The sequence below is a fragment of the Saccostrea cucullata genome, unplaced genomic scaffold (assembly GCF_032062105.1).
Source record: "Saccostrea cucullata isolate Sc308-1 unplaced genomic scaffold, CSIRO_AGI_Scuc_v1 ctg146, whole genome shotgun sequence".
Classification (NCBI taxonomy): Eukaryota; Metazoa; Mollusca; class Bivalvia; order Ostreida; family Ostreidae; genus Saccostrea; species Saccostrea cuccullata.
In genome coordinates, this window is record NW_026919274.1 from 1149609 (window position 1) to 1293787 (window position 144179).

General features: G+C 34.5%; 5 protein-coding genes and 1 long non-coding RNA gene across 21 annotated transcripts; 3 read left to right on the forward strand and 3 right to left on the reverse strand.

Annotated features, from left to right (window-relative positions):
- The first annotated feature begins 6167 nt into the window (after window positions 1–6167).
- On the forward strand, window positions 6168–17901 carry LOC134228732 (all trans-polyprenyl-diphosphate synthase PDSS1-like). The gene is made up of 10 exons (XM_062710428.1): window positions 6168–6316; window positions 10262–10399; window positions 10668–10801; window positions 11053–11191; window positions 15638–15749; window positions 16271–16380; window positions 16682–16762; window positions 16958–17068; window positions 17305–17388; window positions 17583–17901. The coding sequence occupies exons 1-10, from the start codon at window positions 6170–6172 to the stop codon at window positions 17721–17723; spliced, it is 1197 nt and encodes a 398-aa protein (XP_062566412.1). The 5' UTR covers window positions 6168–6169; the 3' UTR covers window positions 17724–17901.
- A 568-nt stretch (window positions 17902–18469) lies between these two features.
- LOC134228594 (serine hydrolase RBBP9-like) lies at window positions 18470–27085 on the reverse strand. The gene is made up of 3 exons (XM_062710263.1): window positions 26940–27085; window positions 19124–19408; window positions 18470–18745 (listed from the first exon to the last, which is right to left on the reverse strand). The coding sequence occupies exons 2-3, from the start codon at window positions 19401–19403 to the stop codon at window positions 18483–18485; spliced, it is 543 nt and encodes a 180-aa protein (XP_062566247.1). The 5' UTR covers window positions 19404–19408; window positions 26940–27085; the 3' UTR covers window positions 18470–18482.
- On the forward strand, window positions 26607–36996 carry LOC134228585 (enhancer of polycomb homolog 1-like). The gene is made up of 15 exons (XM_062710253.1): window positions 26607–27007; window positions 27904–28060; window positions 28470–28615; window positions 28976–29071; window positions 29173–29280; window positions 29435–29502; window positions 29734–29814; window positions 29960–30065; window positions 30295–30441; window positions 30702–30788; window positions 30916–31064; window positions 31433–31552; window positions 31706–32220; window positions 33281–33515; window positions 35589–36996. Exons 1-15 carry the CDS (start codon window positions 26855–26857, stop codon window positions 35668–35670), a joined length of 2250 nt encoding a protein of 749 aa, XP_062566237.1. The 5' UTR covers window positions 26607–26854; the 3' UTR covers window positions 35671–36996.
- An 8641-nt stretch (window positions 36997–45637) lies between these two features.
- Window positions 45638–88328, reverse strand: LOC134228604 (uncharacterized). Of its 7 annotated transcripts, none has more exons than XM_062710271.1 (8): window positions 88223–88328; window positions 68264–68453; window positions 55254–56268; window positions 53420–54949; window positions 51093–51211; window positions 47050–47190; window positions 46504–46683; window positions 45638–46326 (listed from the first exon to the last, which is right to left on the reverse strand). In XM_062710271.1, coding segments are annotated over exons 1-8 (3351 nt in total). In that variant the 5' UTR covers window positions 88225–88328; the 3' UTR covers window positions 45638–46152. The 7 variants fall into 7 exon arrangements, with proteins under 7 accessions (XP_062566255.1, XP_062566286.1, XP_062566303.1 ...); XM_062710302.1 differs by having other exon boundaries at window positions 88219–88328; XM_062710319.1 differs by lacking the exon at window positions 88223–88328 and adding an exon at window positions 70908–70994.
- Window positions 70671–72398, forward strand: LOC134228647 (uncharacterized). The gene is made up of 2 exons (XR_009984041.1): window positions 70671–70786; window positions 71945–72398. It is a non-coding gene; the product is annotated as an uncharacterized LOC134228647 (long non-coding RNA).
- A 12085-nt stretch (window positions 88329–100413) lies between the features above and the next one.
- On the reverse strand, window positions 100414–140007 carry LOC134228653 (uncharacterized). Of its 10 annotated transcripts, none has more exons than XM_062710332.1 (3): window positions 139892–140007; window positions 131447–131515; window positions 100414–106541 (listed from the first exon to the last, which is right to left on the reverse strand). In XM_062710332.1, exon 3 carries the CDS (start codon window positions 106507–106509, stop codon window positions 102418–102420), a length of 4092 nt encoding a protein of 1363 aa, XP_062566316.1. In that variant the 5' UTR covers window positions 106510–106541; window positions 131447–131515; window positions 139892–140007; the 3' UTR covers window positions 100414–102417. The 10 variants fall into 10 exon arrangements, 7 of the variants coding, with proteins under 7 accessions (XP_062566316.1, XP_062566338.1, XP_062566331.1 ...); XM_062710354.1 differs by lacking the exon at window positions 139892–140007 and adding an exon at window positions 131844–131933; XM_062710347.1 differs by lacking the exon at window positions 139892–140007 and adding an exon at window positions 131831–131933.
- Window positions 140008–144179: the final 4172 nt, after the last annotated feature.

Genomic DNA, 144179 nt, shown 5'->3' on the forward strand with positions numbered 1-144179 from the left:
GCCGAAAGGTCGTCGGCTTGCCAAATACTTCAGTGAACTTTCTAAATATTGTGTAAAATATTCACCCTTTGAGTTAGTAGTAATTTGATAATTAAACATATATTCTCAAATATGCCTACTCTCAAATTTTTTTATCAACTGCTTGTCTACATGCATAATAATTCACATAATATGGAGCGGATCCGAATCAGAAACTCTTGACTTGGGAAGATGCATGCAGACATAAAATAAAATTTTGACTTGATATATCAAAGCCCTAAATATCATGACATAGAGCGACTGAAATTCTACGGTTTTATGATTGGGAACATATGATAAATATTTCACTATACAACCTTTACTCTTAAATACAATACTTTAATCCCCATCCTCGCAATCACGCATTTTAACGCATATACCGTTGCCCCGCAATCACGCATTTTAACGCATATACCTTTACCCCGCAATCACGCACTTTAACGCAAATTTCGTTTTTGACGTTTTCTGCTGTGATAACGCGTCAAGTTTTGATGGTATGATAACGAATGATTGGAAAATAAATTTTGTAATTCCATTCCAATATCTTTCGCAAATAAGAATATTTTTCCTCAATTAAATATGTTTGAGTCGTTCGATCTATTTGACGAAACTTGGGATGCGAGGCAAATAAAGAAGGTCTTTTCTTTTGACACTAAATAAGCTCACAAAGATCCACTGGTTTGGCGATGTGGAAGTCCCTCAATCTTGTGTGAGATGGGGCCGGGCCCTTGATCCAGAATTTATCAAATTCGACAAATGATTTTTTTTAAGTAAAGGTCTGATAAAAGTCTGTGCAGAAGTCGACAGAAGGAACGTATAAAATTACAAAAGAATATTTAAGTTAACACATACTCATAAAACTAATGAGAAAAGAGGTTTTGTTCATGTAATGTAACTTTGTAGCTTGTTCCAGTTTACATGTAATGTCATGTAATCTTATTTCTTGTTCGACTTAAAAATACAACCTGATTTTTTTCCGCGTTATTCAGCAATGGAAAAAAATACACATAAACAAAAAGAAAGAAACAGAATAAAGGAACGATAATATCATGTTGAAAAAGAGGTTGATTTAAAAATAAATTTTAAATTTAAATGATTTCATTATGAAGTCAACGTTTCCGATATACGTATGTACACATGTATACATAAAACAAGGTATTCGGAAAGATATACTGTATACTCGTCATAGGCGTCGGAAGCAAATCGAAAAGGGGGGGGGGGGCTACACCAACGAAAAAAGGTAAACCCCAATTTTCAATGCACATGTATATATTTGCAAAAAAGTGGGGAGGGGGGATGGGCTAAGCCCCCTCCCGATTCCGACGCCTATGTTTGTTTGATATTTAAAAAAAAAAAGGCAGAACAAACAATACGTCTGTGAGCCAATGCTTACCAATAATGTCCCGCTCTGATGAGAATATACACTAGTCTACTATGTTTACACACATTCAGTTACAGGCAGATGCACGGAAGAAATACGAAGTTACATGTAACATCAGATTCACATACAAAAATTAATCCCACTATATGGCATGTCTCAACAAAGATTGTGCTAAAATTTAAGGAATCTTCAAAGAGTAGTTGCACAGAAAAATGCGATAAAAATTCGTTACATGTATGTATGGTACGGATAGACGCACGGTTAAACAGGAAGTCGACATCGGATTTGTGACGAATTTGCTAAAATTTCAAGCATCTGTAATGAGTAGTTGCTGAAAAAACTGCGACCCAAAACTTTGTTACGGACAGACACGCAGACCTATGTCTACTGATTAGTTTTATCCCGCTTTCACGTGCTTAACCCTTTCACGTTCGTATCGGTCAATACTGACCGATAAGCCTTCTTTTTTGTGACATGTTGCTGAAAAAAATTAATAGTTTTGCTTAGAATTGACGGATTTCAAAAAATCAAGTACCATTTTAATCGTGAGACTTTGCAGAATTTAATTATATACAAAACAATTATGAAAATCAGACATTTTACACCTTAATTAACGGTTAATTCTGACATAACTGCGAGAAAAAACTCCGAATTATAATTTTTATTAATGTGCGTTTCCTACAACTTTCCTCGTTGTAGCAAAAAACAGAAGTAATGTTTCGACATAAAACTTATATGCTGACACTTTGAAGAAACTATTGATATAATTTTTTCACAGATATGTAATGAAAGAATTGAAAAATTCTTGGGTTTAATGCGGTATTCAAACTGGCATTGGCGAAAAACATAAACAATCGACTATAAACACGTATCTACAAAAAGTAAAATCGCAATAGGAAAATGTAAATTAAGTTTTGAAAAGTAGAAGAGTGTACCTTTCATTTCAGGGACGTAGCATCCGGGGGGGGGGGGGGGGGGGGGCAGGGGGGGCCAGGCCCCCCCCACTTTTTTCCGAAACATAATCTTTACTATAGTAAATGTTCATTGATAGGATGGTTGCCCCCCCCCCCCACTTTAGTATAGTGATAGCAAGGATTGTAAGGAAAAAAAATTGGAAGTGATTGTAGGTTGGCTTTGAAAAAGTTTGCCACTACCCCCCCCCCCCCCCCCCCCCCCCCCCCACGAATAGGATTTTCGAGTTTGGGCAACTTAAAATTTTCCGTTTTTTTTCCCCTTTTTTTCTTTGCTTGTCAACTTTTTAAGGTAAGTAAAAAAAATTTTTCTCAGGTTGGCCCCCCCCACTTTCAAAAACGATGCTACGTGCCTGCATTTGGTATATTTTATAAATTTGTCAGTTGAATAAATCCTATACAAAATCCACATTGAAAAGCCAATTACATTTTACAAATTTTCGTCATTTGGACTAGTTGCGAAGCAACATTTATTTAAAAAATGTTCCATGGTTACAATGAAAAATATACTATTTTTTGAAAACATGAATATTGAGGTAAAAGTGTGTCCAGAGGGGGGGGGGGGGGGGGGGGGGTTGCAACCCCCCCCCCCTTTGGATTTGCAAAAAAGAAAGAGAAATAAGAAAGTTCCATTTATTTTGTTGTGTTTTTACTACAGAAAATGTAAGGTGAAAGGCTAATGTTGTAATATAAAAAGAAATTCGGTTGTAAAAACAAAATAAAACCCCATCCCTTTACAAAATAGGATTGTCAGGTTCGCAGTTTTATTTTCCTTTCTTTTTCAAAAACTTTCTGGTAATGTACTTTTTCCCAGATTGATCAACATCCCACTTTCAAAAACCATACTCCACCCTGTATCGATATTCTATTGAGTTATTTAACTATATGTATGTGTACAACGTACTTTTTAACTGTTTTCGCCTTCACCCCCCCCCCCCTTTTGAAAAAAAACCTCAACCCCCCCCTTTGAAAAATTTCTGGATCCGCGCCTGAGGTTCTTTGTGTTAAAGGTTAGTTTTGCCTATTTTAACTTTCAGCAAAAACTATAAAGAATTAAATTCTAGATTTCAATAATTTTCATTACAAATATTTTGCTATTTGTGCTCTTTTTGTGACCAGTGTGCAGAAGGTTGCCATGGCAACCCAAATATTTTTTTCAATTTTTTAATGTTGACATCCAGACAAATCTTTTCATATATAATACATGTATCTTTAGGTGTGTATTTTTCATATAAGAAGCATTTTTGGAAAATCTTATTTTAGCCTTTAAATTTAGCCAAAAATACCTGAATGTGAAAGGGTTAAGAAAACATGTATATTCTGTAGGTTCATGTACTATGTCAACACTGCATACACTACAAAAATAATAGGTTTTGAAAAACTTAATAGGCGAAGTAAACTTTCAGGAAGAGGACGACGATGTGGTCTGATGTGATTCTTCCACCAGCTGAATTTTTATGTTGTACACAGAAAATACAATTGACTTTCATCTTGTGGATGGACAGTTAACTCTAACTGCAGAACTGTAGCTCTCCGAAAAATATATATTGACACTCCGGTCTGTCAATATATATTTTTTGGAGAGCTACAGTTCTGCAGCTAAGTTAACTCATGACTCTATCCAAAGGGTAGTGCAGAGGTGGTAAATACCATGTAGATACATGTACATACTTGAGGAGCAATGCATTTAGGCGCTTAAAACTCCATTCTTTGGGGAGGGGGGGGGGGGTACAAGTCTTTGACCAACAGAGATATGATCAGATATCTAAATTATTCCCTGCATTTCATCCCCGGAATTATAACTGTTATATTCAGAATTTCTGGTATTTTTTTCTTCGATCAACAGCTTGTTAAATATAGGAGGACTAATTGGAATTATGTTTGCATTTCATCACAGGAATGTTCAGCATTTCCAACATTTTTTTGCGTTTTTTTTTTTTGGGGGGGGGGGGTGATATGCATTTTATGTCTACTGAGTTTATGAATAAACGTTCAATCAAAAAAGAAAATCAACAACACTTAAACTATATTATGTCAGTGATATCCAAGACACATAATACTGATCTCAAAAATAACATGCATGGTTTTCTTTAAAACCAAAGCTTTCGGTGTCAATGATATATTGTTCAAAGATAACGACTTCAATTTTTTTCAATTAAGAAAGTCTTCGGTCCCAGTTTTATTACCTGAAATTTACCCTTATATAAATTTCGAAAAATAAAACTATAAATTGTCAGTAAACTATGTAATGTCGGAAATAAAAAGTGGAATATGTAAATTTTTTTTTACTGAAGAAGAATGCAGTCAAATTATTGAGATTATATCTTTATTGTTCTGTCTGATTTATATGAAGAAAAAAAATTCGGCCAGAATTATATATCTTTTTCAAACACAATGAATTAATTTTCTGACGTTTTATGGAATGCCATATACGACAGCCAACTGCTTACTGCCAACTGCTGACTGCTCACTGCAAACTGTCAGCTGCTTACTGCCAACTGCCACACATATTTGAATATATTTTATTTCTATATTGATATTTATGTAAATTTAAAAAAAAGGCGTGGATCTATAAGACATTTTTTCAAAGAGGGTCACTCTGGTAAAAAACAAATTCAACCCAGCAATGTCTTGATAAGAAAAAAAATACGTCAAGTCCTCCCCTAAACGTGAAAATTTATTTCGGCCGGGGAGAGGGGTTCTCATGCGTCATACCTTCACGTGTATGACTTTTTCCATATCAACTTAACACGAATCCTCATTTTCGGTTGGGGAGGGGGGGGGGGTGGTTCTAAGGTCCCTTTTAGCTGATTTATTTTATACATTAAATAATTTTTATAGTTGGTTTAGTTTGTGCATTAAATAACTTTACAAATTTCAGAGGGGTATTCCGGACCCCTCTCTCTAGATCTATGCATGTAAAACATATTCTATTTGTACAAAGAGATATAAATGTTTGATTGGCGTTTTCTAAGTGGAGGGTCCAAGGTCAGTTATACCGGTAGTTCGTTTACTTTATTTAACGTATGACTGTACAAATTTTAACACCACCTCCCCCCGATCTATGCATGAGATAGACATCTTTAATTTGAGGAAAATTATATTTTATAGAATATAATGGAAAACGGAAATTTATTTTCAAAACATCTTTCTCTGCAAAACGACAAATCTTTTATATTATTATTCTCTCTTCAAAGGTTTTGTTGTCTCTAGTGAGGGGGGGGGGGGGCTTCTTTAAAGATTAAAAGCAGAAACTAGTCATTTTATTACCTATTTCAAATAGGAAAACAAATTAAAAAAAAAAACAATTTACTTTATCAACAGCATATATTAAATATTACATAAGATAAAACATATTGGTCATTTTATTCAATTCAATTTTACCAGGGTGACCCCCTTGGAAAAAATGTCCTGGATCCGTGCCCTTTTTTTCCTTTTTTTTTTGGTGAAAATTCATATAAATATCTAAACAAATATAAAATGTATTCAATATGTGTGGCAGTTGGCAGTAAGCAGCTGACAGTTGGCAGTAAGCAGTCAGCAGTTGGCAGTAAGCAGTTGGCTGTCGTATATGGCATTCCATAGACGTTAACTTGTATTTCTATGTAGTAATGATCATGGGATAACCGAGCAAACACAAAAGTATATACTGGAGTATTGAAAAATCTGTACTGTATATCCACTACGCAACAACTCGTGATAGATCCTTAGTAATTAATTCCAAATGCACCCCCCCTTTTTATATTTTGTCGGGCATGACATTCCCTATATTCCGAATTCAAAACCGTCTGATCAGATCATGGCATCCGTTTCGAGCAGACTGAATATACAATTACGTGATATTTTAGTTGTAAAACAATGTTTGAAAAGATATTTTTCAACGTGTAATATTTCTAGAAACAATACATTTAATACACAACCAGTGAGGGAACGTAGGTCATGGCAGGTAAGCTTTCATCGAAAAAATGATCGGTTTTAAATTGGCAGGGTACGACCTTCACAGCCGGTACTTCAACAGGATACAATCTCAGCGTAGTCAAATGTTATATTAAACTTAAAATTTGACACAAATTACTTCAAAATTTGACACATATTACTTCAAATATACAATTTATATTGAATTGTTGATAAATATATGCGTCTCCAACATCAGCATATAGGTGTTTTAAAGTAACACCCGAATTTTCTCTATTATTATACAACCCTCAACAGCTGATATTGCATAAGAAAAACGAATTAACGTTTTGTTCAGTGATGTATTCTAGACCATGAAAACCCTGTTAATGGCTTTGCTTTTGTCACAGATTGATCAAAATATGATCTCCCAGGCATTATAAGCAGCATTCTTTCCCTCAGTCTTCTATAGGAATAAGAAACTAGGGCTAATTGTAACGGGGACCGTTACAGATGTTCCCCAAACGCTCCCCAACTCCCTTTTGGTGCCATATTTCCTTAAACTCTATTAAATAAGACATACTTTGTGCAATTTAGACTTAAACAATGTTTTCCCAGAAGACTATGAAATATATTTAAATTTTAGCATTACATGCGAGCTCATGTGAATGCATGTGGGTAATGATCATATCATCTTTTCTACACTATGTATATATATTCAAATAGACTTAATATCAAAGCATTAAATCCAGAAGTATTAAAAAATACACTCATTCAAGCATATTTTTAAATTACTCATTTCACGTTACAAGCATGTGCATGATGACCATACCTTCTTGTAGGGGTCCATTATGTCTATCAATATTCTAAATACCATCCTATTTCGTTGAAAACCAAGGGAGTTATAACCATTTAAAGTTTAAGCCAATCAGATTTCAGCGCACGTGCATGCGTGTGATTTAATGACAATTGTTATATATCATATTGTAGGACATCCTATTGTATGCTTATGTTTTAAATTTCGTAGCATTTCGTCAAAGAACGGAAAAGATATTGAGATTTTTGTTTCAGCCAATCAGAGTGAAGAACACGTGCACGCACGTGCATGACGACCATACCATCTTGTTGGAGTCTATTATGACTGTCTATGTTCTAAATCCCATCCTGTTTGGTTGAAAAACAAGGGAGTAATAGCCATTTAAAGTTTAAGCCAATCAGATTGCAGCGCACGTGCATGCGCATGTTTTCACGACAACTGTTATATATCATATTGTAGGACATCCTAATGCATGACTATGTGTAAAATTTCAAAGCATTTCGTCAAAAATTAAAAAAGATATTGCGATTTTTGTTTCAGCCAATCACAGCAAAGCACAAGTGCACGCATGTGCATGCATGTGCATGACGACTTCACCGCCTTGTAGGAGTCCATTATGTCTGTCTATGTTCTAAATCCCATACTGTTTGGTTGAAAAACAAAGGAGTTATAGCCATTTAAAGTTTAAGCCAATCAGATTGCAGTGCACGTGCATGCGCGTGTTTACATGACAATTGTTATATATCATATTGTAGTACATCCTAAAGTATGCCTATGTTTTAAATTTCATAGCATTTCGTCAAAAAACAGAAAAGATATTGAGCTTTTTGTTTCAGCCAATCAGAGCGAAGCGCACGTGCATGCGCGTGAGTTCGTGCTAATTTGACAGTGTCACATTATCTACAGTATTAATATATCTTTATATAATGAGTTTCAAATCATTTCATCAAAAAATATAAATGTAATAGCTATATTAAGTATATCAGTCAATTCACTCATTTCACGCGCACGCACGTGCATGCGTATGCGCGCAAAATAACCTTCGTGTTGCACACCTACACTACACACCTATTAACCCTAAAAAGGTTTTAGCTCAATTGGGTGAACAGTTTCTGAGAACACTCGCGGACAAAAAAGTACCGGAGAACAAAGAAGAAAAAAAAGAATAATAATAATAATAACTAGTGCTAATTGTAACGGGGACCGTTACAGATGTTCCCCAAACGCTCCCCAACTCCCTTTTATAGTCATATTCCCTGTAAGCGTAATTAAATAAGACAAACTCTATGCATTTGAGACTTTAACAACGTTTACCCGAAAGTGTACTATGTTCATTCAAATTTTATCATTGCACACTTGCGCATGTGAATGCATGTGCGTAATTACCATATCATATTGTCTACACAATCTATATTTTAATATGCTAAATATTAAAGTATTTAATCCAAAAGTATAAAAAAAAAACCGCTCATTCAAGTGTATTTTTAATTTTACCCATTTCACGTGCACGCAAGTGCATACATGAGCATGGTGACCATACCTTCTTGTATAAGTCCATTACATCTATCTATGTTCTAAATCTCACCCCGTTTGGTTCAAAACCAACGGAGTCATAGCTGTTTAAAGTTTCAGCCAATCAGATTGCACCGCACGTACACGCACATGCATGCATGTGCATGTGATCATGCCTTCTTGTAGAAGTCAATTATATATCTCTATGTTCCAAATCCAATCCTGTTTGGTTGAAAACCAAGGGAGTTAAAGCTGTTTAAAGTTTCAGCCAGATTGCAGTGCACGTACACGCACGTGTATGCATGTGCATGGTGACCATACCTTCTTGTAGAAGTCCATTATATATATCTATGTTCCAAATCCCATCCTGTTTGGTTGAAAACCAAAGGAGTTATAGCTATTTAAAGCTTCAGCCAATCAGATTGCAGTGCACGTGCATACACGTGTTTTCATGATAATTGCTATATATCATGTTGTAAGATATCGTAATACATGACTATGTTCAAAATTTCAAAGGATTTCGTCAAAAAACAAGAAAGATATTGAGACTTTAGTTTCAGCCAATCAGAGCAAAGCGCACGTGCATGCGCGTGAGATCTTGCTATTTTGACCATGTCATCTTGTCTATGCTACTAATATATCATTACAATATGAGTTTCAACGCATTTCATAAAAGATTGAGAAAGTAAGTCTATATCAATAATATTGATCATTTCTCGTGTTGCACGTGGGCGCTCTTGCAAGCACGTGCGCGCAAAATGACCTTGACTAGGCAAATCTACATAACATGTCTTCTAACCTTAAAAAGGTTTTACCTACATCGGATGAACAGTTTACAAGATCATTCCCGGACAAAAAAGTACCCAGGAAGAAGAAGAAAAATAATAATAATAAGAAACAGAGTAAAAACAATATGTTCCCCAACTTCGTTTGGGGAACATAATAATAATAATAAGAAACCGAGTAAAAACAATATGTTCCCAAACTCCGTTTGGGGAACATAATAAAGGATGCATTGACAGTAGTATAATAATAAAATAATATCCTGTTTACATGGAAAGGTTATACTGAATTATGCATAAGTTAATGTGAATTATGCATAAGTTAATGTGATAAAATTTGACCAGTGTTCACAATGACAAAAAAAATTTTATGTCAATGAGTTTAATTCAAATTTTAGTAGGCATAAATTAAATTTCGCTGATTTGTCATCTAAAAAGGTTTTGTGGACATGAATTTTTGTTGTTTCAAAATTAAACCAATGATATAAAAATTTGTTCTGGGATTTATTTTCGTTGATAATTGTTAACAAGGAAATGAACAAAATTTAATCCCCCATGAATATTTCTGCTTTAACAGTACATGTACTTATTACCTTCATATGAATGCTGAAAAAATTTTTATGCATGTGTAACAGCAGAATTTTAATTTCCAGTAACTTTGATTTGCATTAAATTCTGAGTGTGAATAGGGCATAAGATATTTCGAATGTGATTGATTGATAATACAGTAAAACTTGTTTACTTCACGACTCTAGAGTGAATGTGAAAAAATAGTTCAAAGTTTATTGTGTTCCTTTATCAAGTTCCTGAACATGTTGAAAATGATGTAGATCTTCACAAGCTCATATTGATCAGAAGTGTTTTATCTTATTTGAATTTTCTATAGGTTTCTCATTGCAAGCTTCGAATTGTGCAGCAAAGAGCACTATCTTCACATATTCCTCATACAGATTCCAAAAATGACATAAATCCATTCCAGCTGGCCAAACCAGAGATTGATCATATATGCAGCAGCATAAATAAGGTGATGATCCAGGAACATTTAGTTGTAAATCTGCATGTGAACATTATTTTTATACTTTTATACAGCTCTAATAATTAGTGTAAAATATTAGCAAGTTATGTTTTACTTGTACATAAATAACAATGAAAAAAATAAACAAAAGTTTCATGCCAATACTGATTATATGAAATATTAGATTACATTATTAAAACTTATTTTTATCCTTCATTAGTGATATTCATATTCTTACAAATAGGATCATCAAAATAATCTTCCCTTTCAATTGCAGACATTTAGAACACATTTGTCTGAGTTGAGAGAAATGGCGCAATACTATTTTGATGGACAAGGGAAAACTTTCCGTCCTCTGATTGTGCTCCTAATGGCTAAAGCCCTCAATGCTCATGAAAACACTTTAGATGTGTAAGTTATTGTATCTAAATATACCAAGCCTTAGGGTGCTGAAAGAACCAGTAAAAAGCAACAGAATACAATCTGCTTATTTGTATATACTGTACTCATTTAAACATGTTTATTACTGGTAATTAAGAGGTACATCAACATGATATTTCATATTATACTACTGAAGTTATGAAGAACCTTGTGTACCGTTACATGTAGTAACTTTATTGTAAGGTGCTGAGTAGATGTACATCAGGATGTATTATTTGTAGAATTTCACAGTCCCAAAAGCAGGTTGCCATGATAACAGAAATGATTCACACTGCCAGTCTAGTCCATGACGATGTGATAGACAACTCCTCTACAAGACGCGGGAAGCCCACAGTAGACAACAGATGGGGGCAAAGAAAGGTGGGCATAAGAAACAGAAATTCTTATTCTACACAGAAATCAGATAAAATATGTAGACTTTGGCTACAAGTATTCAGATGAGGTGTAATTCTCAAACAAAGGTAAACAGAAATAAGTTTTTGTTTTAGGATAAAAAAAAACACACCATAAAGGTATGACAATCATAATCTTGCTCTGATGTTTTATAATAATGCCCCCCTTTGAAGAAGGGAGGGCATATTGCTTTGCTGCTGTCTGTTGGTCGGTCGCTCTGTCTGTCGGTCCATTTAGTTTCCATTCATTTTCTTCACAACTGTTGCACATACTGAAATGAAATTTGGTATACAAATATATCAGATGAATATCTTGGTCAAGTTATGTTTTGGGTACGGTCGCACCATTTTTAGCTCACCTCAACGAAGTTGGGGGAGCTTATGTAATACCCTCGGCGTCGGTGTCAGCGTCCCGGGTTAAGGTTAAGTTTTTTGGAGCAGTTTTCGTTTTAAGTACTTCTATGTCCTATATTGATTAGACATGCATGGAAGTTGTTCCTAGTGTGTTTCATTGTACTAGTCACAGTTTCAGATGCTGAAATTTCAGCAAAGGAATGACCAGGTTAATGTTTTTGGAGCAGGTTAACATTTTTGGTGCAGTTTTTGGTGTAGGTCTCATTCCCGAGTAACTATAAGCCCTATGTTGACCAAACTTGTATGGATGGTACATCTAAGGATGCATACTACCAGACTTGCTTCGGATGCTGAATCTGACATGCATTTTCCGGTTGAGTGAACAGGTTAAAGTTTTTAGTGCAGGTTTCATTTCAAAGATACTATAAGCTCTATAATGACCAAACTTGCATGGATGGTACATCTTAGGATGCATACTACCAGACTTGCTTCGGATGCTAAATCTGACCTACATTTTCCGGTTGAGTGAACAGGTTAAAGTTTTTGGGTGCAGGTTTCATTTCCAAGTTACTATGAGCCCTATAATGACCAAACTTGCATGGATGGTACATCTTAGGATGCATACTACCAGACTTGCTATGGATGCTGAATCTGACCTATATTTTCTGGATGAGTGAATAGGTTAAAGTTTTTGGTGCAGGATTCATTTCCAAGTTACTATGAGCCCTATAATGACTAAACTTGCATGGATGGTACATCTTAGGATGCATACTACCAGACTTGCTTCGGATGCTGAATCTGACCTACATTTTTTGGACGAGTGAACAGGTTAAAGTTTTTGGTGCAGGATTCATTTCCAAGTAACTATGGGCCCTATGTTGACCAAACTTGCATGGATAATACATCTAAGGATGCACACTACCAAGCCAGTGATTGGGAAGGGCTTGCGCCATGCGCCATAGTTGCATTGAAATGAAAAATGGCGCATTAAATCAATCAATCATGGCGCCAAGGTGCGCATTCAACTTTTAGCGATGTTATTTGGAAATATTTTGCGTACGACTTTCTTTCGTTTTAAATGCAGTCAATTTAAAACAACAAATCTCATTGGTTGAAACCTGTCAAAAAGTACTTCCGGTTAAACGAAGCGATACTTCATTCATTTGTATGGTAGGGCTGTTCCCTTTCCAAAACTGTCGTAATTTTAACACAAAATACGGGTCAGTTATATTCTAAGCAAGTTCCTTTAAATTTGCTGCATTTCATGCGTTAAAATTTGGATTCGGTTAATTAAAAACGACTTTTCTAGCATATTTCATATTTGTTTGTCACTTTGTTATTTCTTGAAATGGTCCTTCAGATTATATTGATGACCCATTCATTTTCGAAATGGCCCATCAAAAATGTTGACAGTTGCGCCATAGTCCCATTGACCATTTTGGCCTTCCCAATCACTACCAAGCTTGCTTCAGATGCTGAATCTGACCTAAATTTTCCGATTGAGTGAACAATCAAAGTTTTTGGTACAGGTTTCATTTTCAAGTTGCTATGAGTTCTTTAATGACCAAACTTGCATGGATGATGCATCTTAGGATGCATTCTACCAGGCTGGCTTCGGATGCTGAATCTGACCTACATTTTCTGGATGAGTGAAAAGGTTAGCTTTTTATGCAGGTTTCATTTCCAAGTAACTATGAGCCCTATATTGAGCAAACTTGCATGAATGATACTATGGGTGGGACGATACACAGATCTTGCGATACGATACGTATCTCGATATATTAGCACGATACGATACGTATCTCAATATTATGATAAATTATAAAACTATTATAAAAAAAGTATTTTATTTATGATTCATTTTCTGTCTTGACATTAAATCAACTGTTACATGATAAATTATAAAACTACGCAAAAGAATTAGTATTTTATTTCATTTTTTTTTTGTCTTGACATTAAATCAACAAGTTATTCTTAGACTATATAAAATCATGTGTGCTTTGAAATTAATACTTGAAGTTCATCAATTTCATTGACTAAAACTTTACAAAAACAATAATACATGTGCATATTATTGTTACCAAATTTCTATAAATAAGTTGTTTACAAACAGTAGTTCATCAAAGAACACTGACTAAAATTTCCTATAAAAAAACAGCACATTTACATTATAATCAATTCCTGAAAGTCTGTAGCCTAGTTGAGATTACAAAAAAGCACGAGATGGACTAACAATTAATAATATCAAATGTTCTGGAAACGATACTTTCTGTGTGTAGCACGCTTTACATACTGAACTTTTCTTGTCCAATCTTCCGAGGCTGCTTAAAAGGGAAAACGTTTTACCCCTAATCAACGACTTATTAGTTCTACATTATGTTTTCAATATCACCATCGTCTCTACGCTTCGTACAAGCCACCATTTTCCAAGGACAAGTTTATATATACTTTCATTTTCAATTTTTGGATAGGTCGTTCTTGTATCGTTTCGTACCGATATTTGAATGCTTGTATCGTAAACCATATCTTAGAGGAAAATATCGATATGTATCGGTGTATCGGTATATCGTCCCACCCCTAAATGATACATCTTAGGATGCACACTAATGGACTTGCTTTGGATGCTGAATTCGACTTACATTTTCCAGATAATGAACCAGGTAAAAGTTCTGGGTGCAGGTCTATTACCAAGAAACTGTAAGGCTTATATAAACCAAACTTGTACAAATGATGCATCAAGGGATGAAAACTCTCAAACTTGCTTCAGATGCTGGATTTTAATTATGTTTTCATGATAAATAACTAGTTTGAAGTTTTATATAGGTCTATTCGTAAGAATCAGATCAAAAGTGCATAAATTTTGTATTTTTGGATGTACACCTTTTGTTAGTTAATTGTGTGACTTTGCCGTACTTAAAAACAACATTCGTTGAGGTGAGCCAGGGGCGTAGCTAGACAAAAATGATCTGCACGCCAAAAAAGGCAGGGGGTCTGGGGCCGCCTTTCAAGAGGCCCCCAGTGGGTCCAGGGCGAAGCCCTGGTGGGGGCCCAGGGGGCGAAGCCCCCGGAAGCTCCTGGGTTTTCACGTTTAGACTGCACAAAATTTACGCAATTTTTAAATATATAACATATGCTACGGAATGAAGTCAACTTCGCGATATTTTGATTTATGACACCAAAAAATAATAGATCTATTAATATTTAAAAAATATTAATGTTTTTTTTTTTTAATAAAATCAAGTGCATTGTCTGAATTTTTGTGATTACTTTAAAAAGGTATTTTTAGTTCCATTTTTTGTCTAATTTTTAAATAATGAAATTAAAACAAAACAATTTCAATCCAGCAAATTTAATTTCCCCAAAACGTGCGGCGTCATGTTTCGTGTATTAACTATAGGTATTACATATATAACATTAGGCCTGCAGGCATAGTAAGTTTACACGGAATCTTTTAGGAATTTAATTTTTTATATGACGATATAATCAATTTTTTAATAATAAATTTTATAAAAATGAACAGTAATTTTTTTTTGGACTAAAAGATGTGCACGCCATGGCGTGCTGGCGTATAGGCAGCTACGCCCCTGTGAGCTCTGTAATCTCTGATTACCTATGTTTGACAGAGTTATGCCCCTTGGACTTCGAAAAATTCCAATTATTTGCAGTTTCCGTTCATTTTCTTCACAACAATTGCACATACTGAAGTGAAATTTGGTATACAGATATATCAGATGAATATCTAGGTCATGTTTTGTTTTGGGTTCGGTCGCAACATTTTTGACAGAGTTATGCCCTTTTGGACTTTTAAAAATTCCAATTATTTGCAGTCTCCGTTCATTTTCTTCACAGAGGTTGCACATACTGAGATGAAGTTTAGTATACAGATATATCAGATGAATATCTAGGTCAAGATCTGTTTTGGGTACGATCACGCCATTTTTGACAGAGTTATGCCCTTTTTGACTTTCAAAAATTCCAATTTGGGGGGAGGGAGGCATAAGTGTTTTACAAACATCTCTTGTTTGATATTGAATTCTCTATTATTACCTTTTCTTTGCAGGCCATCTTGGTAGGGGATTATATTCTCTCTGTGTCCTCCATGCTTCTGGCCCAGCTACGGAATGAGGAGGTGGTCAAAATACTGTCTCAGGTCATCGAGGATTTAGTCAGAGGTTAGATTGAAAGGAGTAGTCAGGCTGCTATAACATTTTTTAGCTTCTTAAGCATAAACATTGACTTAGTTATCTTAAGTATAAGTTTTACTCTATTTGTCTCTTGATTAAGCTGGGTAACTGACTAATCTGTTACTATTGATTGTAAATCTTCATCCTTCTTTTATGAATATTTTTATTGTCTTTGTTCAACACTAGACCATTCAACCCAATTGAAAAACCTCTGTCACATTCCATTACATAATGAAAAAAAAAACATTTATATGTAAGCAATTTGTCACTATCTGTTGTTGCACCCTCATGTACTAAGCCTTATGCTCAGTACACTGTCTTGTTAAAATCTGATTAAAAGATGCATTTACCCATTTTCACAAGAAAAGAGGTGCAAAGCAGTCTTATCAATCCAAAAATTTTGGGTTGAGTTTTAATTATGATAAAAGTCTTATTAGTTAGTAGTTAGTAAGTTACTGCTTTTTTTGTCTTAAATTTTGGCGTATAATTTTACCTCAATATTTTCACAGGGGAATTTATGCAGCTAGGATCAAAGGAAAAACCAAACGATAGATTCAACCATTACCTGAAGAAAACCTACAAGAAAACTGCAAGTCTTATGGCAAACAGTTGTAAAGCAGTGAGTATTGGTGTGTAGATAACTTGCAACAGGAGAAAAATATAAACAGAGCTTTCTATTGCTCAGAGAGTGATCCTTGTCTATATCTTTCATTGCATCACAATGAGGTAGTATTAATAAGTACCATAAGCATTATAACATTACAGCTACATGGAAAAATATTCACTTTGCACAAAGTGGAGAATAGGGTTCATTTCCACAATGGGAATGAAGACATTAGAAGGAGACAAGAATGTTAAAGATAATAGATTTGAAAAACTTGTACATGTACATGTATAGTAAAAACCACTTTCTTTTTCAGGTTGCTGTTTTAAATAACTGTAGTGAGGAGATAACTCAGGTAGCTTTTGAATATGGACGAAATATAGGAATGGCATTTCAGGTAACTACATGTACATGTTACTTATGAATCTTATGAAACTCATGATGCTCAGGTTACTGTAAGGGCCCATAAGCCTTTGTTTTTTAAAAAGTGAAAAACTGGCAATATGAAGTGTCTTAATCTTCTAAGACTCTGAAAAATATTAAATGTCGTGTCATATATCAACAACAGAGTGACAGAGTCTATTATTTGTAGCTGATAGACGACCTGCTAGATTTTACATCCCAAGAGAGCATTATGGGTAAACCCACAGCTGCCGATCTAAAGCTAGGGCTAGCTACTGCTCCTGTCCTATACGCAGCTCAGGTAAGATCCCATCAAGAAAATATTGTAGTTGAATATATTCATTTTTACTACAGAAATAAATGCTACAGTTTTACAACCTGTTATTCAACAAATAAACTTTAAAAAGTAATACATGTAATTTATTTGATGTGAAAAATTAGATATGAAAGTAGGAAACTTCTGAGATACTGTATTTTCATTTCAGTATAAAAATGTTAACTTTATACTCGGTGTACATGAGATTTCCTTTTTTACAGGAACACCAAGAACTAAATGCATTGATAATGAGACGTTTTTGTCATGAAGGGGATGTAGAATTAGCCAGATCCCTAGTTGCCAAGGTAAGTTTAAATCCCCTTTAAAAAATCCAAACTTTAAAAGATTGTAATAAAAATGTTTTGGGATATATATTTAAGATATTTGAAAACATGTCTTTATATTAAAAAATAATGCTCTAGTTGAGAATTATATTGACACATCAAACATCTATCCTTACAGCTATCTCCCCTTACAGCTACTATATCTATTTTTTCAGAGTGATGGTGTCTACCAAACTAGAATGTTAGCTGAAGCTCACAGTGCTGCTGCCATAAAATTACTATATGAACTTAGACATTCTAATGCTAGGGATGCACTAGAAAATGTGGCCTCCCTGGTACTAAGCAGGACAAAATAACACAGAGGAACTTAGGGGACCTTATTCAATTGTGATTATTGTTACATGTATAATAATATTGTTAGTCTTTTGTATGACCCGTTTTAACAAATTGCTTGCAATGTCCTAGCATATATATTTTTCCCTTTTTTTTAGAATATTAAATTATGTTAAAGAGCAAGATTTTTTCTCATTTTTCTGGATAAACAAGTGATTTAATACCGTTTTTTTTTAATTATTTTTGAATGATGGAGAAAGTATGATTTGACATAGTTTTTGCAGATTTTTGAGAATTTATAATTTATTCACAAAAATCATGATCCTTGTTCAAGAACTTTCACAAGTTATAAAAAAAATTATATTAAAAAAAAATTAATAACATATATACTATATATTTAAGGAATCACTTGCGTATTATACTAACTAGACAGGGATTCCTTATATAATGTATAAGTAATTCCATTTCATTGTGAAATAAAGTTTTAGATTTACTCACTCAGATTTTAAAAATGTAGACATAGACTTAAATTACACGAGGCCTCCCAAGTCCTCACCCACTGACATCAAACACAAAGACAGCCTCGTGAGATTTACATGCGTATTTGGCCTCCTTAGCGTCAGACACAAAGACAGATGCGCACAAGATTGGCATGCATAGGCCTCCTACGCTCCTTACCTATCAATTTGCCTAATATTTACATTCCGGTAGAATTATCAAGAAATCAACTCCATTAACTTTCAAAGAGATATCACAGAGAAAACAAACAGAAATGGAAATATTTATTGTTTCATCTTTTCTTTGACTACATTAATCAGTTCTGGAAATGTGCTGTTCATGAAGTGACCTTTATCAGAGTATTTTCTGAGGTCAGTACCCAGTTGGTCAGCTACAGTTTGTTGCTCCTCCCAGGGTATAAAGGGGTCATCAGTGGACCCAAACTGTACCACAAAGCCCGAGTTAGCCTTGATTTTTGTCCACTCCCAGGGTCTGCTGTAGTACCCACTGGCCCGCTCATTCTCATCCCCCAGGTCTGTGACACATGCTATAAATGAATTGTACATCTCTTCTGGAAACCTCTTTATTCAGTACATATTCATAAGTTGCAATGTAAATGTCCCCCAGGATTGACTATGGACTATTAAATTCATAAGTTACCTTGGAGAACTTGGGTTCTCTTTGTTCCTACTAAATGAGTATGTATGTATTTACATTGTGAGTAATTTTAATTCCATGATTATGTACCTTTATCCAAAGACGACATTTATTGGTTGAAGTAATGTCTTCTTTTCATAATAAAATATTTGCAGGATGCACAAGTCTTCTTTTCATGATAAAATATTTACAGGATGCACAATTACGTATTCTATCAAAGCATTGTGCTTTTACTATCAATTGCTAAAGTTTTGTTTAAATGAAGTACCTGACACTAAAATGATGCCCTTGACCTTGTACTGTTCAGCGAATCTCATAGCTGCTTCTGCCCCTGAACTATGACCTATGATAATGGTGTCCTCATTGCATTCCAACTTGTCACGCATGAATGGAATCCAGATGGACTCCCTTGCTGTGATGGGATCAGGCATATTCTCTAAACTACAGGTTACATTCTCTAATTTGTTTATTTGCTTGTATGCCCATCCATACCAGTTGGCATGAAAAACATCACCAGCACCATTTCCAGGAATGATTGCAGCCTTCATTATGCCTTTAAAAGAGATGCATGTATATATTTTGTTTACAAGGCTTACTTTTTTGTGACTATTAAATGTGCAGCCCAATGGAAAGTGAATAGATAATTACAAATTGAAACATAAATGCCAAAACTTAAAATATTAATGATTTGAAATTAGTTTATGATTGTAAATTTCTAATTCATCAATTTTGGCTATGCTTAAGGTTTCAACATGATCTAATCTAAGGTCATTTTGGTCAAGGTCTCTGATAGAAAAAGTAAAATAACAAGATGTATTAGTAAACAAGAGGCCCATGGGCTCACCTGAGAAGCTTTGACCATTCCGTTCTTTACCAGATTTCCCCTTGTAATACATATTGTGACCCCACCCTACCCAACTGATCATAATTTAAACAATTTGAAATCTACACTACCATAGGATGCTTTGATTCAACATTGTAAAACTTTGATTCCCCATTGTGGCCCCACCCTACCCCAGGGGTCATGATTAGAACAATTTAGAATCTACTACACTACCCCAGGATGCTTCCAAATAAGTTTCAGCTTTTCTGGCCCAGTGGTTCTTGCGAAGAAGATTTTCAAAGATTTTTCCTATATATTACTATGTAAAACTTTGATTCTCCATTGTGGCCCCGCCCAACCCCCGGGGGTCATGATTTGCATAATTTAGAATATACACTACCCCAGGATGTTTCCACATAGGTTTCAGCTTTTCTGGCCCAGTGGTTCCTGAGTAAAACATTTTCAAAGATTTTTCCTATATATTTCTATTTAAAACTTTGATTCTCCATTGTGGCCCCGCCCACCCCCTGGGGGTAATGATTTTAACAATTTAGAATCTACATTACCCCAGGATGCTTCCACATAAGTTTCAGCTTTTCTGGCCCAGTGGTTCTTGAGAAGAAGATTTTCAAAGAATTGTCCTATATATTTCTGTGTTAAACTTTGATTCCCCATTGTGGCCCCGCCCTACCCCTGGGGGTCATGATTCTAACAATTTAGAATTTTCACTACCCCAGTATGCTTCCACGTAAGTTTAAGCTTTTCTGGCCCAGTGGTTCTTGAGAAGAAGATTTTTAAAGATTTTTCTCATATATTTGTGTAAAACTTTGATCGGCCATATTGGCCCCTCCCATCCCCCGGGGGTCATGATTTTAACAATTTAGAATCTACACTACCCCAGGACGCTTCCACATAAGTTTCAGCTTTTCTGGCCCAGTGGTTCTTGAGAAGATTTTTAAAGATTTTTCTAATATATTTCTATGTAAATCTTTGATTCCCCATTGTGGCCCCACCCTACCCCCGGGGGTCATGATTTTAATAATTTAGAATCTACACTACCCCATGATGCTTCCACATAAGTTTCAGCTTTTCTGGCCCAGTGGTTCTTGAGAAGAAGATTTTATAATGACCCCACCCTATTTTTGTCGTTTCTTGATTATCTCCCCTTGTGAGGGAACTTGGCCCTTCATTTTAACAATTTAAATTCCCCTTTACCCAAGGATGCTTTGTACTAAGTTTGGTCAAAATTGGCCCAGTGGTTCTTGAGAAGAAGTCGAAAATGTGAAAAGTTTACAGACGGACAGACAGCTAGACGGACGACGGACAAAATGTGATCAGAAAAGCTCACTTGAGCCTTCGGGTCAGGTGAGCTAAAAACTGATGCTCCCATATGGAAACATAGCAAAGGTTAAATTTTCTCAAATGGTAATCAAGTATGTTGAAACACAAAGTACCCGGTAAGACCTTCTCACAAGAAATACAACTGTACAACTGTGAAATATGAAAGCCATAGCACCACCTGTTCAAAAGTTATGGACAAGTTTAAAGTATTTTAAAGGTAGGTCAAACTCCAGGATCATGGTCGAAGGGTCAAAGTCCTTGGTTTTTAAACAACAAAATCTTGACATAAGGATTACATATGTAAAGAATAAAAGCCCTATCCTAACCATTGAAAAGTTCTGGCCAAGGTTAAAGTTTTTTTTCCTAAAAAGTAGGTCAAACTCTAAGGTCAAAGTTGTTGGGATCTTATAAAAGGTCTTGTCACAAGGATTACATATGTGAAATATGAAAGCCCTAACCCTCACCATTCAAAAATTATGGCCAAGGTTAAAGTTACCGTATAAGTGGAAATTTTAGCGAGACGCAAATTTAACGATTTGTCCTTCAAAATGGGTATATAATTTTTAGCGAGAAGTAATTTTAGCGATAAGAAAAAGCTCACTAAAGAGGCCATTACATATAAAACGAAATTAATTTTTAGCGATATTCAATTTTAGCAATCTCAGCACCCTCGCTAATAATGCCAAAATTAAATCCTGCTTATACGGTATTTAAAAGTAGTTCAAACTCAAGGGTCAAGATCAAAGGGTCCATTTTGTTGGTATCCAATGGATGGCCTTGTTACAAGAATACATATGTGAAGTTTGAAAATCCTAGCCCTAACCGTTCAAAAGCTATGGGTAAAGTTAAAGTTTTTAAAAAGTTGGTTAAACTCTAAGGTCAAAGGGTCAAAGTTGTTGGTATCAAATGGAAGGTCTTGCAACAAAGAATACATATGTGAAGTATGAAAGGCCTAGCACCTACCATTTAAAATTAATGGTAAAAGTAAAATTTTGGAATTTTTGTATTAAAGTGTGTCAACCTCCAAGGTCAAGGCCAAAAGGTCAAATTTAGTGGTACCCAAACAAAGGAATACACAAGTGAAATATCAAAGCCGTAGTCCCATCCAGTCAAAAGTTATGGGCAAGGTTAACGTTTTTGCGGACAAACAGACAGCTGCAGACGGTCGGGCAGGGCAAAAACTATGTACATGTACCCCCAAATCTTCGATTACGGGGGCATAAACATGTTGGAAGTTGAAACTTCAAATAAAGCTTATTAGTGATTAAACAAATTTTATCAGTGATCCAAGGTCATCGGGGAAGTTCATGATCAGTGGCAGAAAAATCGGTAAAATGTAAAAATTAAGAAAGGTCATTGATGTCCACATTAAACTCAAGATTACTCAATCTTTTTTTAGCCAAGGTCATTTTGACAATATCAAGGCCACATTTACAAAATTTGTGAATGAGCAGTTCAATAAAATGTCACGGGGTAATGTTCTTTTGGTACCCTCACAGTGCCTTTATTTAGTTCTTTTACTCCCGAGGTCTTTCGATCATAAGTGCAAAAGACTTTTCAGGAAGCAGATAGAAAATAGTGCCCAGAAGTATATAGATGTATGAATTAAGGAATAACTGTCTTATTTTTCGAATTCATGAAGTGATCAATGGATTGGCCTGTGTGATAATTTGCATAAACGCCGAAGGCGTTTATGATATCCAATGAAATAAAATTATCACACAAGCCAATCCAAGTTTTATATTGATCATCTTCATGAATTCGAAAAATAAGACAAGTTAGGTCCGGGGGCCTTATATTTACATGCTTTGATTCCGCCAATCCACGGGCTCCAAGCCTGCTTCTCTCTAGGTGTTGTCCCGCCCTGCACGTGGTTTTTTTTTTGGAACCGCGCCAAGACATTCATGAGGAAATAAATTACACCCCGTGTATATATATACAATTGGTAATTTTATCTCGGACAAAGACATTGGAAATGTAAATATTGATCAAATAAATATCATTGTGAATATTGCAGATGACGTATCTATTTATACAATGCAAGTACATATGTATCTATTAAAACTATGTATTTGGTCTAGATGTGTTTGTGAAACACTGATGCCCCCGTACGGCAGCATAGTGAAGGCTAAAATTTCTCAAATGCAAATCAATTATATTGGTATCCAAAGTAAGGCCTTCTTACAAGAAATAAAATTGTGAAACATTATGAAAGCCCTAGAACAACTTGATTGTTGATATCCAATGAAATGTCTTGACACAGGGATTACATAGCCCTAGCCTTTACCATTCAAAAGTTTATGACCAAGGTTCAAGTTTTATATAAGAAGGTCAATCTCTAAGGTCAAGGTCAAAAGACAGTGGCGGATCCAGGAATTTCGTAACGGGAGGGCGCGGTAGATGACAGGGGGGCGGGGGCTGCACTGGTCCCCAGTGGGTCTAGGGCAAGGTCCTGGTGGAGGTCCGGGGGCGAATCCTCCGGAAGCTGACAAATTTTTACAAATAAGAGATTTTTTTCCTTGATTTTAGGATAATAGACAAATAAATTATATATACAAAAATTCAAACGGGGGGGGGGGGGGTCCTGGATCCGCCTTTGAAAGATCAAAGTTCTTGGTATTCAATGAAAGGTATTATCACAAAGAATATATATGTGAAGTATGAAAGTCCTAGCTGGGGCGTAGCTAGACAAAAATGATCTGCACGCCAAAAAAGGCATTTTGGGGTCTGGGGCCGCCTTAATGTAAGGTAAAAAGCAATCATGTATGTAGTTTAAAAGAAAGAGGCCCCCTTTACGATAAAAGTGGGTCCAGGGCGAAGCCCTGGTCGGGGGGCCCATGGGGGCGAAGCCCCCGGAAGCTCCTGGGTTTTCACGTTTAGACTGCACAAAATTTACGCAATTTTTAAATATATAACATATGCTACGGAATGAAGTCAACTTCGCGATATTTTGATTTATGACACCAAAAAATAATAGATCTATTAATATTTAAAAAATATTATATGAAAAAAATTATTTTTTGTTTTAATAAAATCAAGTGCATTGTCTGAATTTTTGTGATTACTTTAAAAAGGTATTTTAGTTCCATTTTTTGTCTAATTTTTAAATAATGAAATTAAAACAAAACAATTTCAATCCAGCAAATTTAATTTCCCCAAAACGTGCGGCGTCATGTTTCATGTATTAACTATAGGTATTACATATATAACGTTAGGCCTGCAGGCATAGTAAGTTTACACGGAATCTTTTAGGAAAATTTTTTAAATATCAAAACGGGACCTAATACATGTATATGACGATATAATCAATTTTTTAATAATAAATTTTATAAAAATGAACAGTAATTTTTTTTGGACTAAAAGATGTGCACGCCATGGCGTGCTGGCGTATAGGCAGCTACGCCCCTGCCTAGCACCAATCGTTCAAAAGTAATGGCCAAAGTAAAAGTTAAGTATTTTTGTAAAAGTGTCAAACTCCAAGGTCAAGGTCAGAAGGACAAATATAGTGGTACTTAAAGAAAGGTCTTTTCACACGCAATTAATACACCTTTGAAATATGAAAGCCATAGCCCCACCCAGTCAAAGTTATGGGCAAGGATAAAGTTTTTTGTGGGCAAACAGACAGACATACGAACAGACAGACGGACAGGACAAAAAACTATATAATTTTCAATTCATAAAAATAAAAAAAATTTGAGACGGTGGTAAAAATTAAAGCTATACATGGCATATTATCTAAGCTTAAAAATAATAATTCGAATTTGTGTGTAAATACACATGATATACGTAATTACGTTCAAATAATTTTTTTTCAAATATACTTTAACGTAAAACTTGGATTCCCTATTGTGACCATGCCCTACCCCTGGGATCATGATTTGGACAATTTAGAAATCTACAGTACCCCAGGATGCTTCCCATGAGTTTCTGTTTTGTTTGCGCAGTGGTACTCATGCGCGGATCCAGAGGGGGTCGGGGAGGGGGGGGTGTCCGGACCTGGAATTTGCAGAGTAATTAAATTCATATACGAAACCTAGTAAAAGTGACCTTGGACCCCCCCCCCTTCGAAAACAGTGACTCCCTCCTCAGAAACACGGATATATGTAATAATGGTATGAAAAGTTCCTTTGAATGAAGCATGCACTACCCCACTACCCCCCCCCTTTTTTTTTTGCTTGTCAAGAAATTTCTGGGTTGGAAATTATTTTTGACTGGGTTGGACCCCCCCCTGGAAAAAAAAATCTGGATCCGCGCCTGGTACCTGAGAACTGAGAAGATTTTAAAAGATTTTCCCAACAGCAATATTCAAAATATACTACAGCTGTATTTACAAAATTCATTCTAGAGCATCATCATTTAACCAACGAAAATGAATCACGTGTCTCAATCCAGAAAACTTTCATCGATGCTTGAAATATCTATTAATTAACTACCTGTAAGATTCATTCAGTAACCGTAATTGTTAACATTGTGATTTTTGCTATTTTTGTTCCAATAATCTCACAAATATGAAGATGTCACCATGGGACAGTAACTTTTTTTTTATAAGTGTAAAGGCATGGGACAAATACTTCTTTGAATACGAATGCCATTGGACATATAATTATTATTTATGAGAATTTTGTTTTGTACTGGGCCCATCAATTGTGATAAATTTTGACTGGTCCTTCGGTATTCTCCGTATTGCAGTGGGTTTCGTGCAGTAAAAATTGGCTAGTAGGATCGGTTGTAGGGACCCCCCCCTTCAAAAAAAAAAATCTGACAAGCAAAAAAGAAGGGGGAAAATTTTAAATGAACCTGCAGAATGGGGGAATATAATCTGATAAGCAAAAACATCGTATTAATTGTCCAAATCCTAAGGTTTGTCGGTGCTTGACCTCACAGCAATAAAAGGGGGAGGAGGACAGCGACCCCCCTCCCTGACCGCGTTCTACGGGTCTGTAATAAATCTTATAATAATTTACCGTTGAATCGGCAAAATCGTGGATATCCATAGTATTTTTTTAAAAAATCCCTCATATTACAATACTGTCACAAATTTTTTTAAATGTGAAATAAAGAAAAACATAGTTTTACAAAAAAATTCTAATTTGAAAACAAAAATTTGATTTTAAATATTAATTAACACATTTATGAATTATACATTGTGTTTGTATTTAATTTTGGGCAAATATCACTTAAATTCTCGTATAAATTTATCAATTTGCAAAATAAATTGCCAAATATATTCTAAACAATCAGGAAGTGTAAAAAAGAAAATAAAAAAAAAAATGCTACAACCAAAGAAATATCGATTTTTGGACATTCCTTTTGGTTGGATTAGTTCGTATCACGTGATATTTTTTTCTCACGCACATTTTACACAAGCTACAGCAAATAATCATGATTATGTCACAGTGTTAACGGTTGAATCACCGATATGAATGAAAAAACTATTATAATTGCGAGAAATAGAAATGATAACACCCTCAAAAAATAAATGTAAAGAAATATATTCATTAGAAGAAACGAAAGTAGTATTACTTCGGTTCCACGTGGTTTTGTTTTCAATGAAATCAGATTGCGCACGCATACATGACTAGGGACCCTGGGATTGTACTGACGGCCCGAAATGGCGGCCATGATGGATTTTCTAAAATTCGCGAAAAGTGTTTCTTAAACTGGAACTTATTAAGACTCGTATGAAAGAATGATTATTGTATTAAGGTTTGAACTAATGCATATTGTGATTTGAATTTGTAAAATACGCTTCTTAAAGAAGTTTAAACTGGTTTTGCCTTCAAAATATAGAAGGCTCTACGTGGATTGCTCATTAGCATATTTGAGGTCAGCAAGATGAGCAAGGTATCGTTTCGAGCTCGGGCGCTGGACGCCACGAGGCCAATGCAGATTTTCAAAGCAGACGAAGTTCCTGACCTACCAGATTTTGCAACTATCAACCGATCTGTTCCACAGATGCCAACAGGAATGGAGAAAGAGGAGGAAACGGTATGCTTCCTTTTGCGCCGTTTGGCGGTCAACAGTCCGCCATCTTGGATTTTTTGTGTATTCTGTCCAAGAGAACTGAAGGATCGTATTTTGACTGATATTATGATTAAATTACTCAATGAAAACTCCAGACATAGTTATTTTTGTTTATTTTATATGTCCAGGGGGCTTTTTTTGTAAGAAAATGAATGGAATGAATTGTTTTATTTTTAGAAGCCACGTGATAGTTTCTTTTCTCACTCCGAAAGTGAAAGTAGAAACATGGCATTTGGATCAAGTGGGAGATCAAATTTAACTTTTAGAATCGTTGATACAGAATTATTAATCAGTTTGATCGAAAGCAACTTAGGAAATTTTGCTGCAGATGTTTCAAATAACACAGTATGCAAAATGTGGTAATGGGTGTTTTTGTAGACATTTTATTTTAAACATGAATACTGGAGGCACAAGGACTGGGGGAATATACAAGTTAAATCAACCAGGACATCACCAGTTACTAATTTTTGCTAGATTACATTTTATCTTTTGGAGAAAAAAATGTGGAAAATAGACGGTTTATATTTTCTCTGCATTACATCCGTTTAAATGAGTAATGATGTATTCTTACAGGTGAAACCAAAGTATAATTGCATTGCTAATATGTTTCAACAATCCAGTTGTCATGTGAAAATGTGTAATGCTGGTCCATTGCTGGTATTAGCAAATGGAAACAGTAGATTTAAATATTTTTCAAAATTACTGTAGCTAGTCTTTTTTGTTAGTACTAAATTTATGCAGAGCTTTTATAACAATATTAGAATAAAGCAGCACCATAAGTTGGCATTACAGAAAAGGTTTATAATTGCAATTATACTTTCCTGAAGTCATTATTTATGCATATTGCAATCTATCTGTAGGAACACCATTTACAAAGAGCATTGTCAGCACAGCAGGTCTATGGAACTTCAGAAGCACTTGTCATTCCTATTCCTGAAGTGGATGATATTGCTGAAAATTATCATGAAATGTACAAGAATGACTTTAAACCCTCCAAGCAGTTTATTCACATACAAGGTAAATACAAGGTATTTTATGCTGTCATGGGTAACCGAAGTAGCAGAGAACTTTTGGACAATTAATTCGGGTGGGGTCCTGCTGCTTATGTTGCTTTTTGTTAGATTAAAAAAAAAATTGTTGAATAGAACTCAATGAGTTTTTATTCTATTGTATACCCTAAACCTGAAATTGAACCTAAATAATTTAGAACCAACCCGAGCCAGAAGATTATGGAACGGTAGAAACCTTTATAATTGTTGCAGATCAAAGGGTTATTGCATCCTTTAATGATGGCACTCAAATTTAAGGGGTTGTTTAATTCCATTTCCGTGAAAATACACTTTATATAGCCAAAAACACTAACATTATTTAAACTAAACTTGGTTGAATATCTAATGTTCTATAGTGGATTTTTTTCCCCCCTTAGCTTATGGAATGGATCAGGAAATACCCGATTATGACATGGACAGTGAAGATGAGTCATGGGTCACTGAACAGAGAAAAAAGATGGAGATTAATCCTCTAAAGTTTGAGGAAATGATGGACCGACTGGAAAAGGGCAGTGGACAACAGGTGCTCATAAAGGATTTATAAAAAGTGACATGGTTCAAAATTTTGCACATATTTTAAAAGAGGAAAATGCATAACAACACACAATTTATTCATTTCATAATCAAACATAATGATTCTGGTAATATGTAAATTTACATTGATGGTAATGGTTTGTGTTTCCAACGTATATAATGTGCAAGCAATCCAATTTGCCAGTGGAATCTTTTTGAAACAATATAAAAGTTAACTTTCTATTTATACCTCTTCACATATTAACTAGTTTACTACCAAAGTTCTATTATACTTCCTAAGATATGTTAAAACCAATTTCAAAATTAGCCTGATTTTTCCTTGCTTGATTAACTATAATTTTTTGCACAGGTTGTGACATTACAAGAGGCAAAATTGCTTCTAAAGGAAGACGATGATCTCATTATTGCTGTATATGACTACTGGCTGAATAAAAGACTACGATTGGTAAGGCAACATTAAATTTTTGGGTCTGTTGTATTAGGGGATATAGTATTATTCAGTTGTTCAGCATTTGAAAAAATTAATTGTTAACTTTTGTATTACAGGAACACCCCTTAATCTTGCAAGTAAAAACAGAGAAAAGAGATGGGTCTACAACAAATAATCCATATGTGGCATTCAGACGGAGAACAGAGAAGATGCAAACTAGAAAGGTAAACTTATTTTATATAGCAGCATATAAGTGAATTTAACTTCTTAATATAAATCAGTTCTGTTGAAATGACAAGATAAAGTGTTGTTGAAGAAATAAATCTGTTTGAATAAAGTGAACTAGTATATTTTAACCTTTTTAATGCTGGATTTTAGAATCGAAAGAATGATGAAACATCTTATGAGAAAATGTTGAAACTCAGAAGGGATCTAAATAGGGCGGTGTAAGTATATAAGATTAGAAAAGTGTTATGGTATGAGCATAGTCCTTTAAATTAAAGTTTTTATGATCAAATGTAGTAAAAGGTGTAGATAAATTTTGTTGTATAAAAAAAAATACAGTCAATCTTGTTAAAAATAGATATAACTGTTTTGTTAAATATATACTTTAAAAAATTGCTAAAATATATTTCATTAATAGTAACTGTAAACATGACTCTAATATGATATTCCAGAACGATATTAGAAATGATTAAAAGAAGAGAAAAGGCAAAGAAAGAGATGTTGCAATTAACAATAGAGATCATGGAGAAAAGGTATTAAATATTTCAGTATCTTTATATTAAATATACATGCTTGTTTTGGATATTAACTGACCATGGCAGTTGGAAAGTTATCAAATTATAGAAGCAAATACATGCCAAAAGTATAAAAAAATTGCATTGTTGTTAATCTTTGTAGATATCAAGGTGAAGACTTTGAGGGCAAAATGCTTCAAGAGGCTGAGTCTATCCGACACAAGTTACCATTGTTTATCCCTCCCTACAGCTGGGGCGCTGGCTCAGCGGTAAGAATTGTAGTTGTGTCATGTGTAATCACTCTATCCTACTACAATTCTTGTCTGAAGGCTTTAATGTTGAGGAGGGGTCCAATCAGTAAGTTTGGTAAGACCTGCAGAAGGTACACCTTAAAATATGAACAATTTTCTTTGTAGACTCAACTACAAATATATTTGTAAAGTAATGGATTTGTTATTGTTTATCAGTCTGTTATGCAATAGATATTAATCATTGCAGGAGGAAGGCGTTAGAAAGAAGAGGGAATACAGGAAGAGAAAACACAAGCAGGCCCAGCCTACTACCCCAACAGTACAGCCAAGCCATTACGATATTGATGTTTTACACCCTGAACCCTACAGCTCAGATGAGGATGGATACTCACCGGTAACTTTTTACAGTTTTACTTTTGCACTGACGTTTCTTCTATGTGATCTCTGCAACAAAGGGGTTGTGCATTTATGTTAAAGTTCTTGCATGACAAGCAGCAAGATCCTTGAATTTGGCATCCTAAATTTTTTGTCTGGTTATAAGAAATAAATTATTTAATTAAATGCTGTTTTGTTGCAGCTGTTTTGTATAATGCATTATGATTTGGGCAAGAGAAATTTGGAGGTTATAAAATGATAACATTTTTCCTCTATTAGGGAACTTCACCATCTGATCATGAGGATGAAAATGACCCTGACGGACCCTTTGCCTTTAGGAGAAGAAAGAATTGCAATTACTTTGCAGTATGTATAAAGATGCATGTAAAATCCAAATTTTATATGAAATGTAAAGAAATTTATTCATACATTTTATATTTTATATGCAGTTAGCTTGTATTTATACTATATGTTTCATATGATGAATTTACAGCCTATACTTAATCGACTTGGCAATTGGCCATGGTGTAGTCCTGAAGAGGGAGGATTGGGAAAAAAGAATTTCCGATACAATCTTTGTTCATTATCACAACCTTCTCGATGCATTGGATATGCTCGTCGAAGAGTTGGTCGAGGAGGAAGGTAAATTAACTTTATTTTGTTAGAGACAATAATTTTGGGAAGGGCGGGATTTTCAACCCCCAAATTAAATTAGTCCTACTTGCACCTCAAAATGCACCGTATTTTTACCCAAGAGTATGACCCCCTTCCTGTAGTGTTACAAATGGTTTATAGTTTTGCTTCAAGCAGAGCTTTCAAAATATGCTGGTACCTGGTACTCTTACCAGACTGAGATTGACATTGTACCGACCATAAAATGTTATTAAGGAGGGTTCATAACTGCAATATAGAAGTTTTGCACATAAATTGCTTTGATTGATAAAACACTAGGAAACAGCAGACCATAACCAATACAAGTTTTTGATTTAACCTCTGTACATGTATTATAGGGTGATGATAGACAGAGCTGCCACACCCTGGGATGATGCTCTGCACCAAATCGACATGTCATCAGGGTCTTATTCAGGGATTATTGGGGATTATGTGACGTATATCAGAGATAAAAGAATGTAAGTATCTACCACAATTCTGTTTTGGCTTTGATTATATCTCGTAGTGTCCAAGAGTAATTATTTCATTTCTGCATATCATTTTTGATGAAGTGTAAAAAAAGTATCTCAAAAGTTCATATTTAAGAATGATCTTGTTTTTTCTCCAATTAGTCCACATTTTCGTCCACATTCTCCCACGTTGGAAGAATCTTCGTCTTGTGGTAACCCCTCACATGCTGCTCAGGAAGATGTCGTAGAATTCAACATGGAGAGCTTTCAATCTCACAAGGAACAACTCTTGCAGATGCAACGTGCACAGCAGGAGCAGTTGCTTAAACAAGACACTTCTGATCTCAACAATTCGTGCAATGGTTTAGAACATTCCTTTTCCTCACAACCCACTTCCAGATTTACTTTAGATTCCGATAGTGCCAAATTTGCTGTTTCAGCAGTCATGAACACGTCTCAGATTCAGAATGCGAGATCAGGTGCTGTATTATCTCGAACACAAGCTGCTGCCTCAGAAACCCCCCCAACACCACAGACTGTTGTCCTGACCAATGCTGTAGCACCAGCAGCAGTCAGCACAGCTGCCAACTTGTCCTTGCTTCCCCCAACAACAGTGCTACCCCCCATCTCCAGTGTCATAACTAACGGACCAATCGACCACAAAAATGTTGTTTCAAGTAAGGATTTTTAGAAAACTCTCCTAAAAGATTTCACAAGTAAAAATTAAGTTCATTTGCATAATTATTGAATTAGGCCATCCTTAAAAAATTGTTTGTTTGGAATTGCCGCCTGAAGGGTTTCAGACACAGGAGGGAGGGAGGGAAATTATTTTTTTTTAATTGAAGATAAATTTCAACATAAACCCACCAAATTTTACATAGATCTGACACTATATTTCAGTGTTTTGTATGATGCATGTGATACATGTAATGGGCAAAAAAATTGATTAAATTTTACTTTTGGTCAATAAAATTTTTTTAGGCAATTCCAAACAAACTATAATTTTATTTTGGCCTTACAACATTAATGTACATCAAGCTTTTACTTGATATTTAGAACTGTTCTCAGCTTATTGCAAATGTAAAATGCAATTTGCATTTTTAGGTGCAAAGTCTGATGTATGCTTTGAATAGCTCATATGAAATGTTTTGTTCCAGTTAAAAACGGATGATTTTATTAGTCCTTTTATATAAGGCCATAATAAATAAATTGCTAGATTCTCATCCGAATTTCTTTAAAAATCGAGGCGAGCGGGCGGCTTTTATTATATATTTTTTATTTTTTCAATTTTGTAGATTTTTTATTGACCTGGTCAATCGGTGTAATTTTATCTACAACACCCAAATAGAAGTCATAGTAAAGGTTCAATTATCTCTTACTTCACATCATCACCAATCTTTTTCAACCAATGACCCTTGTTTAAAATATATACGCATGTATTACAGCAATTACCATCTTTTCAGCTGTCAAAATCATGTCAACTTTCGCGGGATTTAAAACGAAAGTAGAATGGTAGATGAATATTGATCCCGATCAGAATTAAGACGAAGAAAAACAGAAATAAAAAAAATCGAGGCGGGGGTATAAAATTGGGGCGGGCGGGGATGAGAATCTAGGAATATTTTTATTATGGCCTAAGCAGTGTTTTTTTTGTGTGTGTGTAATCTAATGATTGAAAAAATTTCTCTGCATTGTTCTGTATGTATTTGATATTGTATTTGTTACATTTCATTGCAGGTAAAACCACAGGGCTTTCAACTTCTCCAGCAGCGACAGTTTTCCAGCTTAATTTTCCTCTCAACAACAACAATGCATCTCATCATTCTCACCTACCTTCATCGTCATCTTCATTGTCATCTAGTCTGTCTGCCTTAACAACGTCCATCCCAAACAAGACTGTCTCTGCTGTTGGTCCGAACCTGCTCAAATTTACACCAGCCTACAAAAACTCTATACCAGGTTCAATACCTGCGTAAGTGAATCCAATGATTGAAACCCTTTGATCTGCTATTTATCAGATCTAAAGATGCAATACAAACTTGTCTAGGATGCAAGATATTTGAAAACCCTGAGATTTAGTTTCTTAGGTTTAATTGTTACTTGCAAACCTTGTGTTTCTACTAACATTCCTATGTGGAAGATGATGATAGGTATTGATGATTTTAAGGGGGCCGACTGTAGTTTCCATTGCGCAATATTTCGCGCATCATAGTACAATGAAGCGTATTTATTGTTTTAATGCAACTTTTTTTGCTTAATTATTAAAATTAAACAAAATTACAGAGCTGTGGAAAACTTTTTCAGATAGCCGGTCATTCGGACCGGCAAGAAAACAAAATAAGCCGGTCCGAAGTGATTTTTGTCAGTCCGAAATAGTAATTTGCAAAATGAAAAAAAAAAAAGAAAACAATATTTATTCACTTAATAACACATTTTTATAATAAATCATGTTATTGATAATAATCATGTTAATAATGATACAAAATTCAGTCTCCATTTCCAAGTCCTCTTCCGTTTTCATTTTATTTTGCATTCATAAATAACAATACTAGATATCACCGCTTTTGGGCAGGTCGCAATGCTCATTCAGAAAAGTGAACGTAATTTTTAAAAAACATTTATGCATTTTGGAATTATAGTAACCTAGAAAATTGGTCTAGAAATTGCAAAAATTATTTGCTTCGATAATAAAGATATCAACACGATCGGTAAAAATACGAAAATCTGGGACAGTCAGTAGTACTAGATTTACTGCTTTCCCCACCTATGCTTGAATTTCCTCTGTTGAAATTTTTCATATGTTAAATCAGTTCCTCTTTATTTTTTTCTTTGATACGTTTTCTACCTAATTCTGTCCCAGTTGTAAATTTAATAGGTCAGAGAACCATGCTAGTTTCGCTTTCATTTACAGCCTCGATATCGATTAAAGAAAATGTATTACGCAATGGCATATAAGGTACAATAATTAAGATGGGAAATGCACAGCTGATAAATGGAAAAACAAAACAACTTTAACCAAAAAAAAGGGACCGGTCATTTGGACCGACACTGATAGCATTTTTACCGGTCATGCGAATTTTTTGCCGGCATGACCGGCAGTTTTTCACAACTCTGAATTAAGAAATTATAGATATAAAAATGTAATTGCAATTTGACATAACTGATTATTTAACCGATTTTGCAATTGATAGGTAGGTTGATGTCGCTGCAGTGTCTTTTTGACGCTATGGTAATCTGAAGCTCTTAAAGAAAGGGGTAATAAAAATATTCTTACAGAAAAAGTAAGAAAAATACGCTCTTGAAATTAAAAACATAACATTTTTAGAATATCTCCAATATTTTTATAATGTTTTCTTGTGAATCCATTGTTTACGTCATATTTTGTAGTACTCTGTAAAAATAGTAAAATTTGCTAAATTTTTTGCATTTTGAGATGCCCCATCTCTTAACAAGACGGTAGAATTTTGTGTTTCTTACATATATTGTATCATATAGTATTACTCATAAAATGTTATAGTTTGAACAAAATGTCTATTGTAGTATTTGTATAATTTGCTTTAAAGTGCTAAAAATTGGCATTTTCCTATATAATCCTATAGTAAATGTACCTGTATTTTGAGTCGGTCCCTCACAAATACCTGGACGGTAGATTTTCTCCAAACTTTGCATGTACACTGAAGTTAATGTAAGTTATATATGGTGTAAAAATGAAGAGTTTCGCTATTGTAGTTTTCTCACAACAAAACTATAGTCGGCCCCCTTAAATATCCATTCTGTATTTTGAAAATTGTATTCTAGGAATAAAAATGTTGACATGGAAGGGGGGGGGGGCTGTGGTTTGCAATGCTATAGTTTTCATAGTAGGAAACGATCTGATTATTGCTAAAGAAGGATAAACAAGGAAAAGTTGTATTAAACTTCAGCCAAATTGCTTATTCAGTCCTATCCAATGACCATCCTTCTAAATAATCAGCATTTTTACAAAGTTTGATTGTAGTTAACAAAAATATACAGCAGCTTTCTGAACATTTACTTATGTTTTCAGGCAAAACCATGAAGATGTGGCTAGACTAAACAACATCCATAACATAAAACGAGAAAAGGTTGTAGCAATGGATGTGACCTGAATTGTTTGAGTTGTCCAGTGAAGGGTGAACAGTGACAAGCTCTGTTCTAAGTGACCAGCCAGGCGTGACCGGCCAGACCTACACAAGCTTTCAACCCAACAGCAGATCCATTGACCACTGAATCAGCAGCCATGACATCGCCATCCATTTGCATCAAATATTTTAGTCTTGTGATTGTGAATAGGTGTTCATGATCATCAATGCCATATCAGAAGTTTTGATGAGAGTTTGTTATACTAACCTAAAGAATGTCCATTTTAGCTTTGCCATATGTTCAGTATGTTTCAACCTACAGCTACAAATTTTTAACTACTTTTCTACTACCACTTTATTCTTAATTTTTAATACTTTATTTCATAAAGCAAGATATACATGTACATCAATTTCTGTGTCATTTTCACCAGTAAAGTTGAGAGCATTTGTATTGTGCCCACCATCCATAAAATGTAGCTGATATAAATCTACCTCACAAGTCAAAGTCTAATAAATGGTAGAGAGATGAAGTATTTGGATGAATGTGAGGACATTTAGTGTACATTTATTTATCATCCGTCCAGTCAGTTGCACATTTTCTGTAAAAGTCTGAAATCAAAAAGCAACATTATCAGAGTGCAATTTATTTGTGAACAAGGTACATTAATTGCTGTATAGAACACTGCCAAATTTGTAAAGCCTTAAAAAATTGGCGTTAGAGGGATTTCTTGTTTTGTAATGTAATTCTAAATGTGCAATATTGTACTATTATTCAGAAATGTTAAAAGGGAGGGGGATTTTTGTATATTGTCTCCATGATTTAAACTGTTGACCATGAAAAATTTACATTGAAATATTATTTTATTCAATTGAATAGCTGGATTTACAGTTAGAATATAAATATCTTTTTTTTTTGCATGAAATTAGCATGTTTGAAAGCAGATTTAACTATTGTATTTGTATTGATTTTTTTTCCCTTTGATAACTAGTGCTTAAATTTATAGATTAGAGGAATATATAAATGGAGATACCGGCTGATATCTAGTGGTGATAAACCTGGTCATTTTCTGTGTAACAATGAGAGAGAAAGAGAGTATAGTTATAGATCTTTATTTATCAGAAAGTTTGACTGAAATTTTAGAAGCTGAAATCATGTTATGTCTGATCTGTTTTTGTACTGTGACAGTATTGTAAACATGAATGCATGAGTTGTTTGTGATACTTGTCGGTCAACTAATGACCTTGTAAAAATGCTGAAATTTATATACACAATGTGTTCAAAACTGTGATAGTATGTGGTGTGGGTTCACCACTTAAAAACTGCATTGGGAAATAAATCTGAATTTCCTGTAACTGGTGTTTGATTTTTTTACTGAAAAAAAAAATCTTGGATGTCTGGAAAATAGGTCTACAATAAAGTACATGTAGTACACATATACTGGAGATTTATTTATTTGGTATATATATAATGTCTAATGTTAGTAATGTATACCCAAAAGTACATGTCCAGTATATTTGACACAGAGTATTTCGATTCATAAAATTGTGACCATTCAAGAAGTTCTCTCCTGTGTTAATTGGATGAAAATCGTTGCAGTTATTTAGGGCTATTTGCCAGAGATTTTGTATTGCAATATTTTGAAATATTTATGATCACAACATGAAATTGAAATTGAGGTGTACACTTTAAATATTAATTTAATATTTTAAAATGATATTTAAAGTTCAGCATATAAATTCTTGTTGGAATCGCATAAGTGATGTGAATCACCTTGGTTATTTTTGCTCGTAAAAATTATGTCTATCAGCAAGAGTTATCTTTCTTTACATACTGGAAAAAAAGCTATAAAAGAATAGGGAAGGCAGTTTTAGAAACAACAAAATTTAATAGCCAAAGAGTGTGAGTAAAGAACACATATTTTGGGATTTATATTTTTTGAAGGTTATCTTTCTAATCAGAGGCACATTACATTAGCCCTTACCGACAAATCTCATTCATCTTAATGGAGAATTTTCATAATATTCTTTGATTACTAATGCATGTAGGTTGGTGGTGTAATTATAAGATAAAGAAAAAATTGCATTAATAATTACCCAAGTTTCTTCGCAAGAAGGTTGATGGAACCATTCATGTTGACAAAGCTGAAGATTCAGATGTTGAGTTGGGGTTGAATATGATTATCGCTGGGAATATTCCTCTCCCAGTTCCAACAACAACAAAAATAAATTTTAAGAGGAGGGATATACCAGAAGTGGTGTGTATGTTCAATCTAGCTGTTCATCCATCTATATGTTTGTGGACAGTTCAACCACTTTTTGAATTATATCGATGGATATCCAAAACAAAGAAGGTGCATCTTTGAGATACATTTGAATGGGTGAAACACACCGTGTCAAACCGTTACTTTGAGGGAGTCGCGAAAAAGAACGAGGGAGTCGCTTTTTACGCCAGGGGGGGGTCGATTTTCTTCGCTTGAAAAACTGCCGAAAGGTAGGTCACGGTGTTTTGTTGCATTTAGAAATAGTTTTTGCACAAATACTATATCGCACGGAACAATACGATAACTAAGGTACATGTACATCAGAAGTTTACCAGTCTTAGCCATCTAGTATTCTCAAACACTTCGGATCTTTTTTCAGTATTCACAAATTTGACTTTGACTTTGACAAAAAATATGCATTAATGAATATTTATGCAGTATAACCAGGTTGTAGGTGATCTAAATGTTTTATTATTTGATAATCTTTATTGCTTGACAATTTGAATTTGAAAAATGATCGTTTAAGGAATGTACGGAGGCGATTTCTAATTTCAGTGCAAAGGTAACGGAAGGGGGAGTCGATTTCTGTTCATGATTAAGAAAGGGGGAGTCGCAAAGTAATCTAAATAATGAATTTTGGCAATCAATGTTGTCGAAATGAGCATTTTGAATGTTGAAAATGTAATATTTTATTGTCAATATCAATCTTTGAACGTTATTATTCTGAATATTTAGAAATGACAAAAAAGAAATCATCCTTATAGCTCCATCAACCTAAAAAAAAGGGGAAAATACAAAACACCAGTAGTCCGTACAAATGGAAATGGACAGCTGATATATTTAAAAACACCCCCTCAAAAACTCCTTGTTATTCAAAATCTCCAACACCAAAAAAGCTGAAAGTTCATAGAATTTTCAGTGCAACCAGACAAGAGGGTCACCTTCCCCGTTGAAAAGAACTCCCAAAAGACAAAAGGTTGACAAATTTTTTGATATACAACAATTCAGCGAAATCGAGTATCATGATACATGTATATGTACAGCTGGCATAGGTATCCAAACACAGGATGAAAATTCAAAAACAATATTTGAAGACCGTTTTTCAAAAGCTTCCAAGAAACTCTTCAAATACGATAAAGGCATATAGCAAATAAAGTTTTAACATTTTTGCGCCTTATTGATCAAAGTTCTACATAGAAATATGTAAGAAAATTCTTTAAAAATCTTCTTCTCGAAAATAGCAAAGCCATAATTGATCATATTAATATGGAAGCATCCTCAGGTTGTGTAGATTCAAGTTTGTTCAAATCAGGATCCACGGGGGAAGGGCGGGCCCAAAATGGCCGATCAAAGTTTTACATAGAAATATACAAGAAAATTCTTTAAAAAATCTTTGCAAAGCCATAATTGCTCATATTGATATGGAAGCATACATCAGGTAGTATATCAAGTTGTATAGATGAAAGATGTGGCCCATGGACTTCTTGTACTGAATCATTGTACCAAAGGTTGCCTTTAGAAACAGCATCACACACATTTGTAATAGATTGATGACAGGGACGTAGCAACGGGGTGTGAGCACTATAGAAAATATTCATTGAAAGTTCCCCCCCCCCCCCCCCCCCCCCACTTTTTACCATAGTATAATGATATCAAGAAATTGTAGCAAAAAACTGGAAGTGAAGTAATTTTTCTTTGAAAAAAGTTACACCCCCCCCATACATGTGATATGTACCGGCGGTACAGGAAATGTCCCGTATTTTCGACCCCCATCACGGTGTCCCGGCGGTACAACAAAATTCACTGGAAATGAAAATGTGTACCGTATTTTGAAATGTTTACCGAAAACTGCCATTTTTCTTTCATTCCCGCTCTCGCAACACAGGAAATCTCGAAGTATGCGTGACTTACTGCCCTTAGTTAATGTAAACAAAACAGCATGAACGAAGGTGTGAAATATTCCCGTGATAATTACATCGTAATTAGGAGATATCAAAGCGTTTTGTTTAGCTGATTGCTTTTTAATAGGACAGGTTTATCAAGGATTCTTTTAAACAGTAATTTATTAAAAGTAAAGACATTTCAGAGAAAACACCATTCACAAGAATCGGAGACACTTTGTGACAGCAAAACGAAAATTCATCCATTATTTGATCAGGCATACATATTGTCTATTTAAACACAGATTAAGAGAAATGATTTTTAGTACAATTTTAATAATGCAGCTGAATGGAAACGACCAGATTCATACAATAAAGTGTTTTTAAACACTGTACTTTTTACCAAGTTCAGCATTTAGCATAGTTTTATGCCGAAATTCAAAATTCTTCAAGAGTTTCTTGAAATGAAAAATAATTAAATCATAATACATGTTATGCAGTGGTGCACCTGAACATTGATTTGAAATTTATTTTTAAAAAATAAACATCTTACATTGTTTTTTGGTCGATATTTTGTACCGTTTTTTGGTTAGCAATGTACAGTATTTTCACCCAAATTCCAGTATTTTGAAGGCTGCTGTACAGTATCTGGGTCTAGAAATTATCACATGTATGCCCCCCCCCCCCAAGAAATAGGATTTTCGTTTTTGGGCAACTTTTTTTTTGCTTGTCCGCTTCTTCAGGTAATTAAAAAAAAAATTCTCTGGTTGCCCCCCCCCCCCCTTCAAAAACGATGCTACGTGCCTGGATGGTAATCTTTTTATTTAAATAATGCACATTCTTTATTCAAAATGTCTAATTTCACAACCTCACAATCTTTTACAAGGGGTCTGATAGTCCATATAATTTCATACTATGTAGGCAAAAAGGGTGTGGTTATATTTCTTTGATCTAAAGAGAAATTTTGTATCCTAAAACAAAATGATAAAAGTTTTTTAAACATTGAGTTAGAGAATAATTTTGGCCTATTTATTTTGTACGAATTAAAGGTCAATTTGTCTTTCTCTTTGCAGGACTTTGTACAGAGTGGTGCTCATTAACATATGTGCAGAAATCGAATAGACTGGCTCAGACTGTGATATATTTTTTTAGGTTGATGGAGTTAAAACAATGATGTCTTTTTTGTCATTTCTAGATATTCAGAATAAAATGTTCAAAGATTGATATTGAAAATAAAATATTACATTTTCAACATTCAAAATGCCCATTTCGACAACATTGATTGCCAAAATTCATTATTTAGATTACTTTGCGACTCCCCCTTTCTTAATCATGAACAGAAATCGACTCCCCCTTCCGTTACCTTTGCACGAAAATTAGAAATCGCCTCCGTACATTCCTTCAACGATCATTTTCCAAATTCAAATTGTCAAGCAATAAAGATTATCAAATAATAAAACATTTAGATCACCTACAACCTGGTTATACTGCATAAATATTCATTAATGCATATTTTTTGTCATCGTCAAAGTAAAATGTGTGAATACTGAAAAAAGATCCGAAGTGTTTGAGCATACTAGATGGTTAAGACTGGTAAACTTCTGATGTACATGTACCTTAGTTATTGTATTGTTCCGTGCGATATAGTATTTGTGCAAAAACTATTTCTAAATGCAACAAAACACCGTGACCTACCTTTCGGCAGTTTTTCAAGCGAAGGAAATCGACTCCCCCTGGCGTAAAAAACTCCCTCGTTCTTTTTGCGACTCCCTCAAAGTAACGGTTTGACACGGTGAAACAGGGGTTTTAGTACTGTTTGGGCATTTCTATTTCAGGAAAATGACCTTCAACTTGCCAGAATAGCCTTAGGTCAAGGTCAAGACAAATCCTGAGAATATTATCAATCTTTATACCAAGTGTGAGCTTCCAACGATTCTTCCCAATTGTACTGCAGCCAAGAGTTTTATACTTTTTCTGAAAGTGATCTCAAACTTTCCAGAAAGATCAATGGTCAAGGTCAAGACACACCCTTGGATCATTTTCAATCCATACTCACTATGAGCTTTCAGTGATTCTTCAATAAAAATTCAGTTTTAGCATGGCAAAGATATTTAATATTTTTCCAATGACCTTGATATATAAGATATACTGCTGGGTCATAAGCAATCGTTGCACTAAGTATTAGTTTTCCGTATTTCTTCCCTTTTACAAAGTTATGGCCCCTAGACATTTACATGGATAGACAAATTAGGATACATAGTGAAGTAATTTCACAGGTCCTCTGGACTTTGCTATAACAAAGTTTTACTGTATAAGCTGGAAATGTCCTTGCCTTGTATGCCACACTCTTTCTATGGTTGACTGGCTCAGAGTTTGCCTGCTAAATAACCATTAATTTCATTGACTTTCATGTCAATTTTGATATATATTTTCAACATATGATCAACTTAGTTTCCCCTAGAGCCTGAACTTGGAACTTGAGACAGCAGTAAAAAAAAATGGTAAAAAATGATTGAACACATGCAAACAAAGTGCCTTTATCTCAGATTCAGAGGAGCTTTTTTTTCATGAACCACACAATACATGTATTAAATACCGAGTATATGAAGAACTGATGGTAAATTTATTGAAAAAATAGATTTGCCAAATTTCCGAACAGAAATGATCACCTTTTGGACACAGGAGTAAGGCATGCAGCATTCATATAGTGATTTATTTAAGGTTTAGAAGGCTATATAAAATCAATTATTTAATGAGACTGAAACCTTTACCTAATGATCTGTTCTGTCATGAACACCCTGTTCTTGTTTGAAGCAAAGTAAAAGTCTGTCCTACCCATTATAATTCAGAGGCAGGAAACTATCATCAGGAAAATGAGACATTCACCAGAAGTGCTTATGGTCAATCTCGTCTGCAACTTGCATATAATTATATAACAATATCCATTTATCACAAAACTGAAGGCTGTTAATGAATACCATTTTTTGGTACAAGAATTTCCATTTTAAACTTGCATGATTTCTAGAAGTTAATCAATTTACTTTCATCACCAAGCCCTTTTTAAACAGAAATATCTATAACTAAACACAACTTCAATCAACATCACAATTTTAATGAGGTAAAAAAAAGTTGACATTCTAAAGCATTTTCATATTGGTAAACACCTTTTACATCTAATAATAGCATGTTATAAGGCACAATATTTACATGCTGCATGGTTACAACCTATCATATACATGTCAGAGTAAAACAGAATTAAAAGTGGATGTAAGATCAAGGCACAGTCCACAACTTAAAAAATTGGTTGTTTTAAAAATAATTTTAAAAAAAGAAATCATGTTTTTATTTGTTTTTGATAAAAAATTTGTGACCTGCCACATCAGAATTCAGATTTGAACCAAAACTAAATGAAATATCAAGATCTGAAAAAAGTCATGCACCAGGCCATAAGGACTTGAACTTTATAAATTGTTCCAAAAAATTTTACAAAGTTCATTGGAATGAACTCTGAAATATATTTTACCAAAGATTTATCACAACTTATTTTTCTTGACAGAATAATTGATCAGGATTGTAAATGATATGTCTTTATCTGTTCTAGTGAGGTAATTGTATACTTTACAACTTTTTGATTAAATTAAAACCATCCTGGAATGAATCTCTTGTACAAAAGTAACACAGAAATTTTTTTCATAAACTTAAAGCTTTAAACAAGTAACATTCTGAAGATCTTTGGTACAGCATGAAAGATATTTTACTAATACTTGCAAAATCCCAGCTTTTATTTTAAATATCTCCTTGTCTACCAAACATGCTAAAGCCTTATAAATGAAACTGATGTCCAAAAATGTGAAAGATTATAAAATGCAGCAATTATTCCAGTATCAAAATAAAAAGACAGCTGAAAAAAAATGTTCTACCTTCATTAATACTGCTGTAAAAAAGTAACAAAAAATCATATTTCTAAACAACACACACTAGCCAGTGAATTCTCAGGTCCCAGTCATTCATGTAATTATATATAAAACTGTGATTAAACTCTTTCAATAAACCTCTCAGAAAGATAAACAAATGATTCATAATATAATGATTCCACTGAAAACACACTATATACAAACTTTACAGTGGAAATTTACATCTGTTTCAAGAAAGAAAAGAAAGGAAAGAGAACCAGTGAAAAAGAGGACCAGACAAGTTACAGAATCTAGCCACATGAGCTCTACATTTGTACAGGTATATCTAGCAATAGTAATGAAGCAAATCAGCAACAATTGTTCTTTACTTTGTTGCATCCTCCTGATGAAATTTAAAATGGTCAGGTGAAAAAAGCTTAAAAATTTACCATAATCAATATCTTAGAACTAAAACAAAGACAAAATGAGTATTCTTAACGCTATACCTACATACTAAGTATGACAAAGTGCACCAAATTCTCGTGGAACATCAGACAAACAGGAGACAGTTTGGCACGTTTTTGTTTTATTAAGGTATGTACACTTTGATCTCTCTGGTTGTTAATATATTTGTTTCAATGGGTGAAAAATAATTATAAAATGCATGAAGGCCACTTTTAATAAAGTCAGTATAAAATTCAGACAGCAACACTGAAACTACAAAAGCTCTCTGAGTTTGTGTCCTTTCAAATTAATATTAAATAAAAATAAAAAAAAGACTATAAATATAAAACATCAATACAGAATAAAATCCTCTCTAAAAGCTTAAAGAAGTTTACACAAGAGGCCCATGGGCCTTATAGGTCACCTGAGCATTATTCAACAACTTTCCAGTGATTGAATTTGTTTTAAGCCAGATGCTATAGCATTTACAATTTGGTAATCATAACTATACACTTATCAGTTCCTTAGTTTGGTTACTTAATACCCATAGGCAGGGTAGGGGAACAAAAAATGCATTTCAACAAATCAGTAATATTCAGCAATAATCAGTAGTGCCGCTACCACACAGGAATCCTTGACTCTTAGGCTTTGATCCACACATTGCACAATTTTTGGAAAGGCATCCTTGCTTTTCAAAAAAATTTGATGAATACCAAGGAGCACATTTCAAACAATTCATTCATTTTCAGTATATAAGTACAGCCCCCCCCCCCTCTATGGTACAACTGATCCTGGGGTCTTGAAATTTACAATTCTTGAAAATTGGGTCCCTTGCTCATAACTATATAGGTAGTTCATTTGCTTAAAACCTAGGAACAAAGAATAAAATATTCAAAGATTTAATGTTTTTTCACTATACATGTATAATCAATACAGCCCCCCCCCCCCCCCCCCCGCCCTAACACCAGAACCCCTGACTCTGGGGCCATAAAATTCATAATTTTGGTAGAGGCACTCTTGCGCATTATAACTATGTACTTAGTTAGTTTATTTAATATTCAGGAGCAGAGAAGAAGATTTTCAAAGAAATAATGCATTTTCACTATATACTTATTTAGCCCCACCCTAGCACAAGAACCCCTGACCCCAGGGCCATGAATTTCACAATTTTGATAGAGGACTCAATGCTGATTACAATCATGCAAACAGTTTGACTGCTTGATGTCCAGGAGTAAAGAAGAAGATTTTTAAAGATTTCATTAATTTTAGTGGTTTTGGCCCCACCCCCAGGCCCCAGGGGGGTAGGGATCATGAAATTCACAATTTTTGTTCCCCTTCACCCATAGATGCTTTGTGCCAAATTTGGTTGCAATTGGTTCAGTGGTTGCAGAGAAGAAGCTGAAAATGTTCAAAAGTTTACGACCGATTGACGACGAACGACGAACGACGTACGACGAACGACGGACGACGACGGACAAAAACAGATAGCAATAGGTCACCTGAGTGACTCAGGTGACCTAATAAAAAAACACCAATTATTGCTTGAACACTGGTAAAGTTAATGCATAAAGCTTTGGTAACAGCTTTCTTTTTTTCCCCCTAAAACTATGAATAAGTTAATGTTACTAGTCCTTAGGACACAATTATTACAGAATAAAAGTCCTTGTAGGACCATCTAAAATCACAGAGAAAAGTAATGCTAACTTCTGTGCATAGCATAACATGGCTTTGATATCAATAATGGACATCACAAAATAATACTCTAAATAGATTTGTAAACAAAGCACTAACCAGAATTGTCATGGACAATGAACACATTTCACAAGTTATCCAAGAATGCTATCTCAAAATGCTGATGTGTAATGTCCGCTCTGTTCACCAGGGATGCTCCTAGTAAGTTTTAAGAGTTACTTCCCTTGGACTATAACTTCAGGCACTGTTTTGTGATATGTAATAATTTTCCAGGCAGGAATCACGGACCTCTGTGCCACTTACTCCTGAAATATTGGGCATCTAATGGCCGAGTCCTGTTCACTTACACTGTTGGGCCCACTTAGGCAGAATTCTTCTCCTGGCGTTTGTGAACCAGTAATTAATTTGATTTATCGTCAGTCCTGTTTGTTTAATTAGCATTGCCTTCTCATCATCGTTGGGATATGGGTTGTCTTTGTGTTGTCTCAACCATTCTAACATAATGGCTACAGCCTAAAATTAAAAAAATAATCAAATTTGTACCAACGCTTTATAAAATGTTTAAAATATTTATGCCAGTTTCCAAAATCTACAAGGTATTAAGGTATTATTTGGTTATGCTTTTCTAACATAAAAACATTCTTGATACAATTTTAACAATGTTCTTTTCCATAATAAGACTATAAATACCTCTTTTGGCAGACTTGGGTGTTTTTTAGACTCTGACTTTCCATGGTTGCTACTGCTGCTGACAATACTAGTAGAGTCACTGCAATCTGCCAGGTCCTTCAGCGATTTGAAATGTGGGGAACAAATGGCACTCAGATCTAAGCCTTTCTTTGCACTTGGAGAAGCAAACAACCCCTGCATCTGAAAATGTACACAATTTATAACAAAAATAGTAAAACAAGATGAATAACTATACAAGCCGACATAAATTCTTAGAAGAAAATTAATTATGACAGAGATTTTTTCCTCCCAGTAATTTGTTAGATGTGTAAATGACTAGATGAATACCTTTTAACACATCGCCATAATTTTTCATTATACTTTTCCACACTTAACAACCCTAATCTAAACCTCAACATTTATCTGCATAATGAATTACAATTGCTGACTGCATTATATAACATGCTTTGCATTACTCATTTTATATCTTTTTCTGGAGTATAGGTAAATAGCAGAGTGAATATTTCAGAATTCTTTCTGACAACTAAAAATGTCATTAGTTTATACCATCATGCCATCCATGCTGCTAAACTTGTGGTCCTTTGTGGGGGTACCCATGGTGGGGGTCATATTCCCTCCCATTGGTTGACCGGGCATGGACGATGAGCTCACCCCTCCACTGTGGTTTGGCAGCTGAAACGTTGCTGGCTGAAAGACAACAAAATAGCTTATTAACTTTTCATGTAATTCAGTTTTAACAACCCTAAAAATAAAATATAACTCTTCTACATATAATCTTGACTTTACAACTCAATCAGAAGAGCTTTCCTGCTGTTTCATTATCTGTTGACCTAATTAGACAACATCTCCTACTGGTACAGGTATGCATTACAAGGCTCCGAAAAACCTGACTACAAAATGTTTTGAAATTCCTATACTGAACACTGACTTTTATACATCATATTGTTAACATCAACTATAAAGAAATTTGACATTTAAAACAGGCAGTAAGTGTTGGAATTCATGTTGTATCTACCATGTAAACATAGCTTTTGGTCTTCAATTTTCTGATAAGAGAGTTGAGTTTGTTTTCCAGATTATTCATTTAAAAAATCCCTGGGATGAATTTGTTATAATGAAACCTTATCAGGCAGGTGTATGAGTCAGCCAGGGGCCTGCAGTCATGTCTAACCTAGATCCCCTGACAGGTTCTCGCTGAACTGGCCTGGAAAAGATGTCTATCGTGACGGAATTAGTCGTGTGTGTGTCAGTCAAACTTTCCAGCATCCAGGCAAAAAAGAAATTAGCAATACACACCAGACCACAACTCTGCCATGCTTCAGCTAATCTCGACTTCCATCTCCCACAAAAAGCACACAGAATAATCTACAGCAATGTGTACAATAGTTAACCCAGCACCAAAGGGACACAACTCTTAACCCCCAGTCTCTGACAGCTAGAAGCTGATGTAGATTCTGTGTAAGGACAAAGTTATTTTGAGTGTGCTCTTTCTAGTGCCACTCTCATTGAACCCCAAACAAAAGATGGGATCATGTGTTTTGAATTGAGAATGCCCTTCTAACACAAACATACACAGTTGCATGTCAGGAAGTTTACTGCACCTGGTGTTTGCTTTTTTCTCTGTATTTTTTAACAGTAACTTAGCCACATGAAAACAAAAAATCTCTTAAGACAAGCTCTAATACAGAAATCAGACTCCTGGCATTTGCTCCCTTCTTTCTCAACCCACTTCCTATCCTAGAGTATGTTAGTTACCTATTGTGAATAGTTTTTTTGTCATAATGCATTTACATTTCAATCCTTGCAAAGCTTTTCAGATTGTTGAGAGTGAGCCAGCTAAAGTCAAAGTCAACAGGGGTTGACTGATGCAATGTAGACAACCCAGTATATGCCAACTTACACCACAGGAAAAAAAAAACAACTAAGAAATAAAACTACAAAAGTGGGTCTTCTGTAAATCTCTTCTGATTCTGTGCCAGTAAAAATATGAGTGATACTGGTAATCTTTCTCTCACTTTCTCTTTCTATCCTTTCTCTACTTTTTAAAAAAATCCATTAAAATAATTTACTGGTAATGCTTTAACCTAGAATTGATGAAGTGCTCGAACTAAAGGATAATAATTTTATAAAAAGAACACTTGTTCTTGGTTTTTTTTATGGGTCCCATTTAATGAATCTATTTAGGGGGGGCTGTTGAATGTTTCCAGTACAAACATGGCCTAATGACGGAGTGGCCAACACAAGCAGGCACTTTAATCTTCTCCGCCTTCTACCGACCAAACAGCCACTTGTTTAGGAATTCCATCAATTCAAGGAGGAGAACTTGTCTGATTAAATGTTACGGGTGAATTCTTCTCCGTTGAGGGGTATTAGAAATGGGCGGGAAAGTCGGCAAAGCACCTAGACCACACAAACAGAAAAACAATATACTAGCATGTCTCGATCAACATCATGTCAACCAGTTTGATCGACAGGGTTGTGTTTTGTGCAAGTCAAGCATTTAGACCTGACAAAGATAACAAAGTCTAGGGATTTACTAGGGGGCTTTAAATCATATTTGGTGACATAATTGCGTGTATATAAATAATGGATTGAGATCTCCCTCTTTTGACCACCCTTTCTTACTTCTATAGTCAACATGACAGCCATCAGTTGATTTGGCTACAGATAGTTTTGATATACATCATTTTCTCTCTAACACACACACACACCTTGTCCATGATCAATGTTACAGCATCAGGCAAAACATGCAACATGATGACACAGGACCTGTCAAATACTTATTACAGTACTTTTTTTTGTTCTCAATCTCTCAATTTTTTAAAGAAAATATAGATCTGTACTTTTCTTTAATTACAGGCTTGCTGCAAATATATTTTGATTAATAGCCTGTTACAGTGTATATTATGTATCTGATTTGAGAACCATGTTCTGTTTGAATTTTATCAATGTTTCAATTTAACTATCATTAGAGTACTTTTAAAAAATCCCCCGTTTTTGATTTGTGAGTGATAAAAACTCCCACATGAATACTGAGTATGCAGCCTATCGGGTAACATATCAGACCGCTTACTCTGGGCAGAGAATAAGGCCGATAAACACACATTCATGTTACAGTGGCCAAATTTTTCTATCTAGGACATCTAAATCTGGATGAATGATTCATTTCCTGTGCCTTGGACCAGGTAGATTTTTCTAAACCCTGACAAAGTCCCATAGAAAAATAAACCCTGTGATAATAATAGCAGGATTTCAGACATTGTATGGGGGAGATTGCCAATACCGCACATGACCTACACTTGTAATACTTTGTACAAATACAGCTCAGATTTCCTATTGCTGAAAATGATTACAATTTGGTACATTTTCAAACTTAATTAACTAAGTAAATGGTAAACTTGGATTTCAAACTCTTTGCACTTGCAAACTTAATTTCCAAAGTAAATGATCAACTTGAATTGCAAATAAAATGTTAGCTAAAAGTTTTGATGCCAACAGTTTGAGTATTACTGAAATTTTAATACCTTTTTTCCTCAAAATTGAAAACATTCAGGATATTGAAAAATGTTTTAAAATGAATTGCCAATCCTTTGAGAGGGTTTGGCAATAAGTATCTCCACAAAACTTGGATACAAAGGAAAGTGAATTCTTTTCTTCCCTTTCTTTTTACGAATCCCTTCTCCTACCAACAGGAACAATACTACAGTAAAGCTACCCAGCATAGATTTTCACCAAATCAACAGGTCTAGAAAACCCGTCTCTATATGCATACCTCACTCAATGAATGGATAGGATTTCAAAAAGTCCCCACATTATTCATGGCCGGCCACTGAATAGGGACCTTAAAGCTATAATTGTCAGCTTTTTCTACATCAACATCTTTTATTCTTGTTGGGAAATTACTTGTGAAATTTTGCCCACTTAAAGATATCAGATCTCCAATATAAGGCCCGGCCAGAACCCTGACTGCTGTTTTGAAAGTTTGTTATTTGAGTGTTTAAAGACGGCAGGTCATGCCTTGCCGTAACTCAATACTTCATTTTAAAGCACTAAATGACAAGTGCATATTCCATGCAAAATGATAGATAAATCTTGAAAAGCTATTAATGTTACTACTGTGATGTAACTTTACTAACAATTTCTGACAACCCTTTGACAATTCATCAGAAAAGTGTAATATACCAGATAGATTTTGTTACTGCTAACAATAAAAAAAATTAAATACAAGTATTGAATTTCAAATAAAAACAGGATATGTCAAAGATGTTATAATAAAACAAGACACCATTTCAAGCTACAACTACTCTATATCATGTATGAATTCCAGACTTATTTGAAAGAAATACTGCACTGTTTTCTTGATACATTAAATTTATAATAATTGATTGTATGTATTTGGCAAAATCGTTAATCTTCTAATATTGAGAAAGGGATAAACAATACTGAGAAATTGAGGAACAAATCTATATGTTGCCTTGTAACAAAGAAAGAACACTTCTTTTGACCGTTTTTCTTCCTTGGCTAGAATATAAGGGCACATGTCAATCACAATTTAAGCTCCAAGATTTTTTTTAAAAATTGATTTTTACCTTGATGATATTTTGTCGCACCGAGCGGTCAAACTTTTCGCAGAACTCTTCAATGGCACTCAGTGATTTGGAGGTGCTTTTGGTCACTTTGTCCTGTTCTTGTCTATCCCGAATTTTCTCTGCAAAATTTTAATATACAATTATACATATATGCAGAAAATTTCTTTGGAATTCTTTTAAATTTCATTTTTGAATAAATCTAAGTCAATATACTATTTGCAAAAATGTAAGCAATGATCAACTTAAAAAACACTTAATAAAAGTACACAGACATATCAATAAATGTATTTATTTAAAGGCCTTTATTTTTTACAAAAAAAAACAATTTCTTCTTCTTAATACTTAATTATTAAACAAGCTGAAATGTTTCATATAAATTTCAGCTTCACTTTGAAACCTAACACTGTATCCCTAATGCTCTCAAAAGGTTGCAATAATAACTTCATCAAAGATCCCAGCAATCAATTTAATCTGACTATCTAATTAGTAATTGGAAACTTTAGCATATCAACAGAGAAGGGATTTTGTCTTTTAAGTTTCAATCTGTCGATACAGGTTTGTATGGGCTGCAGGTTCAGCCAGTAAAGTTCCTATTATTACGTCCCCTGAAGATCAATTACATCAATATAAAATTTCTGGTCCTTTATACGAACCATAGAGAAAAATTACGTCAGCTATTACAAAAAGCGAAAATCAATGTCAAATTTCCTAATGCTTAGCTGATAACACTTCTGTGCACAATTTCATCCATTGAACAGGTAAAAATATCGCACAAAACATTTATTTGATTTTACAAGATATATCGGTGGGCAATTATTCCCGTTTGAATAGCATTAAACTGTTTACATCCTCAGTAATTTCATATTCAGCTGAATTGCTGCTTCTGAAATTTGAAAGGGTAATGTACCACTGATGAAAATTTTATACAATTCATTTAGAAAATTATTACTTTTTTCAGTTTGCAGAATTACCAAGCCATAATTTCAAACGAGACAGACCTGGGTCATAAATTGTTTTACAACTTAATCTTTTTCTGACCTCTGTTTACACAATGTTACCCAATAAAATCAATTTTAAAGATCATAAAACTTTGTATCAAACATATCCTTCACTTACAATTTATTGCCTTCACCTACTACATGTAGTATCTTACCCAATCTACACACTATATGTCTCTTAAAAATGATCATGGTGTAATAAATGATTTTTCATGTATATAGCCTTTCAACCACACATCTCTGGCATCAAGCAATAAGTCCCCCACCCCACATCGCAATGATCTGCATGCATATAATGATATACAGTCAATTCTCGAATTATCGCCATTCGATTCATCGCCATTTTCGCAATACCGCCATGATTTCCCAGGAACGTTTTTCCTGCTATATAAAATTCTCTTTATAATGTCTACCGCCATCCGCCATAAAAACGTCCATTTTTAAGTGTCAATTATCTCGATATACCGCCACAGGTGCATGTGATCAGTGAAGCGCGGCTAATTATTGACACTATTCCTGTTGTAAAGAATGCGAAGCCAGACTAGACACATGCAATTAAAATTTAGATAAGAATTAATGAACAATAATTTTAACATGAAGTGTTATAATTATTTTGTTTTCTGTTTAATAAAAATCATTTAGTCAAGACTTCGCCACGAAAGCGGTCGTTGTTTTTTAAGTTCGCCGATAACGATATTATTTTGAGCTTTAAACAATGCAAAGATTGCTTTAAAAATAATCATACGGTATGAATTGTGAATGTTTCATTAACAATGATGCGATAAACAATGAATTTATTCAAGAATTCATTTCACGTACAATCGGCAATATATCAATACGATCCACCAAGCATATTTTTTTTTTCAATATCAGACGTGCAGATTTTTTTTTTCAATAATTTTATGCATACACATGTAGTCTTTATTTCATAACTGCATATTAAGATTGTGGCAAAATTGCACATAAAAAAAATTACTTGAAGTATTTTAAAATTTAGAAACATGAACATGTAATAATAAAAATAGAAACGCTAAATTATTTCTAAGAACGGTAACTCTACTTCTTGTTTCCTAAAAGATGAGAAATTCAATTCATCGCCAAATTCGTTATACCGCCATGATTTCTCAATTACAAAAGGTGGCGGTTTATCGAGAATTAACTGTATGCAGAATGCCTTCATCAAAAATATAAATTCCATAACATAAAATTAACGTCTTTAAAGCTCCCACCACCTCATACTTTCATTATTTCCAGACTAACAAGGGGTCTAGTTATTGTGCAAGTTTTTTAATTATGAATTTTATGCTAAGCCAGTGTTCAAATACTAACCTATAAGGCAGTGATGAGCATACTTCAGAGCATCCATGATAACACTCTCTATTGCGAAATTGCCCTGATATGTTCCTGAAGGAGGGTTCCGAGATAGGAAGTTCTGCAAAAGCTTGTCAAAGTCAGCAGGTAAATTACTAATGAGTTGGTAAGGAAAACTGGGTGAACAGAAGTTCATATCTGCAATGATGAGATCTCGAAGTAAAGGAAAGAGAGGGTGAGAGCGGAAGGCATTAGAACGGTCAGAAATGAGATGCTGAATGAAAGTCTGCTGTGATGCCAACATTGGTGGTCGGTGAGGTGAACCCGTCTTACAGCTCTGGCAGTTGGGCTGAGTACAAGGGGGCATGGGGCTGGACCCTGGGGTCTGCATGCCCTGCTGTGGGTGCATGTTCATTCCCGGAGCCATCCCTTGATGAGGAGGCTTGGAATGCATTCCTGGAGTTTGGGGTCCAACCCAATTCTGTCCATTGACTCCAGGGTTCTGACACTGTAAGTTTTCAGCACTAATCGGTGTTTGTGGATTCGAATACATTGAATTGTTCATATTGGCACTTGATTGCATACGATTGTTATATTGACTTTGTTCATAACCACCAGCCATATTTCCCTGGGGTGGACCTCCCATCATATGAGGATTCTGCATAGGCATGCCCCGTGGTCCATTATTTTGCATAGGATTTTGACAGTAATTATCACCTGGGTATCCCTGGTTAGGATTCATCATACCAGGGCCCAGTTTTTGGTCCATATTCATACAGCTATTGTTCATATTCTGGCCTTGTGGTTCATACTGATTATCACAATATCCCATCGCAATTTTGTATGCATCTGTCCTGTCCATATACATGGGGTCACCTAATGCTTCTCCTTGCGGCATGCCACAGTTTGGTCCAGGTCCATCAAAATGCCTCAAAGGCTGCATTCCTATAGGAGCACCTCCTGAACAAGAAGGCCTGTAGCCAGAGTCTTGAATCTCACTTTGTTGTGGATGTTGCATAGAGTTATTGTAATTGTTCATGTGCATTGAATTCTGATTATCATCCACATTAAACATTTCACTTGGCTTTTGTGAAAAATAGTCATTTTGCATAGACACCATTGGATTCTCGCCACTGCCCGGTCGACTATTGCTTCCTCTGGAGTAGTCTCCGTAAGGACTCATAGAACCATTGTTATTGCCGGGCACCATATATGGAGCAATATCAGACTTCATGGAAGGCGTTAGTCGAGGCATGATCTTTGATGGCACATTTCTCTGACTAAACTCGTTTTCTAAATCACAGTCACTGGACTCGTAGCCCTGATTGTACCCTGCCGAGTTCTGTCTCTGGATAGGCACCCCGTTCTGGTGATGTCCCTGCAGATCACTAAAGTGAACGTTTTTCTGTTGTTGAGGGGGTATGTTCTGCAGTGTCTGTCGGTTGTTGAAGTTTTGATTGTGGATGGCGGTCTGAGCGGACGAGGCAGTTGAGGGGACGGTGGAGGACACTGAGGATGACCCATAACTCCTCACACTGGCCGTATCCCCTACAAATCAAGGATTGGATAGTATTTCTCTTCAACAAACCAACAAAATCATAATGCTTTTTTCCACAGCTTATATAATGCTAACAATAAACAAATTTAAACCACAATTTTTTTTTTTTATTATTAATTTTAATTTCATTCTTTTTAAAATTTTATTCAGTGATAACAGGTGGAGACATGAGCACTCTAACTGTTACAGATGAACACCCACATCACTATATAACTCTTCCTTTTCTATAAGGGGTGAGGGTTTATAATGAAAAGAAATAACAGTCTAGATAATAGAATACAAAGCTTTCAATACCTGAATAATATCCATTGTCACATGCCTCCATTGACCTCTGGAACTGTTGATTAGCAGGATATCCCATATTGTTCATAGAACACGGCTGATTTCCCATCATGCCATTTGGCATCTGACCATTAGGTGGACCTGTCCACTTCTGATGCTGGGGCATGTTCTGTATGTTAACATTAGGAGGGGCTGGTCTCCCCAGCCTCTGGTAGTTGTGTTGGCTATTCTGCCTTTGCATGTGTGGTGGGATAGACTTAGGTGGGGCCATCTGTGTCTGTGACTGAGATTGGTGAAACTGAGGTGGCATGGATTTCTGTGAGGGAGAAGAAGGCACACTGGCAGGGGAGTAGGGTCTCTGTACCTGTGGCCCTACAGTGCTAGATATACTGGGTGAGGCAATGCTTTGTTGAGACTGAGAGGAACGTCTCGGTGTAGGTGGCGTGGGCGGTGCTTTGAAGACTCCTCCATGAGGCGAAAGTGGAGGAGCAGTGGTCCGCACCGGACTTGAGGGCCCTGACGTAGAGTGGTGGAACCTTTTGGCAACAGGACTGCTTGACCCACTGGAAGTGGCTACTGTACAGTTTGTACTGGAGGCCACAGAGTAAGTAGTTGTCGGACTGCTGCATCCTCTGGATGCCCAGTCACTATTCTTGGGAGTAGATGTCACTTGAGTTTGTGAAGCCGGGACTGACGACAGATTACTGTGAGAATGTGCTGCTGGGGTCGGAGCCACTGACGACAGTGTGTTCCTTATTGCTTCTGGAGTCATGTAAACCTGGGGGTCCACCATATCTTGTTCCATGAGGAACTCCACAAAATCAAGCTCCATTCCCTCTTTCATTCCAATGTCTTCACAGATTTCATCTAGCAGCTCATTAGGAAGACGCTCATCCGCGATTTCCACTGGAGCTGGGGTGGGTGAGGACGGAGTGGTGGGTGATCCCAGATTGTCCATCCCCCCATTGTCCATGCTGTGGACACTGGACGCCCCAGGACTGACGGGAGCCTCCCTGTACTCCATCATCTGAAACAACACAAAAAACAGAAATATTTAAGTGTCAGCAGGCAGATATGCCTTCTACATCACATTTTAAAGTACCCATATTCATTTGTTACACACCTTTTTCTAGTAAAAAAAATACAGGTCAGAAATGATACAGACTGTGTTAAAAAGGCCCCCTCCAGGTCAGCTTGGCACAGATACAGGTAAAGGCTATACTAGATAACACTTAGCATTGTCCAAGCTTCCTAAACTAAATATTTATTCTTTCCTATTTATCAAACTTTTGCCAAAATTTCATCTCCAGAATAAACAAAGACATCTTTAAGAAACTTCAGTTCAAACCACAGGTCGCAATTCAGATTTTTTTAAGGGAATACTTATAACCTTTGTATGACAATAACATATTATTGTCAATTTATAACTGGTTATGATTATAAATTTAAAGTGACCTTTTCTTCCAATATCTAATGTGGTTACAGATAAAAAGATTAATTTATGGTTGGTAACTTAATAAAAAATATCGTCATTTATTAAAAAGTAAAAAAAATAAAAATGAGTTAAAATTTTATAAATGAATTTGATATAAATATTGATGTCATTCATATTATTTTCTGTAATAAGTTATGAAATTTATTTAAATATGATAAAAAGTAGACAAGGACTTGAAAAAGTACTTTCCTAGATCACATAATTTAAGTTATAACTTGATCATTGTTGAAGCAATTAGACGGGCTTGTAGGATTTACAAGTATAAATCTGGATTAAGATTCCTTATCTAAGTCCCAGGGAAAATCCCTAGAACTCCTAGGGAGATCCCAGGGGTTCATCTCCATAACAAAATCCACTTATAAACTTTTCATGTTCTTAATTTCTAGAAACAAAAAGACCCCCTAGATAGATCAAAGTTAAGCGGGGTTTTACAGTTATAGAAGGGGACAAGGAGTTAGAAATGTGGGAAACAGGTCCAATTACAACACTTCAACCAAGGAAAAAGTCACTCTATACAATTCACATAAAGGACCTCTTCAGATTTTATGTTTTGCTGATACATGTACGTTCCAGATTTTGCTATGAGTTGTTTTGTAACCACATAAGTAGTGGAAAAGTAGCCTTTTTAAAAACCTATAATGACTTCTACTCTGTGTACTTGTAAGGCCAACTGTAAATTAATGATCAATATAAATCATAGGTAACTCTGAAAACGGAGGGGAAAGGGGCTGTTATAACAAGAAAATTGATATTTTTTTTACGTTTCCCTCTAGTTATTTTCACACCTTATCAACACACGATCAATTAATTTATTTCTAGGCAAGACACCTTTCTTTTAAGTATAATTACTTATATGAGTTTCTTGACGGTGTTTTTGCTTGAAGATGTATGTAATGTATTTTTTAATTATTTTCTACTCTAATGATAAATAAATGTGTCAAATATTTTGGAGAAAACAATTTTGTCTGTTGACAAATTTCTTGGAGGTCCCACAATAAGTACGATGTGCTACTTGAGGGGACATTTACATATATATTCAAATTTAATCCAAGCACTAACAATTTGCACATTCCTTGAAGGACAGGAAAAAGAGTGACGTCTTAGTTTACAAACCTAGAGTGACCAAAAACCACAAGGATTTTCTCATAGGAAAATGACAGATTCAAGTAAAATGTTTATCAAGGGACAAACATAGTTAATCAATTCAAGACAAGCCTGGCCATTTACATTTGGTTCCCAACCTGCCCCTTCCATTCTAAAGAATTTACCCAAACAAACAACGAATAAGTGTTATAACCAAACTGTGGACAGATTAGAGACTCTATATAAACTACTTCTTTATTACACCACCGATCTGAAAAGCAAGCAACACCATTTGAATGGTAATGATAACATTCACAAACAGAAGCAAAAAGGTTGATTTTTGCTACAAAACAATTAAAAGTGTTAATTTCATTAATGATCCCTGGATATAACAGCAGATTACATAATCTGTCTCTTTGCATGTCTGGCTAGCCTAAACAAACAAACTTTATTGCTGTGTAAAACATGAAGAAACCTATGTACTTGTCCAGAAGGTATGATGTATAGACAAATAAAACACAGCCCGTGACATCATTTAGGGAAGGTTTTTTATTAGTCCTGGTCAGTCATATACATCAGATTTTTTTTTTAAATATAAGCAGTAAAACTGATGGTCTTGTTTGTAGCTGCTGGCAGGGGGAGATTTTTTTGCTTTGCTGGGAGACATTGTGCAGACATTGAGTGATAGCCAAGCTGTTATTCTTTCAAACCAGAAACACATGCCTGGCTCCCCATTCTGATTCCCTGACTAACATGACTGGGCACTTGTTCTCTCTATCTATCAGTAAATACACATCTAAGTATCTCCACAAATCTACTGATAATTTTCAAATCCTATGCAATACTGTTACACAAGGAGTACTTTATAATCAGATAATTTCTTCAAACACACATAAAGTTTTTCAGATTTTTTTGTATTTTAAAATTTAGAACTGATATATTAACACCTATAATCTTTAATCTCTCACTGTCTATAAACTATTGCAGTCAATTAATCAAAATTGAGTCAATGAAGAAAACTGTTTTACAACGTTTTAACTAAAGAATCAGCCAGATCACTCAGCACCAGCGGCAACCAAATACATGCCAGAGAGATCACGGAGAATGCCCTGTAAATGTCAGCTTATGTTTATATGTATAACTTATAAACCTGAGATTCCCCTACACATGACAAATTTCATGCTATCAGTTTAGCTTACTTCACAAAGCCTTCATGCTTTGTGTAATTATCATCAATATCCTTTAGTTACATCAGCTCTTATTTCAGCTGTATCTATTGAAGTTTTCAATGCATTCCTACATTCAATCATTTGCTCTTAAGGGGATTGCCTACCCACACTGTCAAATTGACCATTGTTCTCCATGGAATGAAAATGAGGGTCATATAACATAATTTTTAATTGATATTTTTCAGTGAAATTTCCCTGAAGACCCTAAAGCAAGATGAAAAATAAATTTTAGCAATATCATTTTGCAACTGAATTAAGACTGAGCAATTAATTCCAGGTTTTGTGTATTATTTACTAAGCAGAAACTATAGAAAAAGTAGGTATAATCAAATTCATTGTTTCTTTCAATAAACAACTATTGAAGGCACATCATGTATTCATACCTACATTACATGCTCAACTTGTTTTATTCTTATCTCACGCAGGTTCTTATGAAATATTCATCAACTGTATAACCATGCATGCTAAAAAACTTAAACATGTTCACTTTTTCATAATTTCTCTGACATCGTTTTTTGTAAATGATTGTAAATCCCCCTGCACCATGTGACCATTAAATACATGACACAATTTTACCTCAGACAAGGGACTCTTGTCATCGCAGTATAGATCACCCAGGGTGAGATTGGTCATTTTCATCTTCCTGGCCTTGAGTTGGTCATCCATACAGTATACCAGAGATTACTCAGCACTAAATAACAGTTAATACCCTGAATAGTCAGGTTAATACAGCACTAAAATCCATAACCAAAATTGCACATTACAACATGATCATCTTGTAAAATGTTTGTCTGCACAATACAAGCACTAATAAACACACTGGTCACTTCCTGTTCAGTTGATCGGTTGATGAGAAGGATAGATAATTAACCTGGATCAATTAAGCAGCTCTTACTTATTGTTTATCAGTATATCATCTACACTAGACTATATGTCTATCTCAGTATTATCACAATATTCATCTTCTCCAGCATGCTGACTTGGACACTGAGTTTGTTTACCCTATACATTGGGTGGTCACTTCTCTTGAACAGTAGTTAATCCTCCAAGTCAAAAGGAATCACATCTTATTTCAGCACAGTCAAAATAATTAGGTCAGTATGTCCCAAAAATTAAACAATGGCTTGAATAATTTCCATCTACATTCTTTTCAATATACAGATATTTGTCCAATACTACACATGGGTATCTAAACAAAGTACAACAACAGAGTTTGAACTATGCTACATAGGCTCTGATTGGCTAAAGGTTAGACAGGAGAGCCAATAGAATTTCTTATCTCCCATACAATGCCCTGCAACACCTGTTCCAAAGCCAGCTGTTAGAATAGTAAGGCAATCATTCCTTTACATGAAAAGCTTCTAATATCAAAGTCCCACAGGGATTTTAAAATCAATATAACAATAAAAGGTATTATTACTTAAGGATATTTTTACTTGTTTAAATTTTGAAAGAAATTTCTATACAAATGTTTTAATTATGATGTTATGATTAGATTACATCACCATTAAACAAGATAACCTGACAATAAAAATGTGTTTAATTTTCTATTTTTATATCAGTTATTAATAAATTTAATTGACTGAGGAAAAAAAAACATTTTAAAAATCTACCCTTTAATATAAGCAATATGTCACTCAAGTCCAAGGTATAAGTTTTAGATAAAAATAAGTATGAATTTTATATCAAAAATATTTATAAATTTTGCAAAATCAAATTGACAGGAAAAAAAAATATAAAGCATCTTTCTTTATTGTGTTCCTTAATTGCAAAGTCATATTTTGTTTTTAAAAAGAATCCCATGATAGCATTTATGAAGTGGAACTAAATATATTCTCAGGTTTCAGACATCAAAGGAGAGAGCAGGTATTGTTTGGTTTCACAGTTTGTAACACTCCACAGGATCTATTGGTAATCTGTTAGCCCCTTGTCACACAGAAAACAGGTGCTCCCTATTAGCATATCAAAGACCTCACTAAAAACTTAGCCAATTTAATTAAGTAATGATCCTTGATCATAGCACATTGGGGAGAATTTTCTCTTCTTTTTCAAAGAATCTTAGTCAAGCTATTAAGTTTGAGTACTATTTCATATTTAAAGGACAAAGGTAATCTAATAATTTACCACTTTGATTTTTGATTGAGTACAAGAAACAATGTATTAACAAAATTTATGTTTTAATTAAAAGTGTTCACAACTTACTGAATTAATGGTCATATTTGTGTTCAATTGTACTGTCCATACCTCCATATGGGTATCTCTATAGAACCTAGTCTTGTTAACTGTATTAAAATCAGGAAAAATCCTTCCTAATCAAGGTTTTATAAATTGTTTTCAATAGTGATTTAATTTTAAAATTATTTTTAAAAAATAATAGGCAAAATGGTTGTTCTCCACAAATTTTGTGTTTATTTCTTGGAATTAATTGTTTTAAAAAATCCTATTGGAACCAACAGCATCACCAGGTGCGGAATACATGCATCTTTAGTATGGCTGATCCATGCTGTTGGTGTAAATTAAATGAACACCTTTTGGTTGTATTTTTTAGCATGTTCATCTTAGAGGTGACAATTTGATAATGAGCTGTCAACTAATTAACAAATCAATCTTTTTTTTTTACTTAAATCTCTAGAACCATTAATGTTTATGGACTTATATTTCGAACTGCAATCGTTTTCATCATTTGTATTTTTGTATTGTACATTGATTGAATACTCCATGAATGCTCAACTCCCAGCCAATGAAACACAATTTTCAACTTACACCTCTTACAAATAAACTTGAACATTTTAATTGGACTTATATCCAATTTTGGACAACTAAAGAAACGGCATACTTGAGCTCAAGAAAGATCTCTGTTAACTTATTTTAAAAAAATTGACAAAAAATTCCTTATAAATCTTAATTAAATAAAATTGGATGTAAAAGACAGTTTTTTTTTCTTTGTAAAGTATGACCATCTCCCCCCCCCCCCCCCCCCCAAGTTTTTAAGAAGAAAAAAAATCATATGTTGTACACATCAACAAAATAATTCTCAATAGTAAATACGGAAAGAAGTTGTACCTGACCAAATTAATAGAATGATTGACATAACCATTATGAGGCTCGTCAATTCTGCGGTGATGTAGTACACGTTAAATGAAGCCTGACGGAAAGCCTGTATGATTAGGACAACTGATAAAAGACCCACTCCCTAACCCTGTACCTGTTCAACAAATCCCCAATGTGACCATGTGCAGGGCTTCTTTAATTCTGTTTTCTGGGGTAAATGATTCTAATTAAACAGTATGGTAAATTCAGCCATGGTACTCACTCAGATATTTTCCTCTCAATAATACAGATATTTATAGCGATAAGGATGAGATTTTAATCAGGTCATAAAGTTTTAATTTGAAAATGTACATTTATAAACAATTTTACTACCAACTGAACTCAGTGGAAAATAAAGGGTTGCTTTCTTACTAAAAATTTAACTTAAATTCAAAGTCCAGACCTTTCTTCTAAGTAGAAAAATTTACTTTATTTTTCAATTTTATCAAGCAAAAAAGAACATTGTTTCTCTCATACACAACCAACTTATCCTAGTGAATAGAAAATCTCCTTCTCTGTGACTAGCAGCTTATCTGAAATCTAATATATTTTAACATGCGAATACTTTTTCTCTGCAGAGCAGTATACCGTGCAGAACCAATTAAATGTTATAAATCAATTAGCCAGGCTTCAGAGGTTTCTGGCGTTGCTGCAATAGAAATTTTATGTCAACAATATCAGCTGAATTTTACCCATTTAGATATTAAAACTTTTTTAATGTAATGTTTTTGGGATAAACTGCACAGTAAAATTGGAGAGGGTATTAAGTATATCATAATATGTTTATCAATAATACAAGAACAATGTGATCAATGCTTTTGTAAAACATATTAACTACCTGTACTAAAATTTAAAAAAAAAAAATGTCCAAAACTGATGTCAAACCTAAATAAATATGTTATGTTTCATTACTAAAGATTTTATAATTTGTCCAAGATTTAGAACAATAACATGTTTTGAAAATTAATACTTTGAATGGGTTTATTTTCCATATTCAAAAAGTTAAGATTTCTCAAGGAGCAAAAATTACTTTTAGCGGTAATGTTTCAAGAGCCTGCGTTTAAGTAAAAAAAACTGAGAATTTATAACTGAAGTGAAAAAAAAATAATAGTACAGTGTGTAATCAATTTAAATCTGATTGTAACATGCCATATGATTGGATAAACAAATTATTTTATATGGTATAAAAAGTGTTGCCTGCATGAGAATGAATTTTGTGAAAAATGTTTTGATCTGCCTATGATGATGTTTTCATTTAATATATTATGTACAATTTATATTTAATATAAGAGATGTTTGTAAAACACTTATGCCCCCCCCCCCCCCCCAAATTGGAATTTTTCCAAGTCCAAAAGGGCATAACTCTGTCAAAAATGGCGCGATTGTAACCAAAACAGAACTTGTCCTAGATAGTCATCTAATAAATCTGTATACCAAATTTCATATCAGTATGTGCAACCTCTGAAAAGAAAATGAAAGGAAATTGCTAGCAAATAATTGCAATTTTTTTTATAAGTCCAAGGGGCATAACTCTGTCCAAAATGGCGCAATGGTACCCAAAACAGAATTTGATCTAGATATTCATCTGATAAAACTGTATACTAAATTTCATCTCAGTATGTGCAATGGTTGTGAAGAAAATGAATTGAAACTGCAAATAATTGGAAATATTTTAAGTCCAAGGGGCATAACTCTGCCAAAAATGGTGTGATCGTACCCAAAACAAAACCTGACCTAGATATTCCTCTGATAAATCTGTATGCTAAATTTCATTTCAGTATGTTGCAAAGAAAATGAATGGAACTGCAAATAATTGAAATTTTTCTAAGTCCAAGGGGCATAACTCTGTCAGAAATGGTGCGATCATACTCAAAACAAAACTTGACCTATATATTAATGTGATATATCTGTATACCAAATTTCATTTCAGTATGTACAACGGTTGCGAAGAAAATGAACAGAAACTGCAATTAATTGAAATTTTTCTAAGTCCAAGGGGCAAAACTCTGTCAAAAATGGTGGATTTGTACCCAAAACAGAACTTCAGATATTCAGGTGATATACCTGTATGCAAAATTTCATTTCAGTATGTGCAATGGTTGCGAAGAAAATGAACGGAAACTAAGTGGACCGACAGATAGCAATATGCCCTCCCTTCTTCGAAGGGGGGCATAAAAATGTGTACAATTTGAAGTCATTCTTTAAGGGCAATCAACTTATTTTTAATTCAAAGAAAAAACGGAGGGGGTACATAATTAATTATCGGATACCTAATAAAATTAACACTCTTAGTATACTTGCAAATGACATTTGAATAAATGTGTACTTTTCCAATTCATCTAGATACAAGTGCTAAAATATTTCAATTAAATTCAGTTTAACATTTACAAATAATATATATATTTTAAAGTTTTCAAAATACAATTTTGCAAGATTTACTTGACTATGTACTCTTAATTTGGAAGTTAAATTACGACGATATCAAGCAAAAGAAGTCTTTGGTATAGTTTCCATGTTTACCAAGTTTGAAGTTGGTTGAAAACTGTAGAGGAGATGATGTCTTCTAAGAACACTTATTCTAAAAGAATTGTTCATAAAAATGTGCCTTTGTGTATCATATATACACAAACATTTCTTGCATTTTTGAAAAAACAAATAAGAAAAAAAAAAACTGTAGTGTATATTACATGTATTAAAGTAGTGTTCAGAAAGAATTTCACAGGAACTTCTATGTTGGCCATCAACAGCTGATAATACTTTACAATCAAAAACCAATGCAAACACAGTTAACATCGTAAATTTTTGTACAAAGTTTTATTTAAATCAGACCACTACTCATGGAGATCTTGAAAATTGCTGCAAAATTCTAACCCCACCAAAAAAAAATATGGTAATCTGCAACAAGAGGCCCAAGGGCCTTATAGGTCACCTGAGCATTATGCAACAACTTTCCTGCAGTGATTGAATCTGATCCATGTTTTAAGCCAGATGCTATTATAATAGCATTTACAATTTTGATCATCATAACTATACACTTAGCAGTTGCTTAGTTTGGTTACTTAATACCCATAGGCAGGGTAAGGGAACAAAAAATGCATTTCAACAAATCAGTAATATTCAGCAATAATCAGTAGTGACTCTACCACACATGAACCCTTGAATCTTGCACAATTTTTAAAAAGGCATCCTTGCTTTTCAAAAATATTTGATTAATACCAAGGAGCAGATTTCAAACAATTCATTCATTTTCAGTATATAAGTACAGCCCCCCCCCCCCCTCTATGGTACTGCTGACCCTGGGGCCTTGAAATTCACAATTCTTGAAGATAAGGGCCTTTGTTCATAACTATATAGGTAGTTCATCTGCTTAATACACAGCACATGAAGAAAAATTCAAAGATTTAATGTTTTTTCACTATACATGTGTAATCAATAGAGCCCCGCCCTAACACCAGAACCCCTGACCCTTGGGCCATAAAATTCACAATTTGGTAGAGGTACTCTTGCTCATCATAACTATGTTCTTAGTTAGTATATTTAAAACATAGGAGCAGAGAAGAAGATTTTCAAAGAATTCATGTATTTTCACTGTATAATCAATAGAGCCCCGCCCTAACACCAGAACCCCTGACCCTAGGGCCATAAAATTCACAATTTTGGTAGAGGCACTCTTGCTCATCATAACTATGTACTTAGGTAGTTTATTTAATACCTAGGAGCAGAGAAGAAGATTTTCAAAGAATTCATGTATTTTCACTATATAATCAATAGAGCCCCGCCCTAACACCAGAACCCCTGACCCTGGGGCCATAAAATTCACAATTTTGGTAGAGGTACTCTTGCTCATCATAACTATGTTCTTATTTAGTTTATTTAAAACATAGGAGCAGAGAAGAAGATTTTCAAAGAATTCATGTATTTTCACTATATAATCAATAGAGCCCCGCCCTAACACTAGAAACCCTGACCCTGGGGCCCTAAAATTCACAATTTTGGTAGAGGCACTATTGCTCATCATAACTATGTACTTAGTTAGTTTATTTAATACAGGAGCAGAGAAGAAGATTTTCAAAGAAATAATGCTTTTTCACTATATACTTATTTAGCCCTGCCCCAGCACTAGAACCCCTGACCCCAGGGCCATGAATTTCACAATTTTGGTAGAGGACTCAATGCTAATTACAATCATGCAAACAGTTTGACTGCTTGATGTCCAGGAGTAAAGAAGAAGATTTTTAAAGATTGCATTAATTTTACTGGTTTTGGCCCCACCCCCCAGGCCCCAGGGGGGCAGGGATCATGAAATTCACAATTTTTGTTCCCCCTCACCCATAGATGCTTTGTGCCAAATTTGATTGAAATTGGTTCAGTGGTTGCAGAGAAGAAGCTGAAAATGTTCAAAAGTTTACGACCGATTGACGACGAACGACGTACGACGACGGACGAAAACAGATAGCAATAGGTCACCTGAGTGACTCAGGTGACCTAAAAATGATAATGACATGGCAAAATCTGTGATGTCATAGGATTTCATAATAACAAAGTGTGGAATTTAATCTTCTGACTTTGGCTTGGTTAAAGGTCATCATTAATTAATCAAAGATCAAATGATAAGATATTATAATCAATTATCAGTATATGAATATACTAGACTACTACACATTTAAGTCATTTAATGATGCTGTATATTGCATACGTCATTGTATGATATTTCAAATAAAGTAAAACAATTTAATCATACTCTGTGACCTTGAAAAATTAATTTCATTGCATTTAGTAGGTTTTACTTAAATTTGTCATGAAAAATATACTTTCACTGATTGTTTATAATATAAATGCAAGAAATACTCTGACATATGCAATGTATATGATTAGTCTATGCAAAAGTTTCTTGGATCATTCAAGACTTGCCATCCTGAGTAATCAATGAACACAGAGAACCAACCAAATTTTGTCAGACTAATAAACCTAATGTGAAAAATTATAATACTGTATAGGGTGTATGCCGTTTTAATCCAAATCATTTATCTATTTGGATTTGTGTGACGTTATTTACTTAAATCAAACATTTAAAAGACTCGGCCTCAAAATGCTAAAGCTCAAAAAATGATGCATCGGACCATAGCCACTGCACATCGGTCAGGTCTGACGGTCCAATGTCTTTGACACAGACTAAATCATTTTCAAACTATTTGATCTATAGGGGTGAAACGATACGCCTCCTTCACGGTTCGATACGTATCGAAAAATTTGGTCTCGGTTCGGTTATTTTCGATACGATACATTTTGATAGAAGGAAACAGATTCAATGTTGTCTTATGCTACCTTTTACTTAATCTACTAAAATAATTTATGTGCAAAAATGAAAATGGATAGAATGTATCAATTTTATTGATTTGACTGTTAAAAATTATTTTACAAACTTCAAGTCCACACAAACTTACGTTTCTGAACTATATTATACAGAAAAGCATGTTTATACCTTATGCCAAACCCGACTGAATGACGATCCCGACCGAAAAACGAACCGAACCGAAAGTAGAGATTTTGTACCGTGTATCGAACCGAGAAAAAATACCGCGGTGAACCGATACCGCGGTGAACCGTTTCACTCCTATTGATCTACATGAGATTTTACCTTACAACATCTGATAGTTACAACCTAAGGTTTCATCCCCCAATTTAGACTCAATGAGAGTCAATGAGAGTCATTGTAATATATATGTTGCTATTTGTTATTTTGTAAACTCAGAGCTCCTCATATGGCCTGAATCTTAACCACTAACCCTGTATGTGATCATTGTTCAACTAATTTGCTTACTAGTATATGGTCAAGCCTGAAATTCCTCAAAATTATTCATTCGAATTCCTGTTCATTTCGTTGCCTATCCAACAAAAGTTTTATGCCCTCAAATCACAAAAAGTTGTATTTATAAAAGGGGGAATTAGTTCACAAAAAAGAAGAATAGGTGTAGGTGTTCTTTATACAGTGTGTTGGGCAAAATAATTAAAAGATTGTTTAGGGGAAGGATGTACAGGTATATATCTATACCAATTACATCCTAGGACTGTTGGTAGCATAGTTAAATTAGCCAAGAATTGCCAACATGGAGTGTTATACTTACATTTTGGAAGTTTCCAGCTCCTACATCCACTTTCAGCTCTTTGCGAAATTTTGGGTCAATGGATTCTTTTTTCATCATTGTTTTGCGCATTTGAAATGACTTTTCTTTATCATCGTCCATGACGTTGACGTTGATGCAAGAAAATATCCCGGGTGGTTCCGTCTTAACATTTACTGCCATTTTGGCAACCCTGTAAAAAAAAAATATATGTCATATCTTACCTTTATAAAAAACATATTTTAGTAAAAGTATAGAGGCCTTGCCCTCATATATTTACCCTGTAAATGTAACATTAAAAAAATCTGTTACAATTTTTTGTTTACTCATTAACCAGTAACAAACAGAAAAAAAATGAACTTTTTGAAAGTAGTGCCAAAGATTCAAAACATCTTCAAATTCATCAACCGAGAAAAAGAATCCTAACTAGACCTCCCATACTAAAACTCAGTTTTTTATTAATACAAAACCTGAGAGAGAGAGAATTAAATCATTACAGAAAAAAGAAACAGAGGATAACAAATGGTCATGGATGCATCCATACTTTGCCTGGAGATAAATTTGTGAATGTTGCAAAAGCCTGCATCATTAGCATGATTAATATCAAGAAATTAAACAATCAAGACTCAAACAGACCCTAGAGCAATATTGTAAAATCTGCGCCACCGACTTCTATGATTTATACATATTTACAAATAGTTAATTGATTTCCATTTTTTAATCTTCGGAGCATTAAAATAGTCTCCTATTAGCAAAAAGAAAAATAAGGCACTTAAAAAAAAATCTAACTGTCCTGCACAGTTTGCATCACAGAATGAATTTTTTTTCTTTAACCCAAGGGTAGACTACACACAATAATGTGAGGAATGTCTGGTTTTATGGGCTAAGTTAAAGAAATGAATATTCTATAGTAAATGGTTAGGAATTACACTAAATACTGTATACAGGGAAATTTTTGTCCCCGTTTTATTTTCGCCCCTTTCGCCCTACGCTGAATTCGAAGGAAACAGTAAAATTTCTTAAACAAAACTATGACTGGGCGAATTTAAAACAGGGCAAAATTGTTTGCAAGTGTGAAAGGGTGAAAATAACCCTGTATACAGTATACAGTTAAAATTTTTCTGACTGGGATTATGTTATCTTAATATTTCTAGGAAATAAAATAAAAGCAAACTTTGAATCACAGTTACCTCTATATATTTCTTTTATATTACCGTACATGGGATATATACAATTCTGATAGAGTACATGTCACTATTTCTGTAACTCTATGTCATTTCTCTGATATTTTTATCAAACTTCAACATAGAATACTAAAAGTAATCTTTGTATCCATACACTCATACCAAAAAAAGAGAAAGGAGCCACAATCACCTTTGATAACATTAATAAACCTTTACACCACAAACAAAATTTAACACATGAGCCTAGGGAAGATAATAAATTTACTTTTGACGGAATTATCCCATTTGCTCAATATTCCGAAAAATTTATCAATACTGTGAATAATGAGAAGAACAGTACCTTTATTCAGGGCATAGGTATGATTCACGAGAGGCAGCAGTGAAGAAAATAAACGAGACCATCTACCTGAGTTAAACGCTCCTCGAAATACACAGCCGAGCTTCTTAACAAAAGAACACCATATTAATCATAACACAACCCACAGAATGCCTGTCACCTTATGCAAATTCACATTCATTAAATTCAGGCATACATTTTTTTTTAATAGTATGCTTTAATGAATTCAAAAGCAGACATCAAAATTCCTCGAAGCACTCTTTTTCTACACTCACAACAGAAGATAACACGATGATACAAGCAAAATCTAAAATCATGGTAATAAACAGCGATATAATTTTTTTACAACATTTGTGGTTGAGCATTTCGTAGAGAAAAATAATACTGAAAAAAAGGCAACACTTACCAAGTCTTCCCTCAGAAAGTAGAAGAAATGACATTCTATAAACGTTTCTCTAATTAACCTTCTTTCAAGTATAAGAAACGATGCTATCAGTGGAGCTGTGGGCAATAAAAACTCTACACACTGGAATCCCGGTACAAATACATCTACATGTACACCACTAGTTTTCTACACTTAAAGTCACAAGAAAAAAGATCTCCAGTTATCTGCACTCGGCCCCAGAAAAACTAAAAAAAATCACGTGCAGGAATCATTCACCTAATAGCAACAAAAAACCAGAAACCATTAAAGCCACACATTTTTACATTCAGTGTGCTATTTCCTGTAGACATTGGTTAGAAGTAGGTATGCTCCATTATCAATGAGAATGCTTTTTTTACCAGAGCACTACACAAATCAGCGAAACAGCTCAGGCTTCTTATTTATGAAATCTAACACGCGGTACAGAGTTCTACTCCCTCTGGCTTCCATTTAAAACTGCCCAAAAAAGAATCTAGGTGCAGCGACCCTTAAAAATCAGGGTCACAAACCTTCTCCGCCCTACAAGTCATGGAGTGACAGGTATGGATGGGAACAATACTGTATTCCAGGTACACATTCAGGTAAATTTTCTGCCTGACCTCTGCTTAAATCCTACGACATTAACCTGTCGAGTTTGAAATGTATATTGATATACGAGTTTTGGCACAGTGAGAACAAATAACATTTGGTATTTTTCTGTACCTCTCAAGAAGGCCAGACAAACTTTCAGATGTGTGTCTCCTTCAAGCACTCCATGTACTGTAGTAGAATAATTTACAGCATGAAATTACGGCCAACACAAAGTATAGTCACTGTGTTCTATCAGATTAGATAAACTCTTCTCCCCATATCCTTCTTTTAGCTTTGATTTGTTTGTACACATAATTGTTATCTTGGTATATAAAAGTAATATTTATATAATACAAAGTGGACTTTTCCTCCTTATATATTCCCCACTCTTTTACTACTGTCTGGTATGGGTAATTCTATATTGCACCAGCACATACTCCTGATTCTGAAATCATGAAAGACCTTCACTATTATCTTTTTACATGTATTAAAATTACATGCTTTCTTTTTCAAAACACCAATAAAAAGCAAGTAATTACAATATCAGTCAAATTCCAAAGATCAATCCTACACAAAGCTAAAAATTCTGGTGCAAATACCTGTAGTCCAATTCATTAGTGAAAAAAATGTATTTAAAATATTTCTATCTTACTGCTTGCAGACAACCCTACATTAATTATTATGCAAAAATGGATTTTTAATAATAATTTTAGTCATTAATTTTCTTCTAATCAGCTTGAAAACATATGCATCTGAAATGGCAAATCGTGCTGCTTCTTCATACAAGGTTAAGAGATATGAATAAATTACTGAATCTACCAATGACTTATGAGTCAAGTTAGTAATATTGTACATTACGGTCTCAAAATTTTACATTTTAATCCTTGACTAATGTATATACATGTTCACTATCTTGCATACGGCATTTTAATAAGTTACCTTCAGTACATTTTCCAGACATCTTGTTTTATGACATAATTTTTTTTTACAATAATGTTTTCACATAAAAACTGCTATTGTCAGCTTTCCTATCCTTGCAGCTTTCTTTACTACAAATATTGTAAGCTTACTGAAATTGTTTTTTTTCTAAAACAAAATCAATGTTGAACTTCATAAAGAGTCTTCAATCTTTTTTACAATACATCAATTTTTCTCTATTACATCTTCAGAATGGCAGAGGACACCATTGTAATTGAGCTGTGGTGTTTAGTCCAGGAAACTCGGGAATTATCCCTGACACTGTGAAGGAAGTCACCAAGACAGACACTGCATTACTGGGGCAGATAACTCTATCTTGACCACTAATCAGGACTATGGGGAGGAAACAGCGATGCCTAGAGGTGGAGAAATCTCCCGTGATTATGTGCCTATCTGTGAAAGGATTGCAGGCTGATCCCATTGTACACCACCTTACCATTACCTAGCAGATAGAGGGGCTGATAAGGGACAAAACATGACAATGCTAACACAGAACTCCAGACCAATTGTTACCCTCTAATGTCTGATTAGAGTTAGACTCAATGTAAATGTTATCATTTCATAAAATGATTGAGACCTAGTGACTATTTTCTCCTATCTTTGTCATCAGTGATGTAATGGTCATCAAGAGATTCTGACATAGTGGCTCCACTGTCTTCTAAATATGTGTTAAGCTTTACGCTTTGTTGGCATTTGTATTTTACATATAATCTTCAGATTCTCCTGTCCTTCAGATCAGGTCAGATTTGTAAATACAGAAAAGATCTTGACTGTACAGTAACAGAAAAAGTACATGTGAAATATGAAACCCTAGCAAGTTATGGCCAAGGTAAAAGGTGAACTTCTTCAAAAGAAGGTCAAGCTCAAAGGTCAAAGATATGAGGTCAAAAATGTTGATACCCAAAGAAAAGTCATCTTACATGGAACAAACATTATGAAAGCCCTAGTACCAACCATTCAAAAGATGTGGTTACGATCGGAATATTTTTCAAGCATTTTTTTTTTCAGCTGTCACATTCTAAGTTCAAGGCAATGTGGTCAAATACGTTGGTACCCAAGGAAAAACTCTTGTTACATGAAATACAGATATGGAATATGTAAGTCCTTGCAGCAACTGTTTAAAAATTATGGCAAAGCATACAACTGTTTAAAATAATTAGTGGGAATATTTAATGGTAGTGTGGCAATAAATGGAATGCACATTCAAACTATTTTGCCCACATTTCATTTGAAGCACATGACCTTACTGTTTGACCTTTCATGTTTGGACAGGATGTTGCAGTACATAGCTTGGGGTTTTATGATTTATGCTTATTATTATCCTAGTTAAAAACAGCACATAAATTTTTTCATCTCAGAAACATAATAAGGGCAGAAATGCGCAATTTGTACTTAGCCAACAAATTTTTCATTTTCTATTTTTTTTTTGGTTGATCATTTTTAAACATGAGGCATATTTTCACGATAAATGAAAGCAATGCATATTGAAATTTGCTGTTGAATTATATATGGAAAATATTTCAGATGTTTAAACATAATACATGTATAACTAAACTAGAATTCACAACTCCTTCTAATATCTCTGACTGGAAATTTGGAAATATAGGTAGAAGTTTTCAAGATACACCCATTAAAATCACTTAAGTTTTTCTGTACAAGCATATGCATTCAGTTTTATTACCAAAATGCAGTTTCCTTTATCTCACTTCTTTTGGAGATCTACAAGTTTTGTAGGACATGAAAAAGCTCTCTGGTTTTTCTCCGCTTTAAAAAGTCCAAAAACAATGTTAGGAGGCTGCCTTTAGTTTAGTTTTGCTGTTTTTAAGAGTTTTCTACTTCAGCAGGCTGATTATCCCTGCTCCAGACAAAAATATGCCTCCATGTGGATAGTTTATCACTCAGTAATTTCTGTTTTATTTTTTCATGCCACGTGTTCATTTCCTATTCTGTGCCAAGACCCTTGGCCATGATTATTTACTTTAAATTTTTTTTTTTGTTTGCAAAGGCCTTTTCAGAACAATGCAATTTCTAAATCACAAAAAGTTACCATATAATAAAAGCAATTAAACTACATTAAGGTGTCATTCCCGAAAGATTTTTCTTTTTGTAAATTGACAGAAAATTATTGCTTTTAAATTTCATTTCAACAATGTAGACTTTACAAGAACAATGACTTCTTTTCACTATTGCTGGTTATATTAGGCAGTGATCCTTATTCTTTCGGGCCCTGTATAATAAACAATTCAATACTATTTGCTCTTGTGCTATTTCCATGATTAACAAAAATACAACCTCATAATAAGGTAAACCGTTCCAACTCAGAGCAAATAATTACCTCTCATTATAGAAAGCACATCATGGGGTCCACATAGTGCTACAGAATAAATCCTGAAAGTCTATCAAGAGCAATCCATTTCATTGTGCTTTCCCACAGGTTAAAAAAATGCTAAGAATTTTGTAATTTAGTCAGAGAAAAAGATATTTCACTCTCCTTAAAATTTAGGCATTAAAGAGTTAAGCCCACGAATGGTCAAAAAATGCCTCATCTAAAAAATTAATGAAATTTTGATAATAGATAGAATAGACTTCAAGCTTTATGGAACTGTTTTCCTTTTTTGGATATCTATTTTACTTTTTCTTTAAGAGAGTTTGCAGTATGGCATTGTTTTACTAGAAAATTGTGAACGGAACGTCATAATTGGTATAACGTGACGTAACGTCATATAGGGCAATAAAAATTATTTGATTGTAAACAAAGAAATGACTTGATAATGGATAATTGACTACCAGGTATGACATTATCAGTTTAATAGAAGTATGTTGCCTGTTATATTTTGTGCGATTCTAACAATGCAAGGCCCAATAGCAATGGTTTTGAATGTATAAGTTTGGGTTGGGGTGGAGGAGAAAACCTCCACAAAAAATTAACATGCGATAAAAATCCTCCTGATAAACTGCGTCTACAGGGGTATAATATCTATGTTTGATTTCACCTCTTCACTAAATACACCAAAAGAAATATTTCTTGCTTCGTATTTGTATATAAATATATATTCATATAGTTAATACATAAAAAGTAAATATACTAGTAATCACTGGCCCCTGTGACTACACCTCCTCAAATAGTTCTATTCCGTTAGGGGTGGGTGGCTTCCTCTAACTTTCATTTAATGCAGGAATTTGCCAGTGTTTAACCTTTCTAGCCATGGGCAGCATCTTAATAAAAATGTACGTATCAAAACTAGGCAAAATAATATTGAACCCGCCCTACTCTGTTACGGACAAATATAAAATAAGATAACGGGATTTATGTCCAAATAAGTCATCTATGAGAGTGCGCTTGCACCCCATTCATAACAATCAGTATTCATCTGTTTAAAGAAATTTTGCATCTCTGGTTGAATTCAATTTGCACGGAATTTTGATTGCAAAAAGATATTCTTGTAAGCAGTTTTGCCGAAACATTCGCTATATTGTTAAGAAAATAAACTCTTAATCCTTTTCTACCACATGAAACACCATCATCAACAGATACAATATTGTAAATAACCATTAAGCCATCATTTTCAACATTAAACCCTCTGAATATTCGCATAAAAGAATCTGGGACTTGACAGTCATCATCATGGGTGATGTCCCAAGTTACGCTGTTCAGAAATTAACAAAATTAATGTAAAAAAATTACAAGATCACAAAAAGTTGCCAGACATTACCGGTCATTAATTTTACTATACACCACAAATTCATTATTGTGGACTGTTATGATAAAGGCATCACTAAGATTACAACACACCTTTGAGTATGATGAGCTAGAAAAATCATTAACTTGTAATAAGCCGAAAGTTTTACTTTTCCTATAAAATTAAGAGGCCTTTATTTATAAAGACATATTGGTGTCGAAAGCAAATTAAAGTGGGGGGTTGGGTTTGGGGGGGGGGGGGGTTAATACCTTAAAAAAACCTGACAAGCAAAAAAAAAAAAAAAAAAGGAAAAAGTCAATTTCCCAAAGACGAAAATCCTATTCCGTAGGGGGGAGAGGGGGGGGGGGTTTCGAACTTCAGTGCCTTTTTTTTCCAAACACGACCACTTTCCTCATTTTTTAACTATACTGCGACGTGCCTGTGGAAAGTGGGGGGCTAAACCATTTTCAATGACTTAGGTATATTTGGAAAAAAAAGCATGATGAAACCAAAGTTAAGCATGTTCATACATCTTATTGGAAGACAAAGGCATAAACTTCTATTAAATAAAAAAACAAGAGGCCCATGGGCCACATCGCTCACCTGAGTAACTTGGGTGATGCAGATCTTTTTAAAAGATTTGTTCTATATATATTTCTATGTAAAACTTGGATTCCCCATTGTGGCCCCGCCCTATGCCCGAGGGTCATGATTTTAACAATTTAAAAATCTACACTACTCAAGGATGCTTCCACATAAGTTTCAGCTTTCCTGGCCAAGTGGTTCTTGAAAAGAAGATTTTAAAAGATTTGTTCAATAAACTCTATGTAAAACTTGGATTCCCTATTGTGGCCCCGCCCTACCCCCGGGGGTCATGATTTTAACAATTTAATATTTACACTACCCAAGGATGCTCCCACAAAGTTTCAGCTTTCCTGGCCAAGTGGTTCTTGAGAAGAAGATTTTCAAAGATTTGTTCTATATATTTCTATGTAAAACTTGGATTCCCTATTGTGGCCCCGCCCTAACCTTGGGGGTCATGATTTTAACAATTTAATATCTACACTACCCAAGGATGCTTCCATACAAGTTTCAGTTTTCCTGGCCCAGTAGTTGTTGAGAAGAAGATTTTTAAAGATTTGTTCTATATATTTCTATGTAAAAATTGTGGCCCCGCCCTACCCCCGGGGGGTCATGATTTTAACAATTTAATATTTACACTACCCAAGGATGCTTCCACATAAGTTTCAGCTTTCCTGGCCTAGTGGTTCTTGAAAAGAAGATTTTTAAAAGATTTGTTCTATATATTTCTATGTAAAATTTGGATTCCCTATTGTGGCCCCGCCCTACCCCCGGGGGTCATGATTTTACCAATTCAATATCTACACTACCCAAGGATGCTCCCACATAAGTTTCAGCTTTCCTGGCCAAGTGGTTCTTGAGAAGAAGATTTTTAAAGATTTATTCTATATATTTCTAGGTTAAACTTGGATTCCCTATTGTGGCCCCGCCCTACCCCCGGGGGTCATGATTTTAACAATTTAATATCTACACTACCCAAGGATGCTCCCACATAAGTTTCAGCTTTCCTGGCCAAGTGGTTCTTGAGAAGAAGATTTTTAAAGATTTATTCTATATATTTCTAGGTTAAACTTGGATTCCCTATTGTGGCCCCGCCCTACCCCCGGGGGTCATGATTTTTACAATTTAATATCTACACTACCCAAGGATGCTTCCACATAAGTTTCAGCTTTCCTGGCCCAGTGGTTCTTGAGAAGAAGATTTTTAAAGATTTGTTCTATATATTTCTATGTAAAACTTGGATTCCCTATTGTGGCCCCGCCCTACCTCCGGGGGGTCATGATTTTAACAATTTAATATCTACACTACCCCAGGATGCTTCCACATAAATTTCAGCTTTTCTGGCCCAGTGGTTCTTGAGAAGAAGATTTTTTAATGACCCCACCCTATTTTCGTATTTTCTTGATTATCTCCCCTTGGAACGGGTCTTGGCCCTTGATTTTAACAATTTAAATTCCCTTTCACCCATGGATGCTTTGTACCAAGTTTGGTTAAAATTGGCCCAGTGGTTCTTGAGAAGAAGTTGAAAATGTGAAAAGTTTACAGACGGACGGACGGACGGACGGACAGACGGACGGACGGACGACGGACACCGGGTGATCAGAAAAGCTCACTTGAGCTTTCAGCTCAGGTGAGCTAAAAATGACTGAATCTGAAATTATAGCTATTGATTCAATCTGCAAATGCCTTATAAAGGAAAGAGGGCGTAAAAGGTGAGGACAATTCAATCTCCCGCTCCGAGACATTATATTTCTCAATTTCCAAAATTCGGGAAAAGTTTTATTTTTCTAAAATTATGTTGTCAGTTATGTCATCTTTAACACGTTTGATTCATCTATTTCATTGCATGACTTAATTGATATTTTTTAAAGTTGACATGCAGTTACACATATTTACCGGAAAATGGTCATGGCTACAAATTGTTTTTTTAATATAAATGGGTCAGGTCTCCATTCCACATTAATTTCTAAAAGATTGAAAAGTAAATGTAAATTCTATTTTACATTTCAAAAAATGGAGTCCGAAACCATTCAATATAAAGAGCGATTTATGGAAAGATATTTAATTCAACAACACGATTTACCTAAAGCACTCTATCATACATTGATGACAAAAAGCCCTCGTAACGTAGTGGTTAACATATTCAGGTTAAGAGAAAAAATCGGTATTATGCCCAACATTGAGCTTTGGATAGAGTTCGAATCTTGTGAGAGTTTTTCTCACACATCTTAAAACAAACCTAAGTGAAAAATGAAATTATATAATCAGTAAGTTATTTAATAAACTAAAAGAGGCAGATATGTAAAAGATGACTCTGACAAGGCAATTATTGAAAAACGTCTTAACATGAATTCTGACACTAAGAGTTGAAATTATTGTTGTCTCAAAGTGGGGATTGTCCTAGCCTTGGACACCTCTATTCTAAAACCATAAAACAGTAAATAATTGTGCCCCCATTAAATATTAAACCTTGAATTTGGTGAAAATTAGTGTACAGAAAATTAGATATGCACATGCATTTCATCAAAGTCTAGAAGTAGTACTGTACAAAGAAATAGCATTTTATTTCTGACATGGCAGCTAGATACATATATTCCTCTCTCCAATCAACACCCCCCCCCCCCCCCCTTCTTGTAATACAAAACAATAGATGAACAAATCAAATGCAATATCTCACGGGAATCAGACCGAGTGAAAAATCTTAGGGAAACTTTAATTTTATTTTATTAAGTTTTCTTTTCAACCAAAGTGTTACATAACAATCAGTCAGTACTTGTGCAGGCTGGAACCCCCCCCCCCCCCCCCCCCCCCCCAAAAAAAAGGAAGAAGAAACGGTTTTGTATTCAAGTCGTCCGCCTTAAAAGGGGAGGAAGGGGGCTCTGAACTTGACATAGTAATTTTAAGTAAGTGTAAAAGATATATTTAAGGGACTCCGATCCTCAGCCAGGAAGGACAACTCTTTAATCTATAATTTAATTCAAAAAGTCTCAAAATGAAGCTTGAAAATTAAATCTTTTCATGCAACAATTTTCATTATATATCTCTCAATGTGTTTCAAAGTTCTGTGAAGTTCTCAGAAAGGTCTAATAAAAAGTTGAGTTTTTTACCCCGTAATAGCAATTTAAAATTACATATATCAAGAAATTTATGTTCATTTTAATCTTCCCATAGATATCAATGTTTATTAACATGATATGAAATTATAAGTGTTTTATGGTGCTTTGCAATGACAGGAGAATCTTTATACACTTTGCATTGTAAAATGATCAAAGTTAATAAAAGAAATTAAAGTACATTATGTATGTATTAAAATTGTGGAATTTCTTAAAAAAGCCTGGATACCTATGATTTTTATTTTTAAAATGTGCTAATATATCAAATTTGAATTAGAAAATGTATAGCAGGTGTTTTTATTCGCAATTCCTGAAAATATATTTGAGATTTACTAATTTTCTCTATATAATATGATTAACTTGAAAGATGAAGTTTGAAGAATTATTGTGGGAAAAAACATGTTACTTTGAAAATTCAGAGACATTTTTGTGAGCATTTTCAAATAGTCAATGCTTGATTTTCTGAACCTGAGGATCGGAGTACCTTAAAGACCAGTTTTTCTGAACTAGGGTGTTGTATGCCTTACTATTGCCAATTTACACTGAAAGATAGATAAATATTGATAAATTGCGGCTTTATCCCCTAAACAATATTGTACGTTTACGTTCTTTATTCCTGCTAGTCTTGGAATTTTGTGTGGGTTCGTGCCCGTGGCTGCAACCCTCACCCCCAATATTTCTTCCTAGGACCTTCATAGCTCTAATAATGCCTGAAAAAAGAGGATTTGCTTTCCTTGAAGAATTAACCCAAAAGCTACATGTAATCAGTATGAGTATTAATTTAAAAAAGAAAACCAGAAGTCTCTGTCGAGACTGAAGCTCTACTGGTTTGAACTTATAGCAAAGGAAGAGAAAGTACTGAAGCAGCTGGGATTTGAAACTTTATAAACAGCATTAAATAGAACTAGTGCTAATTGTAACGGGAACCGTTACAGATGTTCCCCAAACGCTCCCCAACTCCCTCTTGGTGCCATATTCCGTGAAAGCTTCATTAAATAACACAAACTCAATGCATTTGAGACTTTAACAACGTTAACCCAGAAGTGTACCAAGTTCCTTCAAATTTTAGCAATTCACGCGTGCGCATGTAGATGCATGTGCGTAATGACCATATCTTCTTGTCTACACAATCTTTATATTTTTGTATATTAAATATTTAGGTATTTAATCCAAAAGTATCAAAAAATACGCTCATTTAAGTGTATTTTTGATTTTACTCATTTCACGTGCACGCACGTGCATACATGAGCATGGTGACCATACCTTCTTGTAGAAGTCCATTACATCTATCTATGTTCTAAATCCCACCCCGTTTGGTTGCAAACCAAGGGAGTTATAGCTGTTTAAATTTTCAGCCAATCAGATTGCAGCGCACGTACACGCACGTGTATGCATGTGCAGGGTGACCATACCTTCTTGTAGAAGTCCATTATATATATCTATGTTCCAAATCCCATCCTGTTTGGTTGAGAGAGGGAGTTATAGCCATTTAAAGTTTAAGCCAATCAGATTGCAGCGCACGTGCATGCACGTGTTTTCATGATAATTGCTATATATCTTGTTGTAGGATATCCTAATGCATGGCTATGTTCAAAATTTCGAAGGATGTCGTCAAAAAACAAGAAAGATATTGAGACTTTAGTTTCAATCAATCAGAGCGAAGCGCACGTGCATGCGCGTGAGATCTTGCTCTTTTGACCATGTCATATTGTCTATGCTACTAATATATCCTTATATTATGAGTTTCAAAGCATTTCATCAAAAATGTAAAGAGTTACGCCTATATCAATTAAATCGGTCATTTCACGTGTTGCACGTGCACACTCTTGCAAGCACGTGCGCGCAAAATGACCTTCGTTCCGCAAATCTACATAGCATGCCTACTGACCCTAAAAAGGTTTTATCTAAGTCGGATGTGTAGTTTACAAGATCACTCCCGGACAAAAAAGTACCCAGGAAGAAGAAGAAGAAGAAAAATAATAATAATAAGAAACAGAGTAAAAACAATATGTTCCCCAACTTCGTTTGGGGAACATAATAATGATCGTTGATAAAGTCTCTTTATGTTCTTAGTGTAGTCTACTTGTGTGCCAAGTTATACTGAAATCAGACCAAAACTGTAGGAGGAGTAGCATTTTGAAACAATTTTACAGACATTTCTATTTTTAGTAACCACGGCAACACCGTTCATCAAAATTAAAATTCGATACACAGAATTATGTATCTTAGTGTATTCTACTTGTGTGCCAAGTTATATTGAAATCAGACCAAAACTGTAGGAGGAGTAGCATTTTGAAACAATTTTACAGACATTTCTATTTTTAGTAACCACGGCAACATCGTTCATCGAAATCAAAAACCGATACATAGAATTATGTATCTTAGTGTAGTCTACTTGTGTGCCAAGTTATACTGAAATCAGACCAAAACTGTAGGAGGAGTAGCATTTTGAAAGAATTTCACAGAAATTTCTATTTTTAGTAACCACGGCAACACCGTTCATCGAAATCAAAAACCGATACACAGAATTATGTATCTTAGTGTATTCTACCTGTTTGCCAACTTATACTGAAATCAGATCAAAACTGTAGGAGGAGTAGCATTTTGAAAGAATTTCACAGAAATTTCTATTTTTAGTAACCACGGCAACACTGTTCATCGAAATCAAAAACCGATACACAGAATTATGTATCTTAGTGTAGTCTACTTGTGTGCCAAGTTATACTGAAATCAGACCAAAACTGTAGGAGGAGTAGCATTTTGAAACAATTTTACAGAAATTTCTATTTTTAGTAACCACGGCAACACCGTTCATCGAAATCAAAAACCGATACACAGAATTATGTATCTTAGTGTAGTCTACTTGTGTGCCAAGTTATACTGAAATCAGACCAAAACTGTAGGAGGAGTAGCATTTTGAAAGAATTTCACAGAAATTTCTATTTTTAGTAACCACGGCAACTACGTTCATCGAAATCAAAAACCGATACACAGAATTATGTATCTTAGTGTAGTCTACTTGTGTGCCAAGTTATATTGAAATTAGACCAAAACTGTAGGAGGAGTAGCATTTTGAAAAATTGTTTACAGACAGACGGACAGACAGACAGACGGACAGACGGACGGACGCCGGACGCATTACTATCGCATAAGCTCTTCTGGTCTCTGACCAGTAGAGCTAAAAATTAATGTGTCTTTATTTATTTCATAAAACGTTTTATGTCGTTTCTGGTATTTAGTGAAAACTTTACTTTCAGTTCTCACCTGCTGTAGACCATATGATATCTTCCTGATTGTAGTTCGAATAGGCTGATATATCAATGTATACAAACATGGTTTAAGGAAAAGCCATGGTTTTAACTGAGGATGAAGATGTAGAATTTTACGTGTTATAATTATACATGTAAGTGCGTATTTCGTGTTGTCCATATTACTGAGCAATGCCAAACAATAACAATACGTCAATAGCGAATATGACTTTGAATATATTCAGTATTTGTACACAACTTCAAAATTAATGTTTTTTTTAAGTTTCTGTAGCTCCTATTTAGTATTTTTTAATGTATTCTTTTCTTTTGCTGATACATGATACATACGTTTTATACGCATGACTTCAAAGAAAAGTCCGAAGATATTTGTTTACCTCCTGTGGGATCAACTAATCAAAGTAAACTGCCCCCCCCCCCAAAAAAAATTAAATAGTTGACCTATACACCTACTAAAGAGTTAGTGAACAACTAACCAGAAGTCTCTGTCGAGACTGAAGCTCTACTGGTTTGTACTTATAGCAAAGGAAGAGAAAAGTACTTAAGCAGTTGGAAATTGAAACTTTTCAACAGCAATAAATAGAATAATGATCCTTGATTGAGTCTCTTTATGTTCTTAGTGCAGTCTACTTGCATGCCACATTTATATTATAATCAGACTAAAATTGTATTTGGAGTAGCATTTTGAAAGAATTTCACAGAAATTTCTATTTTTAGTAACCACGGCAACACCGTTCATCGAAATCAAAAACCGATATACAGAATTATGTATCTTATTGTAGTCTACTTGTGTGCCAAGTTATATTGAAATCAGACTAAAACTGCAGAAGGAGTAGCATTTTGAAAGAATTTCACAGAAATTTCTATTTTTAGTAACCATGGCAACACCGTTCATCAAAATCAAAAACTGATAAACAGAATTATGTATCTTATTGTAGTCTACTTGTGTGCCAAGTTATATTGAAATCAGACCAAAACTGTAGAAGGAGTAGCATTTTGAAAGAATTTCACAGAAATTTCTATTTTTAGTAACCACGGCAACACCGTTCATCGAAATCAAAAACCAATATATAGAATTGTGTATCTTAGTGTAGTCTACTTGTGTGCCAAGTTATATTGAAATCAGACTAAAACTGTAGGAGGAGTAGCATTTTGAAAGAATTTCACAGAAATTTCTATTTTTAGTAACCACGGTAACACCGTTCATCGAAATCAAAAACCGATATACAGAATTGTGTATCTTAGTGTAGTCTACTTGTGTGCCAAGTTATACTGAAATCAGACTAAAACTGTAGGAGGAGTAGCATTTTGAAAGAATTTCACAGAAATTTCTATTTTTAGTAACCACGGCAACACCGTTCATCGAAATCAAAAACCGATACACAGAATTATGTATCTTAGTGTAGTCTACTTGTGTGCCAAGTTATATTGAAATCAGACCAAAACTGTAGGAGGAGTAGCATTTTGAAAAAATGTTTACAGACAGACAGACGGACAGACAGACAGACAGACAGACGGACGGACGATGGACGCATTACTATCGCATAAGCTCTTCTGGTCTCTGACCAGTAGAGCTAAAAAAATCGTAGTATGATACTTTTTTGTGAAAAATGTGTAATATTCTAACAAAATCTATAACCATATAATTTACAAGGGGCAAAAGGGTTAAAACTGAGGAAATTCGGATTTTTTTGGAAATGTTCTTTTTAAGGGATGAGCACACTTCTGCCCCACAAAATTTTTTTCATGAATAGAAACCTTTTGATGTTAGTTTTAAACTGAACCCTAAATAAATTTGGGGCAGGCCTGTGCTCTATGTAAAATTTGACTATTTAGCCCCCAAAATGTGATAAATCAAGCAAATTCCTGATTTTCTATGATTTTGGGGCTATAGATCTCAGGTATACAAGTATGGAACTCCAAGATTTTTTCCACTTTGATAAACTACAATACCTAGACTACCTTTTAAGCAAAAAATTTTTGGCCAAAACTTCAGTTTAATTTTAACCATTTTACAGGGCATATTTTGACCCTTCGTGGGCCAGGCTCTTTGAATTCAGAAATTAAAAGAGGTTTAAAAGGTAAAAATATACTTTTTAGGAAACTTTTCAAACAAATCATTATGAAACTGAAATTCTCATGTTTTCTCATATTTCTACTTGAAAAATCGTTTCAATCTCTTGAAGGAAAGCTTGAAATTTTGTGCTGCAATCCTAAATGTACAACATTGGTACAAGAAGCCATATAAAATGTTTTGAGGGATTACATGAAAAGGAACTTTTAATTTTAGTACATAATTGCATTATGAAATTTAAAACCAAAAGACCTCCATTTAAATATATGAATTTATTGTCTTGGCATAAGTTATGAACAAATGCTGGGAAAAAACTTACTGTTACAGTACATACAGTAAAACTCGGTTATAATGAAGTCACCGAGACCTATGAAATTACTTCACTATATCTGTATAACGCTATACTGTAAACCAACTTTTATTCTCATGCAAGAAATATCAGCGACCTAGTCTAACTCACGAATATTAATCGCCGCTATCCATTCATTTTCTTTAAGTATTTTATTTGTTGAGAAAGTTTCATCAGTCGCGAAAATTAATCGCCATGGATTGATTTCAAATTGACGAATCAATAAGGAATTCATTAAATTTATATAGCTGGGGACCCAAAATAACTTTGCTTTATCCGTGAATTCGCAATACCTATGTTTGTACTAAACAAGTTTTACTTTACCAGTTTTTATGGCAAGATGGTGGGATGAAATGGAAATTCCACAGCATCTAGCTGGGGTCTTAACTCCAAAGACAAGTACATTTATTTTCATTTTGTTTTGTTTTAATACCAGTAACTACTTTTCGTCAAGTATATCTTATAAATATAGTTCTAAAGCCCAGTACAATACCTGAGCAAGAAACCCACATAGAGCCAAATTGGATTATGAATTTATATATGTCAATGAATACGCAGTTCTAGGACAAAAGAAACAGAAACTTTTAAATTCAAATATAAGATATTGATAAAATTTAAAATCCACTCCACAACATCAAATAGTTATCTATAAATTAAATTATGTCAATAAGCAAAATAACTTTTAAAATACCCCCCCCCCCCATTCCCCCAAAATATAAATATAATATAAACATATAATTTATACTGCTGGCCTATAAATGCATGTTTGATAATATTGAATATGAATATACTAGACCTAAACGCACATAAAATTCACTATTGATTTCTTTATCAATAAATCTTCAAATAGCAGTGTGTGTAATAGCTTAGTATGTTACAAGCTTACAAAACCTCATTATGTTTGTGCAGACACCCAGCACTTGCGAGTCAGCAGTCGATGAAACACAATACTTCGTCTCTTGATTTTTTTTCTTCTTCAAATTTTGATAACATAATCATACTTTCACTACATGCATTCTGGGTGTTTGCTTTCAGAAGGCATAAGTTCCATTCTTTTCAGAAATTCCTGATAAGCTAACACTGGCCTCTCCAATGTTATTAGAATGGAGGGGTCTGAAACTTATTAAGTCTACTTCAGAATAAACTTGTTTACAATGGGATTTTTCTTCACAAAAGAAGAATGTCAGAAGCAATATTTGAAAATAAAGATAAAAATAAATTTTCATTACAGATTACCTGCTTGCTTTATTATTTTACAAATCCCTTCATATTTATGTGTTGTTAAACATTGATTCTTTTCATACACATTTAAGAGTGCAACTAATCCTTTATAAAAGCTATGCATCATCAAACTGTATGATTTTTTTTTTACACTTTACTTTTCTCTTTTCAATCATAAATAATTTATTATAGTAACTTAAAAACTTGTTTAGTATAAAGACAATTACAGTAAAATTAAGTTAGTTAGGTTTTTTTTAGGGGGGGGGGGGGGGTTCATGAAAAATTTCTCAATAAACTAGTAAATTTCAAAATTAAATCAGAGTCTGATATATGGTAACTAGTGTCAGATGGGAATTGGCAAGAATTTCATAATCAATGATTGTTACTATAATATGTAAAGTTGTAAACTAACAAATTAATGATAATAATCAGACATTTAGAAAGTCTATCAATTTATACAACTTTAATTAATTGATATTGTTAAATTATAATTGATGACTACTAGGCCATACCAATTTAATTTCTTGTTCATCGGACATTTGATGAAAAAATGTAAGAGCAGGCAAGTGACTAAAAACTAATTTTACTTTTTAGTAGGCAAAATTTACAGCGGAGCATGAAAAAATTAGTGCGGGAAATTGAAATTAATATTATTTGTATATTTTTGTTTATATCAAGTGTTTAAATTTAATTGGTGTGTCCCTAGATATAATAAATTTCCAGACTAGTATAGATGAATAAAAACTAATTTTGTGTCCTTTGAATATTAAAAATAGCAATATTTCTTTATTACCTTTTATTACATCACCAGGTTTGGAATTTTGCATCATACCAAAGCCATTTGAATTATGCTAAGCCACAGACTTTAAAATTTTCAGGTCTCTTTATATGTGATTTTCTTTTTCTTTCCGGATTCTTCAGTTTCACTGGCATTATTTTTTAGAATTCTAGCTTCTGTACTGCAGAGTTTTTATTCCAGAAGTTTATTCTTAGCGACATATGCCTGCCCTCTAGTCCTTGTAAACATTAGCCATTTCGATTTTTTTTTTTGGCCAAAATCTGAAACTCTGCTCACTTATTATGAACAAGCCTAATATATAAACAATCACATATCACAAAAAAATAAGAAATGGCATACCCTTAATTCTCTGTTTCAATTACTTTTGCCATTTCTCGTTTAAAAAAAAAACAAGCACTGAATTTGTTATATATAAAATGTTGTATTAATGACCAAGTCCGTTTATAATTTAATATTCCACTTGGAGCTAAGCAATTAGATGCTGACTCCCTTAAATAACCTAAAATTAGCTCTGATATTTTAATATGTTAAATCTATAAATAAAAATCCTTGCCCGCATGAGGCAGTGGTTAGAGCGTCTGTTTTAGAGTCGCGTAGTAAGGAGTTGATCCTAATATTGTGGGTTCAAATCCCACTATGGAACAAGTTACATGGAGACCAGTCCTCCAGGAGAGATCATATAAGCTGAGGTTAACTGCGAGTTTTAGCTGCAGCAGAAGGATTCAGATATGGTGTACAAAATCACAAATGTATTTGACCTAACAGAGTCTATATTTAAGCACATAGCACATTATGAAAATTTGTTTGCAAGCACCGTTGCAGTTATGGGACCATATCTTTCACCTTTTGATCCCCTTTCTATGTTATGAATGCCATAGATTTCCATTTTGAGGGATTCACTAGTGTGCAAAAAACTTGTTCAATGTTAATATTAACTTTATAAACTGTAACTTATGAACTTGTTATAAAATGCTTAATAGCCAAAAGTGAAAAAGAATGTTTGTTTCTTGTTTAATATCATACGCTGTAAACTTGGCAGTTGGTTTACAACTAAAAAAAAAAAAACAAACAAAAAAAACAGTCAAAATTGGAGTTACAGCCCTTTCATTATGCATAACTGTCAAAATCATGGAAATGTAATAAAACATTGAAAAGGCTACACTCTATTAAGACAACAAGGAGATTAATTCATTATTTAAAGTAAAAATACATCAGAGAAAACTAAACGTTAAATAAAAATGAAAGAAAAAAAAAACTTTTGTCTGTTCTAAAGAATTTTTCTCGTGCCTTGACCCCGAGCATGGTTGTCTCGGGTCAATTTCTAAAATCCTGACAAACAACGTTAACCCTCGACAAAACAGGTGATAAATTATCGCCTTACTTACATTTGGGGGATTCAAATACTGCTACTTTTCTATTTGGGCGCCAGACAGTCACTTTACCATATTCAGGTGTTCTGCGACCTCCTGAACTATTTTAAAGATGGCGGTGAAATCCTCTAAGTGACGTAATTTTAGCAACAGGAGAATTTCCGGAAGTCGGTTTAATAAAAGCGCGCGAAAACAAAAAACCAATATTGCAAAACAATCTGGCAATCAAAAATTGCATTTATCTTGTTAAAAATAAATAAAATCAATTTTAGATATAGACAATAAAATATAAATATGTAAAAACGAATGGTACGACGCACCTGGTATCATTAACTGTTTCTCTTCAATCATCATACATGTTTAAAAGTAAACTTAGTTTAATTTCCACATTTCTCTCTAATTTATAGCAGATTTTCATGTAGGTTTTTAAAATTAATCCTTTAATATTTAATTGATGTATTATTATAAACATATACAGCAATTTATAATGTTAAGCCAAATTATCAAATAAGACCACAAGAGTTATCCTTCTTTGAACAAATTCAAAAGAACTCATTGATAGCACACAATTAATATCTCTTTCATCAAATTCAATTTTTCGAAACCTTTGATATTTTTATAGGATACAAAATCTCTCTAAATATATTATTTTTTCCGACAATAGATTGAAAGTTAACATTTTAGCAAGCAAATTCAAAGAATTATGGTCCCCCATTTTCGGTGTCTTTGTGGGTGAGATTTCATTTTTATGGCATATTGTGTTCTATCATGTGTCATTCAGTTGATTTGAAGTTGATTTTTTGGAAAATTAGGTCAATCGTGAAGGTCAAAATTAAGGGGTCAGAAATCATAGCATGCTCGGAAATATTTTGACACAGGTGATGCACTTGTCAATATGAAAGCCCTATCTCTTCTCAATCAAAAGTTATAAGGAAAAATTAACATTTTCGAAAAGTTGGTCTAACAGGTCAAGATCACAGGGTAAAAAATCATAGTGTATTTACAAAGGTCTTGTCACGGGCAATACACAGGTTTAATATGAAAGTCCTATCTCTTCTCATCCAAGAGTTATGACGAAGGTTAAAGTTTTTGAAAAGTAGTCAAACTTCAAGGTCAAGGTCACGATATAAAAAATTAGAGTGTATAGAAAGGTCTTGTCACAGATAATATACATGCTTAATATGAAAGCCCTATCTCTTCTTATTCAAAAGTTATGACCAATTTTAAGTAATGTTTAATTTTTTAAAAGTATGTCAAACTTCAAGGTCACGGGGTCAAAAATCATAGTGTATTTTTAGAGGTCTTGTTACAGGTAATTATACATGTGTTATGTGAAAGCCCTATCTCCTCAATCAAAAGATATGACCAAGGTTAAAGTTTTTGTGACGGACGGACAGACTGACAAACGAACAGACGAATGAGATCTAATGTCCCCTAACTTTCGCGAAAGCGGGGAACAAAAAATGGGTAACGTCAGGTGCCTGCATGTGCGCCAAGGTTAAAGTTTGGATTTTTATTCCCCCGTAAACGAAGTTTCAAGGCAAATAGTTTTGTCGTGACCGTCCGTCTGTCTAGCTGACTGTTTCTTTCTGTCTGTCTGTTTGTCCGCAAAAACTTTAACCTTGCCCATAACTTTTGATTTAGTGGAGCTATGACTTTCATATTTCACTTGTGTATTCCTTGTGACAATACCTTTCTTTGGGTATCACCAAATTTGACCTTGTTCTTGGAGTTTGACCCAATTTTATACAAAAATTCCAAACTTTTACTTTAGCCATATCTTTTGAACAGGAGATACCAGGACTTGTATACTTCATACATGTATTCTTTGTGGAAAGACCTTTCGATGGATACCAACAACGTTGACCTTTTGACCTTGGAGATTTCCGTACTTATGAAAAAAACTTTAACCTTGGGAATAACTTTTGAACGGTAAGAGCTAGTGCTTTCATACTTCACATATGTAATCCCTGTGAGAAGACTCTTATTGGAGAACAAGAACTTTGATCCTTTGACCTTGACCTTGGAGTTTGACCTACTTTTGAAAAGCAAACATTGACCATAACTTTAAAAGGCTTAGGGCTAATGCTCTCATACTTTCATATTTAATCCTTGTGACAAGACTTTTCATTTGATATCAAGAACTTTGACCCTTTTACCTTGACCTTGTAGTTTGACCTACGTTTTAGAATTTTAACCTTGGCCATAACTTTTGAAGGGTTAGGGCTAGGGCTTCTATACTTCACATATGTATTTTTTGTGGCAAGACATTAGATACCAATTACCTTGAACTTTTGACCATGACCTTTGAGAATTCGGTACTTATAACAAAAACTTTAACCTTGGCCATTACTTTTGAACGCCAAGGGCTAGTGCTCTCATACTTCACATGTGTAATTCTTGTGAGACGTCCCTTCATTGGATACCAAAAACTTTGACCCCTTGACCTTGACCTTGGAGTTTGACTTACTTAAAAAAAACCTTGACCATAACTTTTGAAGGGTTAGGGTTAGTGCTTTCATACTTTTCATATTTAATCCTTGTGATAAATCCTTTCATTTGATACACAGGTACTTGTGGACAGGACCCCCCCCCCCGATATTCAACCCCTGGGCTTATTGGACATTTTTTTCAAAAATAATATTTATTACACTTATTCATCATGTGTACATAATGAAATGATCGTCAAAACCCCAAAACAATCGCTCCACAAAAAAAATACCCCACTATACATTATAAGGGAGAAAGGTATGCCACTCCGGTTTGAAATTTCCCTAAGTAAAAGCAACAGAAGTGCATAGAGAATGTATGATAACACCCGAGAGAGATTATTACGTCAGCAATCGGCAATCCTCGGCTGACTCCGCTTCGCTCCATTCAAACCTCGGATGTGATTAGTGGAGGAATACGCAACAGATCCTTATATTTCTCCGCCGGAAACTGCCTTATCACTCATTTCATATTTCGCTCTGCATAACGTTCTTCGTAAATGTTTCTTAATTTGTGCAATTCTTTATCGTAAACAGGTTTTGATTACATTCCCATGTTAATAGGCTTTGAAAGCAAGAAGAAACTGTTGAGTGTGCCAAAAAATAACTCCGATCTCAAATGTATGACATTTGAAAGAAATTCAAATAAGATCACATGACTGAATCGGCAAGATGGTAGATCACCGTTGACGTCCGAGGTTATGTGCGAGGTCAATCGGAGTTCCTCGGATGACTCGTACCTCGCACATAACCTCGGACGTCAACGGTGATCTTCCATCTTGCTGATTCAGTCATGTGATCTTATTCGAATTTCATTCAAATATTATACTTTTGAAATCCGAGTTACTTTGATGCACGCCCAACACTGTGTTCTTGCTTTCAAAGAATACTAACATTTGGTTGTAATTAACACGAGGAATTACACTGATAAAGAGACCTTTTCTAAGAACTCTAGGCAGAGCGAAATATGAAATGAGTGACAAGGCAGTTTCCGGCGGAGAAATGTAGCGATCTGTTGCGTATTCCTCCACCTATCACATCCGAGGTTTGAATGGAGCGTAGCGGAGTCAGCCGAGGATTGCCGATTGGTGCGAGGTACGAGTCATCCGAGGATCTCCGAGTGTTACGTCAGGCCAAAACTCTCTCGGACGTTATCCTAATAAGTGAAACATTCTGTATGCACTTCCGTTGCGATTACCTAGGGAAATTTCAACGTTCTGACTGGAAAACTGTTTAAGGAGATAATCCGATATTGTGGGATTCTTACGAGATGCAGAGTTAATTTGATAGCATGCACTAAGACAGAAATATATGTAGAGACGATGTGAATCGACATTTTAGGTTGAAATAAAATAAATACATGTTTTTAAACCCAGAAAGACCAGTGGGGGTACAACGTAAACAAACCGGAGTGGCATACCTTTCTCCCTTATAATGTATAGTGTTTTTTTTTTGGTGGAGCGATTGTTTTGGGGTATTGACGATTTTTTCATATTGTACACATGATGAATAAGTGTAATAAATATACCTTTTGAAAAAAATGTCCAATAAGCCCAGAGGTTGAATATCGGGGGGGGGGGGGGGGGGGGGGGGAGTGGGGGGTCCTGTCCACAGGTACCTGTGATTTGATATCGAGAATCTTTTACCTCTGACTTTGACCTTGGAGATTGACCTACGTTTTATAAAGTTTTAACCTTGGCCATAACTTTTGATGGGTTAGGGCTAGGGCTTCCATACTTCACATATGTATTCCTTTTGGTGAGACCTTTCATTGGATACCAATTACCTTGATCTTTTGACATTCACTTTGGAGATTTCCGAAAAAAAAATTATAAAAAAACATTAACCCCGACCTACTTTCATATTTCACAATTGTATTTCCAGCGAGAATACCGTACTTTGGGTACCAATATATTAAATTTACATTTAAGAAAAGTTTAATCTTCGCTATGTTGCCTTACGGGGGCATCATTGTTTCACAAACACATCTTGTTTTTATGCCCCCTTAAACGAGGTTTCGGGGGTACATAGTTTTTGTCGTGTTCGTCCGTCCGTCTGTCTCTCTGTCTGTCTCTCTGCTTGTTTGTTTGTCCGCAAAAACTTTAACCTTGCTTAACTTTTGATTTAGTGAAGCTAAGACTTTCATATTTTACATGTGTATTCCTTGTGATAAGACCTTTCTTTGGGTACCACCAAATTTGACTTTTGACCTTGACCTTGGAGTTTGACCCACTTTTACACAAAAATTCCAAACTTTTACTTTGGCCATATCTTTTGAACAGTAGATACCAGGACATTTATACTTCACATATGTATTCTTTGTGGAAAGACCTTTCATTGGATACCAACGACCTTGACCTTTTGACCTTGGAGATTTCCATACTTATGAAAAAACTTTAACCTTGGCCATAACTTTTGAATGGTAAAGGCAATGGTTTTCATACTTCACATATGTAATCCTTGTGAGAAGACCCTTCATTGGATATCCAGAACTTTTACCCTTTGACCTTGACCTTGGAGTTTGACCTACTTAAAAAAAAGCAAACCTTGAACTTTTAAAGGTTTAGGGCTAGTGCTTTCATACTTTACATATTTAATGCTTGTGACAAGACCTTTCATTTGATAGCAAGACCTTTGACCCAATGACCTTGACCTTGGAGTTTGACCTACTTATTAATTTTTTTAACCTTGGCCATAACTTCTGAACGTTTAGGACTTGGACTTCCATACTTTACATACGTATTCCTTGTGGCAAGACCTGACCTTTCATTTGATACCAATTACCTTGACCTTTTGACCTTGACCTGGGAGATTTTCGTACTTATGAAAAAACTTTAACCTTGGCAATAACTTCTGAATGCTAAGGGCTAGTGATCTCATAGTTATATATATATATGTAATCCTTGTGAAAAGACCCTTCATTGGATGCCAAGATTTCCAAACTGATGAAATTTTTTTACCCTGGTCTGATTTCATATTTCAGAGCTGTATTTCCAGTGATTCTGCATTTAAGAAAAGTTTAATCCACAGGCACCTGAAGTTACTAATTTTTCTATTAATAAAGAAAAATATACCCTTACCTAATAGTTATTAGGTAAGGGTATATTTTTCTTTATTAAAAGAAAAATTAGTAACGTCAGGCCTAGAAAAAAATATATTTGTTTCCGCTTTCCCGACCGACCCTAATTTATAGTGCCGACCCTAAATATTTTTTTTAATGCTTTTGTCCCATGATGTGCAAGATTTAAACCAGGGAATTATAGCCTCCAACTTTGCAAGCTTTTCAAGACAGAAAGAAGTTTGGGTCACCTTTCTATTATAAGTTAAGTCACAGTAATGCTTGAAAACACCATTTCTTTTGTCATTAATGTTACTTCTATACACGTTTTGATTAAAGAAGCAAAAAAATTTTTTTCAAAAAAAAAAAAAATTGCCTACCTACCTACCCTATATTTTTTCAGCCTGAAAGCGGAAACAAACATATTTTTTTTCTAGGCCTCAGGTGCCTGTGGTCAAAATATCTGTAGATGAAATGAAAATGAGTTCCAAAAGGTAATGTTATTACGATCGACGTCGGTACCTTTTGCCGTGCGGCAGTAGAAAACATAACCATTGTGTCTATAATCTAAGATTTGGGGGTAAATGGTTTTTGCCATGTCCGTCCGTCTTTGTATCTATTTGTCCGTACTATAAATGTTAAACTTTAACCTTGCCCATAACTTTATCTATTCCTTGTGACAAGGTGTGGGTGCTAAGAATTTTGACCTGTTGACCTTGACCTTAGAATTTGACGCAAAAATTAAGAAACTTACTATGGCCATAATTTTTTGAACAGTTAACTCAATGGTTTTCATATTTCACGCGTGTATACATTGTGACAAGACCTTTCGGTGGGTATAAATAATTTTGAACTTTAGACCTTGACATTTATTTAGTGTTTTACCCACTTAAAAAAAAACCTTGGCCATAACTTTTGAACATTTTTTTTTCTAGACCTTGACCTTAGATTTGACCCATTTGAAAAACTTTCATCTTGGTCATTACTTTTGAACTGTAAATACTCGGACTTTCTTATTTCAAATACACGTTTACTAGCATTCATTGACAAAAATACTTTGTATGGGTAAAATGGATAATATCTTTATGTTCTTTTGACCTTAGCGTAAGACTTGCATTTGAGAAATTTCATTTTTGACCCGACACATAATATAAGTGTAAGATTTTTCATATGGAATACAATGTGAATGTATACTAGAAGATAAATTTATGAATGATGAATAAAAATATCTTTGGACCCAGGGTGTATATTCGGGCTGGGGAGGGGGGTGTTCATGTCCACAAGCACCTGTGATAGGAGGTGCACAATGGTACTATCTAAGAAAGAGTCTGCGAAAGCCTCATTAAATTGCATTCACTGGTATACGAGGAGTTGTGTAACAGACGGACGAACATCCCGATCACCACATAACCTCCACTTTTCAATCGGGGGGCATAAAACCCAGAAGTTCCTAACAAGATTGTGGTTCTACTGGTTTGGACTTATGACTATGGCATTGTGTCAAATAAGATAATGATTCTTCGTCTCTGTGTGGTAAGAGGGATATAGTGTTTTTCACTAATCTTTTTATGCCCCCGTAAACGACGTTTCAGGGGTATGTAGTTTTTGTCGAGTCTGTCCGTCTGTCTGTCTGTCTCTCTTTTTGTCTGTTTGTCCGCAAAAACTTAAACCTTGCTCATAACTTTTGACTGGGTTGGGCTATGCTTTCATACTTCACAGGTGTATACCTTGTGACAAGACCTTTCTTTGTGTACCACCAAATTCAATCTCTTGACCAACTGGAGTTTGATCCACTTTTACAACTGAAAATTATAAAACTTTAATCTTGGCCATAACTTTTGAACAGTTTTTGCTAGGGCTCTCATTTTTTTTTTACATGTGTATATATTGTGACATTTCAATTTGTATTAATATGACCTTTTGACCTTGACCTAAGAATTTCACCCACTTTTTAAAAAACTTCCACCTTCGCCATAACTTTTGAACAGTTAGTACTAGCGCTTTCGTATGTTATATGTGTATTCCTTGTGAAAAGACCAGTTTCATATGCACGCCAGATTCACAAAAATGAGCTAAACATAGTTTCACAGTTGATAAACTAGATTTATCGACTGTAAACTATAGTTTACAAACTGTAAACCATGAACTATAGTTAACATTCGTTAACTATAGTTTTCATCTGTAAAACAATATTTAAGGGTTGTTAACTATAGTTTACGAATGCTATCTAAGTTTATCTGTCTGTAATAAAACGTTAACAATGGATTTTGTTGTTAAACATAGATTCACGTCTGCAAACTATAATTTACAATCGTGAACTATTGTTAAGGGTTGTTAATCATAGTTTCACAAATCATGATACTATATTTATCAGATCGTTAACTAAAGTTAAAAGTTGTAAACCATAGTTTACAAATGGTGAAACTGTATATGTTTTGCAATCGCAAATGATTGTTTTCAGTATTTACGGTTCTGAAACATAGATTATCGCGTTAACTATGGTTTTAGTTACAGATGTAAAATATAGATTAACGTTGTTAACTATAGTTTACAGTCCGTAAACTATAGTTTACAACCGATAAGCCTAGTTTATCGACCGTGAAACTATGTTTAGTTATTTTTTTGTAAATTTGGCGTGCCATACCTTCCTCGAGCTCTTGGTACTAACAATTTTGACCTTGAGTTTGACTTGCATTTGAAAAACTTCAACCTTTTTCATAATCGGTGTTTCTCAAATACATCTTGTTATGCCCCCGTAAACGAAGTTTTGGGGGTACATAGTTTTTGTCGTGTCCATCCGTCCGTCCGTCTGTCTGTTTGTCCACAAAAACTTAAACCTTGCTCATAAGTTTTCATTAAGTGGAGCTATGACTTTCATATTTCACATGTGTATTCCTTGTGACAAGACCTTTCTTTGGGTACCACCAAATTTGACCTTTTGACCTTGATATGTATTCTTTGGAAAGACCTTTCATCGAGTACAAACAACTTTGACCTTTTGACCTTGACCTTAGAGATTTCCGCACTTATGAAAAAACTTTAACCTTGGCCATAACTTTTGAATGGTAAAGGCTAGGGCTTTCATACTTCACATATGGAAAGCTTGTGAAAAGACACTTCGTTGGATACAAAGAACTTTGACTCTTTGACCTTGGAGTGTGACATACTTTTAAAATACAACCTTGACCATAATTTTTGAAAGGTTAGGACTAGGGCTTTTATACTTTACATATTTAATCCTTGTGACAAGACCTTTCATTTGTTATCAAGAACCTTGACATTTTGAACTTGACCTTGGAGTTTGACCCATTTTTACACAAAAAAATTCGAATTTTTACGTAGGCCCTAATTTTGAAATGGCAGATACTAGGAATTTCATATTTATGCCCCCGTAAACGAAGTTTCGGAGGTATATAGTTTTTGTCGTATTCGTTCGTCTGTCTATCTGTCGTATCCGTCCGTTTGTTTATCTGTCGAGCTGTCTGTCTATTTTTTTGTCTGTTTGTCAGCAAAAACTCTAACCTTGCCCATTAAATTTTTGATTTATTGGAGCTGTGACTTTCATATTTCACAAGTGTATTCGTTGTGACAAGACCTTTCTTTGGGTACCACCAAATTTGATCTTTTGACCTTGGAGTTTGACCCACTTTTGCACAAAAATTCCAAACTTTTAGTTTGGCCATATCTTTTGAACAGTAGATACCAGAGACTTATACTTCACATATGTATTCTTTGTGGCAACAACTTTGACCTTTTGACCTTGACCTTGGAGATTTCCTTACTTATGAAAAAACTTTAACCTTGGCCATAACTTTTGAATGGAAATACATAGGGCTTTCATACTTCACATATGTAATCCTTGTGAGAAGACCCTTCATTGGATACCAAGAACTTTGACCCCTTGACCTTGGAGTTTGACTTACTTTCAAAAAGCAAACACTTACCATAACTTTTAAAGGGTTATGGCTACTACTTTCGTACTTTACATATTTATACCATGTGACAAGACCTTCATTTGAAAGCAAGACCTATAACCCATTGGCATTGACCTAATTTTTAAATTTTTTATCTTTGGCCATAACTTTTGAAGGGTTAGGACTAGGGCTTCCGTACTTCACATATGTATTTTTTTGTGGCAAGACCTTTCATTGGATACCAGTTACCTTGATCTTTTGACCTTGACCTTGGAGATTTCCGTACTGATGGAAAAACGTTAACCTTGGCTACTTTCATATTTCTGAATTGTATTTCCAGTGAGTTTGCATTTAAGAAAAGTTTAATCTTCGCTATGTTGCCATACGGGACATTAGTGTTTCACAAACACATCTTGTTCAAAAAGCAATTGTTTGTAGCAAGTCCTTTCATTTGAAACCAACAATTTTGACCTTTTGACCTTGACCTGTGAGATTTCCATACTTAGGAAAAAACTTTAACCTTGGCCATAACTTTTGAATGGTAAGGGCTAGGGCTTTCACACTTCACATATGTAATCTTTGTGAAAAGACTTTTCATTAGATATCAACAACTTTGACCCTTTGACCTTGACGTTAGACCTACTTTTTACAAACTTTATCCTTGGTCATTTCTTTTGAATAGTAAGGGCTAGAGCTTTCACACTGCACATATGTAATTCTTGTGACAAGACTTTTCATTAGATATCAACAACTTTGACCCTTTGACCTTGGAGTTTTACCTACTTTATACAAACTTTAACCTTGACCATAACTTTTGAACGGTAAGGCCCAACGCTTTCATATTTCCCATATGTAATCTTTGAGACAAGGATAGAACAGACCCCAGCTTTGTAAATCTCGTCCAGCTTAGAAATCACCAGGAGTGAAAGTGCCTTGCATGGTCCTGGTATGCTGGGAAAGTGGGGGGGGGGGCGTCTTTGTTTCAAACGGAATTCGTAAGTTCATGAGGAATGAAAACTACTTTGCTGTAAATGCCAATTCATTAAAGGCATGTTTCATATAAGTATGTTTTGCAGTTAATACTGGCAAAGAGCATGTCTTGCTACAAGAAACCCCAAAATATCTGTACAATCAAAATTTAAGGGGGCCCTGGGGTTTTATTGTGTGAAAACTACAATAGCAAAACTATTCATTTTTATACCATATATAACTTATATTAACTTCAGTGTACATGCAACGTTTGGGAAAAATCTACCGCTCAGGTATTTTTAAGGGACCCTCTCAAAATTCAGGTACATTTACTTTTAGGATTATATTGGAAAGTGCCAATTTTTCGCACTTTAAAGCAAATTATACTAATACTACAATAAATTTTTTGCTCAAACTAAATTATATGATGAGTAATACTATACTGTATATTATATAAGAACCACAAAATTCTACCGCCTTCTTTCCGGAGGGGGCGTCTCAAAATGCCAAAAAATAACGAATTTCTTTGTTTTTATAGAGTACTACAAAATATGACGCATACAAAGGATTTACACAAAAATTTATAAATATGACGGAGATATTATCAAAGTCCTATGTTTTAAATTTCAAGAGAATATATTTATTACTTTTTCTTTTATAACATTTTTTTTATTACCCCATCTTTAAGAGCGTCGCGTTATCTAACGTCAAAAACACTATTACGACGCCAGTCCAGACACGTAGCAACAGGGGGATCAAGGAGGGGGGGACCTGCCCCCCCCCCCACTTTTTTTTTTCCAGCATTACCTTTACTATTAAAAATGTCCATTGAATGGTTGATTGCCCCCCCCCCCCCCCCCCCCCACAGTATAGTGATATCAAGGAAATGTGGTATTGTATGCAAAAAAAAAAAAAAAAAAAATGGAAGTGGAAGGAAGTTGGCCTTGAAAAAAAGAGTTTGGGCATTTTTTTTTTGCTTGTGAACTTTTAGAGGTAAGTAAAAAAATTTTTCTCCGATTGCCCCCCCCCCGTTCAAAAACGATGCTACGTGCCTGCAGTCTACCTGTCAGTTTAAAATTCATTTTAAAAATCAGTTATTTAAAATTATAATGAAATTTTTCGACCCTTAATTTTGTTTAGTTTTATTAATTAAGTGAAAAAAGTTGCTTTAAAACATTAAATACGCTTCATTTTACTGTGATGCGCGAAATATTGCGCAATGAAAACCACAGTCGCCCCCCTTAAAATAGGAGATGCCACAATGTAAAAAAGGTTCTGTAATAGTCTCATTAAACTTTAATCAGTAATATAGAAAAAGTTGCTGATAAGAAATCTGTGCCTCCAATACTGTGATAGAAAGATTGCCAGTGTCCATGCTTTACTATGAAACCCTAAATTATATGTGTTCAATCTAAGAATACATGTAGTAAGAGGTGTCCTATAATGGCATTGTGTAATATTCTTTAAAAGTCTCAATAGTTGTTATTCAGTGGTATAGGAGTTGGATAAGGGATGGCTATATCCAAGCATAATGGATGTACTTGTGGATCAACCCCCCCCCCCCCCACCTCCTTTTCAAGCTGGAGGTATATCAAGATTCAAGTAGAAGCCTTTCCTGTATACATGTATATGACAAGCACCATTCATCAGTGAGACCTGAAAATAATTCAAGACTCAAATCTGTCAAATTCTGATCCTTCTCCAAATCCATTGCAAGAAAATCCTTCCTTTGCGATCTGCCACACCCTGGACTGTTAAATTCAAGACAATTCCAAAATCAATTCTGATACTTTACTTGTAATTTTTACGATAAAGTAACATTCTTTACTACACTTTTGGCAAGGAAAATCTCTTTAATGACCTCATTAACAAAATCTTTCCTTTATAAAATGTTATAATGACTAGCCATTAACTAAGAAGATATTTCAATACATATCACTGAAAATAACTGAAATAATGCTTGTTAAAATTGAACCAAATACTAAGCTTTCATGAATTACCAATATTTTTAGACAATTCTGTAACAATTTACTACATATCAAAGTACAGAAAAAGTAACTGAGGAAATTCCAATTCCAATATGCTATTTAGATTCACACGTAAACATTAAGATCTCGAATATCGAGTACATCAATTTTACGTCACATTCTTCTTTAATGTGATCATCTAACACAAATGGTCTGCATTTCCACAGCTGCTCTAAGTTAAACAATGAGTTGATTGATAATTAAATCAGCCATTTTTTAAAATAATTCATGCCCTGATGTAAAAAAGAGTAATATCACTTTTCTCATACAGAGTATTTGAAATAATGTCAAATATTAAAACAGAATTATTTTTTTCCTATTGCAGACATGACATGGAACACTTTTTTAGTGGTGGTTCATCCACACTCAGTTCTATTATGCTTAGAGACATAAACGTAATGAAATTAAAATCTTATTCATATACCTACAATATGTAATGTATAACAAGGGGCAGTAACTATCAAAAGGCTCATGTTTCAATGGCAAGGCCTAACACATAACATTAAAATAAAAATGAGAACAGAAATGAACATACTTATCACTAACAATCCTACCAAACAAAACTAGTTCACAATCTCTTCATAAAACAATGCCTTAGGAATCTTGGATTATGTTGCCATTTAATGGCAGCTATAAAATAAAAACATAACTGCATGTACAAATAAAGCATTGGCAAAAAAAAAAAAAAAACGTTAACAAAAAGAGCAGTCTTTCAATCTACATTGATGAGGTCTATACTGGAGAAAAATATATATCTTTAGAATTTTATCTACATTTCACAATAATAATACATTTAGACCTAATTCTCAAGCACTAATTTATAAAGTCTGGAAGTGTTAATGAATGATGAAATATGAATGTGTTTGACACAATCAATTGATCTTATTGTTGGATAAATGTTACAGTGAAAATTGACAATACGTCAGCAAAACAAGCAAACAGATAAAACATAATGGACGGTTACATTAGCACATTAAAAAAAGGAGTTTTGAAAAAAAATATTTGTCTATATTTTTATGCTTTTTTATTTGAACAGAAAATAACTTGTATTAATAAACATTGTAACAAAAGCAAAATTTCTGCTGGTGGTGTTACATTGAACTAATTAGAAAAAAAAATTGAGAGAAACTGTACAGTTTTTTTTTTAACATTCATTAAACTTAACTCTAAAATAAATACATGCATGCATGTAACTAATTTTTGAAATAGCTTCAGCCACTAAATAAAACAGAAAATTTTTGAGTTCTTCATTTTGAAAGAATTTTTTTTCAAATAATTCATAGTGAATGTTATCATTATGTCTAAATTTGGATTGACTTAACCCCATGTTTATTGAAAAAAAAATTGGCATCAAACATGTACTGACTCCAATAACACAAAAAATGCAATAACTTGTCATTTTACTTTGAATGAAGAATTTCTCATATATGATATATACCTCTCATTCTGAATGAAAGCTAGTCACTATTTCAGTATTTACAGGCTTCAAGCTCGTCTAACTTGAACAGAAATGGTTTACATTGAATGTTCATAAAAAATTCATTTGATCAACAAATGGAACAAAAAAATATATAATTTCCTATAAATCATCTAAGGACGTTCACTCGGTTCTGGGCGTGAGCAATCTGAACACAAAACTTGAGTTATCTCTCTTAGCACAATTTGAAAAAAAAAATGACACAACCTAGCACCTTTTTTCCTTCCATGAAAATTTTGGCATGTCACAGATTTTGTAGACAGTGTTTTAAAGAACCTATTTTGCTGGCTTTACAGTTTTGCCTACTTGGCTCCGAGTAATTCTATCCCACACAAATGGGAGATGGTGTCGAGCCTCACTCTGAGTCGACTCTGCAGCAGACGTGCTATCCAGCTTTCCTTTGCTCAATGATTTCTGACAAACGTCTGTGCCTGAACCTTCACTATCTTCTTTCATTTGAACAGAATTAGAATCTGAGTCCAGACTTGCACAGGAATTGGAGCAGGGACTATCAACACCAGACGATGTTTTCACTTTCTTACTCTCCGGACTCTCACTTTTCTCTGATGAAAATGCTTTCCTTTTGAATTTCTTATGAAGGTATTTCATTTCAGTATAATCCATGGATTTATCAGACTCTGAATCGCAGCTGACTTGCCTGGAGACAACATCTGGTTGGGACTTATGACCTGACTTGACCTCAGTAGTGGAATTGAGGGAGGTTGTGACCAATCCCTTTGTCTGGCTGTCTGCTTGTGAGGAAGAGATGGGATCACAACTGCTGTCTGGGCTAGCTGATGTGATTGCATTGTCTGCAGACATTTTGGTAACCTGTGATGCTGGAATAGCTTTATAACTTTTGTTCAAGTCACTGGGAATGTTCAATGATTCTGCCTCAGTTACTCCTTCACTCTTCTGCTTGATGAAGATTTTTTCATCTTTTTCGATGGATGTCTCGGGACACTTGAACTGGGAGTAACTGGGAGCAGTGAGATTGTGCATTTTTTCCATATGTATTTTGAACTGTTCGTAAAGATGAAACTTTCCATTACACAATATACATATAAGCTTTCTCTGCTTCTCTGGATGCTGTTGGGAAATGTGATCTTCCAGAGGAGCACTGAGCTTACTTGTGAATGTACAGTATTTACACACGTACACTTCTATTAATGTTTCTCCTTCTTTAGTCAGTGTTTTAGATGTTTTGAAATCATCCGCTGGATGTAGAGGGACAGAGCTATCATTAATTCCACCTACGAAGGGATCCATCCTGGGGTTACCATGTGTTCGACAATGTCTCTTGTAAGATCCAAAATCGTTGAGTTGAAATGTTTGTCCACATTCATGGCACTCCAAATATTTGGGACTTTTTTGTTGCTGTTCCAACTTTTCCTCAGGCTTGATATTTGGTCTCTGAGGATCAGTTGCAGCACTTTCATTTACCGTTATGCTTGGCACGCTCTCAGGTCTTCTGTTTTCATGATTTGATGGTGGATAGCCAACACTTCCAGCACTCTGTCGGAGAGTCATAGCACTGGGGGGCCTCTCATAGTTATTAGGAGAATGACTGTGAGAGGAGTACTCCCTTGGACTCTGACATTTTGGGTTTGGGGATGGATGAGAAGGTATTCCCATCTGATTCATTCCATGCATCTCAAAATGAGGTCCAATGGGAGGTGCTTGAAGGGCCTTAGTGCCTGATATTGTTTGTACAATTGTGTGTTCGGACCTTGGTTCAAATCCATGCTGGTTTCTGAAATGTTTCCTAAATCCATATGGACTTCCGTAGGTTTGGTTACACAGTCTACAAATGAGATATAAAATGTCACTTGGTGAGTGGTTACCAATAATGTTTTGTATAGGTTCATGTCTAGACACACTTCCCGACCTCTTGATGCCTGAGGAGTTGGAATCTGTTGGGGACTCAGGTGCCTCCTGAGGAAGATGATGAGGCATAGGTGGCCTGATAGGCATTCGAGGTAAATGCTGCTGATGGATGGGGTGAGGCCGCACCACCTCTGGTCTTTCTGGGCCAGGGTTGGGCACCACCGGTGGAATATTCTGCTTACCCCCTGGGTGAGGAACATTAGGCCAGTGTGGATGATTCATCATCACAGAAGGTGGAAAATGTTCATGACCTTTCACTGGGGGAGGTACTCTGCCTGCAGGCATATCTGTACTAGCCTGTTGACAGAATTTATCCATGCTGTTTTGTAACTGACTAATGTGTATACTTTTGGATATATCATGCTGCTTTTCCATCTGAGCTGGGTACAAGGGATATCCTGGATTAAAATGTGATGATGGTGAGGCTCTTGGCCTCTTACAAGTGAGATCTAGTGGTTGATCCTCATTTCCAGACTGTGACGTCTGCTTCACAGACAAATCCAATCCTGAAGCATCCCTCTTCCGTGAATGATTTGGACTAACTGGTGAGAGATCTTGCCTCTGCCAGCCTTGCTTCACCTCTGGCTTGGTTTGCTGGTACACCGATGGACTGGGTTGACGAGGGCTTCTGGGAGAGGAGGGAGGGTGGTGATTGGGTGATGAACGTGACATGACTGGTGACTTGGAGACCGTGTTCCTGTTATTTGCATACATATTAGCTGGCACTAATAAATGGTCTTTTGTGCTTGTGGGACTATTGAAATATTCTCTTGGAGAGGGTATGGGAGGGTTGTTAGGGTAGAGCTGAGGCATCCGAAACTGAGAATTCTGATGACAATATCGTTGTGGTGGTGAAGGACCTGGTGCCATGGCCGATGGAATACCTGACTGCAAATCCTCCATTGGTTTAGCTGGATATCTGACCATAGATGGATGAGGGTATTTTGATTTGTCTGAGGGAGGATAATGGGAGTTCATATGTGGCATCATGTGAACGTCATGCATGTGATGAGGTCCCATAGAAGACCGAGGACCCATATCCACTCTGGTCCTCTGAAAACCATCACTACCAGACACCGGTCGTCCAGATTTCTCACAACCCTTAACCGGATATCCAAGATATTTTGACTGACTTTCATGTTTGTTGTCAAACTTATGGTCCTGTTTATAAGCTACCGGGTGATGTAGGTTTGGTTTCACATATGGAGGATAAAAATACTGAGACTGGGGGGGAGTGTGAAACATATCCATATGATTGTTCCCCTTTCCAGCAATTAGCACCTTCTGTTGATGAGGATATTTTATATCCTGGTTTCTAATCCTGTTCTCCTCGACGTGATTTGGAAAAGAACCCGCGTCGTACTCCGTACGTTTTTTAGGAGGATCCAAATCACATTCACTATAAATCTCATCACGCAAGTTTTTCCATCTTTGCTCTTTTGGATGATGCTGTGGTTTTTGAGGAGGAAAGCTGTCATTAACAGCTTTTTTAATGATGCGATCTACCACTGTCTCTACACTATGACACTTGGACTGGGATTGGAGAGCCGGCTGGGGTTTGCTAACAGCATTTACTGTTTGGTGCTTTGAACTGTCAACAGATTCATAAACACTGCTGGTTGTCACACTTTTCTTAAGGTCACCTTGTAACGAATTACTTGACTTGGGTCGAGTTGGTAACTCACTCTCAGTAGATAAGTTCTCCTTACTCAGATGCTCGTCGATGAGTTTTTGCATGTGTTGCTCGAGCGTCAGTCCTGGTGTTATGGCGGGTAATGGCTGCTTAGGTTTGGGTTTTACAGGCAGTTTTCCTTCCTCGTTTGTGTCTTCCTTTTTGCTTCCGACACTTGGAAAGTTTTTCTCTAAAACCCTTTCTATGTGATCTTTCAGAAACATGACATTCTTCTTAGAAAGACTCATGTCGTCACTAATTTTATCATTGTCGCTCTTTCTGAAATCCGAATCACTGTTTGGATGAGCTTTATGATCTTCTTCACACATTTCTAAAATACGTGTCTTTTCATAGGTCTCCTCAGTGTTTTTCATCGAGTCATTTAATGCTCGCTCAATCATACTTTCAAAGGAGGCTGCATTGGACGACGTTTCCTCAGCCTCTGTCTTAGATGGAGTAGATTTATCCTGACTACATTCACTGCCATTTTTAATGGTCTCACTAGTGCTCTCCTTTGTTCCATTAGTGACTATTTCTTTATTATTATTATCGACCTTCTTTTGCACTGTCTTTAGAACATTTTGGTCAAATAAGATTCCCTTTTTATTATATGTGTCTTCAGAGGCCTGTTTATCACTGTATTTGGCATCTGTGGACTTCAGATAGCCTTCTATTAAATTATCCAGTTTTTCCTTGATACAGGCCGAGGACTCCGTTCCCACCTCTGAGTTTGGGGGCTCCCCGGAGGGTTCCATATTCTTTTGTTCAGGGCTTACTTGTTCCTTGGACGTGGTCATGTGGTTACCCATCAGAAATCAGAAACTGGTCAGGTCAACATCTTCTGAAAGTAGAAAAAAAATCATGGTTAATTTGTTTGAAAAACAATCTTTAATTCTTATTACGTTTCCAATGGAGATACAAAATTGGATACTAAACATGACCTAATGACCTTGACATGACCTTAAGGTATTGATAAGATGACCATGAATCAAAGCATGACCTAAAGACTTAAATAGACATGTGTCTTAGTTCCAAGTTTGGGATAATGGTTAAAGATTGGCCATTTGTCTCATAGCAATGCCAAAACTGAATTCCAAAAATTATGCAAAATTTTATCCCTGTTTTTATGATTATACAATTATGGAAAAAAAACCTGTGTTTTTTTCACTACCAGGAGTAATGTACTGAAAATAAAATTTGTACATTGATGCACAAGTACAATGAGCCCTGGGAGAGAGAAAAACACATAAATGTTGGAAGAAAAGAATGAAAACACACATTAAAAACTAATGTATAAATAAATTCACAGATTTAAATGTCTACGAAAATGAAATATAATGCACCATATAATTTATCTCGGTCAATGTCAACTTTAAATAATAAATGTCAAACTGAATAGTTGGTTTGGGCATAGTTATTTTCAGAATATTTAAAAAACACATCATTTTCAAACTAAAAAAAAAAGGAAAGCAAAATTTAGGCGTAGGATTTGAATTGATAAGTTCTATTTTTGTATAAGACAATATAGAAAAGCATTCAATATTCCCAAGAGGTTCTTATCATCCAAGTATCTTCATAAAGAGATATGTTATATGCCTCAATCTGTACTCTGAGTGAGTACAATTCACTTAACGAACAGTTGTCTCCAGCTAAATGTCTGCCAACGGAACGCTATATAGGGAAAGATTTTAAATTAGAACATAAACAGCATCTTCTGCAACAGATATGACTTTTAATTCCACAGATTCTTTGCTCTGAAAACAGCTGACACACAAATGGGATTGTTTTAATAATGACAACAACATTAAAGAATTTAAAAAAAAAAATTAAGTGACAAAGAAGAATTTCACTTATGTTAAAGAGTCACATCTTGACGTATTAATGCTGAAAAACAAGACGGCTGCACTCTTAAAATAACATAATGGGCATAATGCAGGAATTCTTTTGTTATCTGCAAACTATTTGCTAACATTTCATTCAATATCTGAAAAACAGACCTCAGTCTATAAAATTCTAAATATTCATTTCATCAAACTTCCCCAGTGATATTAACTTCTTTTGATAAATTCACGTCAAGCCAAGATTACACGATATACTAGATTAAATCTTAAAAGTAAAGAGAAAAGAAGGAAGAAAAATTTTACATTTGTAATGTACCTACATTAACCAGGCCTAGCGTCTAGGAGGCAATTTAAGTCCAAAGAAACATCAAAGAATAAACTATCTCCCACACAGAGCAAGAACTGTGGTACAGAATGATTCTCAATCACAGCTGTCAGTCTGCAGACAAAGATACATGACCTTCACCTTCAAATTCCATGACCTTCACCTCCAGATTAAAAATGTGCCACTCCAACTATTTGTTATCTTAATAGCTTAGATGGCATTCAATATCACTAGTTAACTGTAACGCAGCAAGACAAGCTATGTGAATAGCCTCTCAACATATTTTCCAGCAGATTAAAATAGAATCACAATATTACATTATCCTCGCCAACAAAGAACAAAACACATTCATCCGGCAAGAAAACTATTTCCATACCATTTTATACCTGAATTTTTTTTTTTGCTGTTGAAAAAACAAACAAGGTTAACCATACCTAAATACAAAAAATCATTTCAAACACCAATGACAACACAGCCCATTAAATTTAGAGCTTTCCGGTCTAAAAGTCAGTTTAATTACAGGTGTCAACTAGCGCTATGCTGACGTGCGTCTCCAACCCACAACATTCACATTATACCAATGAATTCACATACATCCTTGTTTTAATTAAAACTCTATTCTCTCCTAATATACAGTTGATGGCCTCCAGGTCTTTTTTTTTTAGCCACACTAAGACTGTCATATTACGTCAGTTTTTCACAGACAAAGATGTATTGTTTTTCATATTTTGCTCACTTCTTGACAATAACATAACATGTAAAGGTAAAGGCAGTTACTCTCTTGTACTTAATGCCTATTTTTATGAATGTGTTATTACACAATTCTTGGAGATATTTGTACAGACATTTAAATCCTTCCAAAAGGCCCTTCAATCATAAATACCAATTTAGATAATCAGAATGTCTCTCAGCTAATTCTGAAGCCCCTAGAGCTAGCACTTTTCTCTGCCAAATGCTTCGTAACCTTTTACAATGACGTATAGTTTACTCCAGTTAATGCATCTCAAATACCATCAGGATTTAAATAAATGGAATTCAGGCAAGAATGCAAATAAAAATACCACTACTTACAAAGTACATATTTCAGTCTTTTTGGCATTTAGTTGGAACAGACACGTTGTTGTTTATGACTCAAAATCCCAATCTGGATACCCCATATCTTGTGATACTTTTATTTTGGGGGAAGGTCAAGGTCGAGAGCTATTGAACCTTACTTGTATTATTTTGCACAACAAAAGCCTATTCATAACTTTGTTCACCTGCACTTAAAATCTCAGAGGCCATGGCTTGTCTATCAGGCCTCCCCACAATGCCGAGCTGTTTAGCAGCCGAAGCATGAATAAGGGATTCAAAGTATTTGTGCAACTAAGGGTATCGGAGCCCCAGTATCAAGTTCCCCACTCAGGTTATAATGATCCTGATCTCCTTCTTTGTATGCATTCAGTAGAAAGAGTCAAAACAAATTCCTTTGAATTCGGTCAACAATTCATCAGGCGCTGCACCAAAGCACCTGCAGAACCAAAGATAAGATTTATTTCATCATGCAATCTTCTAGCTACTTAACTGAATGTGCATTTCCTTTTTGATTTTTCCTCCTCAATGCCAGCAAGGAGGAGTAGACTTAATGTTATATTAACCACTTGTCTTCCTAAAATATAATGCTTCATAAATCAAAGGACTAGTTTTCTTTGCACTATTTAAGATTTAAAAAAAAAAGACGACAAAAAATGAGAGAACATTAGTATCCCTATTCACAAATTTCTCCAAGATACAGTTGATTTGTGTGAGATAACTGAAAAAAATTGGAGTACATAGGTAAATCATAAATAATTAAATATGACAAAAAATTACAACCCAAAAAAATTTTACCTCGATCAGAACAAATTTTTTATGCAGAAATACCTAGATCAATTTGCTCCAGTGAAATCTGGTGACAAGTACAATGAAAGGAAATAACAGTGGTTAGACCTACCTATAAACAGCTCTCCCGGATCTGTATAAATAGACCCACTTTGAGCACAACAAACATACTGAATGCATTAAAATGATGTACTTTAACGACAGTCTCTCAGGTGTGATGAATTCATTATCAAGCTTTTGAATCACAAAGTTAAAACATAAAAAAAACAATTCTCCCAAGATGCTTCATATATCCAACAACTCTTTCCCTATTTAGTCCTTTGATTGGGGATAACAACATTAAATGAATGAAAAAATGTCCTATCTCCGTTAATGCACAGATGATCTCCCAATTGTAAATATCGTGTTTCCAATAATGACATAATCATAACTGTTATGATGGGACCATTCACTGCAGCTGTAGATGGACTATAATAAAATATGGATTTTTAAAAAATTTTCATTCATACAGCTATTAAATAGCAATAATAGTCATGTGTAGGATGTTCAAAAGCCACCAAGGACATCAAATTTTGTTGCATAACCCCTGGCAGGATCACATTAGCCATAAAATTAAATTGTAACAGTTGTTAATATGATGTTTCAGACATTCTGATATGTGTATTACAAAACAAGGTGATTCTAAACTTCCATTTCCCCATCTGTGGCAAAAAAATTAATTCAATACAGCCTTGTAATAAATAACAAAACTACTTTTAAACAGGTTGTTTCTTAGTAGTTCTCCATCTGTGACGGTGATTACAATATGACCTATTCACCTGAAAGTGTGACCTTGAACTTGACAACAGGAACTTGTACCACACTGAGTCTTCTTCTGCCATGGGGATCCGGGTTAGAATAGGTCCTCAGTACCCCTTGCTTGTCGTAAAAGGCGACTAAATGGGGCGGCCCTTCGGATGAGACCGTAAAAACCGAGGCCCCGTGTTACAGCAGGTGTGGCACGATAAAGATCCCTCCCTGCTCAAAGGCCGTAAGTGCCGAGCATAGGCCTAAATTTGCAGCCCTTCACCGGCAATGGTGATGTCTCCATATCAGTGAAATATTCTGGAGAGGGACGTTAAACAGTATACATCCAATCAATCAATCTCCTGCCATGGAATGTGGATAGAGCACACATTTGTCTGACCTTAAGTATCTATCTCTGAGTACACTTCGTATATACATGTAAGTACTTGTTAGGTTAACAGTGAAGCACAGCTTACAAAAAGCAAAGAACGAATCAACTTCCTACACCTTTCAAAAATACTTTTTGTTGTTGTTTAATATCTCTCTGAGAATATTTCACTCTTACTGAAATGCACTCCCTTGGAGAGTTACAAATTTAGACATGTACTTGGCACTTCCAGCCTTTGAAAAGTGAGGGATCTTCTTTTATTTGTTAGTAGTAATTACTACATCATGGTAGCATTCATCAATCTCATCCAATGGACTGCTCTCTGTGTTACACAATGGATTCAAACCTGTGACTTAAGGATCAATTCTTTACCTCGCAATTCTACAGTAAACACTCTAACCAGCTATGCATGCTACCGTTGTTGACCAAATATGTATGATGGCTGCACTAATCGCTAATAGATTGATTGACTGTATGTTGTTTAACATCTCAAGAATTTTTCACTCATATGGGGATGCCACCACTTTCTGACGGAGAGCTGCAAATTTTGTCCTATACTCGGCACTCAGGGTCATTGGGCAGAGAGGGATCTTTTTTGTGCCAACACCTACTGCAACAAGGGACCTCTGTTTATACGGTCTCATCCAAAGGACCCGGTTTCCAACACCCACAGTATTCGAACCTGTGATGTAAACTCTCTACTTTGCGACTCTCTACTGTGCCACACAACTAATTACTAAAAGAAGGGAAGCCTAAGAAACCAATGCCCAGTAAAAAACCTCATACATTATTATATAATGACATTTGCTACAATGGTGCAAAAACCTGGCATATTTTATTTCCTATAAGAAATACATTAATATTTATCCACACATTTCATTACGTCAATATTATGTACAAAGATTAAGCTTTGCTGGATATGAGGAACAGCACCATATTAAATGAGAATTTAATCCTTCAGTGGAATGATTTGATACTGATTACTTTTTTATCTGGAATGGACTAAAGTGAAACAGTTTCAAACATAATAGGGTCAAAGCAGTCAATTTGGATTCCATACCAAGATCTGTAGAGTAACAATATTTGTTAAAGGAGAACTTAAAGGATCATTTTACTAAAGATTGCATGTTTACCAGGGTCATTTGGAATATCAAATTCATCCCAAGAAATTAGAACACAAGTTTTCAGGGTCACCTAAAGAGAGACTAGTCATGCAACCAGATTGGAAATGCTACAAAATGCCAGTTTTTCTTAACTGGACAGGTGAACAACACACATTTCAAACTTTAGCACGTGACAACATTTTTAATCATGCCCAGGTGCAATATAAATCCAGATTTATTCAAGTGGAATTTCAGAATTACCCAGTACCTGATTGACACCAAAATCTCACCTTCAAAAGAAATGGACTGCAAACAATACTTGCATGACTTTAGTTCCAATGACTACTTTACTGACCTGTTCAGTAAGGGTGCACCTTGTAGAATTATTGTCCATTCATTTTCTTTAATCATGCTATGTCACTTCCTGCCAGCTTGCCCTTTTGGCGGCAAAAGCCCGTTCACCTTGACATTGCTGATTACGTCAATAGTGAGAAAAAATATTTTTATCATTTCTGCCTTTGATTCAACAAGCAAGCCGACTTCTTTTGTTTGCATAGTATTGCTAGCGGCACAAATGACATTTAAAATTCTCTCGCTGGAAAAACTGGTCCAGTTAGCACTCTAGAAGTACACCTAAATTTAAACCTCATAAACAAATATTTGCCATTTGTTTCTTTCAATAAAACTGCATTTGCCTATTAAAAAAGACTGCATTGTGCTTAGCTTAATCCTGGCATTTAAATCCTTCCAGCACATTTCTACCTTTTCAGCCAAGGTACCTGTTTCACCTTGTCCCTTTATAATACAGGTTTATTTACAGCCCTTTCTGCAAGGTGAGATTACACAACAGGCTAAGCTTTATTGAGACTCAGTACAATAGATATTGACAACCCTGACAATACTGCTCTAGAATTCCTTGGCTCTTTTTTAAACAACTTCACAGGGTCAGTCCTTGTAATATTGAAATGGGCCTTACACTTCGATTACAAATGGACTTGTAAGTGGGGGACAATTGACTATACACTTCAAAGGAGTTTGTCTAACATAAACTTCATGAATGCAAGGGTAAACTTATGTCAACTGATTGAAGATCACACATTCAGAGAACTTCAATGAATTTCTTCAATCTGAAACATGGGAAAAATATGCATCTTTTATCTTGATTATAGATTTACATCATAAACTGCATGTCTCCAAAATTAATGTCACAGACCTTAAAGTGCATTTGAAACCAATATGATAAATAAATAAATATAAAACTAAATTAATTTGAACACAATATTCACATGGAAATAAAATCTAAAAGTGGTTCAAAAGAAAAATCATTCAATATTTGATACCTTTTGAAAATTGATCTGTAGAAACATGGTGTATCAATACTTTAGTTAGCAGTAATTTGTTTAATTATAAGGAATAGTCAGTTCTTCTGGAAATGTCATCTTAAAAAAAATGTTGATTTATAATGACTTCCTAACAGTATATGGATACCAATGATATCATCAGGGATATTCAGGGAGCTTTATCAAATTGTTTTTCCATTCCTGTTTAGACATGTTTGTCGAAATTGCAGAATTTTAATCTTTTATTAAATTGAATATTTGAGTAAAAAATTATGATGCACCTTAACAAATTCTTCTTTATATTGAAAAAAAAATTTAATCTACAAGCAATATCAGAATGAGAGAAATCATGTTGAGCTTTGATAAAAATAGCCCATGACTTTGACCGAGAAAGGAAAACAGATTGTGCCCCGCGTCTTCCCATTTAAGCAGAAGATTCTGTCCCTGACACTTCCCCAGTGATAGGGAGGGGCATGACGCTGGAGATTAATAAATAGCCAAGGTTCAAGTCCATTGTCTGAACATCCCTATATTTCCCTACATTTGTCTGTACACCTGTCAAAGCATATCGTGGTGCGTGGGACCTGAATAACATGATAAGAATCAAAGTAAAATTCAGAACATTGTGGGTCAAATGAGAACAATAAACCATGTCATTTCAAATAATCGCAGTGCAAATGCACTTTGCCCTGTATAGTACACACTGATATTATTAATATTTAGGATATACTAGTATCTGGACCCTTGTCTGGTCAGATCAACAGCATAAATGCTTATTTGAAGCACCACTCGTCTACCATGTCTCAAGACCTAGGGGGCTAACTGTTCTAGATCATGTCGTACTTCCCCCTATTTTGTTTATCAACCTCTCCTTTTTTTACTACTTGTACACTGATAAGTAAGACATTACAGTTCAAAATTGAGGCCATCCAATTGGGCAGACGGTCATCCATAAACAAGAACAGAAAGGTCAATGACCAAACCATGTGCACTCTAGCACAATCTAATGCAGCCTTCTTAACTCATATAGAGACGTCACCATATATTTGATCAAATCAAGAGAAGGATGACGTTTTAGCTATTGTATAGTACACGTACTGTATATTACTGTCAGGAAAGTTGTGCCAGCTGTTTTTCTCCTCAGCAAGACTCTGCTAAAATTACAAACAAACCTAAAATGACAAACTTTCAATCATTTTCTGCCTCAGTTAAAAGTAAATAGGATTTGAGACCTAGGAGGTATTTCTCAGAAGTATTTCTAGCTGATACAATCAGCAAACATTTCATTCCATTTATAGGTAAATTAATGTCTGAATTCTGTGTTCGATCAACTGATTTGAAGTTTATTTGACATTTATTTCTGACTCATTATATTACAGATAATCACATGATTTATAAATGTACTTTAACTCTTAATATAGCAATTTTTTTTACATTTATGCAGCTGTGACAACGCACCATTAACACAAATATTATGCTCTCCTTCATACCCCCTCAAACCATGAAATATCAACTTGTTTTTTCACTAACAATTAATAAACCTACAAAACAGAAAACCCAGTGTTGTTGAATTCCATCTCTGAAAAATAAAATGATCATAAATATTTATGTCAATGTATCTAATTAATAATAAACATCACATTTCAAGACTTTAACACAAACATCCCCAACCATCATCACATCAAAACATGTTTTTAAATGTCCTCAGACAGACGGACAGCTAGACAGACAGACAGACAGACAGCTAGACAGACATCTCTGTTTCCTCAGTATGTCGTCTTAAAGATCAGTCAAATAATCAGTTGTTTACATTAACACAAAAAGTGTACCACTAGGGTGCATGATATTTCCATTGGCTATAACAGTGCAGATATATTTATGCATACACAAATTATAAGCCACAAGCTGTTACCCTGTCATTTGCAACTACATTGGAATAAATTTACTATAGCATACTTGTAGTTCTCGGAAATGTACAGAAAACCACAAAAAAAATTGTATAGGCCTCAAAGCATATACATGTATTTATCATCTGCATGGTTATATGCTTAGCCATAGAATGTTAATTGTCAAAAGGAAGTCAAAGTGACCTACTTTTGAGTCAAGACACTGATCTTCCTCAGAGATGCATTAGCTGACAAAGATCCATGTTCCATCATAAGGCCTTAGCCGCCTTACTGTGTGTTTAATACAAATAGACATAACTTGAGTACGTATATAGTTATAAAGTTATAAAAGCATACATGTGATAATTTCTAGACCCAAATACTGTACAGCAGTCTTCAAAATACTGGAATTTGGGTGAAAAATACTGTACACTGCTAATCAAACAAGAGGTCCATGGGCCACATCGCTCACCTGAGAAGCTTTGACCATTCCGTTCTTTACCAGATTTCCCACTTGTTATACATATTGTGACAACATCCTACACCACTGATCATAATTTAGACAATTTGAAATCTACACTACCATAGGATGCTTTGATACCCCATTGTAAATCTTTGATTCCCCATTGTGGCCCTGACCAACCACCGGGGGTAATGATTTTAACAATTTAGAATCTACACTACCCCAGGATGCTTCCACTTAAGTTTCAGCTTTTCTGGCCCAGTGGTTCTTGAGAAGAAGATTTTCAAAGATTTTTCCCATATATTTCTATGTTAGACTTTGATTCCCCATTGTGGCCCCGCCCAACCCCCGGGAGTCATGTTTTAACAATTTAGAATCTACACTACCCCAGGATGCTTTCACATAAGTTTCAGCTTTTCTGGCTCAGTGGTTCTTGAGAAGAAGATTTTTCCTATATATTTCTATGTAAAACTTTGATTCCCCATTGTGGCACCACTCAACCCCCAGGGGTCATGATTTTAACAATTTAGAATCTACACTATCCCAGGATGCTTCCACATAAGTTTCAGCTTTTCTGGCCCAGTGGTTCTTGAGAAGAAGATTTTCAAAGATTTTTCCCATGTATTTCTATGTAAAAATTTGATTCCCCATTGTGGCCCCGCCCTTCCCCCCGGGGTCATGATTTTTACAATTTAGAATCTACACTACCCCAGGATGCTTCCACATAAGTTTCAGCTTTTCTGGCCCAGTGGTTCTTGAGAAGAAGATTTTCAAAGATTTTTCCCATATATTTCTATGTAAAACTTTGATCCTCATTGTGGCCCCGCCCAAACCCCAGGGGTCATGATTTTAACAATTTAGAATCTATACTATCCCAGGATGCTTCCACATAAGTTTCAGCTTTTCTGGCCCAGTGGTTCTTGAGAAGAAGATTTTCAAAGATTTTTCCTATATATTTCTATGTAAAACTTTGATTCCCCATTGTGGCCCCGCCCAACCCCCAGGGGTCATGATTTGAACAATCTAGAATCTACACTACCCCAGGATGCTTTCACATAAGTTTCAGCATTTCTGACCCAGTGGTTCTTGAAAAGAAGATTTTTTAATGACCCCACCCTATTTTTGTCTTTTCTTGATTATCTCCCCCCTTATGAAGGGACTGGCCCTTCATTTTAACAATGTAAATTCCCCTTCACCCAAGGATGCTTTGTACCAAGTTTGGTCAAAATTGGTCCAGTGGTTCTTAAGAAGAAGTCGAAAATGTGAAAAGTTTACAGACGAACAGCTAGACGGACAGCTAGACGGACGGACGATGGACAAAATGTGATCAGAAAAGCTCACTTGAGCCTTCAGCTCAGGTCAGCTAAAAACGGTACCAAAAACGGTACAAAATATCGTCCAAAATATCAATGTATAGGTGCACCACTATATAACATGTAATATGACTTATTATTAATTTCAAGACTTCAAAAATTTTGAATTTCGGCAATAAACTATGCTAAATGCTGAAGTTAGTAAAAAGTAGCCATGGTTTAAAAACAGTTTAATGTAGATGTCTGGACATCTCCATTCAGCTGCACTTTTAAAATTGTACTTAACAAGATGTGTTTGTGAAACACTATGCGCCTGGCGGCAACAAAGTTCAATAAACTATTTTTAGCAGATAAGTCACAGTGAAGGTAATTGACCTTGGTGTCATTTGAAAGAACTTAATTAGTGAAGTAAGCATACCAACTATGAAGTCTCTATCTCTCGTGGTTCAATAGTAATTGTGACAAGAGGCCCATGGGCCACATCACTCACCTGAGCACTGTGGCTAGGAAAAAAGTAGAAATTTGTTTATTATTGAAAAGTTTAAATCAAAAAGTAGTCCCATGACCAAGCACGGCTTTTCTATTCTTGAGAAGAAGATTTTTAAAGAATTTTCCTATATATTTCTATGTAAAAATTTGGTCGGCCATTGTGGCCCCGCCCTACTCCCGGGGGTCATGATTTGAACAAACTTGAATCTACACTACCTGATGATGCTTCCACGTGAGTTTCATCTTTCCTGGCCCAGTGGTTCTGGAAAAGAAGATTTTTAAAAGATACCATTAATTTTTCATTAATTCATAATTATCTCCCCTTGGAAGAGGGCTTGGCCCTTCATTTGAACAAACTTGAATCCCCTTCACCCAAGGATGCCTTGTGGCAAGTTTCGTTAAATTGGCCCAGTGGTTCTTGAGAAGAAGTTGAAAATGTGAAAAGTTTACAGACAGATGGACGGACAGACGGACGGACAGACGGACTACAGACAAAATGTGATCAGAAAAGCTCACTTGAGCTTTCAGCTCAGGTGAGCTAGAAATTCTAAAAAGCTATTTTTAGCATATACAGGGCTGTTACAGCACCTTTTGGTACAGGGACCGGGTCCCTCTATATTGGGAAAAATCCTCGATATTTTTGTCAAATTGGGAAAATTATAAACATACTTGCATGTATTACACCCCCCCCCCCCCCCAAGAAAAATATTTAATTATGAAAGCCATTTATTACTTTAAAAAGTATACTTGAAAAGCTAAAATTTACAGGACCTAAGGTCTGATAAAATCTTTTTTTATCAGACCAAACATTTACTTACCAGACAGGGATTTTTTTTTCTTTAATTTTCAGATGATACAGAGACTGAAAAAAATGTGGGGAGGGGGGTTTTTCTTACTATTTAATTGCACCTTAAATAAATCAAAAATTTAGATTATAAAGAATAATTTTATCAAAATGATCAAGTTACTATTTAAAATTTTCCTTTTAAAGTTAGCATATAATTGCCTAATTTTTTTTTTCCTGGTCATATGACTAATGCAAATGAAATAGATAGTGTTCAAGATTTTATTTTAACTTATAATTCACTTTAAAATATATATATTTATTCTATGAACTAATGAACTAACTCATAATGGTTATCCTTGTTTAATGATGAAAATAAGTTCCCCAACCCAATCTACGTATGACCTATCTATAGATATCTATTCCATGACAGAGGAAATTCGAATTAGAAATAAACGATCATGACAGGGTTGTTGCAGATTAAAATTAAGCATGCATTACTGCTAAATGAATCAAACAAACGGATGTATGTGTGGGATATTAGGTCATGCATAAGAGAAAACACATGTTTGGGAAATTTTTACGTATGAAATTGGGAAAATCTAGCACTTTGTGCCATTGGGAATGGGTCCGATATTCGGTCCAAATTTGAGGGGAGTGACGGCCCTGATATAGGTCACGGTCAAGGTCACAAGGTCATACACCTTGATGTCATTTGAAAGAGCTTCATTAGTTGAGTATGCATACCAAATATAAAGTCTCTACCTCTCATGGTTCAAAAGTTATAGCGAAAGTTTGAAAAAGCTATTTTTAGCATATAGGTCACAGTCAAGGTCACAAGGTCATTGACCTTGATGTCATTTGAAAGAGCTTTATTGTTGGAGTATGCATACCAAATATGAAGTCTCCATCTCTCATGGTTCAAAAGTTATGGCGAAGGTTAAAGTTGACAACAGACAAACAGATAAACAGACAAACAGATAAACAGACAAACAGACAGGACAAAAACAAGAGGCCCATGGGCCACAATGCTCACCTGAGCACTTTGACTAGGAAAAAGTAGTAATTGGTTTATTATTGAAAAGTTTAAATCCAAAAGTAGTCCCATGATCAATCATGCATTGCTATTCTTGAGGAGATGATTTTTAAAGAATTTTCCTAATTAATTCTAATATGTTAAACTTTGGTCGGTCATTGTAACCCCGCCCTACCCCCGGGGGTCCTGATTGGAACAAACTTGAATCTACACTACCTGAGGATGCTTCCACATAAATATGATGAATTATGGCTTAATTTTGTCATTCTTGAGAAGAAGATTTTTAAAGAATTTTCCTAATAGATATATTTCTATGAAAAACTTTCGTTGGCCATTTTGGCCCCGCCCTATCCCCGGGGGAAAGATTTGAACAAACTTGAATCTACAACACCTGAGGATGCTTCCATATAAATATGATTAATTATGGCTTTGTCATTCTTGAGAACAAGATTTTTAAAGAATTTTCCTCTATATTTCTATGTACAACTTTGGCGGCCATTTTGGCCCCGCCCTACCCCCGGGGGTCATGATTTGAACAAACTTGAATCTACACTACCTAAGGATGCTTCCATATCAATATGATGAATTATGGCTTTGTCATTCTTGAGAAGAAGATTTCTAAAGAATTTTCCTATACATTTCGGGGGTCATGATTTGAACAAACTTGAATCTACACTACCTGAGGATGCTTCCATATAAATATGATGAATTATGGCCTTGTCATTCTTGAGCAGAAAAATTCAAAAGAATTTTCCTATATATTTCTATGTAAAACTTTGGTCGGCCATTTTGGCCCCGCCCTACCCCCGGGGGTCATGATTTGAACAAATTTGACTCTACACTATCTGAGGATGCTTCCATATAAATATGATGAATTATGGCTTTGTCATTCTTGAGAACAAGATTTTAAAAGAATTTTCCTATATATTTCTATGTAAAACTATGGTCGGCCATTTTGGCCCCGCCCTACCCCCGGGGGTCATGATTTGAGCAAACTTGAATCTACCCTACCTGAGGATGCTGCCATATAAATATGATGAATTATGGCCTTGTCATTCTTGAGAAGAAGTTTTTTAAAGAATTTTCCTATATATTTCTATGTAAATCTTTGGTCGGCCATCTTGGCCCTGCCAGACCCCAGGGGGTCATGATTTGAATAAATTTGAATCTACACTACCTGAGGATGCTTCGATATAAATATGATGAATTATGGCTTTGTCATTCTTGAGAAGAAGACTTTTAAAGAATTTTCTTATATATTTCTATGTAAAACTTTGGTCGGCCATTTTGGCCCCGCCCTACCCCCAGGGGTCAAGATTTGAACAAACTTGATTCTACACTACCTGAGGATGTTTCCCCATTAGTTTCATCTTTCCTGACACAGTGGTTCTTGAGAAGAAGATTTTTAAAACATGTCACCAAATTTTCATTAATTCCAAATTATCTCCCCTTGAATGAGGGTGTGGCCCTTCATTTGAACAAACTTGAATCCCGTTCACCCAAGGATGCTTTACGGCAAGTTTGGTTGAAATTGGCCCAGCGGTTCTTGAGAAGAAATCGAAAATGTGAAAAGTTTACAGATAGACAGACAGACGGACAGCTAGACAGACAGACGGACGCCGGACAAAATGTGATCAGAAAAGCTCACTTGAGCCTTCGGCTCAGGTGAGCTAACAATATACGCCTTGGATCTATTGATCCAGGCGCATAAAAAGCATTTCTCTTAATCTGTGTTTGTATACATAATATGTATGCCTAAGCATACAATGGACTAAATTTCATTTTGCTGTCACCAGTCTGGTCACAAAGTGTCTCCAATTCTTGTGAATGACGTTTTCTCTTTGAAATGTCTTTATTTTTAAAAAATTACAGTTTAAAAAATCCTTAATAAGGGTCCTATTAAAAAGCAATCAGCCAAATAAAGCGCTCTGATATCTCTTAATTACGATGTAATTATCACAGGAATATTTCACACCTTCATTCATGATGTTTTGTTTACATTCATCAAGCGCAGTAAGTCACGCATAGTTCGAGATTTCTAGTGTTGCAAGAGCGGGAATGAAAGAAAAATGGCGGTTTCCGGTAAACACTTCAAAATATGGTACACTTTTTCATTTCCCGTGAAATTTGGTGTACCCCCATGAGCCCGTAAATTGGGTCGCAAATATGTGACATTTTGTGTACTGCTGGTACATATCACATGTATGTAAAAGGGTTAAAATGGTGTCACTATGACCCCCCCCCTTTTTTTTTGGCTGCAACACATCTTTTCAGCAAAATGCACAAACCGACAAGGTTTGATGTTCTTAAGTTAATTATGACGACAAAAAATGACCAATATATGTACAAGCTAATAGACGGACAACCAGACATAAGGATGGGAGGTACTATATCATAATATGCCCCTCCCCCCCAGTACAGTTGTCAAAATCTGAATTTGGTTAAAGCACAGTTAAAGCTTCTGTCATTGAAACCACTGAAACCATATGTCAAATGAAATAAAGGTATTCTTTTCACTGAAAAATGAATTATACCAAATATTTATTTTTCAAAAGTTTTCCATCTTAGACTTTTCTTACAGGATAGTGAGCATTCAAAAAAATTGACCAGCCTTGACGTATGGCCATCTCTGTAAAAATGTTCATGTGACCTTCACCTGTGGGTTGCGATTCTGATCTTTTAATATCGGCATCTCATCTGATAAAAAAAACCCAGTCATTTAATGGACTACTGTTTTTAAATAAGTTATCGGTCCAGACTTTTTTCCCCATTTTCTTGTGCATTAATTTACCCAGTTTGAGTTTGTGCACCCTATATCATGTATGTGGATTAATTCAGCAATGAATCCATAAATTAAAGTACAAAGTTTTAGAGCATTTGATTTGACCCCTGACAAAAGAAAAACGGATAGCACTGAATAACACAAAGTGCTTACTTGATATTCATGAATTTACTCATTTTTTGCTTTAAGTGCTTCATCCTCTATAAAGATGAAATCACATATTATTTGCTTGGTGGGCTTTAGTAAGCCTGAAACGTGCTTAGGATTTAAATCACTCAACATTTCCCTAAAAAATTACTGATAACAGTCTCTTTGAACTTTTACTAGGTCAAGGTCATGATATAAATAACATAAACAGCTCTGTTTTTTTTTTTTCTAAAGTACATATTTTCTTCATAACAAACACTTCCATCTCTGAAAAAAGACATTTGATGTGGGATCACCTTGTAATATATCAGAGAAGAGTTCAGTTAATTTGAAAATTCCGGTCTTAGTGGGGAATGCAATAAAACTGCCTCCTAAATTTTTTCCCCTTCTGGCCTATTATAAACCTTAAAATTGCCATCAAATCTAAATATATATACTATTAGGTGATTTATTGTATTTTTATATCCATGAGTTTAAAGTCTTAGGTCTTCCTTTAATTAGTATAAAGTATGACGACCGGTTAATAAATTATTCTTCATCAATTCTCATTTTTACATCAATTGCACAAGAAAAAACACTGCAGGCATGTACTAAGATTTTGTGGAACAAGAATGTTTCATATGATTACCGGTAATCAGAATTTTTTTTACCCAAATCTTATGTTAATTTTTTTTAAAAATAGGCTCAACCAACACAATAAACTGGAAAAATGATTATACTGATCACATATTTCTGTGGGTCAAATTTTTGTGGTTTGAGGAAAAACTCATGGTTCATGGGGATTTGATTTCGTGGAGGGAGAATTGTTGAGTAGTTATCATATGTATGTAATATTTTAAATTACATGGTGGACATGAATTCATGGGTCTCTTCATACCTCGAAAACAATGAAAATTAAACTTCCAAGAAAATTTGCGATTTTCACAGTATACAATATAAATGAAAGGCAAAAATTAGAGATATGACCAAACGTTTATAATTGTGTGTTTGTACATCTGTGACACTCTGAACAATAATTAAAATCATCCATCATCAACATTATTAATAATTCCTAACTTTAATTAGAAACAATATGTTATTTTCATTAAAAACTACGCAAAACCTTGAAGAATTAAAGCCTGCCAAAATAGAAAAAGGTCCACAGGGCCATAAACTTCATCGTAATAAAAACACTGCTGTAAAAACAGTGTGCTGCCTTAAATGACCCTCAGATCATCCAAATCATACAACCGGTGGTGATGTATATTTTCTGATTTCTGGTCAAATAATGGCTTTAGAAATTCTACATCATTTCGTTCTTTATCATCCTCTACCACAAAACCACATCCTTATAACATTTTAAACAATCAAGTCCTCTTATAGTTTGTGTATTAACTTTAAACATGAAAAATAGGTAGATTTATTGAGTTTGGGTTACAGCTAAAAATTTAGAATTTTGAGATTATTATTTTTGATAGCATTTTTATGTTGTATATAGCAAATTGATGAGTAACTCAATCTGTGCCACATTGATTTTACCTTAACCCACATAATATTAGACTCAGAAACAAAATGTCAGCACTGAGTTCAGACATTATGCAACTTTTATGGTGAGCAATATAAGATGTAAAAGTCTGAAAATCTAGTTCAAGTCCTCCATAAATAAAAGATGTACTTATAATGGCTGATAGTGCAAATCACCAAATATACAATAAATCCAATTAAACAAACGCCCCTGCCCTTCCTCAAGCACTTTTACATAAAATGTGGTCGGATTTTCATTTATTTGCACTCTTTTTTTGCATATTAAATGCAAAAGTACACTGCCATTTATATGACTGCTAAATTGGAGATATTTCAAGAAACCTTTTTTGTTATTGACAAAGCAATCTTCTCTTTTTACCAGTACATTATGAACACTTTTTTCTGGATTCGGTCGGTTCAAATATGATATGAAAGTTTTAAATGACCATTTATTGTGTAACCACCATTCACTTTGGATTCAATGATAGGAACAATTTGAATAAAAAATATTTAACATTCATGTAATAGAATATTAAGAAAGATTTTTTAAACGTTAAAACAAAAACGCACAACAATCATAAAATTAAAATTTTATAAATAATGGGTTAAATGTTTCATCCAAGGGAGGGTTGACAAACTCCGACGTAACTGAAGTGCGGAGAAATAAGCACACATGTTGGGCATAGTCTAAAGCAAGGGCCGCGTTATATACATGTATAAACAAATTTACTTTCTCTACTTCAACAGGATTTGTTGTATAAATAATTTAAAATGACGTGTAAATATAAATATACAATGTACTTTTTTAATAGGAAAGTTTTCAAAAATATGACTTAAAAACTTAGTTTATTATCAGACAGAATATTAGGAGATTTTTCTCCAACAGACAAGGACAAAGCGCGTTTTACAATATGCCAAGCCTTTTCCCGCCACATCTCACACCAAAGCAAGTTTTTAGTGTTAGAAAAAATGTAGTGGCGGATCTTCCAGGGAATTTGGGGGTTTCACCACCTCTAAAAAGTTCAAGCGAGGAGCCCCACATAGTTGTTGTTTTATTTAAAGTTAAAATCTCTAGTTAGATAAGTTTAAACGTTAGATTTGATGGTTAAGTGTTACTATGATACTTATAATTAAACATTTTTAAAAAATAAAACTCAACAATTATAATTTTCGTTTGTACAAATGAAACTGAGTGCGGGGACGCAGAGGACTATGAGTAAGTTGCTTAAATACATTGTACATGTAGCAATGTATACAGGTATTAACCCTGGAATGTCGAATTCAAATGTTTAATGTCATAAGGATATATATTAACAGATAAATATAAGAATTTAGTTTCTAATTGTATTATGAAAGAATTAATTAATTGGTTTGCGGCCGATTTTTGACGCTTGCGTCAATATGTTTCTTGTTAACATTTTTTCTGGAAATTCAATAGGTAAGCTCAAACAATGAAAATACCTGATCTTTCTACATGCGTTTCTTTTCCCACCTAATGACCATTTACTGTGTAACCACCATTCACTTTGCATTCAATAAATAGGGAAGCACCTTTCCGCCTACCTTGACCTATAGGATTTAGAATTTGAGCATGTAACAGCTTCCCAAGATAATAATGTCTGAGTAGATTGTCCTTTAAACCATTATTAATAAAGACATTTCATAAACAGGAAAACCAAGTACATCGACATTAAAAACTAATTATCAATGTTAGTGATATAAGTGGGGGTATAGAGGGAGGGGTGTAAACATAGAATTCTTAAGATATGTCAAAATTGTGACCCTCAAATAAACATATGCTAAAGAAGAGGACTATATATGCATGGAATCTAAGAATTTTTAAAGTGAAGAAGTAAACTTATCCACTGAAATAGTGATATTGCCTCCTGCATCCCATTATTATTGAAAGCTTTTTCTATGGGATGCTGAAGCTCAAGTACTTAGTTACACATAAGAAACATAAATTTTCAAGGAGGGGGATGATGAATCCTCACTAATCTTGCACTAATTGTACTTCATAACATTCACCCTAAGAGAATACTCTAGACATGCCCTGCTTGATACCTATGAAGAACCCCAATAACACCCTCTCAAGTTACCATTTTTGCTACAGTTTTCAAAGTGTTAAATTTAAATTCTACAGGAGTAGAGTTTTTTCTTCCAGTCAAACTTTTCCATTAATTTGATCTATACATACCATAATTTTTTTTTCTTAACGTCAACTTTATTGTTTAAAACAAAATCTTTAGTGGATAATGATATCAAAATGAAATTTCCTATAATAAAAATGATGAGAGCTTTCTATGATACTTTTATCTAATTCTAATGATTTTTAAAAATTAATTATATGTGATACTCAACAATTATAATTTTGAGATCTCCTCATTTTGAAGTTAATTCAGGAAGAACGACACGATAATTGTCATTTCATCCTTAAAAGTCAAAATACCACGAGATATGAGCCATCTTAATATCTATTTTGTACTTCACATTAAATGACAAAGTTTAATGAAATTCATGCCACATAACCCTAAGCAATACATTACTTTTTTGAACTAATGGTACCTTTGAGTACCTGTTTCGCAAATGGTCAATGATAATGATATGCCTGAAGTGAACTTTTGCTTTCATGAAGTGCCAGGGTGTCACTGGTTCTGAATCGTGTACAAAGCCTTTTGAAAGTAAGATATTTTATAATATAAAGTTTACCATTCTACTGTGTCAGCCAATCTTGCGACATTTTCAACACAGAAATCAGCAATGCATTCTTCTGAGAGTCACAGTCCTAACTAATGACCCACTCTTCTGCGCATTATTTAATGTTTAATTAAATGTAGACTGTACTTTATTTTGGAAAGGAAATGGTTTCACTTTTAATTTTTTAAAGCATTTTTCTTGACTCTTGAAACATATTTGTGGTTAAGCTTCATGATTACAGAATGTATCTCTGAATCTATTTTTAGTAACCATGGTGTTCATCGAAATCAAAAACCGATCCTTCTCCACTAGTTATATTGAAATCATGTGCGGGGGAAAAATTTTTATCATAAAATCAAAATTAAAACAATTTTTGTCAAGTTATATTCAGAAACTGTAGAAGGAGTATAAAGAATTTACAGAAAAATCATCTCTTAATTTTCACATTTATTTATTTAAATTTTTTAAGTTCCATTACTCCATTATCCTACTTTTGTAAACCCTTTTAAAGAAAAAGAAGAAGATAAGATCAAGTTTAAATAAGGCCTAGAAAAAAAATATGTTTTAAAGGAATTTCACAGAAAATTCTATTTTTTAACCATGGCAACACCGTTCATCGAAATCAAAAACCGATGCACTATTCTATGTATCTTTTATACTTGTGTGCCAAGTTATATTGAAATCAGACCAAAACTAAACATTTTTTTAATGCTTTTGTGGCAACACCCATCAAAATCAAAAACCGATGCACTATTCTATGTATCTTAGTGTAGTCTACTTGTGCGCCAAGTTATATTGAAATCTCCAAAACTTTGCGTTTTAAAGGAATTTCACAGAAAACTATTTTTATAACCATGGTAAAGTCATTGAAATCAAAAACCGATGCACCTTTCTATTGTAAGTTTAAGTCATAGAAATGCTTGAAAACACCATTTCTTTTGTCATTAATGTTACTTCTATAACATTTTAGGAAAGAAACAAAAAAAAAAATTGTTTAAAAAAAAAAAAAAATTGCCTACCTACCTACCCTATATTTTTTCAGCATGAAAGCGGAAACAAACATATTTTTTTTCTAGGCCTAAACTACATAAACATGTGATTTCTTACTTACAGATATGCAGTAAAAAACTGACAAGGAACATGTATAAGTGTCAATGTGCAGTTCCCTGATTGGATATTTGCCTTACCCAGATAATCCAATAAACTGTGTTGTTCATTCTTCATACATATCACAAATGTGCAAGTACATGTAAGATATGAAGTCTTGCAAGAGAGCAGAACTGGCCTACATAAAAGCAAAACAGATCAACATTTTCTTAATCAACCCTGAATATTTATGAAATACTATTTTTTTCATTGTGCAAAAACAACAATCATATGGTCCCTGATGGACTATACAAACCAAAACAAAGTAACCAAAAAAAAAAAAAAACTTAATTGCTTTGTGAACCATTTGACCTTAGGTGACCTCTATATACCAGTCAAGGAAATAACTTTTGATGCCCTTTGTGTCCTTATTTTGCACACTATCTGTCAAGAGACTGGAGACAGCATAAATGGACTGACAGTTAGTAGAAAAATGGCTTCTCCAAAAGGGCCAATGACATTTGTCTTAAATGTCAACATGGTTATGTTGATATATATTTAAAGCAATATTAGCAGCAACTTTGCAAAATTGTAAATAACTATTTCAATGACAGAAAAAATAACATTAATAAACTTCTGTTGTTCATATTTGGAAGAGCTATTTATAAGCTTCGATTGAATCAAAATTCCATTATTGTTGTCCTGTACAATAATGATTTCTTATATAAACCAGTATATTGGATTGTACATAAAAGTTTTTTTTCTGCTTTATTTTAGTTTGATTGATCATAAAGGTTTAAGTTACATACAAATATATCATAACACATTTTAAAGCAAAATAAAATTTTCAAGAATGCAGCTCATATTCAGCTTTAAGGGATAATTTTAGTGTGTACGGAATACATTTCTTTAACAATCATATGAAAGTTTTTCAAGAATGCAGCTCATATTGCTTTAAGGGATAATTTTAGTGTGTAAGGAATACATTTCTTTAACTATCATATAAAAGTTTATGGTATATAGCTAAGAGCATAAAATTAAAATCAATATCAAAACTTTTTCTGTTCTATTATAAATCTGAGAATAGTTCATGACTGTGTTCTTGTACTGAATATAGAATAAAAATAATTAACAATTGAGGTGCATAGTTTACACATAACAATGCAATCCTTTTCCAAGTCCTTTTTTGTAATAAGAAAAATGCTCTTTTTTTTGAAGAGAAAAAAATCAACCAGTGATACTATTTGAATATATTTTTTTTTTCATCTGCATATGATTTTCCCGCAAAAGTGAACTAATCACTGTCCCAGGATGATTCACGATTTCCTACCATATATCTACTTAAATGTTTTACAAAACATTAATTCCAAATTTTATTTCAGGTAGATGCACTTCTTATTTTATTTACGTATTCTTGCTCTGAGCCTTATTTTAGAAGATACATGACATTTAAATGTCTGATTGGACTCGTGGCCTTATTCTTAGAAACTTTTTGTAATGGTATGTACTCCATTTTCATGTACAACATCAATCAGGCTCATTTTAATTACCTCTTAACCCAATAGAACAAGACGTGTCTTCCGCGCATTAGTTTCTGAGACCTTGCGATCCTTGTACCTATGTGTGTCAGCCAACCAGAATTTGCTTTAAATGCTGACGGACAAGTACACAACACATCTTTCTTACTAAAATGAGTTAATGTGACTTAACACCCATTCATCAACATATCCAAATGAATTAATGTACATTTTCGTGTAAAAATAATTCAATCAATTTTTTTGAAGTCAGAATGGCAGACAGTTACTGACTATATCTTGGAGTAAGATGTTAATTAACAAGTCTAAATTTTAAATAAACTAATTACAATATTTAATTGTCAAAATTCTGTTTGCACAATTCAGAACTTTTTTTGTAAAAATTTCAATGCCCTTTTCAAATTAATAATCTTTACTGGTGCCCATGCACCTGCATTTCAACAATTAAATTTGTCCTTGTCAAGTATGTATGCCCATTTCAGTTATTATTGTGTCTTAAGAAAAATGACTACACAAATGTCAAACTGAATCATGATTGTCAAGTAAGTGGAGCAGAAATTAAAATTCATAATTATCAAGAGTCACATTTCTCTAATTTCAAACTTTGAATCATCATTAAAATGATGATTTTTTAATCAAACCATCGATATACAGGATTAAATTGATTATGTATGTAGTAATATGTTGTTTTGAGCAAGATTATTTATTTTCTTGAAGCATAAACCTCTTCAATGACATTGCAAGACACACTGATTTATGAATATTGATTGTGATGTAGGCTGAAACTGTATCAAATTCTATTCATTACAAATTTGTCCCAATTCGAGAACATCGAGATAAAGAGTCGAAGAATTTTAGAACTAATAACATTTTGAATTTGAAATTAATATGTTTTTGTGGTCTTCCTTTCTTTTTTTACTTTTTAATTGATAGAAGTAAGTTTTTTTATATTGCTTACAAATAAAGATATAAGAAGTTTGTCACAATGCATATGGCTGAAGGCATTTGTTTTTATTAGAAAGGATTATACTTCTATTCATTATTAAGACACCTACCACAAGTACCAGTGAAACTGAAGGAAACTTTAGGTTACCTCCTCATTTGTCTGTCTGTCTGTCAGTCAGTCTAATAACCAACTTGATTTTCTGCACTTTCCTTCTAAATGCTGGCAGATTTGAATTGTTATCTGAATTGTATGCTTTTTACCTTGATAAGTTACAGTTCAAGTTTGCATTTTCTTCTTTTGCTCACCTAAGGACTTTGATAAGGGAAAAGCAAAAATCACTTCAGTATTAAAAAGTTTTGATACACATGTATAAGTGGTCCTTCCATACCCCTCCCCAGGAGGGGCATGGGAGGGGGTCATTATCTGTACAATTTAAATCTGTTCTAACTGAAGATGCTTCCTGCATATTTGAATGATTAATCATGACTTTCAAAAATTTTTATAGATTTTTCTCTTATATATTCCTCTCTTAAAGTCTGATCTTCTATTGTGGCCCCACCCTAACCTTTGGGTTCATGTCTTGCAAATGTGAATCTACAGTACCTGAAGATGCTTCCATATTAATTGACTAATCATGGCTTAATTTGCTGTAATTGAGAAAACTTTTAATTCATATGTCTGCTATACATTCCTATAAAAAATTTAAAGGACACCTCTTTATTTCACCTTTCCTAATTATCTCCCTTAGACAAGGTTGTGGTCCTTTGTTTGAACAAATTTGAACCCACTCTACCTAGGTATACTTTATGCCAAGTTTGGTTGAAATTTCCCCAGTGGTTCTGGTGAAGAAGATGAAAATGTGAAAAGCTACAAGAAATGAGATGAAAGACAAGGGGCAAATTTTGATCAGAAAAGTTCTCTCAAGGTTTTGGCGCAGCTGAGCTTACAAACAAACAGACGAAAACTATTTATCTTGAATGAAATTCTGGAAAAGTAAAATATTTTGAAACGGTAACTACACAAATAAATGCATTCCTTTTTGTACAAGAAACACATCTGAGGGACATATAAGACATAAAACAGACTTTTGTCAAAGAAACAACCTTTATGAAAGTTAAGTGTCCTAAGAGTAAACAAAGGTTATGTTTTGTAGACCTCATAAAGTGGTGACTGAGAGGACTGACAATCCGACACGTATATAATCTATCTAAATCAGTACAAAAGTGCCTGTTAGCAGTCGCACTCATTTAGTCCCCTCAGATCTATACCCTAGCCACCCCCACCACCTAATGATCATAAAATGATAATGTAGATCATAAAGTGATAATCCAGATCAAAGTGTGGTAAATCCACTCTCATTAAAAAGCCGGATTCTGTCACCATATCAACAAAGCCTTGGTGTTTACGGTCACAAAACCATCAAGAAGATCACGTACCTTAAAATCAAAATATCCTCTCTAATGTCAGCTGCCTCATGCTTCTTTATCGTCGACTCATTGTTCTCTCTGGTAAAAAAAAAAGAAAGAAAATCAATGGACTTGTTCCACAAGAGAAAACATTTACATGAAATCTGACGAAAAAATCTTTTGACCTACAAAAATACTTTATCTAATGACATGCATTTTTTCCCCTCATTATAAATCACAGACAAGGAAAGAATGGATCTAAATATAGAAAACAGCTCTTAATGAGAGGCGCTAGGAAAGGTAAAGGTCGTTTGGCAGAGCAGACAACATTTTTTCCTGGGGATAAACAGACTTCCTGCCTGCTGTAACGGATGATATCACATCAGGTCACTCTATTCTTATTATCACACCTACTTAGAACAATTACCATTGCGGAACCCTGTCACCGGGAAAATTCTCCACCGAAATAGATAAAAACATCCAGGATTCTCATTCAGTATGCAGGAAATACACCGAAGCAATAGATTTATTTCTGTCAAAAGATCAACTGCACTCAGGCGCGGGATTTTAGGTACACTGCGAAGCACGTCATTCCCATTCACAGTGGCCTTATCTTATCTACTCTGACTTGTATTTTATTCCATTCTCATTCCATTTATAACTTCCTATAGGGAAACACTCCGAAAAAAGAATCTTAACCTTTCAGAAATAAATGTGCGGGGATTATCCTCAAAATAAAATCTACTGAATGAATTCCAAGCTTTAGACAATAACGTCAATACGTCATAGGATGAATTGTCTAATATCCTCTCTCTTGGCCTGGTATGACTGGTCATTTTTATCCTGAATGTCTAACTACTCAAATAAAAGTACAAGGCAGATGCAGATGGCATATACAATAAATAATTACACAAGCATGTTTTATGGTTTCAGTATTCACAAAAATCCAAAGAGGGATAAAAAAGTACCAGTATTGATTTTGTAGTCTTTTAGAAAATCTAAGTACAAAATCTTCATAATTAAATTTTTATGAATATATTTCTGATTTAATCTATTTCCAAATAGGCATTTCAAAATTCTTTAATTTCTTTTCCAACTTATGTTTTTCATCTCATAAAATATGATTAAGCAAGACAAATTGATTTTGCAATGGATTGTGTTTATAATCCTATATAATCAGGGAGCCCAAATGGTCCTCGTGTAATGGTCAGATCTGCACAACTGGTCCTTGAACTTCTCACAAGACCAGCTAAACACAAAAAAACCCTAGTCTGGAACATTATAATGCAGTGACAAACACAGCTCAAATGATTTCTTCAATGGACATAATTTACAACAGGCGTCTTACAAGTTTAATGATTGAGACGAATAATTTTCCCAAGGAAGTACTTTAAATGGGACTTAATTAAAAGATTAGCCATTCTTGCAGCAGGTTATTGCACTAAGTCATGGCGTGAACTTCTAAATTTTTAATAATCTTCAGCTTATAGAAGTACACCAAGAAAACCCATCTCACTTCACTGGCCTTTCTTAAGTACAAGTAGGTTATCAAAATAAATACTTAAGCTTAACATTGTGTGCTTAATTCAAATTCGCACTGGCAAACTGTTTATTACAGTTCTTTTATAAGAAAATTTTTATCAACACAATACAATGTATATGACATGCGTGTCTTTTTTCCTTTTATCTCCATAAACAGCGCCAAAACTGAATTGCCAAAAGGGAAAATTGTCTCATACTATGAACAGATAAACATGCACATACAAAATAAAATTGAACAAAACAAACTTCAATCTAAACTAGCTGAGGATACATTACTAGATCAATATCCAAGCAAGTTTGGTTCAAGTAAGACTTATAGTTAGTTGAAAATGATCCTTCTCCAAAAACTTTAACCAATTCACTCGAAATTGTATGTCAGATCCAGCATCTAAAGCAAGACTTGGGTATAGATTTGCTCCTAAAACTTAAACCTGATCACTCATTTGAACAAGAGGCCCCTGGGCCTTATAGGTCACCTGAGCATTATTCAACAACTTCCCAGTGACTGAATTTGATCCATGTTTTAAGCCAGATGCTATAGCATTTACAATCTGGTCATCATAACTATACACTTAGCAGTTCCTTAGTTTGGTACTTTATACCCATAGGCAGGGTAGGGGAACAAAAAATGCATTTCAACTAATCAGTAATATTCAGCAATAATCAGTAGTGTCGCTACCACACATGAACCCTTGACTCTTAGGCCTAGATCCACACATTGCACTATTTTTGGAAAGACATACTTGCTTTTCAAAAATATTTGATTAATACCAAGGAGCACATTTCAAACAATTCATTCATTTTCAGTACATAAGTACAGCCTCCCCCCCCACTATGGTACAACTGACCCTGGGGCCTTGAAATTTACAATTCTTGAAGATTAGGGATTGCTCATAACTATATAGGTAATTCATCTGCTTAAAACCTAGGAGCAAAGAAGAAAGTATTCAAAGATTTAATGTTTTTTCACTATACATGTATAATCAATACAGCCCCGCCCTAACACCAGAATCCCTGACCCTGGGGCCATGAAATTCACAATTTTGGCAGAGGCACTCTTGTTCATCATAACTATGTAACTTAGTTAGTTTATTTAATACCCAGGAGTAAAGAAGAAGATTTTTAAAGAATTCATGTATTTCCTCTATATAATCAATAGAGCCCCACCCTGACACCAGAACCCCTGACCCTGGGGCCATAAAATTCACAATTTTGGTAGACGCACTTTTGCTCATCATAACTATGTACTTAGTTAGTTTATATAAAACCTAGGAGCAGAGAAGAAGATTTTCAAAGAATTCATGTATTTTCACTATATAATCAATAGAGCCCCGCCCTAAAACCAGAACCCCTGACCCTGGGGCCATAAAATTCACAATTTTGGTAGAGGCACTCTTGCTCATCATAACTAGTACTTAGTTAAATTATATAAAATCTAGGAGCAGAGATTTTCCAAAGAATTCATGTATTTTCACTACATAATCAATAGAGCCCCACCCTAACACCAGAACCCCGACCCTGGGGCCATAAAATTCATAATTTTGGTAGAGGCACTCTTGCTCATCATAACTATATACTTAGTTAGTTTATCTAATACCCAGGAGTAAAGAAGAAGATTTTCAAAGAATTCATGTATTTCCTCTATATAATCAATAGAGCCCCGCCCTGACACCAGAACCCCTGACCCTGGGGCCATAAAATTCACAATTTTGGTAGAGGCACTCTTGCTCATCATAACTATGTACTTAGTTAGTTTATTTAATACCCAGGAGCAGAGAAGAAGATTTTCAAAGAAATAATGCATTTTCACTATATACTTATTTAGCCCCGCCCTAGTACAAGAACCCCTGACCCCAGGGCCATGAATTTCACAATTTTGGTAAAGGACTCAATCCTATAGGTGTGTTATAATGAAATAATAAGTTGAAAGTAAATTGCTGATTACAATCATGCAAACAGTTTGACTGCTTGATGTCCAGGAGTAAAGAAGAAGATTTTTGAAGATTGCATTAATTTTAGTGGTTTTGGCCCCACCCCCCAGGCCCCAGGGGGGCAGGGATCATGAAATTCACAATTTTTGTTCCCCTTCACCCATAGATGCTTTGTGCCAAATTTGGTTGAAATTGGTTCAGTGGTTGCAGACAAGAAGCTGAAAATGTTCAAAAGTTTACGACCGATTGACGACGAACGACGAACGACGTACGACGGACGACGACGGACAACAACAGATAGCAATAGGTCACCTGAGTGACTCAGGTGACCTAAAAATGTAGGTTAGATCCAGCATCCGAAGCAAGTCTGGTAGTGTCCATCCCTAGATGCATCATTCATGCAAGTGTTGGTCCAGGTAGGGCTGATATTTAATTTGGAATGGACCTGCTTTGCAAACTTTAGCCTGGTCATAAATATCAGGAGAATGTACATCAGATCTAGCATCCAAAGCAAGTCTGGTAGTGCCCATCCATACTCCATAGATGCATCATGGAATGGAGTAATACTCCTAAAACTTTAATAGAGATGTTGAAGCTAATGCCAATGCCAATGACAAGGGTATGGCCGCATAAGCTCATCTCAATTTCATCAAGGTAGCGCTAAAAATGCCATTCAATTTTAACTTATTCTTAACTAATTCTTCTCCCCTTGAAAGAAAGTGTGGTCCTTCTTTGAACAAACTTTCATCCCCTTCACCCAAAGATAGTCTAAGCAAACTTTGTTTGAAATTTGCCCAGTGGTTCATGAGAAGAAGATGAAAATGTGAACATTGTGAAAAGTTTACAACATATTTCATACAACGTATCATGATGAATACATGTACCGTTCATGAATCATGGCTCAAATATAGAAATATGTATCAATACAGAAAAAGTTGTATCATCCCAGAACAAAAGAACTATGAGTAAGGGTATAATCATCATATTTTCATTGTAAAATAACATAAGTACATTCAACATATGTCTATGATATCACACCTTAAATATTGGTCATCCATTGAAATGGGACCTAGTTTGATTCTACAATATAAGTCAATACATTCTGCTTCCATTAGTGAACTCTTCAGAATTAGAGACGCTTTTGGTCGACTGACTGGGACAGCATTGTGTCGCGGATAATATAAAAACATGCCAATCTCAATCCAATTTTAAATGATAAATGTATTTGTCATTCCAGTTAAAGAATAGAGGAACTAAAGACATATGTAAGAGAGCAAGAACTCTAAATTTATCATCCATAAATAAAATGTACATGTACAACATTTCCGAGGTATGTGTATTGTATCTAGATGTACCTATGATAAATAGATACATACGATCAACAATAGGTATAAATTGATATATCGTTGTCATTCCTACTCTTGATGTATATAAAGTTCACAACAATAAAATATTTCAATTGCATTTTTTTTGGCTTTGTTCAACGACATTCAACATATTGTTTACATGTTTATGTTAAGTTTGTCCCAGAAATTCCTCAAGATTTGTACATTTTGTGACTTTTTCATATAATAGTGCACTAAGAAGTATTGCCCTTCCATGGTGGTAATAGAACATATCACTGATTTATCATTAGGTCATCAACTTCTTAAAAGAGGATAGATGAAAGGTATCCTATAGGTGTGTTATAATGAAATAATAAGTTGACAGTAAATTGTTTCCAATGCACTCTATTAATCCCTCCCACCAATAATTTCAGAGCCATTCTGTTATACTGGAGGGATAGGCCTATGGAAGGCATTCTAATCATATTAGGGCTACCCAACAGAGGGTAAGAGTTTGATTATTCTTAACAAAAGGTGCTTACCTGAACATATTTGCTAAAGCCTAGTAAAGAGCACTAATCAGTTCAGTACTGAAAAGATTACTTGGGTTGATTTGACATTATTTGAACAAATACATATATATATTATAGGGATGTCAAATCGGTCAATTTTTAATACTCGGTTACTCGGACGTTTTTCCGATCGAGTACCCGGGTACTCGGTAAAAGTGTAAATATGAACAAGTGAATTGTTAACTATAAAACATTGTAAACTCTTGTTGAAATAAAACCACTTGCTCTAATGGGAGGTTTTCCCGTAAATGTGTTTTGTTGTAATAATTATAAGCACTTCTTACCCGACGAATTTTTCAAATATAATATTTTCAAGTTTAATTTATTTATCTGATAAACACACGAAATTAAATCACAAATGGTTCACAGTGTATTTGTTTAGAAAAATAATCTGCTACGTAATTGTAATGTAACTCTTAGTTGCGTGTAATGTACATATGTAACTCCTATACTGTTGCGTTTGACTTCCAAATTTCAGTCGTCAGAGCGACAGTATCAAATGATCAAGTTCAGAGAGGACATACGATCTTCTTACACTTTTTCGACCCCAGAATTCATACAATTATAGAACGGTTTGTTAATTGTAGTTTGGTGTAAGGATGAACATCGCTTTTTTTAGGCCTTTGCATTCAACCATTTGCATTGGCATGTATAATCAAACGCAACCATATCAACAATCGCACGTGTAATATCATTTGTCTCTTTTCCTGAGAATTTACGGCTTCTTGGAGAACTGACAAACTTATCTAAATTATTTGATGATAATTGGCCTTAAATTATGTTCAATGAAAACAAATCTTTAAAGCAAACCAAAATTAAGGGGTGGAAGATTGCCGAAGGTGAGAAAAGCCAGGTAACAGGTGCTTGGTCATGGTAATTACTGTATAAACACTGCCACAGGCGATAACGGTCATTTAGAGTGATGGGAAACCCTAATTACTTTATGTACAAGTGCAAAGAACATTTTCCATTTGAAACCGATGTTTTAATGCATTAATAAATAAGCGTAGAAATATTCAAAAATATACTTCCGAGTAACCGAGTACCAATTTTAGTATTCGATACTCGGACGTTCGATCGAGTACCCGGTTAACCGGGTACTCGTTGACATCCCTAATATATTATTATAACAGTAACTTGATCCAAAAGGTCGTATCACGTCGAGTTGACAGGCGCGGATCATCAGATCAAACTCGACGCTTTGCGTCTCGTTTGATCTGATGATCCACGCCTGTCAACGAGACGTGATACGGCTCTTCGGATCAAGTTACTGCTTTAATGAAAAATTTATTATATACCCCCTTATAACTAGCTAAATATGGCAAAATAAAATTTTAGAGATCAATTGAATAATATTTATCCATAAAAACAAAGTATAATAACAAGGGACTTTTTAACGCGCAAGAAAAATAACGTCATGTTTATGCGTACTACGTCATCAGTTTCAGAGAGTGGTGATATGGATTCAGAAAACCACAGTGTGGTGATCCGGAAAGTCTGATCATGACGTCATGTGATTGCGTAAATTAAACAGTAAAATTGAGTGATACGCATTAGGTATATAATAAGAATCTATACTACCTGAGAATGCTTCCATATCAATATGGCTAATCATTGCTGTGCTGTTTTTAAAAAGATTTTCTTCCCTATATATTTCAGCATTAAATTTTGATCCCCTATTCTAGCCATACCTTATCCATGGGGTCATCATGTTAACAAAATTTAAAACTACAACACCTGAAAATGCTTCCATTTCCATGGGTTTGCTGTTCTTAAAAAGAAGTTATAAAGATTTTCCCTATATATTTCATTGTAAAATTTTGATCCCCCATTGTGGCCCCATCCTATTCCGAGGGCCATCATTTCAACAAACTTGAATCTACACTATGTGAAGAGGGTTTCCTGTAAGTTTCATTTTTTTGGACCTGAGTGGTTCTTGACAAGGATATTTTAAAACATGCACCAAACTGAAATTATTTCTTAATTATCTCCCCTTGAAAGAGAGTGTAGCCCTTCATTTGAACAAACTTGAATCCCCTTCACCCAAGAATACTTTGTGGCAAGTTTGGTTTAAAACCAACCCTTTGGTTCTTGATAGAAGAAGTCAAAGGTGTGAAAACTTTACAGACAGACAGACAGACTGACTGGCTACAGATAAAATATGATAAACAAATCTCACTTCAGCTTTTACCTCAGGTGAGCTAGTTTTGATCCCTAGACCTGTAATAATGTATTCCATATCTTCCCTTATAGATCTATATTAAGCATATGAACTATCTTTATACAATCAATTATCTGCTCTAAGAAACATCTTTTCGGTGAAGATTCGTGGATAGAACCCTTCGACCCCACCCCAACATCCTTTTGAGGGCAGGGTTCACCATTTTTGGGGTTGAGGAAATTCGGAATACACGTGACTAATCTCCTCAAAACACGCCGAATTGATTTAGCCTATAATCCTATATCATATTTCACAATTTTTTTAGAAAGCTTCTTTCACTGCCCCTTTCAACATGTACTGCAATTTACACAAAGAAAAAATATTTGTGGACCATAACTCTTCATTAAATGATTAATAAACAGCTTATGCCCAATACAGGTTGGGACCAATCGCCCAAATGGGATATAATAGTTCGTTTGGGATATAATATCCCAAATGGGCTATAGATTTACAGTGCAAAAATTGAAATTTTTTATTTTGGCTATAAATATCATAAATCCGCATCACAACACTTAAAAAGGAATCACTTTTGGTTGACAAGTTTTCCTGTAATTGTTTATTGATCCCTCGGAAGTTCCTTAACTTCTTGGGGATCAATCTAACAAACGGTATGATTTCAGAAAAACTTGCTTACCAAAAGTTATTCTATTTTAAGTGTTTTGATGCGGATTTATGATATTTATTACCAAAATAAAAATTTTCAATTTTTGCACTGTAAATTTATAGCCCATTTGGGATATTATATCCCAAACGAACTATTATATCCCATTTGGGCGATTGGTCCCAACCTGCAATATATTTGGATCAAACTGACACGAAGATCAAGTTGTCTACTGCATGTTACATAAGACACACATGCCCAGTTCAAAAGACAACAAATATACCTTATTCAAAGATTAATCTGGTGGCGATTTGTTACTACAATGTGTCGGTTTTTCCAGAGGCATCACATTGTTTTTCTTCCTCCGCCATACTGGATCAGTCGATTATCAATGGTGAGGGGTGTTCTCAGCGTGGGAGTAAAAAAAGAATGTTAATGCTTAAATTTTTTTGTTAAATAATGATACTGTTTTGCTTCATAAAAAAAAAACCACATTGAACACACTGAACACACTATAATTTATAAAGAACCTTTTATGCATAAACTTATGCATAATTTACTAAATCCTTTAAAATTTTTAGCTCACCTGTGCCTACTACGCCTACAGGTTGGCTCAAATGAACTATATCATCTGGATACATTATGTTTCGGAAACTTGAATAAACACTAACGGTTCAAAGATTAATGTTAAAACGGTATTTTTAAAAGGATAGGTGAAAGAAATAGTTACAACGAATTAAAAGGAAATAAAAATATCATACTTTTAATCAGAGAGTGTTCAGGGCATTCTCTATCCAGTTGTTTTCTGCTACGCTCTCAACACCTCTGTCAAAACCCATTGAAAGATTCTTGGACAAATTTTAAAAATTGAAAATTTAAAGTTAAAATCATAATGAATTAATGTAACTATCAAATGAATATTAAATCGGCAATACGGCTGCAAATCGATCGTGTGCTTATTCATTCAAATTTACCCAATATATCATTCAGGAATAAGGAAAAAAATTGAAGTAAGCATTTGAGAAAAATTAATATACCCTCCTCAAACAAAATTAACGTAATTAGAATCTGCCGGAAAATCAAGGGTCGTACAACTTAGATCTGTTTACTTGTACCACGTGAATTCTAAAATGGCACGTGGATACAACGTAGGGTTTACAATTACAGTGCTTTAAGCAGTTCCGGATTTTAAGCAGTTCCGAATAATTTTAATTAAATAATTAAAATTATGCAAACATAAATGTTTCTGTTTCTAATGATTCTTTACATAAATGAAGCTTTATGTATTGTCCATACTCTGGATGACATAGCGAGATCAAGAACTCCCGTCTTTCTTACCGTGTCCAGGCTTTTTGTTTACAACCGCAAGCGCTTAAGTGACGTTGACCGACATTAAACACGTGCTATCTTGAAAGTAAAGACGTGCTCTGAAACTGTGGTAAGGTATGTATTTCATTTAAGATATGTGAATGAAACATTGATGTATCTTCTATCTCATGAAATTTCGGTTTCGTTAAAATACGACGTAAATCCAAAATAAAGAGCAATATTCACAACATCCCATTTTAAGCAGTTCCGAATTAACCATATACGGGGTTGTCTCAAAAGAGCTGGTATAACAAACAAGAGAAAATAACCTAAACAAAAAGTCAGAAACATGAAATCATTTTACATTCAGAATTTTATGGTAAATTATGTTGATTTGAAAAGGTGAGAGAGTATTATTAATTTCAAAGTCATGGCTTTAAGTATCTTTCTCCCTCCCCCATCTAGCTTCTCTCTCTCTCTCTCTCTCTCTCTCTCTCTCTCTCTCTCTCTCACATGCTGTTTACAGAAGATACTACAAATTCAAAGATCCTTAGAAGAAAATACATATAAACAAATTAATAAAATTGAATGGAGAAACTGTAAAGAATGAACAATCTCATTAAATATTATACAATGTAGAGTGTATTTATTATTTTTTTTCAGCGTTTGCTATATCTAATATATCACTGAGTCCAAAGAAACTAGAAGTAGTCATGGGAAGAAAAAGAAGAAAATGTTCGAAATCATAAGAAAGCAAGAACTTTATGAAACCACCAATGACCCCAAAAGAGGGTTGCCGCTAAAATATGTAGCAGGCCTTCTGATAGGTCATGTGTCGAAAGGTTTATCAAATTCTTTTTAGACAATTCTGGATTAAAATGGAGAATTTTTTGCAGAGGTTAATAATGTATATTACACATAAAATGTGTAGTGTTTGTCATGTCTGTCATCTTTCCTTCTGTCTGTCAATCTGTGACACTTTGTGTTAAGCTCAGTTTCAAAGAAATTTTCAAGATATTTTTATCAAACTTCATTTGCTGACACATATAGTGAGAGGTATTCAACTGCTTAAAGATTTGTTTTTACCTTGACCTCACTTTTCTCAAATTTGCAGCTTGCTACCTTTCAAACCAAAAAAACTATTCAAGATATTTTTGTAACTTATACATAATTTCAAATTAAATGGTAAGAATTTATCAGGGACCTACATACGTATATAGGTCCCTGAATTTATCGAATTAAGAATGTGTGCAATTTTTTTTAAACTGACTTTCCCTATGGCCTTCAACTTTCTCATCTATTGTGTATAAAACTGAGTTATTTTGAAAGTACATGTACTCAAGTTTAACCTTTTCTTCAAACTTCACACTCTATCTCAAGCAGTTTCATGTGCATTAAATTCAAATACAGTTAAGTGAACTGGTGAATTATGTGTTGGGCATTTATGTCCTATGGACATATTTCTAGTTTTTTGTATGAAATGAACAACAATTCTTTGATTAATTATATTTTTTATTTTTTGATGATTTTATCTAGTCTTCAAATGCAATTTTCTGATTTTTATTGTACCAAAATATGTTGTTTTTTTTTTTTATTATTATTTTTTAAATATTTGATAGTTTATTTTATCCTTAATAAAGTTGTTGAAACATGATCTTTTCTTCTTTAAATATGATATAATTGATATTCCATTTTCGAGCTCAGGTCTTAAAAAAAAGTGAAAAAAAAATATTATTGTCCCTATTAACTTAAGATCTGATCGTTAAAAATGAATTTTGAGACGACCTCTGTTGTTACAACTATAAATAACAACGATAGGTGGCGAAAACAGGAACTACTTGAAATCATCTAAACTGCTTGAACTCCAGCATATTTTAATTGGAAAACTTCGATTATAAAGTATAACGTTTTAAAAAAATAATATGGCTTGAAAGAGTAAATAAAGGACTATTTATTTCAATGTAGAAATCAAACACAAGTCCTGCATATATAATTAACCGAGTGTTTGTCCCGTTACGATCCGGAACTGCTTAAATCACTGCAGTGCTTTAAATCAATAATAGTTTATATTTTTATAATCTCCCAACTAAATTTGTGTCAGGAATGTTGCTTTTTAATTTCAAGCCCTATTTTTGGTTTTGTTTTTCGTTTTGGTCGACTTTGTCAATGTAGCAGGCCTACCGGGCTTCCTCTCTTACCATGCTGTTTTGTTTATGAAAACTATACGCATGCGCATATAGCATGGAATGTGGAACCTCGAACACGTTGCGATGTATATATTTATGAGCCATAAATAATTATTAATTTTAATGAAACAATCAGAATTATTTACTTTTGAAATTTGTAATTTTCTGAAAGTGTATACATTTATGAGTATGAAAAAAATTCTAAATCCCATAGGAAAATTTTAACAAGTCTGTTTTTGAAGAGATGCGCCATATTGTCACTTTAATGATATTTTACAACTAATTTCAAAATTATGAAGCCCTCAAATGATTTTATCAATTTTTAACTTAAGGGGGCCGACTGGGGTTTTATTGTGTCAAAACTAAGATAGCGAAACTCTTCATTTTTATACCATATATAACTTACATTAACTTAAGTGTACATGCAAAGTTTGGGCAAAATCTACCGTCCGGGTATTTTTAAGGGACCGTCTCAAAGTAAAGGTACATTTACTACAGGATTATATAGGAAAATGACGGTTTTTTAGCACTTTAAAGCAAATTATACAAATACTACAGTAAACTTTTTGTTCAAACTATAATATTTGATGAGTAATACTATATTTTACATTACATGTAAGAAACACAAAATTGTACCGTCTTGTTACCAGAGGGGGCATCTTAAAAAAGCAAACAATTATAAATTTTTCCTGTTTTTATACAGTACTACAAAATATGACTTGCGCAGAGGTATTATATGAAAAAATTATAAGAATAATGGAGAGATTCTCAAATTTCTACGTTTTAAATTTCAAGAGCATATGTTTTATTATTACTTTTTATTTAATAACATTTTTATTGCCCCTTTCTTTAAAAACTTCAGTTTATCATAACGTCAAAAACACACTAGAACGATGCCAACCTACCTATCAGTTGCAAAATTGGTTGAAAATTCAGTTAAATACAAATTTAATTACGTTTTTAAACCTGTAATTTCTTAATTTTCTTTAATTTTACTAATTCAGTGAGAAACGTTGCTTTAAAACAGTAAATACACTTCATTTTACTATGATGCGCGAAATATTGCGCAATGAAAAC

What these genes read in the sequence shown, in the direction of transcription:
- LOC134228732 (XM_062710428.1), top strand. Translation starts at nt 6,170, where the DNA reads ATGGCATCCGTTTCGAGCAGACTGAATATACAATTACGTGATATTTTA. An exon ending in ACAGATGGGGGCAAAGAAAG is followed by an intron (nt 11,192 to 15,637) that starts GTGGGCATAAGA and finishes TTTTCTTTGCAG; the next exon opens with GCCATCTTGGTAGGGGATTA. An exon ending in CCAGATCCCTAGTTGCCAAG is followed by an intron (nt 17,389 to 17,582) that starts GTAAGTTTAAAT and finishes CTATTTTTTCAG; the next exon opens with AGTGATGGTGTCTACCAAAC.
- LOC134228604 (XM_062710271.1), bottom strand. An exon ending in GAGCTGGAAACTTCCAAAAT is followed by an intron (nt 56,269 to 68,263) that starts GTAAGTATAACA and finishes GTGTTGTTTCAG; the next exon opens with ATGATGGAGTACAGGGAGGC. An exon ending in TGACAATGGATATTATTCAG is followed by an intron (nt 54,950 to 55,253) that starts GTATTGAAAGCT and finishes CTTGATTTGTAG; the next exon opens with GGGATACGGCCAGTGTGAGG.
- LOC134228594 (XM_062710263.1), bottom strand. Translation starts at nt 19,403, where the DNA reads ATGAAGGCTGCAATCATTCCTGGAAATGGTGCTGGTGATGTTTTTCAT. An exon ending in GGGCATCATTTTAGTGTCAG is followed by an intron (nt 18,746 to 19,123) that starts GTACTTCATTTA and finishes ATTCATTTATAG; the next exon opens with CATGTGTCACAGACCTGGGG.
- LOC134228653 (XM_062710332.1), bottom strand. Translation starts at nt 106,509, where the DNA reads ATGGGTAACCACATGACCACGTCCAAGGAACAAGTAAGCCCTGAACAA.
- LOC134228585 (XM_062710253.1), top strand. Translation starts at nt 26,855, where the DNA reads ATGAGCAAGGTATCGTTTCGAGCTCGGGCGCTGGACGCCACGAGGCCA. An exon ending in AAAAGGGCAGTGGACAACAG is followed by an intron (nt 28,616 to 28,975) that starts GTGCTCATAAAG and finishes TTTTTTGCACAG; the next exon opens with GTTGTGACATTACAAGAGGC. An exon ending in ATACCAGGTTCAATACCTGC is followed by an intron (nt 33,516 to 35,588) that starts GTAAGTGAATCC and finishes TTATGTTTTCAG; the next exon opens with GCAAAACCATGAAGATGTGG.